We start from the raw sequence: 144,179 nt of genomic DNA on the forward strand, positions 1-144,179 counted from the left end.
AAGATGATGGACGGAATGTTGCACATTGGCAAAACATTCACCCCCAGTCACAGATCTGGGTTTAATCCATTGTTATTTTGCTCACCACGACACCCCAGTTCAGACATGGCCATATGCAAATCAGTCAATAGTTCTTTTTGCATTTGTCACCCCGAGTGGGACGGGTATGCTCAGATGTGAGTCCCGTGCTCTCCATGCCACTGGAATCAAGGTATCCTGGCTGAAGAGGGGTGAAACCCCGAAACTGGTCCTAGGATGCTTGTTTCCTGTCCAGGGAGGACCTGGATTGGCAGTTCGGGCTGGACTGTTCCCATGAGGCACAGGGTCAAGACTGATTTGCATATGGCCAGGTCTAAACTGGGGTGGCATAGTGAGCAAAAGAATGATGGATTTAACCCAGATCTCTTGACTGGGGGTGAATGTTTTGATTTGTTCTGCATTCCGTCCATCAATAGTTCTTTTTGCATTTGTCACCACGAGTGGGACGGGTATGCTCAGACGTGAGTCCCGTGCTCTCCATGCCACTGGAATCAAGCTATCCTGACTGAAGAGGGGTGAAACTCCGAAACCGGTCCTAGGATGCTTGTTTCCCGTCCAGGGAGGACCTTGCTTGGAAGTTCGGGCTGGACTCTTCCCATGAGGCACAGGGTCAAGACTGATTTGTATATGGCCAGGTCTAAACTGGGGTGGCATGGTGAGCAAAAGAATGATGGATTTAACCCAGATCTCTTGACTGGGGGTGAATGTTTTGATTTGTGCTGCATTCCGTCCATCAATAGTTCTTTTTGCATTTGTCACCCCGAGTAGGACGGGTATGCTCAGACATGAGTCCCGTGCTCTCCATGCCACTGGAATCAAGCTATCCTGGCTGAAGAGGGGTGAAACCCCGAAACCGGTCCTAGGATGCTTGTTTCTGGTCCAGGGAGGACCTGGCTTGGCAGTTCGGGCTGGACTGTTCCCATGAGGCACAGGGTCAAGACTGATTTGCATATGGCCAGGTCTAAACTGGGGTGGCATGGTGAGCAAAATAATGATGGATTTAACCCAGATCTCTTGACTGGGGGGAATGTTTTGATTTGTTCTACATTCCGTCCATCAATAGTTCTTTTTCCACTTTCAATTCAGGCATACTTCCTCCATCAACGCTTAGGGTTTGTTTCCCGGTTTTGGCCAGCACTTATCTCATGCTTCACATGTTGCACTAGATGGATGCCTTTTAGTTTTGTGGATGTACACAGGATAAAAGCCAGAAAAGGCCTTCAAACGAAGAACTCTATTAATATTAGTCTACACATGTTCTAAGATGGCTGCCTGTGTTTATACTTAAACTGACATGTGTTTGGCACTTAAAAACTATGTACTTCCCTTTCCTGTGACTTTTTTGTGCTTGCTCAGAGAGTGGGAACTCTGTTTGCTATTTTTTCTGGAGGAATTTGCGCAAGGACAAACTATTTGCGCATGTAAACTCCAGATGCGATTTTTCTGCACCCAGTATTACTATTGGCTTTCTAGGTGGTAAAACGTGAAATTCCGTGCAAAATACATGTAATTACTAACTTGTATCGGTTGAACAGAGCCTGGATTTACCACTCACATTTACACCCTTACTCAAAATAATGGCTATGTAGCAAACATACATGTGTAGCGATCTCCCAAAGAAAAGATATAATTATAGCAACTTTTTAAAATTAAGCAATACGATGGGGGGGTCCATTATTTTACTAACATTAGGGCCCATGGCATTCTTGCAATGCCACTGTGCAGGCAGCCACATGTTCAGGCTTCTGGTAGCCGTGCACAGACACATTGGTGATGCGACTGTTCATAATGCTCACTAATCCAAAAGATATTGGGTCTCATTTATGAGAAGTGGTGCATCGCTGCGTGAAAGCAGCAATGCAACACTTCTCTGTGCGCTCTCCTTGCGACACCTAGGATGCGTCATATTTACTGTATGGCGCATCATGTCGCAAGGAGTTACAGACACGTCAGTATTACTGACGTATCTGTTGGCGCAAAAGTGGTGCATTGCTGGAGTTGTGTCGGAAGCGTGACGCAACTCCGGGAATGTTCCTTTCACATGGGGAAGCCCCATGTGAAAGGGCCTGCATCACCCTTATGCCTGCCTCATGGCAGACGTAAGGTTTTGACGCATTGGCGTCCTAGATGTGGTACAGTGGAGTCTTATAGATTTCATGGCGCCACTCCTACGACACTTTCTTGCGGGGGAACGTCCACCCTGCAATCATTATACCTGACGTAGGTATAATGTAGCGCAGGGGTTCACAAAGTGACGCATCTGCCTAGATGTGCCACTTCATAAATATGGCGCAACATGGCACATTCTTTATGCCGCCGCTGCGTCACTAAAAGTGATGCAAAAGTGGTGCAAAAGTGACGCAGGGGCTCATAAATAAGTCCCATTAGACTTTAAAAACAAAAACAGCAAACATGGTTGACAACGAGACAGCACAATGGGCCTATGCAAACATGGTTGAGAAGGAGACAGCACAATGGGCCTTTTGAGTCACATCCCTATTTTAATAAAAAAAAACTCAAAACTGTTGTTACTGGTCACCCCTCCCACATGGCACATTTTGTCATTATACTGTGGCAGTTAGTGATAAGCAGTGAAGAGAGTGAAGGATGAACCTAATCCTTTTCTTTTTTCCAATGATTTTATGTTTTGTTGCCATCATGTGTCTAACACATTTCCAATAAGTTTGGCCCCAGTGCCACTGCACCTGATGAACTAATGATGCCTGAAGTAGCAACTTAAAGCTGAGGCAAATCTAATACATAAACATTGCAAGCCATACCTATTGGCTTTGACAAAGCTTGTTTAAATCTTGGCCAGAGTAGCATTTTAAAATGATGAAAAAACATCCACTTGGATGAGGGAGAGTTGGTGAAGTGCACTGGAACACTGCTGAAAAAACCTTCTCTGGTGAAGGTTCCAGACCAGCAAGTCTAAGGAGGCTGGTATGGGCTGCTCATATCCGTTATTAGTGAGTTTCAAAGGAACGTCATTCAACTTCTATGGATAAAATGAACCTACCTGCTGTTTAAAGCTGCTGTTCCCCAAGGAGGACCCCAGAGGAAAGGTCCTCTCTCCAGGAGGATGATGATGGAAGTAATGTTGCCCATTCAAGGTCATTTGACTTGGATTATAAACCCACTGCTTTTGCAGGGGCGTAGCTTAGTCACTGAAATTTGGGGGGTGGGTGGTTGAGGGAGGTGAATCTCAAATTTCCCAACTAAAAAAGCAGTGGGCTGCAGGGTGGAGAGGAGAAGTGACCAAGGTTTGGAATGAACTGTTTCCATGAGGAACAAGGTCAGTTTCATTTGCTTTTGGTGGGCTCTCTGTCTAGAGTGGCACAGTGGGCAAAAAATAATGGGATGGATTGACACCCTGAGAGACTGCCACTGGTTAGACTATTTGGAATCTTTCACCCCATTACCTTTTGATTTTTTGATTGCCAGTATATGCCTGGAAACCTGAGACTGGCACAGCTTTCCATGCAGACTGCTGCCAATGTTTGTGAATTCTAAAAAGCAGTAAATTGGCACCCATTCAAGAGTACTTCTATGGATGCAGATCTACAATTTCTTTTCGTAAACCCCTCGCTTAAAAATGTTACATTTCTACTCCAAAACATGAACAAGGTAAAAGCTCTTTGTGAAATGAGAATGAAAAGAAAAAATGGCAAAGACAGAGCAAGCCAAACTAAGGACCGCCCAGATCCAACTACCAAGCAAAGAATGCATTTGGGGGATACCATACACCAACACTTCTCTACAGCTATGCCCCTGAACTAGGTAGTTTTCCCTGGGAACTAAGGACTACATTCATGTATATCCGAATGGCCTGGAGTCCCTGCCCAGGGCTCACTTATTTTAGATGTATCTTCACTCTATACACTCTTCGTGGTCTCTGCTATGAAGAATTCTTGATGGTAGGCATGTCAAATTGGTGCAAACAGGGCTTCAGGTTTCCAAACCTCACCTTTTACAAGTCATTTTCTCAAGTGATTGACAGCCCTAGGTACCAAATCCAAGTTGCAAATAGAGGTTGGCACACAGGCAAATTACTAATAGGGTGAGCCCAACTAGAAGTGAGCAAGGGTCTGGCTTGGCTCTAATAGTCCATGCACGAGCCAAGCCATGAAAAGATTTGCCATGTATATTGTGCAACAAACAAAATGTAAAAATAGGATACAGTCTCTTCAAAATTCAAAAAAGGTGTATTTTTTTAACATGTTGAAACATTTCACCTTAGTACATCAAATTATATCACTGCATAGACAGACATTTATTAAAAGTGATTGTTGTTCCACATGAACTTCGTGACTTTATTTTGCTTGCCCCCCACAATGACAATGCCATTAGTGAGCTAAGATGAAAGTCAGTAGTCATGTATACCCTAAACGGGTCCTAGAATCCTATGATGGATGGAGCAACATCACAGTCTATTAAAAAACATAAGAGGTGTACAGTGCACATCCTGAACTCGGGTACTTGAAAGTGCTCTCATATGTGATAACAGAAAAAGGATGCTCTGTGAACTATCTGGACAAGCAGAGAAGTTATCTGGTATCTACTGTTTTACTTCAAAGGTCTCTCTTGTGTCTATTATTCTTGGTGCATGACAACGGTACCTGGCACAGGCAAAGCAGACCCAACTCAGGGCCCCCTGACCCAACTCCCAGGCCAAGAATACATTTATTTTGGGGGTGTCACACCCTAAACACCCATTTGAAGCTACGTCCCTGTGCTTTCGTTCAAAATTCTAAGCTTTGTATAGGCCGATAACTAGTGCTTCGCACAATTCTGATCCTTGCGCACACCCTCACCTACGAAGGGATCAGAATTCCAAATTATGTGGAGCTTACTTTACCAGGTAATTACAGAGTGCGAGAAACCACGGACCCGCACAATCTGTCTGGGTGTAAATTTCGGCAGCTCAAACCTGCTGAACTATACCAAAGAAAAATGCACTGATGAAGATACCGGGATATGCAGAGCACCGAAATTGGCATTCTAGGTCACAATTCCAGAGCAAAATTCTAAATAGATGATAATTGCGTCCAATAAATTCAAAATCCCGGAGTATCAGATTTCACCAGGTGAAAGAAATTACGCAAATCAGCTCGTTTGTCTTTTTTACCACTCTTTATTTTTTAAAGTTGCTTTTGTACTTTAATTATTTCGTCTGCCTTCCCACTGCTATCCGTCCCTGGTGTGACGCCTTACAAAATACAGGAAAAATAAATAGCTGCGTACAAAAATAAAAGAAAGTTCTTTTGGCCGGTTTTATCAGTCAGATCTCTGAGGAACAGAGACAAAGTTGAAATGAAATATCTCCGAAGCAGCAATTATCAGATAAGCGCTGAACACCTCGGAGTCTATTTGCAAAGGTAAATTCGGTCATAAATGTATGTTTACAACCAAATATAACTTACACCTGCCAGGAATTTGCAAAAACAATTCTGAAGGACGTAAGTACAGTTACATGTGGAGTGTGCAGAGTTCTCTGTAGCCATAAATCCCGCTCAAGGAGTGGGAAGTGTGTGTTCGAATGTATGTTTGCTTGGGAGTTTGTGAATGCCACGAACATGGTTTGTTTGTCAGAAGTCACAAATTCCTCCCTTCCGCCCTCCACCCTGAAACTGATCAGATATACTGCAGCCAAGGGCTCGCATAACTTGTCTTCTATGGTAGGAAGAAGAACGGAAACAACCCAGATTTGCTAGGAGTGCAGGGGAAGGGGTTCCTATGCCTATACCTGGGAATGTCTGGGAATTCCAGAAAATCATAAATCTACACTTGCACATAGGTGTAAATCACAAAGTCCAGATGTACTTCTTTCTTTGTGAATTCTACTCCATGTTCCCTGTCCTGAGGTTTCCTTTAACAAATAAACGCATTCTGGGAGATGAAGTCTTTGTTTGCTTCTAGGATTTGAACTGGTACACTGGCTACAATGACTTGCAAAAGGAATGTGCAGCACTATATTGAGTCATCCTAAGACCAAATGTAAACCTAGCCCAGTCATCTTAAGACCAAATGTAAACCTACCCCAAGCGTCTCACCAGCCCTTCTGTTGAGTCATTCACTTTGAGATCCATGCATACATTCCCTTGAGCAACTTCCCAAGAGATATGTGCCTTAGAGAGACAATGAAGTCTTTCATCACTATATTCAAAGGGCAATTATGCATGGATCAACATTGATTTTGCACACATCGAGGCAGGCTACTGATTGATCATTTTAAATTTCTGGAAATAATTGTACAGTTTATTTAGCAGAAATTCTGTAATGTTTAGGATATGCACCATAAAAAGGATTTGTTTTTTATAGCGACTTAGGGGGTCATTTAGGCCCTTGGCGGCTGTACTCAGTTCGTCCAGGGCAGGGGACAGATGCACCCCACACCCGTGGTAGATCACAGTCTGCCATCTTTGAAGACTGCACCCGCCTGGCGGAGCTCTCTATGCCTTCAGGAGCTGCCCCTACAGCGGTTTCTCTGAAAACATTGAAACTTTACACATCAGCTGCCATGTTTCATGTGGCCGCTCAGCACACATTTTTTTTTACAGAAACAAAAGACTTGTGACCATGACACCATGTGAGAATTCTCTCAGAGTATAGAATCATCTTTTATTTTTTTTATTAGCAAGACCGCCAGACGTCTCCTGTGGGTGTAAGTGGATGGACCATCAGTTTGGCATACAGGGTACTCCGCCAGTTACTTTGCTATGTCATGCCAGTCCACCAGGGCCTATGGAGCTTACGTGCAACTAGATAGTCCTTGTAACAAGTACTGCTATTTCTTCATGCAACCCTAGGAACCACTCACTATTGAGAGCTCAGTAACTTCCAAGGTTCTCCATTTTAGCCTTTAACTCTCCTGCAGAGAGTTAAGATGTGTGGCCATGGCGAACTAGTGAAGGGTTGAGGGGGTTGAATTCCCAGGTACAGTTATTAGAATGGTGTCCAATAATTATGATGTCCTAGCAGTGTTATAGCTTTTTGGAAAGCTATATGACTTTATTCACAGTTAAATGTCCGCGAGCATAGAGGCAATATTTGACTTAGCCCCACAGTAAATCTGTTCAACACACTTAGATGTGAGGTGCAGGGGGGACTCTATGTGTAGTACAATGATCTGTGACAGTCGGTCATCCCATGATGCAACTACACAGGTGAAGAGGTACAATTCAGAAAATTCTGTGCAGACTTTAAAAGATTTAATATAAGTGTCTGCAAAATAAGCATAATTTCCGTTAGTGAAGAGATGCAAAAGTTTGTAAAAATTACCTGAAATGTAAACCTAGCATTTAGCACTATATTTTAGTGTGAAATGTATACTCAAGTCCACAGCGAAAACACATAATTCCTGCTAACAACAGCCGCTCTCGTTCTGTTCATTTGCATTGCTCATGTACTCCGGTAATATAATTTTGCCTAAACAGACTTGAAATTACAAATCATGGTATAATGGCATCATTTTGGGAATTTCACGTAATAAGCATAATGCAAAAGGCCAGAAATGACCCCAGATTACGCCACCATGTCAAAAGTTTCACCCAGAAATGCAAACTCACTATTTATTGCTATATTTTAGTTTGAAATACATCCTCAAGTCCATAGCAAAAACAAAACAATTGCTGCGAACAGCCTCTCGCGTTCTGTTCATTTGCATAGTTCAGATGCTCCAGTGATATGATTTCTACTAGAACAAATTGGAAATTACACAACATGGTATAATTTGGGGAATTTTGTGTAATGAGCATACTGCAAAATGTCAGAAATTACGCCAGTGTGTCGAAAAAATTAGCCTGGGTTCAAGTAAATCTGCAATGAATGGGAGGGCCATGCAGCAAGGTGATGGTCAGAAAAAAAGGGCTCCCATAAGCATGGTACTCTACACCTGAGTCTTCGGATTTTTGAGCACACCATATTGCTTGCCGTCGAATTGGGGTGGGACCTCATTAGGATGGAGAGATGTTTATGGTTGGATGGGTCAGGTTTTGCAGAAACATGGACAAGGCATGGCTAGGACATCAAAATTACATTTGGAAAAAGGAAGAGGACTTTGGGAACGGCACATGTTACTGTGGCGAACCCTGGAGCTGTAACAGCTTTTCCCCTTCACAATTGCTGGAAGACACAAAGATTCTCCACTTCATTTTCCCTTGGTGCATGTTGAAAAAGAGCTCCACTCTCAACAAGTCACACTTGGAGTTAGGCTGGGCAGCCTGGGCAGTCGTATTGGCAAAACTCTATGCTTAGAATAAGGATCCTCCAGGCAACACACAGAAAACATTTTCCTCAGTCAATTGCATCTGGTTTTGACTCATGGGAGGTCAGCCAATCTTCATGTCCCTCTTGCAGTTCTACCTGTTCTGTATACAGATGCTCTCAAAGTTCAGTTCAGGATTTTGGTAATAAACACCCAATAAGGCTTTTATTGTCTCTGGTTTCAAGATGAATGCCAGCATACTATTACTCTATAAAGAATTGTGAATTCTACTGGAAAGTCCTTCAGCCAGTTAGTTAGGTATTTGTTGCTGGGTTTCAGACCTCTTTTGCTGTTATATGGATCCTACAAATCTAACATGATTGTGCATTAGACCAACCCAAACTTCACAATATACAGACTTAGTCTCCACATGCCATAAAGTAAGTGTTGCTGTGTTATGGCTAGCTCACAGAGCCACATCCAGCCCCTCAACTGATCGGGGTATCAGATGTTCTTGGCAACTTCAAACATGTCACTCTGATTCCCAAGGAATCCATGGGAACAGATCTAACCCTTTCATCCGTCACTCTTGCATGCCCAAGCTAAACACAAGAAAGACACAACAATGCATTTTCAAACATTTATTGAATTGATTGTATTCTTGCAAAGAAAGCATGAGCTGCAATTATTAAAAAGATGTGACGTTACTGTAATCAGCATTATTAGAATGGTAAACAATATGAACAATTCAATCATTATAATTGTTACTAATGTTACCTCACCTATCTGTATCTACTACTATACAAAAGAGAGCATAGCGGGAGTACCCTTCTGCCAGATCAATTTGGATAGTCTAGCCTCCATACCTTGGTTTCAGAGGTCAGGAAGCCGGTCTAAGGGTACAGGCTATCTTCCTTCGCAGGATGAAGGTCAGAGTTAGCTGGGTGGCTTCTCAATCACAGTTCACAGAGGTTCCATGATAATCCCATCATGAAAGTGCTGTTCTCCCCGAGCCTGTGTATAGGATAAAGTACTGTTATTTTTCAGTGAGATTAATGTACTGTTGCTAATTGTCAAATTGTGCAATAGATATAATATTGTTAACATTGGTAACATTAGGTAATCCAAGGGACGTAGTCTGTTGTACAGTTTTTAAAAATATAATTTGTCCAGTGTTGGAACTGGCACTTTCTGAATTGCTGAGGCAATAGCTCAGCCAGACAGAACCTACCACTCCCGTCAGGGTCGATTGAGTACACAGCCTGTATAACCTGCCTCATCCTTGGGTAGCTTGGCACTGAGCAGTCAGGCTTACCACAGACGCAATGTGAAAAGCATTGGCACAGCACTCACTCACAAAAGAGACTTCACATGTGATGTATTTAAAAATTAAAAATTGTATTCAACTCACAAAAACATTATCACAACATGAAGATTATGAATTTCTGGGGGGCATGGCCAAGCCAGCGACTAAAATGGCCACTCGGCTCTGAAGCTCCGTCCGGCCCTCCAGCAGAATGTCGTGTTCCTGTGGCCAGCGCTGACATCGCGGGGCGAGCGCGATGTAACTGACGTCGGAAGCTGCGCGGAACCCTCCGGTGAAAGAACGGAGCCACTGGGTGTCCAGGGGCGGCCGTTTTAGCCCTGCGACATGGCTTCCCTGCCGCAAGATCATCTCCCGGCCCATGTCCCAATGAGCGAGGCCTGTTCTGCCCGGAGCGGCTGCGCCCCCCCGTAGCAAGGAACGCCCGTGGTCCCTCTACATAGTCGCCGCAAGCCGGGATATTCATCGGCACAGGCGAAGCGGCAAACTCCAATTTCCAGCACGGGGCCTGCGGGGGGGAGGGGCGCGCATCATAACATTACGCGCCTCACCACCTCCAGCTCGAGAAGTTTTCCTGCCCTTGCCTGCAGACCCGTGGTGAAATGAGATGGCCAATATGGGGGTTAAGGGGTGAAACACCCTCCGGGACATTGCTGAGAGCGGTGCTGATAGAGGACTCCTGTCTTTTTGCCCTGGTTTGCTTCTTACCGGCCTCCCAGTGACCACACCCTATAACCCTGCTGCGCGGTCCACGTGCGGTGGTGCTTGGGCCCCAGCTGCTAATCGGTACCTACTTTCCACCAGCGGCCACAGTAACTGAGACTCGAGTGGCATGGCTGCAGTGAGTTTGTCTTTATTCTATATGAAGGCACTCGAAGTGGTGTTATTCATCCCACTCTCCTGCCCAGCGCCCCCACGGGCCGACCAATTGCCCGCTTGATCCACCACTGAGGGGCCTTAGGTTACTACCTGACCTACCAAACGCCGAGGAGGGAGGGACGGTCTACCCCAGACACACTCGCTGAGGCCTAGCAGGACGCGGCGGTCACACTTTGCGCGGCATGGGCCGCAAGGACCATAAACAGAGAACGCTTCCTTTTGAAAAGGTTACAAACACCGCCCCCGCGCAAACAGTCACCATGGTGGAGTCTGTGCAAGGCCCAGTCTTGGGAGACGGATCCACGGACATGGCGCACTCACTACTCCGGGAGATGACAGCAGGCTTTAAGACACTAGACAGTCGCTTTGATTCCCTCGACAACACCATAGGCGGCCTTGGTGCCAAAGTTCAAGCACACGACAAAAGACTGGATGTGGCAGGGGCCCGCATCTCTGATTTTGAGGATGGGACGGCTCAACTAGCTAAACGTCTAGAACGAGTGGAACGCATTTTAAAAGAGGAGGCCATTAAAAATGAGGACTTGGAAGTGCCGAAATAACGTACGCATTCTTGGCATTCCCGAGACAACTCCCACCGGCCGCATGGATATGTTCATTGAAACTATGCTGTTGAGTTTGTTTGGAAAGGAGGCTTTCACCCCTGGCTTTGTCATAGAGAGGGCGCATAGGTCACTGGGCCCTCGCCCCAACCCCGGTCTTCCTCCTAGGCCCATCGTAGCAAGTGTCATGAACTTCCGGGACCGAGACACGATTCTCCGCCTAGCGAGAGAAAAGGGAGATGTGGACTGGCAAGGCGCCAAACTGTCCTTTTATCCGGACTTTAGCGCTATGGTACAGGACGCCAGACGGAAATTCAATGGCGTCAAGGCCACCCTGAGAAATCTGGGACTGCGTTATGGTATGCTCTATCTGGCTAGGCTAAAGGTTGATGTAGATGGCATATTCAATAACCCGTCAGAGGCGCAGGAGTTCTGTTGTGCATACAAACAGAAGAACATTACCACAAGCGGGCCGGATCAAGGTCTTCTCCCACGCACAGAGGCTCAGATGCAAGCGCGGAACTGTTTTCACTTACAAGTGAGTTTCTTTTCATATGGTCATTATTAGACATACTTGATGCTCGCTGCAGTTTTGACAGGATAGATTACACACTGTGCCCAGATGACACGACTAGGTAATATTGAAGGCCCCTCCACACTAACCCTGATGTCATAGAACATCAGAGGTCTCAATGATAACCGCAAACGGCGACAGGTGCTTCATTACCTACTCTGGCACAAGATCGACATAGCATACCTACATGAGACATATCTCCCCCCCATGGACGCGGCGCGCTTTGGTGCCAGTTGGGGCAAGCATAGGTTTTTTGCAAAGAGGCAGCGTCATACTGATACAAAAAAAGAGTCCCTTTTAGTCTTGGTAACCTTGTCCGTGACCCAGAGGGTAGATATCTCATTGTTACTGGTTCCCTCTGAGGACACATGATTTCGCTGATAAACGTTTATGACCCGAATGTAGACACCCCCTAGTTTTTCCACACACTGAGCGCCCAGCTTGCAAAACACGCGCCACAAAAGTTATTATTGGGTTGGGACCTCAACATATTAATGGACCCTAGAGTGGACAGCACTTCCAGAGCCCCTGACACTAAACCACGGGCACAGCGAGCCCTGCGGCACGTCTGTGACCAATACACACTTGTTGACATCTGGAGGAGCCACAATCCTACTCTAACCGAGTACACTCACTACTCAGGTCAACATAATATCTGGACCAGGATAGACTATTGGCTGCTTTCCTTCGAATTTACAGACTGGTTTGACTCCAACGTGATGCTCCCTCGGACCTACTCAGATCACTCCCCGATAGTGTTACATTTGAAACTCCCACGACCTGAGGGGTACGAACGACAATGGCGCTTCCCGGGTAGAGCCCTACAGGACGAACTGTTCAAGGCAGAAGTGCGAGAAGCTACAGACGACTACTTTGAGATTAATACCGGCTCGGTGAACTCCTGGGCGGTACTGTGGGAGGGTTTCAAGGCCGTTATTAGAGGGGTTTGTATCTTTAAACATGCTGGAGTGCTCAGAGATCTTCGCAACACGATGACCCGCATTGAACGAGACATCGCTGCATTAGACTCCAAATCCTTGGTGACCCCGAGCCCGACCCCGAGCCCGGACAACCAGGCAATAAGGCTCTCTCTTTTATCCGAGTATAGGGACACTGCAGACCGGAGATATTACATCTTGGGAAATATCACACCGCCCGCGATATGGGGCAGGGAAGAGGCCGGGGAGAGTGTTAGCACAAATGCTAAGGTCGCCGTACAGTAAATCATACATTACTGAACTACACTCTGCCAATGGTGACACACTCACCACCACATCCACAATCCGAGATGCGTTCCTAGAATATTACACCACACTTTACACGTCCAGGGCTGGACCTGACAGTGGAGACCAGACAGATTATCTAGCAAAAATCGCACTGGTATATCTGGAGAAGCACATGCAAGACTTCATGGCGGAACCAATATCAGTGGCAGACGTCACGCTAGCCATCGACACCCTCTGGGGCTCCACGGCCCCTGGACTGAACGGCTTTACAGGGGAATGTTATAAGGAGTTCAAAGATCTTTTGGCACCGCAGCTAATTGAGGTATATGGGGAAGCATTAGAAAAGCAGATACTCCCCCCCCACGCTCCGAGAGGCCGTCATAATTCTCCTCCCAAAGCCTGGCAAAGACCCTAGACAATGCGGCTCCTACCATCCTCTATCCTTACTCAATCTAAATTACAACATTTTGGCCAAGGTACTTGCAAATAGACTGTCTCAACTAATGGAGTATATTATTTCCCCGGTTCAATCAGGCTTTGTTCCGCACCAGTCTACCTCCTTAAACTTACGCACACTGCTCGCGGTACTACACAGAATACGACCTGACACCCCTGCGGCCTCTAAATTGCAGGACGCAGAGAAAGCATTAGACTCCTTGGAGTGGCCATTCCTCCTCGAAGTGATGCGATGAATGGGCCTGCCATTTGGCTTCATTGCCACGGTGGCCCTACTCTACAGCAGTCCCACGGCTAGACTCCGCTTGAATGGCACCCTTTCCAGACCCTTACGGCTTTTTTGTGGGATGAGACAGGGCTGCCTATTATCCCCACTCTTGATTATTTTAGCTATGGACCCACTGATTAGGCATTTTCAAAAACGCCACTTGCACCGAGGACTACAGTTTCACACTGGTCCTCTCCTGGTTTCACTCTATGCAGATGACACCATCCTATATGTCCGGGAGCCACATGTTAATTTAACACCCCTCATAAGGGAAATAGTTCGCTTTGGCAGATTCTCAGGGCTGAGCATAAACTGGCAGAAGTCCATCATTTTTCCACTAACTACGAGCACGGAGCAGTGGGAATGTGAATTCCCCCTTGAATGGTGCCATGATTCGGTAAAATATCTTGGGATACACATTCATCTAGAGACCACTCACATTATCAGCTTAAATTATGGGCAGGCTGTTCACACCCTGGAGGAGCAGGTTGACAAATGGCTGAGGTTACCATTATCACTAGCGGGACGGGTGGCAATTCTGAAGATGGTGGTCCTTCCCAAATTCTTGTATTTATTCAACAACATCCCAATACCCCTCACTGATGGATTCTTTCGCACACTACGATCGCATATCATTCGTTTAGTCTGGGCGGGGAAACAGCCACACGTTCGCTGATCCATCCTTACACTGCCGTACGAGAGAGGAGGGTATAATGTCCCGGATTTCCAATCATATTATTTAGTAGCACAATACCGCTATGCCCACACCTGGTTCCACCCGGATGCACGAATTCCGTTTCTACGACCGGAGGCGGACCTTGTCCTCCCTGACAAACTATCGGCGGTGCTTACTGGGGGCTTCCCTCGAGATCCACGGGATATTCAGACGGTGTCTACCACCTCCTGGGAGTGGGAGAAATTGAGAAGGCTTACCTGCGCGGAGACCCTATACTCTTCCTCCCTTCCCTTACCAAATGCCAGATGGTTCCCAATCACTGGGGAGGGCTTGGTACAGCGCACATTGACTACATTGAAAATCGACAAAGTAGGAGATCTCTTCCCAGGGTGACATGTCTTTACACTTGACGAAGATGCAAGGTATGCTAACTGTAATTTTATGACCCGCTTTATTATGACCCGTGTAAGATCGGCTCAACGAGCTGTGCTCCCTACCTTTCCCATTGAACCGGACTCATTTCCCCCACTCACATTAGTGATAGAGAATCAGGGTGGTGCTCGCCTCATTTCCAAAATGTACAAAACTAGCACTAATATAAAACCAGTCTGTGACACTAAACTTCGACAAGCCTGGGAGGCAGACATTGGCTGGCAAATCACAGACAAACTATGGGCAAAATGCTGCAAGGCCACTAACGAAATTTCCCTCAACAGTAGACACAAGCTGCTTCATTTAAAATTCCTTTGTTGCGCCTATTTCACACCTGCCGCGGCGCACAGGAGAGATGCCGCTAGGCCCCACATATGTTTAAAATGCACTGCACCTCACGCCGATTTCATGCTCTTGGCTTGGTCTTGCCCCCGATTACAGTCTTACTGGACGGATGTACACACGATTCTGGAGAAAATGGTCGGCCTCCCTCTCACTCCTATCCCGGAAATTGCGCTGTTAGGATACACAGTGCAGTTCCCAAAAACAGTCAGGAGATTTTCCTCACTGGGACTACTTTTGGCCAAAAGAGAAATTGCCATTCACTGGGGTAGGAAAACTGCTCCCAATCTACAGGACAGGTTGAAAAGTTTAGCGTAATGCTACATCAATGCTGAGGCTTACGCCAGCCTTATGCCATTAACATCCCGCCCCAGGGATATATGGGGACCTTTTAGGAACTATGTAGCAGCTGCTAAACAGGCTTCCAGCTCACAGGCTTCCAGCTCACAGATAACGGTATTGTGCCGGAGGAAGTGGGATGATTGGTCTGAAATTATGCTACGAGACCTGACAGTACTAATATTTGGCAGATTGGGCAACTGCAAGGTTCTTTTGTTTAATATCATCGTGTATGTAATGTTGATGCACATAAAGTAGGGGTTGTGAGGGTGGGCAGAGGGCCAGTTCTAATGTTTTGGATAAGTGGTACCATGAGTCTGCATCATAACTACTGTCATAACTGCTATTATTCTTGACCTTTCAGGCGCGATGGATACTGTTTACAAGACAATTGTATGCGATATTGTGCATAAGATATTTGTTATTTGGAAAATAAAGTGTTTAAAAAATTTCTGGGTATTAATCACACTGGGAATTATTACTAGCAGTACTAGGCCCAACCGTGTTCGAATGACATCAGCAATATGCACTCTTGGGAGAGACCCTATTCTATACCCCCCAGCATGCTTATGCGGTGCAACACATTGTCCACCCCATGCCCACCCTTGCAATTCTTATAGTTCAATACCACACAGTTAGAGGGTACAACAATATCATAGATATGTACATACACAGAAATATATCACTTTTTAGCTGCACTGATGGCAGGGGCCACGCGGGTAAAATCAATGTCAAATGTAATGCTCTTCTGGCCCGAAATCAACGTATAAGACAAACCACCGGCCAGTGTGGTGAATCACAGGCAGTTCACTGACTGTCACACACTTGCTCTGCAACGATATGTGGTGCAACAGATATCAGGCAAGTGTGTACGAAACGTGCTTGCACGCATATGCACTCAGCATCATAATGCGGTACAACTGATACCCAGCAGGTCAACTGATCACACTGCAGACTCCGTGGCTCCAAGCTTCCCTCCTCCCTCCTGCCTCTAGCTCACCCATACTATCCTACACCCATTAATTGGAGACACCCCGTCCTGCCCCCGGCACAAGGCTGCACTTGGCCACACTAAGCCGAAGTAACTCTTAGTCAGGGTCCTATGGAAAGAGGTGGGGGTAGGTAGTCGGATTAATTAGGAGGCAGTCATCAAAGGGGGTTTGGCTGCCACTTGAAAAGTTCACCCACAGGATGCGGAGCAGAAAAGAGCTGAGTGCAATAGTCGATCACACCAAAGGTTTCCACAGGGGCCTTCCAGCACCAGCCCAGTTCTATTGTCTAATTCCCCGCCCCTTAATTTTAATACCCACAAGCTTTATTCCCACAACCATTTCATATGTGGATCGATAAATATGTAATACAATGTTTTGGCTTCTTCCTCTCGTAGGTTCAAAAGTTGATCTTTTCATGTTCTTGCTAGTCACATGGGTTGGCAGCCATTCAATGACTTAATTGGTCTCAGGACAAAGATGTAGGACGCGTGCGTAGTTGCCGCAAAGGAACAAGGATGTTGTTCACCCTCCAAGGCCCAAAAACGAGCTATTAATAAAGTCAGAGAAAAAACATGTTAGAATGCAAAATGAAATGAATTCACTGTATACCACTTACCACTACTCTAACCCCATTTACTTAATATATCTTTAGCATTAATGGCTTAGTAAAACTTGCATACATTAGTTTCAGCACAGCATGTGCGTTAATGCGAGGTTTTTGAGCAGCCATGTTAAAAGCTATTGTGCAGCTGCAAATATTTCCCACCAAGCGACAGGAGATGTCATACTACGTAGATGCAGAAGACGCATGCGCAGAAGAATTCCCGTGTTTTGGGCGGCCATTTTAAGGACACTCTGGTTACTGATTTGTAAAATTCATAGAAAAGCTTACCCTAGATACAATATGTAAAATGTGATGCAAAGTTAGTACTCACAAACATGTTGGTTATAAGGTTACAGGTTATTCGAGAGGATTGCATACAAGCAAGTTTCTTTTTATATGAAACCTTGCTCCATCAATCCCCTCTTTGATGGCATTTTATGCCATTACTACATTCTATTAAATCAGATGCCAACTTTGAGCATTCTACCATTTCGATTTCTTCAAATCTTTTATTTCTTTCTTTATCCTTTTTAAATTGTGATCCCTTCATTCTTTTGTAGATGTTTCCTTTCAACTCTTCAAATCGTATTTCGTCCAATTTTCTTTTCCTACATTTCTCATTTACTTCGTAACTTTTTTTTTCCACTGCATTTGTTGCAACACATTATCATCAGAACTAACAAAGGTATGCCCATAATCGGCAATAATATTTGACCTAAGATACCTTTACCTATGTTAGAAAACCAGCCACTGATAGAAGAAAAACCATTGGTTATTTTCTTCCATACACTGTCAACCTCCAGTGGTTTCAGTTCTTCCAAATGTGTAATAATTTTAATATACCTACCAATCTCTACACTTTTGTCAGGAATATATGTGCAACAATGTTACGCTTTCAACATTTTACAGACTCTACCCTCTTTTGCTAATAAGATATCAAGGCCAAGGTGATTTTGCAAAACCATAGATCTAACAGCAACTAATTCTGCATTGATCAGTAAAAATCCTCCAGCAGTGTCAGTAGATAACCAATCAACTACTGTTGACAATTGACAGATTTTTCGAGAATTCAGCAGAACGCCCACTGAAGGTATCAATGCACCAATTATATCACCTACTATTTCCGAAAAACTAGCTGTTTTATATCGGGTTAGTCCATTACTGTCATTATTGCTTCCAGTGATTCTTTTAACATCATAAACTTTAGGGAATACTATTCCAAAATAGCAACTCCCGTACCAATGAACAGGCAACCTAAAATAGGCTTTATTTCCACAAATATAATAAATTCCAGGGAATACTGCATCAGTTCCTTCTTTTAGTCCCCAACCCCCAATTACTAAGAAGTTATGTTCACATTCACTGGAGCCAATAAATGCCTTGTTATATTCTGTTTTTAGTCTATGGAGACAGATTTTCCCTTTCTTTTAAAAATCCAGAGACATAGCAGCATGAGTCTTGCCAGTAACCAAAAGGTCATCCTTCTCAGCCCATTTAGGTATCTGAGGTTTCGGTCCTTCTTTGGAAATCCTGCCTCCTTTGTTCTACTAAATTCAAACAAATCTTTTCTTCTTCTTGTAATTTACATGTTAGGTTGCGTTTGTGTGCATCATCTATAGCTATTTCCTTCATTGTTAGGAAATATTCACCCATGAATTATGAGTCTCTAGTACTAAGGACGGGGTTTATGCTCGTTCGCATAGGGACTTCTGAAAATATTACATCTACATTTGAATAATAATATTGCAGTTTTCCAGTTCTATAAAATAAACTAGCCAATACACTACATGAAATACCATATGTCAAAGGTAAGTGATGATAAGTTACCCCTTCAGCCACTGAGGTTGGTAATTTCATACAAACGTAAAAATGACTAACTTCCATTGTTTCTACATAATGTACTAATAGGTTTGATTCTTACACATTAGAAGTCAAGAACTCTAAAGATTATCACTTTTTAACTAAATCGATACAAAGAATCCAATGGTGGCTTTACTGAATATACGTATTGATGCTTACTCTCTATTACACGAGTTTAAATAAATACAGAACATCCGAATGAGAAGTTCCTTCCTTCGGTTCCTTCATCAGCATCGACGCCTCTCTATTAAAAAGTGAGATTGTTCCTCCATATCCTGGGGTCTTCTACATTTTACTAGACTAAAGCTCCATATATATTTTTAAGACAAGTTTATTGGTGGCAACTCCTGACGAAGGCACTCACGGTGCCGAAACGCGCATCGAAGAATTTATCTCTGCCACTAATTGTTTTTAAATAACTACATATATTCTCTGTAATATGAATTTAATAATGTTAGCAATTTGTTGTATTTTTTAATGAAAAGTTAATGTATTTGCTGTTTGATTAAACATTATTGCTTTTATAATTCATTTTTTGAACTCATTTCTTGCATCATATTTGTACTTGCATGATTATATGTTTCCTGGGAACTATACCTTCCATTGTGTTTTTGCCCTGTCCCAGGAACACAATTGTTCTACAGGGGGTCCTTGATATTCTTATGTGACTAATAGGTTTGCAAATACATTTAAATCAGTTTCGTTTTTATCTACAGTATGGTGTAAATCTAACTCATCTGGTGTTTCTAAATCTACTCTATCTCCTTTAATGTTTGCTACCTTTGTATGTGCATTAGTACTATTCTGCTTGTTAGTAACCATCAAATAAGGAATAGCTATTGCTAATATTAACCATATTATGAAGACTAATAATAAGCTACATATACAGATCCTACAACACTTCTTTATACAGCTTTGTTTTGGGTTTCCAGTAACTTTAGCATCAGACATTTTGTACAAGAAGATTTGTCTCTTCTTTAATTCAGAAACTTGGTGTGGGATAACACCTTGAGCATCTTCTCTCTTTCAAGTCAGTCTCACTTATTCATCAATTCATTCAACATTCAGTTCTTCGTCAGTTTCTTCATTTAGGTCGAGATTTTCAAAATCTTCAAGGATGACATATGTTCACTCAGGACCCTTGAACTTGTTATTCAATGTCTTCAATCTTTGGCTCCTTCGTTTTGGAGTTGCAGTAGAAGTTCCAGATTGGCTGGATGCTTCGTTTTTATTGGTCAGGTTCTTCACTGATTGTCTTAAGGCGGTATCTTAGTCTCTTAATTATTCTTGGCCAATTATCTCCTTTTCGACTTTTCTTAAATTTCACTGCACTGTAAGTTTCTTCAAGGCTTCTTTTATTTTCGGCACAATTTGATCATCTTAATCTTCAGTTTTCCTCTCTATCTGACCTTGTGCAGGGCTTATTATTCTGGCCTGTTCTGCCTGGATATGTTCATGTACCTCAATCTGACCCTGTTCAGGATTGGCGATATCTGTTTTTTCTTCTGTATCCTGAACTTGTGTTTCTATGCCTGTCTGGTCCTGTTCAGGTCTTCTTACCCCTTGACCTTCTTCTGCCTGAACGTTTTCTCTAAACCATATCCGTCCCTCCTCAGACTAAGAAATGGGGCTTTTGCTTTCTTCTGTCTGAGTATATTGTTCTCTCCTTAACTGTTCCTGCTCAGGTTCCCTAATAGTCGTTTCCCTACTCTCCTGAGCGAGTTTTTCTACACCTGACTGGTTCTCACTCTTTTCCTGTCTGTCTAACTGTGTTTGGCTTCTAGTTCTTATAAATACTTCAGGTATGTCCACCACTAGGATCCAGTCGTCCTGATAAGTGCTTGGTTGTTTTTGAGCAGCTACCTCAGGATCCTCTATAGGAAGTTCTTCAGCTACACAACCTTCCGCAATTTCAATTTCTCGTCTCAATTGAAACTCCTCTTCTTCAGGAGCTGGTACCCTGTTGGTATGACTTGCATGAATCCAATTAGGCAATCCTGCACACTATACAGCTGTTGAAGTAGTCAGCATAACCTGATGCGGTTAGTGCCACCTTGGGGCTAGGCACGATTCTCAAGTGTGATTCTTCACAACTACCCAGTCACCTGGAATCAGATCATGCGCTTGGCTCAGCTGTCTGTTGACTGCGTCTTCCCCAACCTGATGAGAGATAGAACGCACTCTGTCAGCCAACTCTTTGCAATACTCCAAAACCAAGTCATCAGTTATATTCAACAGCTTGTGTCCTGGTACACATGCTTGTCTCATTGCTCTTCCCATGAGTATTTCATGGGACCTCAATCCAGTATTTTTGTCTGGAATACTTCTGAGTCCCATCAGAACAAGAGGTAAAGCATCAGGCCATTCCAGTGGGGTGAATGCATACACCTTTCCGAGTCTTGACTTGATTGTGCGATTCAATTGTTCTACCACCCCTGAAGCCTCTGAGCGGTAAACGCAGTGCAGTTTTTGTTCGACTTTGAATGCTGCACAAATTAGTCTAATTATTTAATTATTAAAATGAGACCCTCTATCTGATTCAAACATTACTGGAAAACCAAATCTAGGGATAAGATTTTTAAATAAAAGTTTGGCCACTGTCAAGCTGTCATTTCTTCAGGTCGGGTATGCTTCCACCCTCTTTGAAAATAAACAAACTATCATAAGTACATATTTCAACCCTCAACAAGCAGGCAGTTGAATAAAGTCTAGTTGAAGTCTTACAAAGGGACCTTCTGCCTTTCCAATCTTTCCGATACGAACCATGGTTTTCCTGCCAGGACTCATTTGTTGGCATGTTAAACATCTTTGGCAAAGACTCTCTGCTACATTCCTGAATTTTGCGTTAAACCAATCTTGTCTGAAAAGTCGAATCAAAGCATCTCTGCCCACATGCGTGTCTCCATGATACGTTCTAGCCACAGGTGCAAGCATACTGTCTGGCATTACTGGTCTGCCATCATAACAATCCCACACATAATCTTCTGCCCTTCTTTGACATCCTATTTTCACCCACTCTTCCTTTTCTCTACTTTCTACTGCATCCTGCAGATCTTTCACCTCCTCCCAGGTTCCCACTCCCGCAAGTAGCATAAGTTGGCAGCTGATTCCACAAGTTTCGATTTTCTTATTTAGTGCAATTTTATGTCTTGCACAGTGCTGGGCAACCTGGTCAGCATATCGGTTACCGGCTGTCACATAGTCATCTCCTGATTGGTGAGCAGCACACTTAACCACGGCCACGTCTTTTGGTAACTGAATTGCCTCAATTAATTCTTTCACAAAATTTCCATTTTTAATGGGAGTTCCTGAGGAAGTCAGGAAATCCCTCAGCATCCATAGCTGGCCAAAGGCTTGCACAACCCCATAACCATATTGGCGGTCAGTAAATATGGTTATTCTCCAATTTTTCCCAATTTTGCAAGCTTTAATTAAAGCAATTAATTCGGCTACTTGTGCAGATCTGACTTCTGGTAAATAGGATGCTTCGACTATTCCAGTTAATGTACACACAGCGTAAGCAGCACTCAATCCTCCCTCCTCGTGTCACATGCATGAGCCATCTACAAATAGATCATGATCTGCATTTTTCAGGGGTTCCTCTTGTATGTCAGGACGTGGTTTGGTACTAAGTTCAGTCACGTCAAGACATTCATGTTCGGCCTCATCTTTTACCTCTTCTTGGTATGGATCAGGTAGTAAGGTGGCTGGGTTAAGAACAGTACACCTCACTATAGTCACGTTTTAAGCCCCCAGTATTATTCTCTCATATTTTGTTAGCCTACTGGGAGTAAGGTACTGCGTTCGGGTTTTGGTCAGCAATATCACAACTGAATGGGGAACATACACCTTGACAGGGTGTCCCATCACAATTGACTCACTTTGTTCTATGGTCACACAGGTTGCAGCTACAGCTTTCAGGCAACTTGGTAATGCATATGCCACAGGATCTAGGGTAGCAGAAAAATATGCCACTGGTCTTCGCATTAATCCATGTCTCTGTGTCAAAACTGAGAGTGCACAATTACCTCTCTCATAGCAGAACAATGCAAATTCTTTTGAATAGTCTGGTATTCCCAAAGCAGGTGCTTCACACAAACAATTTCGCAACTTTATAAATGATTCCATGCTTTCATCATCCCGTTCTATGGGGTCCTTTGCTCTCTTTCTGGTCATCTGTATCAGGGGTTTAGCTAGTAAAGCAAATCCTACAATCCACTGCCTACACTATCCTACAACCACAAGAAACATTCTTATTTCTTTTTGAGTTTGTGGCAACAGCATTTGTCTTGTTCTGATTCTTTCTGAGGTCACTTTTCTAATTCCTCTTTCTATTTGACGTCCCAGGTATCTGACTGAGTTTTTACAAAACTGAAGTTTCTCAGGGGACACTTTATGTCCACCCTTTGCCAAATGATTTAGCAATTCAATTGAATCAGTGACACAGTCATCTCGAATGTTTGACGCCACCAATCAGTCGTCAATATACTGCACCAGGACTGACTCCCTGGGCAACACAAGAGATTCAAGGCTGCTTTTGAGAATTTGATTAAAGATCGAAGGACTTTCAAGGTACCCTTGAGGCACACGATTCCACATGTAAACATGATCTTCAAATTTAAATTAAAATAAAAACTGGCTTTGAAGCCATCTACTGTTGTGAACATGTGAAATTCCTGGCCCCAATCTAGCCATCCCACCCCTAGCCCTCTGTTGTCACACTAGCTCTGTGTGGATCCTGGCTTGGAGAAAGAAACACAGTTATACAGTTGCATTATGAACAAAACACAAACAATTGTCTTGTGGGAAAACTGTTGCAAGTTTTATTTGCATTTTTGTTATGGATGTGTATACAAACACAGGTAGGGTTATCTTACGGGTGATCATAGAGTGCAGCGCTGTTGAGGACTAACCGCTGGCACCCGTCCTGAAACGATCTACAGCCACTGGGCATTGCGTTGCCATCTTATTCTTTAACCAGTGCTGTAGCTTGGTATTGGGGCTGCGGCCCAATACTTTCCAAACGTTTGCTGCACCCATGCCACCACGGAGCGACGTGAGGCCAACCCCCAGCTGTCAGGATACCAACTGTCGCTTACGGGATGAAGGGGTCGCCGTCGCGTACTTCTCATGGCCCCCTATGGCCTGAGGATCTTATTTTCTCTTAGCGGCCCCCATCGCCCCTCTGATGGGGGGGTATAGCTCGCCTTTTTTGCATAAAGAACACCCGTAGTACCCTCCAAGGTTCCGGGTGGCTTACCGCGACCCTGAGTCCCCCCAACTGTGTAGCCCTAGGGTTCAGTCCCCGCATCCTACCGTTCTCAGGGCCCACCAAATGTTCCTGACAAACACCTCGTTGCCCTGGTCTGATAGGTGAACACCGTCTGGCGCGATGTAGCCTGGTGCCCTTGGGCATAGCAGGCAATGCCTTACGAAGCCAAAGCCTGAGTTTTTGAGGAATTTCTGCATAGCCACATTCAGCCTTCTCCTTGATGCCTCTACTCCTGAATGTGAGTGAGCCCCCCGCCATTTGCTTCTTGGTATTATCTCTGACCATATTATTTCGCAAGGGGCTAATTCCGCTGCCAATCTGGTCAATGTGGTTCTCATGTCATGCAGTAGCTGCCCCCTCCCCAATGTGGTGAGGTCATTGCCCCCCAGGTGTACAACTAGAATATCTGGCCCCTCTTCGCCTGTCGCCCTGGCGTGCCTAATTAGGGGTTCCAGCATAGCCCACTTCATGCCTGGGGTGCCAATCCAGCTTACTCGTGCACTGTTGGGTCCGCTCTACCCCATCGCACTTGCCCTTCTCGCTGCCCTGACTGAGAAGGAGTGGCCGACCACCCAGACTCTTGTGCCTGTAAGTAACACAAAAGCGGGGGGGGGAGGTGGTGAGTGCTTACCGCGCCACGCTCCTGTACCTGTTTCCCTCTTCCAGGCCCCCCCTCCATTTGTGCGCGCCCCCCGCGGCACTTCTGTACAAAGCCTACAAAATTTCAGTTGAAACTTTTTTTTTTTAACACTGCACTTCAAAGCTCATCTATATATTGCACACATGTAGATTCTACTTTAATACATTGTACCATTTATAACGCTTTACATATATATTTCCTTATTCACTGTTACATTCACCATTGCCGTTTTAGAATTTCTTATAATCACACAGTGCTACTCGCCACCTCCATAATTATTCATGTTTGCCAAGTGTGTGTGTGGTGGCACCTGGACGTATGTAGACCTTGTACTTGTCACATGTCCACCGCCCAATGCGCATTATTCTGTCGCATGGTAGGCCTTCCCGAAACGCCATAGTGGCTGCCCCTATCCTGAATGAATGCGTGGAGTAAGCTCCCTTATCGTAACCCGCTTCCTTTAGGGCTTGATCTAGGATTCTGCTGAATTGGAATTTTGTCAGTGGTGAGCTGTCAGCATGTATTAAGAAGTAGCCTGTCGTGTCTGGGCGCGTTTGCACGTAAGCCCTTACCATTGCAACTGGGCAGTACTTGCCCCCTTCTAGGCCCTGCAGTGTGATGGTAGCGCCTTTGCCTGCCTGATCTGCCTCGGAGCTCCTCACCGTGACTAACAACTGGGTTCCCTTTACCTCCACGTCCTGTGCCACCAGTGCTTTGTATGATTTGTCGGTTTTGTAATGCGCCACCAGCTCGCTGCATCTTAAAGCGCCAAAAAAGCCAGCGCAAATGCCGCCCCCGAACAGGGTCTCCTCGTACTTGTTGGTGCATGTGTTCCCTAGTACGTCTGGCATCTTTACTAACATTCCGAACTCTATTGGCCTCCTGCTGTCCGCCACCCTTGGCTCCCCCATGCCCAACCCTTTAATGCTGCCCAGAGTGGGAAGTTGTTGGTAGGGTCCGCCTGGCCCACCAGTTTGGTGAGATACGCAAATGCTGCCAAGTGCCTAGCTATGCACGCGTGAGATTTGTTGTTGTCTTTGGCCCACAGTATGAATTGCTGCACCCTAGCTTCCATCCCTGCTGTGTCTTCACTATTTTATCCATGCGTTGCCGACATGAAGGTTGCATAAGATCTCTTGTACTTTTCCCTTGTGCTGTGGGCAAGTGCTTGCTCATCTAGGGCCATCAGTCTGGGGTCCACTTCAACATTCTCCACCAGTCCTCGTTGAAGTGTGTCATCTCTTGCTCTGCCTCTGGGCATGCTTGTCTGAACCTCTCCCACTGGAAACGAGAAAGCGCATCAGCTGCATTGTTCTTGATGCCTTGTAAATGGCGCGCGTGGAAGTCAACATTGCCGTGAAGGCAAGCCTTGACGAGTTCTCTTATCAAGGCTAGCATAAGGGGGCATTTTGCTGTCTGAGCGTTGATTGCGTGCACTACCGCCATGTTGTCTGACCAGAAAACTATTTCCCTATCTTGTAGCTTCTTGGGCCATAGCATTAGTGCCACTGCAATGGGGAAGAGCTCTAGGCATGCCACGTTCTGTGTGATACCCTTCCTGTGCCATGCGTTGGGCCACTTGGCTGCACACCAGGGGGACCCCAGTATTGCTCCGAAACCCTCGTGGCCTGATGCGTCAGTGAAGAGCCTGAGTTGCTGGTTTGGATGTTCCCTAACGTCACTTTCGTCCTGAACAGCGTGACTTTGATCTCCTCGCACAAGGTCTCCACCTTGTCCCGTGGCAATCTACAGATGCCGTTTCTTGTGTCGAGTTCTATGCCCAGGAATATGAGTGTTTCTGTATGTTCCTTGGTCTTTTCGGGTGCCAGTGGCACCCCCAACTCGCCACAGAGTTTTTCAAAAGCCGCCAGTGTCGCCTGGCACTCGTGGGTGCCTGTTTTTCCAACCAGTAAGAAGTCGTCCAGGTAGTGCATAGCGCTCCCTGGGTGGCCCTTGGTTTTCAATGCCCATTCCAGGAATGAGCTAAAAGATTCAAAATACTAACATGACACTGAGCAGCCCATGGGCATGCATTTGTCGAAGTAGAAATGTTCTTGCCACACCATTCCTAGTAGGTGGAAACTGTCAGGGTGGACTGGCAGTTGCCTGAAAGCGGATTCAATGTCCGCCTTAGACAGCAGAGCATTAGGTCCTGCCTGGCGCACAAGTGCAACCGATCATCGAATGAGGCGCAAGACACTGAACATGTACCTTCCTCCATGCAGTCATTCACGGATGAGCCCTTAGGGTAGGAGAGATGGTGGATCAATCTGAATTTTCCATGTTCCTTCTTGGGGACAATACATAATGGTGAGACAATCAGGTTAGCTAGCGGGGGGTCTCGAAAAGGCCCGCTTTTCTCCCTATATGGCATTCCTTCAGCAATTTTTCATCCACCACTTGCGGGGGTTCCCTTGTTGATTTTAGATTCTTTGCCATCCGCCCTTCTATTGGGCCTGTTTATGATATCATGAAGCTATTTGTGAAACCACTCCATAGTAGTTCACGTGTGTCATGCCAGGGGTATTAAGCCAGTCGTTCCGTTAACATGTCTAACTTGATTGAAGAGGGGGCTAGAGTGTGACTGGTTTTACTTCTGTTTGGCGGTGGTCCCTGTGCCCCTAGATTTGTCTTGCCATGAGCCTCGTCTACCACAGGCTGAAATGGGGTGAGTGCCTGTACACCATGAACATGTGTGGCTGAACTTGCAAGCGGCTCCCCATGTGCATGCCCCGTTGTTGTAGAGTCTTCATACTGAGTCGCCCTGTCTTCATGTGTACTGGCCCCTGTAACCAAATCCCCCCCTGCTCCCTCGAAAGGGCTGTCTCCATGTTGTGAACTCCTTCCTATGGTATGTGTTGCCCCGGTTATAATTGTGTCTGGGGGTGTAGGCTTTATGTACCCAGTCCCTGTTGGTTTGACCGCTGGTGTTTGCATTCTTGGCTCCCATATGTTGCATCCATAACTCAACGTCTTTGCTGTCCCATGTTATGGTGTGTGCTTGCTCCATCTTCTGCCTGAAATCCCTGCCGTATGTCAGCCACCCTGTCCCACCATTCAGTTTTGCCTCATCTTGTATGATCATGTTGAAGCTGCACTGTTCAGGAAACTTCTCCATTATTATTGTGGACAGGATAGAAAAGGCTTGGATCCAGTTATCTAGTGTCTGCTCGGGCCTTCGCATGCGCCTACTCTTTCTGTCCTCATCTTTGCCTGTCAGCATAGTGGTATCCGTGCCGTCCTTGGTGTGCATCAGCAAGGAGATGATATCTATAAATTTGCGCTTCCAAATCCTTTCTTTGGCCGCTAGTGGTATTCTCCATGCCAGTGATGTCCTGGAAGAGAGTATCGGTGCTGTTGGCATGTACGCTACCTGCGCTGACTCTGTGCTTGCGCTTGTGCTGCTGCCCTGGCCTGTCGCAGTGTCTCCTGTGCTACTGGCCTCTGTGTTGCTTGCGCTAACGCTTGTTGGGGTGACCTCATCCCCTGTGTTGGTTTGCAGGGCCCTTTCCCCCTGTCCCCAAACCTGGCAGGGGACTTCGACCCCGTTGTCCTTCTTATGTCCTGCTAGCGCGCTGGACTCAGTTAGTGTTTTTACCGTGGCGATCAGCCCTTGCACTGCGTCCACCATCTTACCCAGCTGCCCTTTTATTGTCGGCTTATTCTGGCTGCTGGGCTGGTCTCCTTTGTCACTGGCATTGGCTGACTGCTGGAGCTGTGCCGGCACCTGATGGCTTGCCAAGATGGGTTCGGGTGAAGCTGCCACTTCTGGGGTTGGGACTGGTGCTTCATTCCTTGCTTTCCTCTGTTGTGGCGTACCGCTGAGTCTCGCTGCCCGTCCCCTCTCCTGGGTGGTGGGAGGTTCTGTGCTCCCGGATGCCACTCCTGAGTCTGATTCTCGCAGTTGCCCTAGGCTGCCCTGTGCAGAGGGGGTTGCACCTTCTCGCTCTGCCAGAGCCCGTATGGCCCAGTTGGGTCCACGAGCCTGCGCCAATGCTGTAAACTCCGCCCAGAACGCTGCTGTTGCTGCCCCGCTCGTCTCTGTTCCTGTTTCGAGGGTCTCCTCCATGGTGAATAGGGCTGGCGAGCACTGTTCCTCCATCCTGTTCCCGCTCTGCATGGCGCTGTGGATGCCGATATCAGTGCGGTTTGCCTCGCTCGTCTGCCGACCCTTGAGATGATCTACCCCACGGTACCTTGAGGTGGCTACCGTCTGCTGGTGTTCTGGAAAGAGAAATTCATTTAGTAGGTTATCTAGTATGCGCAATAGCCAGTTTTTCGTGTCCCCTGGGTTTGCCTCCAGCTGCCCCTTCGCGCCATTTTGTTCCGTTTTTTCCGGGATGCCTTTGCCCCCAGCTCTCCGCTTTGCTCTTACCTCCAGGTTGTTATTGCTTACGTCCTCCACCGTTCATATGCTCTCCATTTTGCCTTGTGCGGTATATCTTAAAGTAATTGAAAGGAGACGTTGTTACATTGACTTCAATGACCCCACGATCGAGCCACTTACTGGCTTGCGCAGCATCCCTGGGAATTGACTAGGACAAACTCCTTACCCGCGCCACCTTATTTGTGTTCACGCGTGACTAAATGCCCCTGCAAAACAATTCACCCAGTGTACTGCAACATATCCTAGCATTGTTTTGATCCTGTCAATACCTCTCTCGCCTAGCGCAGAGATCGAACTCGTGACCTTGGAATCCTCCTTACGCCAATGTATTCGCTTGCGCTAAATCCTGCTGCAGAAATCAGAAATTTCAGGTCCCAATCATCATTCGCTTAATGCTGGTCCAATGCGGAACCAAGGCTCCCAAATCATTGCCAGCAAACTGTAGCCATATAGTAGACAACAAGTCCCCCATCGTCAAATGAAATACGCGCTCACAATATCGCTTTGCCTGCAATTGCCTATACGATACCATCTGCATCTGCGTGGTATAAAGAGGTTATCTCTGCATCTGCAAGCGAAACGGTTGAAAATGTTCACTGTAAGTCATCGTTTCTTGCTAGGAACATTGTAGCAGTGCCACCTGAAAAGAAGTTATCTCTGTGTTGGCAAGCACACAGATGAAATGGTTGACAAATGATCGGTGAGTGATAAACATAGAGTGCCACAATGTAACCGCTTGCTCTCTCTCCCACGTACTTGGGATAAAACCAATACTTCGTCAGCTAGACGGCAGGATTTGAGCTCGAGTATCATGCGCCGTACAAAAACCACCCATTTCAAAGCTGTTCGACGCATATCCCTTATGCGCGGCGGCCGCCATCACTGCAGAACTTTAACGTGGCTACACCTTTCGCGACCCCAACCTGCTCTCTGAGTTGGCAGGCTACGCAATACCCGAACTAAGACATTGCCGCTCCAATCTATGGCCCCCGCTGCGCCGATGAAGGCCTTTTTCTGCCACCCGGTGCACCGCGGCCGGCCATGCGGGCCACAACTTTGCCTTGCCTTACACGGGTCCTCATCTTCGCGGTCCAGCAATGTGGTCCTGTAGCGGGAGAACAAGCAACATGGTCCCGACACACGACACCCATTTCCCCTAGACATTGCTGGACCGTTTCCCAAACCTTCAGCATATCTAACACCCGATGCGGGCGGGCTGCGCTTCTACAATTACACCGGTGCGACATTATGGGGGGTGGGGGTATTGACTCGCTGCGGCTCACCTGAGCGACTTTGGCACAATTCCGCCTGAAGAAACCAAAAAACTTCTTAGACCGAAACCCGATTGTGCCGAGAGCCGCAAATCCGCAAATCCGTCTCCCGCGCGCTGGAAGGGAAAGAGGGGTTGCCCAGGTGAGTGTCCCTCCTACATACCCCCCGCTGCCCAGGAGGGGAGGTGGTGTCCGCCGGAGATTGCCCCTCTTCTGGCCAGTAGGCATGGAAGAAATACTAACACCCCCCCTTTCGGGGGCAGGGGGGGAATGCTAAGGGGGCTGTCCCCTGTATTGTCCCCCTGCAGGGAACGTGGCCATCCAACTTCCTCTCCTGCCCATATTTACTGGAGCAAACACCAGCACATAGCAGTCTGGGGCTGGCCTTCTCACAGTTCAACTCAACTCTCATGCCGAAGTCAATCCTGACAGCCAGGCCTCCCACCTGCAGGGAGCTAATTCCTTGGACGTCTCCAGGACTAGGTACATGTGTTCCATTCTTACAGGCAGTAAGGATACAGGAATGGAGTTCACAAAAATAAATATCTTGAGGCCCAGGAGTCTGCACCCATGTAAAGCGGTACGCGCAGTGGGACAGTAGTCCCGCCATAACGCACACAGAGCTGTGTGGAAAGGTAAACAGGTAAATATATACAGAGTTTTCTGGCTGAGTGAGCACGCGCTGAGATGAGATGCTCAGCTGACTTTCATGATAAGCAGAGCCCCTGCGGGAATGCATATGTTTATTAGAAGTGTGTTAGTTTAACCCCAGATACTTTATACTTGGCAGGGCTGCTCTATCCTGATAGTGTTGGGAGGCATCTGCGTTCACCAGGAGTTAAGCAGCACAAGTGTGGCGGTGGCAGCATAGTGTGTAGTGATCAGTACGAGTGAACAGAGCAGCGGATATAGCCTTACCACTAGAGCGGTCGACCTCGAAGCTGGGGAACCGGGTTTGAGTCTCGGCAGCGGTGCTCAACATCCTGTGATTCTGGGCAAATCACTTAATCTCCCTGTGCCCCATAAAAATAAAAATAATGAATGTGTCCATTTGTAACGAAACTGGTGCTCATGTAAAGCGCTCTGATACCCGATTCTCGGGTCTAGTTTGCGCTATATATAAAAATAAAAACAGGTCCTTTTTAGGTAGAGCCTGGGCAGTGCATACGCTGCTCTGAGAGCCATGCTGTATTGCAGTATGTACTTGAAGCCCCGCCCACATTTGCCATCGGCTTGTGTCATTGTAAATGCTGGCTTCTGATTAATTATTAGGCTTGTTAGTAAAAGGCCTCAGGCTCCACAATGAGGCCCATTATCCCCTGTGTGGCTCATGGCCCTCTGAAAGGGATTCTGACAGTGTCTCACGTAGTATGTATAATATACAAAAACATTTAGTATTTTATTCTTTGGATTTTTTAGCCTGTGGTTCAGTGAGAGTGGTAAGGTGAGCACTACCTGCTGGCTTGTGCCTGGACCTGGTTGGAGAAACTGGATGCCAATGCTGAGAAATAGAGGAAGCAGACTTTGGTGGGGAATGCGTAATGGTATGGGCACGCTGATTCTGGGCTCACGGGATTACTATGTCCTTAAATGCAACTTACCCCTTACTAATTTGCTCAGTATATTCTCTTAACAGCACCAGCCATGCATTTCAGAGCACACCTCTTTGCCCTGTCAGTCTACATTTGTATGCGGCGTTGGTTTTGTTTTGCCGCATTTGAATCTCAGTGACGCTTTGCTGATCTGGCCTCTTGACATTGTATTGTCATAGTTGTTGCAAAGAGTCCCTCATACTTGGCAACACACTCAATGTAGTAGCAGAGGCATTAGATTTTGAACTATGGATTTCCTAATCACTTTGCACAGACTCCAACCTTACATCTATGCCCTGCAACTCCCTTGCCAATGAGAATTGGTCGATCCTCATAAGAAGTGTCATTATCAGCCCCTCCTCTGTGTCCTATGGCTCATGTTCTGGGTAATCATGCTCACACACTTTGCTTCCTTCCAGAGTCCCTGATATTGCTGCAGTTGATGTTGCAGATGGTGCTGGTACAGTGTCTGTAGAGGTGGTGACAGTTACGATTGTGGTATTAGGTACACGGAACCCCTCACCTGTTGTGGCTACATCAGTTTATGTTGTGGTTGGGGTAGTACCTGCTCTCACTGAAGTTTCCCCTCTTTTTCTAGTTCGCCTCTTTACTGGGTGGACATGAATGGATAAAATCTGATCTTCATCTAGCTCTTCTGCAATTTCACCTGCAAAGTAAGTAAATGTTTTAGAAATAAATACTTCTAATGTAGTATGTCATACAGATTTGACACATTATATGGCAAACCCCTCCACTCCACCTCTTCTTCCTTGTCCTATGTCTGTAATCTTGGGTTCCACATTGATGATGATTTATGTATAACTTTCAAGACAGGTAGGTAGTTTGTCATCTACATGCTTTGCCTTAATGAGGGTAATTTGTAAAATTCTGCCCCTTCTTCCCTGCCATACCTGTCCTCTTGTACAGCAGTTTTCCATCTTGAGCAGGCTGGATTACTGCAACTCTATATTCTTTGGCACCCCAGAAAACCTTCTCCAGCGTCTCTACCAAATCCAAGCAGCAGCTTCTCCACTAGCACTGTCTTGCCCTCACCACTCATCTTCATCAGATGTTTTGAACTTGTTACACTGGCTACCAGCTCTCAGGAGGCTGATGTTTAATCCCTTTGTATTGCACATACAGTGATTCCTCAGGTTGGGCTCTGCTTTCTTCAACAGAAATTTGAGCAAAACTCTCCTAAGTAGGCATTGAGCCAACCATGTTATTAGTACCACTTGACGGAATGGGTTCTAATATGATTTATTGGCAAGGTATGGATACCTAGAGATGGAAAATGTGTGATAACAGGTCATAACTCTTTGCCTTTTGTGTGTTACCATTCCACTCCCAAGATACCTTGATGTAAATAGAAATGTTTTCGTCATTTTTATTATTGTGAATTTTAAAATTAAAAATTACAATTACAGTAAATGTGATTATTCAAATTGATAATAATAATACTAGTAATTATGACTATATTGAGAACACCAAGTAAAAATGTATAAATGTTTTAATTAATTTCTTTTTTCAGAGCTGGTGGTGAATGACTGCACAGCATCAGGAAGATGACTGAAACAAGCACATCATGTCCCTCTGATCCCCAGTGTATAATTTATTTATGGCCAAATGTCCAACATTGAGTTATGCTAAAAAGCCCACAGGACTACTCATCATGGAAAACTTTGTTAAAGGCAGCTCCAGTAAGGAATCACATTCCACTATTAGCAATGGCAGGACAATCATCATGAAAGCAGACAAAGCACTATTTGGTCAAATCATTGTGACAGCACACAATCTGAACCTTCAAATGGTGGCGGTACTCTCTCATCCCTTAGGACCTTTACCATGGGCTTTAGAAACTCCAGAAGGAATATTGTGAAAGTGAAACAAAGTTGTTTTAGCAACATACTTTAGTGAGGTGGTTATGTCTGTCTTGTTGTCCATGGCTTTGCGGGAACGAAATAAGTGTCCAAGAATCGATGTTGTGTTTGATACATACCATGAGATGTCTACTAAGAACAGCAAAAGAACAATCAGAGGGGAAGGATTCAGGCACCAGTTACCGGGCATCTCACGTTCCCAAATTGTCAGACAGTGGAGGAAATTCCTAAGCCACGTAAGGAATAAAACAACTCTCATCGCATTTCTTGTTAACAAATGGAGGACACCAGAGTATTGTGTAAAACTTGAGAATAAAACACTGTTCGCAAACTGTGAAGATAATCACACCTGAGGAGAGCCATGAAGTGCCTGATCTCAACAGTACACATGAAGAAGAAGATGGTTGTTTGTTGCTGCATGCTGCTAATGAGAATTATGAGGCAGTAATGATAAACTCAGATTATACCAATGTGTTTATTATGTGTTTGGGATTCCATGACAGAATCATGGCAATATTGTGGTACTAAAACACTCATGCTAGTCCATGACATTGGGAAAATAGCTCCAATTCTTGGTGAAAATGTTTGTCGAGCTATGATGGATCTCCATAAGTTTATCGGATGTGACGCAGTAAGCACATTTGCAGGAAAAGGATAAATAAGCCCATTCAAAATCTTGTCTGCCAACAGACATACACAGGAAAAAATGTCACAGCTCAGAGACCAATGGGATCTCTCTGAAGAACTAATGGACAAATTGGAACAATTTTTGTGCTTGCAGTATGCACCAAAATCTTCGGTTCATCACCTGAATGACTTGCGATATCACCTATTCTGCGAACTTTCACCTTGCAGTGTCTATCTGAAGAAACATGCCAAACATGCAAATTATCAAGCCACTATAAGCAAGAGATACCTTCTGAATGAATCACAGACACCTAGTCCAATCTCAGGCTGTGTTAGATCTACTAGCTTGCAACTGTATAAGGAACTGTAAACTGCCAACCTGTGTCTGCTGTCTAAATGACTTCAAGTGCACTGACATGTGCACTCTTCCCACCTGTGAAAATCAAACAGACGCAGAGAATGATGACACCCATTCAGAAGAAGAAGATGATGATGATGACGAATGTGAATGATCAAATTGTGTTAATGTTCACTCATGACATAGATTGCCTATGTAAGATATAACAACAATTATTATTTTAAATTTGTCAGTGAAAATTTAAGCATATTATCTATATCAATATATGAGGAAAACAATGAAGCGTTATTGTTATTATTTTAAGGACGATATTGTTATTATTAATAATCATGATTATTTTTAAACATTATTGAATTTAACCAATTTGGTGGAATTAGATGTATTTTTCTACATATTATGATTAATTTTTATGCTATTTATCAAAAACATAAAAACCATTATTTATTTTTGGCTATGGTTGCTAATCAAATTACATCTGTGAAAGGCAAACAGTGATGACTTGCTATCATATATTTTCCATCTCTAGGCATCCATACCTTGCAAAAGAATCATGATAGAACCCATCCCCCCGAGTGGTACCATTGGCCTAAATTTGGAGTCCTGCTCATGGCCCAAATTGTCAGTTGTGCTCAGCTAATGCCACCCTGCTCATTGTCCCCAAGATTAAAAAGGTACAAGCAGGCAGCCGAGCCCTCTCTGTGCAGTGGCACAGTTTAGGAATAAGGGTGGGCGGTAAACTCCGCTCTGCCAGCGGAGTTCACATAGTTTTATATCACTCCGCACTCCGCTTGGAGGGCAGAGTTTGGCAAAAACTCCAGCTATGCCACGTTGCGGAGTTTGCCGGCACCCACCACTAGTTATCTTGCAGACCTAGAACATGCCATGATGTTATTGCCATGTAATGTGTGTTGAGTTTCGACTCTTTTCGAGCAGGGATCAGCATAAATTAAAAGCTATTCTTTGCAGTAGAGAGCTCAGATTCCACGCCTTGACAATCACATCACCCTCACAATTGGGCAAATACGTTTATTTAACTGCCAGCAAAGTGAATAGTTTAGCGAACTTGCCGAAAACTGAAGAAGAAGTGGCTCCGCGAACGAACACCGGACAGCTTCGCAGCCCACAAGGACGCCACACGCAGACACCACCACCTCATCAGATCCGCCAAAATGGCCTCATTCAAAGACCGCCTAGATAACAACAGACACAACAGCAAAGAGCTCTTCAACATTGTGAAGGAACTCTTCAACCCCAGCTCCAACACCAACGACATCCCACCCTCGCAAGACCTGTGCGACTCGCTGGCCACCTTCTTCCACCGCAAGATCGGCGACATCCACGGCAACTTCGATGCCGCAACCGCCCTGACAACGACGAGACCTCCGCCCCCATGACCACCATCCGCACCAACCGCCTGCTTGCCTGGACCAACATTATCGGCGAGGACACCAGCAAAACCATGAACACCATCCACTCCGGATCACCGCTAGGCCCTTGCCCAAACCACATCTTCAAGAAAGCCAGCACAGCCATCGCACCCCATCTCCGGAAAGTAATCAACATCTCCTTTGAAACAGCAACCTTCCCGGGAAGCTGGAGGCACGCCGAGATCAAAGCCTTACTCAGGAAACCCAAGGCGGACCCCAAGGACCTCAAGAACTTCCAGCCCATCTCCCTGCTCCCATTCCCGGTGAAGGTCATCGAAAAACCGTCAACAAACAACTCGAGGAGAACAGCATCCTGGACACGTCCCAGTCCGGATTCCGCAGCAACCACAGCACTGAAACCGCCCTCATCACCGCCACCGATGACATCAGAACCCTGCTAGACAACGGAGAAACAGCGGCCCTCATCCTCCTGGACCTGTCAGCCGCCTTCGACACAGTCTGCCACCGCACACTACGAACACGCCTACACGACACCGGGATCCAAGAGAAGGCCCTGGACTGGACCACATCCTTCCTCTCCGGCAGAACACAGAGAGTCCGCCTGCCCCTCTTCCGCTCCAATGCTACCGAGATCATCTGCGGCGTATCCCAGGGCTCATCCCTCAGCCCACCGCTGTTCAACATCTACATGGTACCTTTCGCCCATGTCGCCCGACAGCACGACCTCAACATCATCTCCTACGCCGATGACACCCAGCTGATCCTTTCCCTTACCAAAGACCCTCTCACCGCCAAAACCAATCTCCACGAAGGAATGAAGGCCGTCGCCGAATGGATGAGGAACAGCCGACTGAAGCTGAACTCGGACAAGACTGAGGTCTTCATCCTCGGATCCACACCTTCGGCCTGGGACGACTCCTGGTTGCGGACCACACTGGGAACAGCTCCAACACGCACCGACCACTCACGCAACCTAGAGGTCATCCTCGACTCCACGCTCTCCATGACTAAACAGGTCAACATTGTCTCCGCCGTCTGCTTCAACACCCTCCGCATGCTCCGCAGGATCTACAAATGGATCCCCACCGCAACGAGAACAACAGTCACCCAGGCCCTCGTCAGCAGCAGGTTGGACTACGGAAACGTCCTTGACGCAGGAACCACGGCCAAACTCCTAAGATGGCTGCAATGCATCCAGAACGCCTCTGCACGCCTGATCCTCGACATCCCTCAACGCAGCCACATCACACCCCACCTGAGAGACCTGCACTGGCTCCCCGTCAATAAGAGGATAACCTTCAAGCTCCTCACCCACGCACACAAGGCACTCCACAACACCAGACCAGAATACCTCAACAGGCGACTCAGCTTCTACACCCCCACCCGCAAGCTCCGCTCCACCGGCCGCGCCATCGCCGCTGTCCCCCGCATCCAAAGAATGACGGCCGGCGGCAGATCTTTCTCCCACCTCGCCGCCAAGACCTGAAACACCCTCCCCACCCACCTACAGCAGACCCAAGACCTTATGACCTTCAGAAGACTCCTCAAGACCTGGCTCTTCGCACAGTAGCAGCACCCCCCTACCCCCAGCGCCTTGAGACCCTAACGGGTAAGTAGTGCGCTTTACAAGTGATATGACTGATTGATTGAATAGTTTCAGTTTCTTAAATATTTTCCCTTGTAAAGATTTGTTCAGCTTGCCTAAAATGTTGAAGCATCCTATTTATTGTCATCAATGGTTAATAAATAAATGCTATATTAAACAGTGCCCGAACATAGCTATCCCTTCCTTAGTCTAATAATACCTAACTGCTAAATATATTCAATCCATTAAGAAGTAAAGACAAAGTTCAAACATCTGCTATGGTATTTTAATATGAATTTATAATACTGTTTGCATTTAAAATATAGCAATTCCAATAGAATTAAAAAACTTACCATGTATTACACTTTGCTGACATTCTCAATTACTGATAATGTGTAACCACACTGTAATGAAACCTATGGGTGTTTAGTTTCCTTACCACTAGCAGCATGCTACAAGTATCCGTCACAATAATGAAACATTTAGCAGGTTCTATGTTGCCCCCAACTTCAACACCAGCAGTATTCCTTCCAGGCTTGCAGGATTGATGATGGTGTTCACAGTTCTATCCTGGTGCTCCACTTTCAATCCAGGCATACTTCCTCCATCAATGCCTAGCGTTTGTTTCCGGGGTTTGGCCAGCACTTATCTCATGCTTCACTAGATGGATGCCTATTAGTTTTGGTGGATGTACACAGGATAGAAGCCAGAAAAGGCCTTCCAATGAAGAACTCTATTAATATTAGTCTACACATGTGCTAAGATGGCTGCCTGTGTTTATACTTAAACTGACATATGTGTTTGGCACTCAAAATCTATGTATTTCCCTTTCCTGTGACTTTTTTTGTGCTTGCTCAGAGAGTGTGCTCGTTTTTTCTGGAGGAATTTGTGCAAGGACAAACTATTTGCACATGTAAACTCCAGATGCGATTTTTCTTCACCCAGTATTACTATTGGCTTTCTAGGTGGTAAAACTTAAATTCCGTGCAAAATACATGTAATTACTACCTTGTATCGGTTGTACAGAGCCTGGATTTACCACCCACATTTACCGCCTAACTCAAAATAATGGCTATGTAGCAAACATACATGTGTGGAGATCGCCCAAAAAAAATATATAATTATAGCAACTTTTTACAATTAAGCAATATGATGGGGGTCCATTTTCCTTACTAACATTAGGGCCCATGGCATCCTTGCTATGCCACTGTAAACGCAGCCACGTGTTCAGGCTTCTGGTAGCCATGCACAGGCACATTGGTGATGCGACTGTTCATAATGCTCACTAACGCGAAAGATATTGGGCCTCATTTATGAGAAGTGGTGCATCGTTGCATGAAAGCAGCGATGCAACACCTCTCAGTGCACTCTCCTTGCGACACCTAGGATGCGTCATATATACTGTATGGCGCATTATGTCGCAAGTAGTTGCAGACACGTCAGACAGGCGTATCTGTTGGCCAAAAGTTGTGCATTGCTGGAGTTGTGTGGGAAGTGTGACGCAACTCCAGGAATGTTCCTTTCACATGGGGAAGCCCCATGTGAAAGGGCCTGCATCACCCTTATGCCTGCCTCATGGCAGACGTAAGGTTTTGACGCATTGGCGTCCTAGAAGTGGTACAGTGGAGTCTTATAGATTTCACTGCGCCACTCCTACGACGCTTTCTTGCGGGGAAACGTCCACCCTGCAATCATTATACCTGACGTAGGTATAATGTAGTGCAGGGGTTCACAAAGTGACGCATCTGCCTACATGTGTCACTCCATAAATATGGCTCAACATGGCACATTCTTTACGTCGCCGCTGCGTCACTAAAAGTGATGCAAAAGCGGTGCAAAAGTGACGCAGGGACTCATAAATAAGCCCCATTAGACTTTAATAACAGAAACAGCAAACATGGTTGACAAGGAGATAGCACAATGGGCCTTTTGTGTCACATCCCTATTTCAATAGAGACCCCTCAAAATGTTGTTACTAGTCACCCCTCCCACATGGCACATTTTCTCATTATACTGTGGAAGCGACTCATAAGCCCTGAAGAGAGTGAATAATGAACCTCATCCTTATCTTTTTTCCTAAGATTTTATGTTTTGTTGCCATCATTTGTATAACACATTTCCAATAAGTTTGGCCCCAGTGCCACTGCACCTGATAAACTAATGATGCTTGAAGTAGCAACTTAAAGCTGAGGCAAAGCTTATACACTAACATTGCAAGCCAGATCTATTGGCTTTGACATCGCTTGTTTGAAACTTGGCCAGAGTAGCATTTTAAAAGGATTAAAAAACATCTGCGTAGTCTTGAGAATCCTACTCAGTTTAGGAAAAACTCAAAACTTTCCTGTTTAACTAGTTTGTCCTGGATTTTCTTCTGCAATCAAATCGAATCATTTTCTCAAGTGATTGACAGCCCTAGGTACCAAATCCAAGTTGCAAATAGAGGTTGGCACACAGGCAAATTACTAATAGGGTGATCCCAACTAGAAGTGAGCAAGGGTCTGGCTTGGCTCTAATAGTCCATGCACGAGCCAAGCCATGAAAAGATTTGCCATGTATATCGAGCAACAAACAAAATGTAAAAATAGGACACAGTCTCTTCAAATTTCAAAAAAGGTGTATTTCTTTAACATGTTGAAACATTTCACCTTAGTACATCAAATTATATCACTGCATAGACAGACATTTATTAAAAGTGATAGTTATTCAACATGAACTTTGTGATATTATTTTGCTTGCCCCCCACAATGACAATGCCATTAGTGAGTTAATATGAAAGTCAGTAGTCATGTATACCCTAAACGGGTCGTAGAATCCTATGATGGATGGAGCAACATCATAGTCTATTAAAAAACATAAGAGGTGTTTGTACAGTGCACATCCTGAACTCAGGTACTTGAAAGTGCTCTCATATGTGATAACAGAAAAAGGATGCTCTGTGAACTATCTGGACAAGCAGAGAAGTGGTATTCATTCCAAGTTATCTGGTATCTACTGTTTTACTTCAAAGGTCTCTCTTGTGTCTATTATTCTTGGCGTATGACAACGGTACCTGGCACAGGCAAAGCAGACCCAACTCAGGGCCCCCTGACCCAACTCCCAGGCCAAGAATACATTTATTTGGGGGTGTCACACCCTAAACACCCATCTGAAGCTACGTCCCTATGCTTTCGTTCAAAATTCTAAGCTTTTTATAGGCCGATAACTAGTGCTTCGCACAATTCTGATCCTTGCGGAGACCCTCACCTACGAAGGGATCAGAATTCCAAATTATGTGGAGCTTACTTTACCAGGTAATTACAGAGTGCGAGAAACCACGGACCCGCACAATTTTTCTGGGTGTTCATTTCGGCAGGTCAAATCTGCTGAACTATACCAAAGAAAAATGCACTGATGAAGATACCGGGATATGCAGAGCACCGAAATTGGCATTGTATACCACAATTCTAGTGCAAAATTCAAAATAGATGATAATTGCATCCAATGGATTATTAATCCCGTGGTATCCGATTTCACCAGGTGAAATAAATTACGCAAATCAACTCCTTTGCCTGTTTTTACCACTCTTTGGGGCAGCTTTACAAGCTTCTTGCGCCGCCGTTGCGTCACTTTTGTGACGCAGCGGCGGCGCAAAGCCAGCGCCATGGTGCGGGGTTCTTACAACGCGACGCATCTGGGAGATGCGTCACGTTGTAAATCCCTATGCCACATGTAGGCGTTCTGGCGCAGGGGGGGCGTTCCGGCGCAGGAACGCCTCCAAAAAGTGGCTGAGTGAAATCTACAAGATTTCACTCAGCCACTTTTTAGGCCATGCTGCGTCAAAACCCTGCGCCTGCTTGAAGCAGGCGTAAGGATTGACGCAGCATTTTAAACATAGGGCACCCCCGAGCCTTGCTGGAGCTGCGTCGCGCTTGCGACACAACTCCAGCAATGCGCCGCCTTTACGGCAGCAGATGCGTCACGCACCTGTCCATTTTTGACCCATGGTGCAACGTATTTACAATGTGGCGCATCCATGGTGGCGGAGCCGTGACGCACAATAACTGGCGCATCCCTGCTGATATGCAGGGATGCGGCAGTTATTGTAAATCTGCCTCTTAATTTTTTAAAGTTCATTTTGTATTTGCATTATTTCGTCTGGCTCCCCACTGCTATCCGTCCCTGGTGTGACGCCTTACAAAATACAGAAAATAGAAATGGCTGCGTACCAAAATAAAAGCAAGTTCTTTTGGCCGGTTTTGACAGTCGGATCTCTGAGTAACAGAGAATGAATGAATGAATGAATGAATGAATGAATGAAATGACATTTATATAGCGCATAGCTACCCTGAGGCCTCCTAGCGCTTTGCGGAGCAGCGAGAGAAGATGAGAGAGAGGCTCACGTTAGAATGCTGAGAGAAAAAGGTGTGTTTTGAGCAGTTTCCGGAATGCCGAGAGGTCAGATTCTCCCTGAAAAGTGGGGGGGAGGGTGTTCCAAAGGTTAGAGGCATTCAGAGAGAACGAGCGTCCACGCCATCTGGATCTTCAGACTTTTAAGGGAGTGGCAAGAAGAGCAGAACTGGAACGAAGAGTCCTGGAGGGTTGATAGGGGGTGACCAAGGACTGAAGAATGGGAGAGCCAGTATTCCAGATAGCTTTGTGGGCCAAGCACATAGCTTTGAAATGAATCCTGGCTCGAATGGGCAGCCAATGGAGGTGCCTCAAAGCCGGTTTTGCTGTTTGTCTGCGGGGAATTTGAAGCAGTTGGCGCGCCGCACAGTTTTGGATAACTTGAAGTCTGTGGAGAGTGGACTGAGGGGCACCTAGATATAGTGCATTCCCATAGTCCAGGCGGGATAGAATTAGGGCCTGGACCATAATCCTCCTAGCTTGGAAAGGGAGTAGCGGGAGAATTTTCCTAAGCATTCGCATCAGGCCGAAGCAGGTAGCAGAAAGCTTCGTGGCCTGATGGTTGAAGCATAGGGAGCTGTCAAGCCATGTGCCAAGGCTTTTAATCTGTTGCTTGGGGATGGGCATGGGGCCAAGACAGGTTGGCCAAGTGAGTGACGAGGTTGGTGAAGAACTTTTACCCAAGAACATAAGTTCGGTCTTGTCCCCATTTAGCTTGAGATGGGAATGGTCCATCCAATGAGCTACCGCCTCTAGGCACAAACCTAGAACGCTGGAGGAGCCCTCAGGGTGGTTCAGCGCCACCACCAATTGGGTGGGTGAGACAAAGTTGAAATTAAATATCTCCCAAGCAGCAATTATCAAATAAGCGCTGAACAACTCGGAGTCTATTTGCAAAGGTAAATTCGATCATAAATGTATGTTTACAACCAAATATAACTTACACCTGCCAGGAATTTGCAAAAACAATTCTGAAGGACGTAAGTACAGTTACATGTGGAGAGTGCAGAGTTCTCTGTAGCCATAAATCCCGCTCAAGGAGTGGGAAGTGTGTGTTCAAATGTATGTTTGCTTGGGAGTTTGTGAATGCCACGAACATGGTTTGTTTGTCAGAAGTCACAAATTCCTCTCTTCTGCCCTCCACCCTGAAACTGATCAGATATACTGCAGCCAAGGTCTCGAATAACTTGTCTTCTATGGTAGGAAGAAGAACGGATCAACCCAGATTTGCTAGGAGTTCAGGGGAAGGGGTATCTGGCCCGGGTTCCTATGCCTATATCTGGGAATGTCTGGGAATTCCAGAAAATCATAAATCTACACTTGCACATAGGTGTAAATCAGAAAGTCCAGATTTACTTCTTTCTTTGTGAATTCTACTCCATGTTTCCTGTCCTGAGGTTTCCTTTAACAAATAAACGCATTCTGGGAGAGGAAGTCTTTGTTTGCTTCTAGGATTTGAACAGGTACACTGGCTACGATGACTTGCGAAAGGAATGCGCAACACTATATTGAGTCATCTTAAGTCCAAATGTAAACCTAGCCCAGTCATCTTAAGACCAAATGTAAACCTACCCCAAGCGTCTCACCAACCCTTCTGTTGAGTCATTAACTTTGAGATCCATGCATACATTCCCTTGAGCAACTTCCCAGGAGATATGTGCCTTAGAGAGACAATGAAGTCTTTCATCACTATATTCAAAGGGCAATTATGCATGGATCAACATTGATTTTGCACACATCGAGGCAGGCTACTGATGGATCATTTTAAATTTCTGGATATAATTGTACAGTTTATTTAGCAGAAATTCTGTAATGTTTAGGATATGCACCATAAAAAGGATTTGTTTTTTATAGCGACTTAGGGGGTCATTTAGACCCTTCGCGGCTGTACTCAGTTCGTCCAGGCTAGGGGACGGATGCACCCCACACCTGTGGTAGATCACAGTCTGCCATATTTGAAGACTGCACCCGCCTGGTGGAGCTCTCTATGCCTTCAGGAGCTGCCCCCACGGCGGTTTCTCTGAAAACATTGGAACTTTACACATCAGCTGCCATGTTTCATGTGGCCGCTCCGCACACATTTTTTTTTACAGAAACAAAAGACTTGTGACCATGACACCATGGTAGAATTCTCTCAGAGTATAGAATCATCTTTTATATTTTTTATTAGCAAGACCGCAGACGTCTCCTGTGGGTCTAAGTGGATGGACCATCAGTTTGGCATACAGGGTACTCCGCCAGTTACTTTGCTATGTCATGCCAGTCCACCAGGGTCTATGGAGCTTACGAGCAACTAGATAGTCCTTGTAACAAGTATTGCTAGTTCTTCATGCAACCGTAGGAACCATTTTCTATTGAGAGCTCAGATTTCTCCATTTTAGCCTTTAACTCTCCTGCAGAGAGTTAAGATGAGTGGCCATGGCTAACTAGTGAAGGGTTGAGTGGGTTGAATTCCCAGGTACAGTTAATATTAGAATGGTGTACAATATTTATTATGTCCTAGCAGTGTTATAGCTTTTTGGAAAGCTATATGACTTTATTCACAGTTAAATGTCTGAGAGCATAGAGGCAATATTTGACTTAGCCCCACAGTAAATCTGTTCAACACACTTAGATGTGAGGTGCAGGGGGACTCTATGTGTATTACAATGATCTGTGACAGTCGGTCATCCCATGATGCAACTGCACCGGTGAAGAGGTACAATTCAGAAAATTCTGTGCAGACATTAAAAGATTAAATATAAGTGTCTGCAAAATAAGCATAATTTCCGTTAGTGAAGTGATGCAAAAGTTTGTAAAAATTACCTGAAATGTAAACCTAGCATTTAGCACTAAATTTTAGTGTGAAATGTATACTCAGGTCCACAGCGAAAACACATAATTCCTGCGAACAACAGCCGCTCTCGTTCTGTTCATTTGTATTGCTCATGTGCTCCGGTAATATAATTTTACCTAAACAGACTTGGAATTACAAACCGTGGTATAATGGCATAATTTTGTGAATTTCACGTAATAAACATAATGCAAAAGGCCATAAATGACCCCAGATTACGCCACCATGTTAAAAGTTTCACCCAGAAATGCAAGCTCACTATTTATTGCTATATTTTAGTTTGAAATACATCCTCAAGTCCATAGCAAAAACAAAACAATTGCTGCGAACAGCCACTCGCGTTCTGTTCGTTTGCATTGTTCAGATGCTCCAGTGATAGGATTTCTACTGGAACAAATTGGAAATTACACAACATGGCATCATTTGGGGAATTTTGTGTAATAAGCATACGGCAAAATGTCAGAAATTACGCCAGTGTGTCAAAAAAAGTTGCCTGGGTTCAAGTAAATGTGCAATGAATGGGAGGGCCATGCAGCAAGGTGATGGTCAGAAAAAAAGGGCTCCCATAAGCATGGTACTCTACACATGAGTCTTTGGATTTTTGGGAACACCATAGTGCTTGCCGTCAAATTGGGGTGGGACCTCATTAGGATGGAGAGATGTTTATGGTTGGATGGGTCAGGTTTTGCACAAACATGGGCAAGGCATGGCTAGGTCATCAAAATTACATTTAGAGAAAGGAAGAGGACTTTGGGAAAGGCACATGTCACTGTGGCGAACCCTGGAGCTGTAACAGCTTTTCCCCTTCTCACTTGCTGGAAGACACAAAGATTCTCCACTTCATTCTGCCTTGGTGCATGTTGAAAAAGAGCTCCACTCTCAACAAGTCACACTTGGAGTTAGGCTGGGCAGCCTGGGTAGTCGGATTGGAAAAACTCTATGCTTAGGAGAAGAATCCTCCAGGCTACACACAGAAAACATTTTTCCTCAGTCAATTGCATCTGGTTTTGACTCATGGGAGATCAGCCAATCTTCATGTACCTCCTGCAGTTCTACCTGTTCTGTATACAGATGTCCTCAAAGTTCAGTTCAGGATTTTGGTAATAAACACCCAATAAGGCTTTTATTGTCTCTGTTTTCAAGATGAATGGCAGCATCCTATTACTCTATAAAGAATTATGAATTCTACTGGAAAGTCCTTCAGCCAGTTAGTTAGGTACTTGTTGCTGGGCTTCAGTCCTCTTTTGCTGTTATATGGATCCTACAAATCTAGCATGATTGTGCATTAGACCAACACAAACTTCACAATATACATACTTAGTCTCCACATACCATAAGTAAGTGTTGGTGTGTTATGGCTAGCTCACAGAGCCACATCCAACCCCTCAACTGATTGGGGTATCAGATGTTCTTGGCAACCTCGAACATGTCACTTTGATTCCCAAGGAATCCATGGGAACAGATCTAACCCTTTCATTCGTCCCTCTTGCAAGCCCAAGCTAAACACAAGAAAGACACAAAAATGCATTTTCAAACATTTATTGAATTGATTGTATTCTTGCAAAGAAAGCATGAGCTGCAATTATTAAAAAGATGAGATGTTACTGTAATCAGCATTATTAGAATGGTAAACAATATGAACAATTCAATCATTATAATTGTTACTAATATTACCTCACCTATCTGTATCTACTACTATACAAAAGAGAGCATAGCGGGAGTACCCTTCTGCCAGATCAATTTGGATAGTCTAGCCTCCAAACCTTGGTTTCAGAGGTCAGGAAGCCGGTCTAAGGGTACAGGCTATCTTCCTTCGCAGGATGAAGGTCAGAGTTAGCTGGGTGGCTTCTCAATCACAGTTCACAGAGGTTCCATGATAATCCCATCATGAAAGTGCTCCTCTCCCCGAGCCTGTGTATAGGATAAAGTACTGTTATTTTTCAGTGAGATTAATGTACTGTTGCTAAATGTCAAATTGTGAAATAGATGTAATATTGTTAACATTGTTAACATTAGCTAATCCAAAAGACGTAGTCTGTTGTATAGTTTTTAAAAATATAATTTGTCCAGTGTTGGAACTGACACTTTCTGATTTGCTGATGCAATACCTCAGCCAGACAGAACCTACCACTCCCGTCAGGGTCGATTGAGTACACAGCCTGTATAACCTGCCTCATCCTTGGGTAGCTTGGCACTGAGCAGTCAGGCTTACCACAGAGGCACTGTGAAAAGCATTGGCACAGCACTCACTCACAAAAGAGTGTTCACATGTGATGTATTTAAATAACTGTTGTATTCAACTCACAAAAACATTATCACAACATGAAGATTATGAATTTATGGGGGGCATGGCCAAGCCGGCGACTAAAATGGCCACTCGGCTCTGAAGCTCCGTCCGGCCCTCCAGCAGAATGGCGTGTTCCTGTGGCCAGCGCTGACATCACGGGGCGAGCACAATGTAACTGACGTCCGAAGCTGCGCGGAACCCTCCAGTGAAAGAACGGAGCCACTGGGTGTCCGGGGGCGGCCATTTTAGCCCTGCGACGTGGCTTCCCTGCCGCAAGATCATCTCCCGGCCCATGTCCCAATGAGCGAGGCCTGTTCTGCCCGGAGTGGCCCCTGCCGCAAAGGACATTGGTGAGTGCCGCTGCGCCCCCCCGTAGCAAGGAACGCCCGCAGCCCCTCTACATTGTCGCCGCAAGCCGGGATATTCATCGGCACAGGCGAAGCAGCAAACTCCAGTTTCCAGCACGGGGCCTGAGGGGGGGAGGGGCGCGCATCGTAACATTACGCGCCTCACCACCTCCAGCTCTGGAAGTTTTCCTGCCCTTGCCTGCAGACCCGTGGTGAAACGAGATGGCCAATCTGGGGGTTAAGAGGTGAATCACCCTCCGGGACATTGCTGGGAGCGGCGCTGATAGAGGACTCCTGTCTTTTTGCCCTGGTTTGCTTCTTACCGGCCTTCCAGTGACCACACCCTATAACCCTGCTGCATGGACCAATATTTTTGCTCTATATACACACCCAGGTTCTGAGGGTCACTGGGTTACCCCATTACTCTTAATGGCATGGTCCGTGTGCAGCGGTGCTTGGGCCCCAGCTGCTAATCGGTACCTACCTTCCAACAGCGGCCACAGTAACTGAGACTCGAGTGGCGTGGCTGCAGTGAGTTCTTCTTTATTCTATATGGAGGCACTCGAAGTGGTGTAATTCCTCCCACTCTCCTGCCCAGCGCCCCCACGGGCTGACCAATTGCCCACTTGATCCACCACTGAGGGGCCTTAGGTTACTACCTGACCTACCAAACGCCGAGGAGGGAGGGACGGTCCACCCCGGACACACTCGCTGAGGCCTAGCGGGACGCGGCGGTCGCACTTTACGCGGCATGGGCCGCAAGGACCATAAACAGAGATCGCTTCCTTTTGAAAAGGTTACAGACACCGCCCCCGCGCAAACAGTCACCATGGTGGAGTCTGTGCAAGGCCCAGTCGTGGGAGACGGATCCACGGACATGGCGCACTCACTACTCCAGGAGATGACAGCAGGCTTTAAGGCACTAGACAGTCGCTTTGATTCCCTCGACAACACCATAGCCGGCCTTGGCGCCAAAGTTCACGCACACGACAGAAGACTGGATGTGGCAGAGGCCCGCATCTCTGATATGAGGATGGGACGGCTCAATCAGCTAAACATCTAGAGCGCGTGGAACGCATTTAAAAAGAGGTGGCCTGTCGGAAGTGAGACATTTAGGGCACTTATCAATCCAGAATCTCACCTGGACATCTATTCCTGGCCACCAATAGTACTGTTTGATTTTCATGATGGTTTTGGTACAGCCTAAATGCCCTTGATGTGCATGTTTAATGATAGAATCCTTTACTTTTGTCGGAGATACTTACAAAACCCCTCATAAGCAAACCATTGGGTAAGAACAGCTCATTTGCTACTTGTGCAAATGACTTCAATAATGCACTTAGTGTTCTTTTTTCCGGCCAACCTTGAACCACATACTTACAGACTTTGCCCCAGGTCTCATCCTCCTGACAAGCAGTCAGCCAGTACAGTTCACTCAAACCTGCACAAAATTCGAGGTTAATGGCATCTAAGACGCTACACTGACCACATCATCAACAAAGTCATTCTCTTCTGCGGCTTCTACAGGCATACGTTATTCCCACCTGTAACATGCCTGATTTCAAACACAAATTCTTGTCATTTGGACACCGATCTTGTTAATTTTGCTGATAAATTGCTATTAGCACTATTGGAAAAAATGTGCACCAGGGGTTTGTGATCTGTTTGAAGAATAAACCTACAACCTCAAACGTACATTTTAAATTTGTGAACGGCCCAGACACAAGCCAACGCCTCCCGTTCGATTGTGCTATATTGTTTCTCGTACTGTTTGAGGGCTCATGAGGCGAATGCAACTGTGTTTTCTCTACTTGTTTGCTTTTGTCTTAATATAGCCACAAGACCCATTTGACTTGCATCGACAGTAATGACAGAAGTGAGACTTTCTTGAAAAAGCTTAAAGCAGGAGCTTTCTCAATGAGTGAATGAACACAGTTTCCTTGTATTGTGACCATGTGTACTTAGTTCCTTTCTTTAACAAGGACCAGAGGGGTTCTACAGCTTGCGCATACTCGAGAACAAACCTGACTAGGCCAAGAAAGGAGCGTAAAGAATCCCTGTCAATGGGAGCCCTAGACTCCTTAATGGACTACGTAAGTGACGATTTGCGTTTTATGCCTAAACTGGAAATGGTATGACCTAGGTAATCTAATTAGTTTTTGGCAAACTTGCATTTATCTTTCCTGATTGTCATGTTTTTTTGAGAGAAAGTGTCCAAAATCTGACTTAACAAACGATTATGCTCTTCAGTAAAGGTAGCACTACCACAGTAGTTTCCAAGCAAATGCACTACACCTATTGGCCAGGTATTCTCGCGCCACCTTTGGCGCGCAACCGTGCCCAGGGGAGGGAGCGGGGACACCTCACCTTGCTGTTGGACGTGCTGTGGCAGCCCAAACTGGATTTTTCAGGTCCCCAGCAGTCGTTATGGCGTCGGCCCGTGAGGCCCCCTCCGGGGGCGGCCTCTTCTAGAAAGGTGCATTTTTTGTGGTAGATATTGGTGCCAAACAAATCCCTGTAATAGGTGATTCAGGATCTCTAATTACTATTCTGGATCAAGCTACTTTCGAAAAGAACTGGAAAGATATGAACTACTTGAGTGTGATATTTTGCCTAAGGCCTTTGGGGGTTTAGAAATAAAAAAGTCGGGATGGTTTGAGGATACATTCTGCTTTAAGGGGAGAAAGATTCTCACTTAAATGAATGTGGCTGTAGAAGGTAAGGATGTGTTTGGTTGGATGGAGGAGACTAGACTGGGGGGCATTTTGACGCCTGGATCTTGTGTATCTGCTCAATTGGATCCCGATTGGATGGAGGAAGATTTAAAAGAAATGGGACCTTTCAACGGCAAGCCATTACCAAAGAAATGTAAAGATCTTGTAATGTAAGATCAATGCATTTTTCTTTTTTTTTTAGTTGTGAAAGGAAATGTAGGCTAAAGTACTCATGGTATAATGTTTGGATTCATATGTGTTTGGCCCTTGTCCCTCTGAATTACTTCTTCAGTCTGCCTTTACCTGTCATTCATTGGTGTGTCATAGCGTTGGAATAAAGACTGAGGGGCATGCAGGATTTGAGGGACAACAGTTGTTAGATGGAGACTGAGAGGAGGATGCAGTGGGGTGCGGGGCTTCCTGATACGAAATAAAATAAACTTTGGAAGCAAAAAAAAAAAAAAAAGAGGTGGCCATTACAAATGAGGACTTGGAAGCGCGCAGTCGCCGAAATAACGTACGCATTCTTGGCGTTCCCGAGACAACTCCCACCGGCCGCATGGAAATTTCATTGAAACTATGCTGTTGAGTTTGTTTGGAAAGGAGGCTTTCACTCCTGGCTTTGTCATAGAGAGGGCGCATGGGTCACTGTGCCCTCGCCCCTACCCTGGTCTTCCTCCTAGGCCCATCGTAGCACGTGTCATGAACTTCCGGGACCGAGACACGATTCTCCGCCTGGCGAGAGAAAAGGGAGATGTGGAGTGGCAAGGCGCCAAACTGTCCTTTTATCCGGACTTTACCGCTATGGTACAGGAGGCCAGGCGGAAATTCAATGGCGTCAAGGCCACCTTGAGAAATCTGGGACTGCGTTATGGTATGCTTTATCTGGCTAGGGTAAAGGTTGATGTAGATGGCAGGGCCCGCATATTCGATAACCCGTCGGAGGCGCAGGAGTTCTGTCGTGCATACAAACAGAAGAACATTCCCACAAGCGGGACCGGATCAAGGTCTTCTCCCACGCACAGCGACTCAGATGCAAGCACGGAACTGTTTTGAAGTGCTGGCATGGGATGGTCGGACTACTTTATATTACATGTTCTTATGCTTCACCTTGCAGGAACACGTTGCATAATTTGGTATTTATATTGCAGTTTGCTGGAGGCTAGCCGGGGAGTTACTGCCCCCCATGGTGTATCCTTTGTGTATGGTTTGGTTCACTTTGGGGTACTGTTCTTTGGGAATGTCAATTTAGTGCAAAGAAATCTGGTACTTCACGTTTATTTTCATTTGGGGAAAGGCCCTTCCGCGGTTGGGGTCTGGCTGTGTGGGGGGGCGGGGGGGGGGGGGGGGAGGGTAATTTCACTTACAAGTGAGTTTCTTTTCATATGGTCATTAATAGACATGCTTGATGCTCGCTGCAGTTTTGACAGGATAGATTACACACTGTGCCCAGATGACACAACTAGGTAATATTGAAGGTCTCTCCACACTAACCCTGATGTCATGGAACGTCAGAGGTCTCAACGATAACCGCAAACGGCGACAGGTGCTTCATTACCTACTCCGGCACAAGAGCGACATAGTGTACCTACAGGAGACACATCTCCCCCCCATGGACGCGGCACGCTTTGGTGCCAGTTGGGGTGCGCATAGGTTTTTTGCAAAGAGGCACCATCATACTGATACAAAAAAGAGTCCCTTTAATCTTGGTAACCTTGTCCTTGACCCAGAGGGTAGATATCTCATTGTTACTGGTTCCCTCTGAGGCCACATGGTTTCGTTGATAAACGTTTATGCCCGAATGTAGACACCCCCTAGTTTTTCCACACACTGAGCACCCAGCTTGCAAAACACGCGCTTCAAAAGTTATTATTGGGTGGGGACCTCAACTTATTAATGGACCCTAGGGTGGACAGCACTTCCCGAACCCCTGACACTAAACCACGGGCAACGTGAGCCCTATGGAACCTCTGTGACCAATACACACTTGTTGACATCTGGAGGAGCCACAATCCTACTCTAACCGAGTACACTCACTACTCAACGTCAACATAATACCTGGACCAGGATAGACTATTGGCTGCTTTCCCCTGAATTTACAGACTGGTTCAACTCCCACGTGACGCTCCCTCGGACCTACTTAGATCACTCCCCGATAGTGTTACATTTGGAACTCCCACGACCTGAGGGGTACGAACGACAATGGCGCTTTCCGGGTAGAGCCCTACAGGATGAACTGTTCAAGGCAGAAGTGCGAGAAGCTATAGACGACTACTTTGAGATTAATACCGGCTCGGTGGACTACTGGGCGGTACTGTGGGAGGGTTTCAAGGCCGTTATTAGAGGGGTTTGTATCTTTAAACATGCCGGAGTGCTCAGAGATCTTCGCAACACGATGACCCGCATTTAACGAGACATCGCTGCATTAGACTCCAAATCCTTGGTGACCCCGAGCCCGGACAACCAGGTAATAAAGCTCTCTCTTTTATCTGAGTATAGGGACACTGCAGACCGAGAGATATTATATCTTGGGATATGTCACACCGCCCGGCAATATGGGGAAAGGGAGAGGCCGGGGAGAGTGTTAGCACAAATGCTAAGGCCGCCGTACAGTAAATCATACATTACTGAACTACACTCCGCCAATGGTGACACACTCACCATCACATCCACAATCCGAGATGAGTTCTTAGAATATTGTACCACACTTTACACGTCCAGGGCTGGACCTGACAGCGCAGACCAGACAGATTATCTCGCAGAAAATCGCACTAGTATATCTGGAGAAGCACATGCAAGACTTCATGGCGGAACCAATATCAGTGGCAGACGTCAAGCTAGCCATCGACACCCTCCGGGGCTCCACGGCCCCTGGACTGGACGGCTTTACAGGGGAATTTTATAAGGAGTTCAAATATCTTTTGGCACCGCAGCTAATTCAAGTATATGCAGAAGCATTAGAAAAGCAGATACTCCCCCCCCCCAAGGCTCCGAGAGGCCATCATAATTCTCCTCCCAAAGCCTGGCAAAGACCCTAGACAATGCGGTTCCTACCGTCCTCTATCCTTACTCAATCTAGATTACAAAATTTTGGCCAAGGTACTTGCAAATAGACTGTCTCAACTAATAAAGTATATTATTTCCTCGGTTCAATCAGGCTTTGTTCCGTACCAGTCTACCTCCCTGAACTTACGCACACTGCTCGCAGTACTACACAGAATACGACCTGACACCCCTGCGGCCTCTAAATTGCAGGACGCAGAGAAAGCATTCGACTCCTTGGAGTGGCCATTCCTCCTCGAAGTGTTGCGACGAATGGGCCTGCCATTTGTCTTCATTGCCACGGTGGCCCTACTCTACAACAGTCCTACGGCTAGACTCCGCTTGAATGGCACCCTTTCCAGACCCTTATGGCTTTTTTGTGGGACGAGGCAGGGCTGCCCATTATCCCCACTCTTGTTTATTTTAGCAATGGAGCCACTGATTAGGCATTTTCAAAAACGCCACTTGCACCGAGGACTACAGTTTCACACTGGTCCTCTCCTGGTTTCACTCTATGCAGATGACACCATCCTGTACGTCCGGGAGCCACATGTTAATTTAACATTCCTCATAAGGGAAATTGTTCGCTTTGGTAGATTCTCAGGGCTGGGCATAAACTGGCAGAAGTCCATCATTTTTCTACTAACCACAAGCACGGAGCAGTGGGAATGTGAATTCCCCCTTGAATGATGCCATGATTCCGTAAAATATCTTGGGATATACATTCATCTAGAGACCACTCACATTATCAGCTTAAATTATGGGCAGGCTGTTCACACCCTGGAGAAGCAGGTTGACAAATGGCTGAGGTTACCATTATCACTAGCGGGACGGGTGGCAATTCTGAAGATGGTGGTCCTTCCCAAATTCTTGTATTTATTCAACAACATCCAAATACCCCTCACTGATGGATTCTTTCGCACACTACGATCGCATATAATTCATTTAGTCTGGGGAGGGAAACAGCAACACATTCGCTGGTCCAGCCTTACACTGCCGTACGAGAGAAGAGGGTATAATGTCTCGGATTTCCAATCATATTATTTAGTAGCACAATGCCGCTATGCCCACGCCTGGTTCCACCCGCATGCACAAATTCAGTTTCTGCGACCGGAGGCGGACCTTGTCCTCCCTGACAAACTATCGGCGGTGCTTTCTTGGGGCTTCCCTCGAGATCCACGGGACATTCAGACAGTGTCTACCACCTGCTGGGAGTGGGAGAAATTCAGAAGGCTTACCGACGCGGAGACCCTATACTCTTCCTCCTTTCCCCTACCAAATGCCAGATGGTTCCCAATCACTGGGGAGGGCTTGGTACAGCGCACATTGACTACATTGAAAATCGACAAAGTAGGAGATCTCTTCCCAGGGGGACAGGTCTTTACACTTGACGAAGATGCAAGGTATGCTAACTGTAATCTTATGACCCGCTTTATTATGACCCGTGTAAGATCGGCTCTACGAGTTGTGCTCCCTACATTTCCCATTGAACCGGACTCATATCCCCCACTCACATTAGTGATAGAGAATCAGGGCGGTGCTCGCCTCATTTCCAAAATGTACAAAACTAGCGCTAATATGAAACCAGTATGTGACACTAAACTTCGACAAGCCTAGGAGGCAGACATTGGCGGGCAAATCACAGACTAACTATGGGCAAAATGCTGCAAGGCCACTAGCAAAATTTCCCTCAACAGTAGACACAAGCTGCTTCATTTTAAATTCCTTCGTTGCGCCTATTTCACACCTGCAGCGGCGCACAGGATAGATGCTGCTAGGCCCCACATATGTTTAAAATGCACCGCACCTCATCCCAATTTCATGCACTTGGCTTGGTCTTGCCCCCGATTACAGTCTTACTGGACGGATGTACACACGATTCTGGAGAAAATGGTCGGCCTCCCTCTCACTCCTATCCCTGAAATTGCGCTGTTAGGATACACAGTGCAGCTCCCAAAAAACAGTCAGGAGATTTGCCTCACTGGGACAACTTTTGGCCAAAAAAGAAATTGCCATACACTGGGGTAGGAAAACTGCTCCCAAACTACAGGACTGGTTGAAAAGTTTAGCGTATTGCTACGTCAATGCTGAGGCTTACGCCAGCCTTATGCCATTAACATCCCGCCCCAGGGATATATGGGGACCTTTTAGGAACTATGTAGCACCTGCTAAACAGGCTTCCATCTCACAGGCAGATAACGGTATTGTGCCGGAAGAAGTGGGATGATTGGTCTGAAATTATGCTACGAGACCTGACAGTACTAATATTCGGCAGGTTGGGCACCTGCTTGGTTCTTTTGTTTAATATCATCCTGGATGAAATGTTGATGCACATAAAGTAGGGGTTGTGAGGGTGGGCAGAGGGCCAGCTCTAATGTTTTGGATAAGTGGTACCATGAGTCTGCATCAGAACTACTGTCATAACTGCTAATATTCTTGACCTGTCAGGAGCGACATATACCGTTTGCAAGACAATTGTATGCGATAGTGTGCATAAGATAATTGTTATTTGGAAAATAAAGTGTTAAAAAAATGTATGGGTATAATTCACACTGGGAATTATTACTAGCAGTACTAGGCCCAACTGTGTTCGAATGACAACAGCAAGATGCACTCTTGGGAGAGACCCTATCCTATACCCCCCAGCATGCTTATGCGATGCAACACATTGTCCACCCCATGCCCACCCTTGCAATTTTTATAGTTCAATACCACACAGTTAGAGGGTACAACAATATCATAAATATGTACATACACAGAAATATATTACTTTTTAGCTGCACTGATGGTTGGGGCAACAGATATCAGGCAAGTGTGTACGGAACGTGCTTGCACGCATATGCACTCAGCATCATAATGCGGTACAACTGATACCCAGCAGGTCAATTGATCACACTGCAGACTCTGTGGCCCCAAGCTTCCCTCCTCCCTCCTGCCTCTAGCTCACCCATACTATCCTACACCCATTAATTGGAGACACCCCGTCCTATCCCCGGCACAAGGCCGCACTCGGCCACACTAGGTCGAAGAAACTCTTAGTCAGGTTCCTATGGAAACAGGTGGGGGTAGGTAGTCGGATTAATTAGGAGGCAGTCATCAAAGGGGGTTTGGCTGCCACTTGAAAAGTTCACCCACAGGATGCGGAGCAGAAACGGGCTGAGGGCAATAGTCGATCACACCAAAGGTTTCCACAGGGGCCTTCCAGCATCAGCCCAGTTCTGCGATGCACACATGGATCACACAGTCTCTTGCCCAGTCAATTACTCTCACTACCCAGGCCTGAGCCAGGCAATACTACCTGGGAACACAATACCATCAGGGAAGGCCCGGTGAGGAAAGGGCAGTTGGTTCACCATGCTAAGGGCCAAAGAGGGAGCAATCGTCAAATGAGAAATGATGCGGGGGCCTCTCAGAGGGAGGAGGCACCCCGTCAGGTACATATCGATCAGAGGCGCACCCAAGCAATCCAGGCACAACATCAGGTGGGCGATGATACGGTTCGCACCAGACCATTCCGGTCACACACAATAAAGAGTTGCAAATTGCTCACCTGCCTGGAAATGAGTCACAACGTCCAGTGCACGTTGATCTTGGCCACACCAGACAGTTACAGTCACACACACAGGCGCAAGTTCAGCAATGCCTCACGAGGTACAATGAGGCACTTCTACAGTTACACCCCCACATCCAAGGGTCGCAACCTATGAATTGGACTCCGCTTGCAATAAGCATGCAGATGGCGTGTCGCACGAGAGAAATGTAGTACTATCAACAAATCGGGCCACACTGGATCCCGCAACCAGTGAATCTGCTCACGACTAATAAGACGCTTATGCATGCCAAGGTTCCCACGATGCGGAGACCACACACCTTAGATGCTGGCAAGACTTTGGGGCTCCGCACAAAGCAATCCAGTCTCCAGGCACAATTGTTAGTTACACACTCATGCCGTGCTACCAGTCGGGATTCAGCAGATGATGTGGCCTCTCGAGAGGGCACGACTCTCCAGGTATCACAGGTAGATGGCGTGGGTCCCTCATAGGAGATCATTGATGTCCCTGAGACCTCCAAAAGAACAGGAAGCAAGCTCAAAAAGCCCTTGGACAGCACACTTCAGGGAGCCGCACAGCAGCAGGTAGTTGGCCCAGGCCAGCCACTACACAGGAAGGGCAAGTGGTCCCTTTCAATTACAGTCATGCTCCTTGTGCACAACAGATTGCTCTGGCAATGTGCACCATGTAGTTCCAGATTCTTCAGTCCCATGTCCTCACAAGCATATCTCACCCCTGCAGAAGTATTGTATTGTATTGTATTGTATAAAGTTCTTCTATAGCGCTTTCTGTCACCCTACGGGCATCCTGGCGCTAAGAGACTGTAGAAGAAAACCTGAGACAGTAGGAACGTTTGCCGATGTGCCAAGAATGTTACACTCTAATCTCTGCCAAAGAGCCATGTTTTAAGATTCTTCCTAAAGTTCAGCAATGAAGTAGCTTGGCGTAGATCTTGGGGAATTTGATTCCAGAGGCGGGCTGCCGCCGTACTGAAGGCCCTGCCTCCCGTTTTAGTGCGTTTAACTCTGGTAACCACTGCCAGACTTTGGCTGGTGGACCGAAGAAGTCTCTTTGGTTCGTACCATGAGAATCTATCGCACAGAGGAGGAGGACCAATTTTATGGAGGGCTCTACACACCATGACCAATGATTTAAACTCGATCCTTTTATTGATCGGGAGCCAGTGAAGCTCTCTCAATGCCAGTGTTGTTGAGGAGTCACGTTGTCTTCCCAAGGCCAGTTTGGCTGCGGCGGACTGTATTCTTTGCAGTCCCTGTACAGTGTACCGAGGGGCACCCAGGAACAGTGAATTACAGTAATCGAGCCTACTTAGGATCACGCTCTGAACCACCAGAGATCTGGTCTCGATAGGGAGGAGCGGAAGGATTTGGCGCAAAGCTCTTAGTAGGGCAATACAGGTGCCTATGGTCTTGTTCGCCTGGGATTGCAGCTGGAGATCTTCATCCATCATAACCCCCAGGTTACGGACTGTTTTTACTGGCAGTATCGGGGCGTCTTCCGGCAAGAGTCGGAACTCACCTGAGAGATGTTTAGGCAGTCTCGCTGCGCAGCAGTGTAGTAACTCCGTTTTCCCGGCATTCAGCTGCAATGAATTGGCTCTCAGCCATTCTGAGACTTTTTGCATGCAGGCCTGGAAAGAATTCATGGGCACTGCATGTTCTCCGTCCAGGGAGAACATTAGCTGGATGTCGTCAGCATAGTTAACCACCTCGATCCCGTAAGATTTTATTAGAGGGATCAGGGGTCTCAGATAGGCATTAAAGAGTATAGGGCTGATAGCTGAGCCCTGGGGTACTCCATGGCGAACCGGGGTCCAGGAGGAAACAAAAGGCGTTAATGTCACTGCCTGTTGACGATCCGTCAAATAAGACCGTAGCCATTCCAAGGCGCGACCTGTCACCCCCATATCTTCTAACCTTGCCAGCAACACTGAGTGATTAACCGTGTCGAATGCTGCCGACATGTCCAGCAATACCAACACAGAGGAACATCCACTGTCGGCACGCATTCGAAGTTTGTCCAGAACGGTAATCAATGCAGTTTCCGTCCCATGCCCAGGCCGGAAGCCAAACTGGTCCCTGTCCAAGATCAGATGTTCTTCAAAAAAATTGGACAGGGATTTGCTGACTAATTTTTCCAAGATTTTAATTGGAAATGGCAACAGGGAAATTGGGCGGAAATTAGCCGGCAAAGAGGGATCAAGAGAAGGTTTTTTCAGTAATGGGGTGACCATTGCCTGTTTCCACCTGCTTGGCACAGTGCCTTCACTCAAAGATTGGCAGCAAATTTGCCACAGATCTGAAAATAGGGCGGGTCCGAGCTCCTTCCAGATCTTGTGAGGAAGGGGGTCCAAGGGTGATCCTGATGAAATCTCCCGCGCTATCTCATGAAAAGAATCCTCCGTAGGGGGGATAAAATGGCTCAGAGTAGTTTCTCTTCCGATGTCTACGCTAATCGTGGCGGGCTCTATAGCATTCTGATCGAACCCACCCACGATATTATTGACCTTCTCAACAAAAAAAGTAGCAATTTCGTTGCACAAGTTTTGTGATGGCTGGATAGTACTGGCCATACAGCCCGGGTTACTAAGGTCTCTAACGATGTTGAAGAGTGCCCTAGTTCCATTGGGTGCCTGCAGAATGGAGTTGGCATAGAATTTTGCCTTAGCTTCCCTAATGGCTGCCTTGTATTGGAGTTGTATGATTTTTAAGGCTGTTCTGTCTGCTTCCCGGTACTGTCTGCGCCAGCTTCTTTCCGTCTGTCTGCGTACAAGACGTAACGCTTTTAGCTCCTCACTGAACCAGGGGGCCGAAGGAGTGCGACGCATTCTCAGGTTTTTTTTAGGTATATGGCCTTCTAATACTGAGTTGATGGAAGTACTGTAACTAGTATAGTTTTCTTCCGGTGTAGCCTTTGGGTCAAACAAGTTGGAATGTGGGAATAAGGAGGATGCTCCTCTCCTGAAGAGTTTAGCCCAGTCCCTTCCCCACCTAAAACGTGCTTGTTTGTCCACAACCCGTTTATCCTCTTGTATGCTAATCCTGAACTGTATTAAATAGTGGTCAGTCCAGTTTAGTGGAGTAATACTAATTACTTCGGTTTCAGAGGGTTTGGCGAAGACTAGATCGAGTATGTGGCCTCCCACATGTGTAGGTTGTTGGACCAGCTGATGGAGGCCACAATTCTCAGCGGTGTAAATCAGGGCTTGTAGATGATTTCCAGAGCTTCCTGTTTCCCAGAGATTGAAGTCTCCCAAGAGCAGCATTCTGGAATGTGTGGAAGCCAAGGCGACAATAGTGTCCAATAGTGCCTGATGATTAGCGTCCACACCCGGAGGTCTGTAGCAAACCATACCCGATAGCACTCTCCCCTTAGCCCCCTGTATAGAGAAGCCCATGATTTCATAGCCTGCTATGGCTTCAATCGGTAGCATAGCACAGTCCCACTGTTCCTTAAAGATTAGTCCTACCCCTCCTCCTCTCCCTGATATACGAGGTATTTGGATGATCTTATATCCAGTGGGGCAAGCTAGCCCGAGTTCTACTGAGGAGTCAACATGAATCCAAGTCTCAGTAACGAACAGCAAGTCAAGGTCTAAATCTTCCAGCAGGTTATAGATGTCTTGATGGTGTTTAATAAGTGACCTGCTGTTGATTAAGCCACAAGATAATGCCTGTCGCTGTCCCTCCCGTGACCTGTTCCCTAGTTTAAGAAGGGTATCTTTGGAGTAGCGTAGTCTGTCTGTGCAATTTTGAGCAGCGTTTCTGGTGCAAGACGCGACCGAGGCGCGGACGGGCGCAGACGGGCTTGCCTCTGGCGCGCGCGCGCTGCGCGCTTGCGTGTCCTGCATTTATATAGTGCAGGCTACTATAAAGCTAACAGCAATGGCGTCCAACGGTGTCTCTAAAGGTGAGTGAATCTCGCAAATGGCGAGTGCTTGAGCGTTATGTTTTATAGTGCGGGTGAGTGGGCTTTGCGGAAACACAGGAAAATCACAATTTCAAATTCACAGTTGTACCAGTAGTTATACTGCAGTGTGCCTTTGAAGTTGGGGGTGGTTCAAAGGGTCTCCCTTTGGACCACAGATGTTTCCCCTAAATTTCAGTCCTGTCTGCCATGAGGCCATTGAATGCAGATCTTAATCTTTAGTGGGGCCATGATCTGGCTCCAGAGGCCAAGTGTCAAACACTCTTTCTCCAGTCTATCCAGTCAGGCCCACAAATGGCAGAGGTCTGTTGTTCCAGTTGCATGCCTTGTGTTTTATAGCTGCCGCTGAGGAATGCCCAGATGTGCTCCCCAACCTCCAAGCACCAAGGCACGCAAAGAGTTTTATAGCATAGAAATGCCCATTTTCTAGTAGTAGCATTTCTAAGTGAATCATGACAAAGCCACCTTTACCACTGGAAAGGGGTGGTCATTGCAATTCCAATGATAGGAAAGATCATGGGGCTGCTCCACTGCAATCCATTATTGCATCCTGAAGTAATTTCAATCATTTCTCCATGTTAGCCGACCATAGGTGCACGTGAACCCACACACAAACCTGTAATGGCAAACCTGACCTATGTTTAGAAACCTCGGTAAGCACCACTTCCTTACATGTCTAGGACGGGCAAGCGCACTTTCACACTGCATTTTTAGAAGGAAAGTGCCCCAGGCCCTAATGCCACAACAAGAGAATCAGCCACCCCGGTGGGTCTCACGAGGAGAGCCGACCCCTGAGGTACATAAAACCCACATGGGGGTTCATCCCTACCTGGGCAGCGCACACGCAGATGTACCTACCCGGCCACTCACCTACCCTGATTTGGTGGTAGTGAAAGGCCCCCTCAGGATTGGCTACATAGTGAGACAGGCCAACCTGAGACATAGTGAGACATTTTTGACTGGCATTTCCCATGGATTACAATCAGTGCAGTGTCCCCCTTTTAGCCACTGTAGCACCCGCCCTGGGTATGTGGTGTACCTTTTTAGAGGGCAGTCACAGATACTACACCTAAACCAATCAAGTAAGCACCATATCCTGACATGTGTAGGAAGGCAATGTTCTCTTTCCTGCTGCAGTACAGTGGAAAAGTGGCCAGAGTTCTAAGATCAGGAAAAGAGAGTTGACAAAAAAGCAAAAGGTTTTAGTGACATCCCCCTCAGAGGGGCCATTTCCAACATCAAGGGATCAAACAAGCCCGTAACGAATATCAATGCCTTGGATCGGCCAGTGTCATGTACCCCAAATTGATTTTAGATCAATATTGTTTTTCCAGTATTCATAACCAAGTATGGTCAACTGGGAAATGAATGTAGCAGAATTAATTAATTGTGTTTGTGTCGGCATGTTCTTCTTTTCTTGGGAAGGCGTAAGCCTATAATAAAAGGAAACCAGGTCTGTGGGGACATGACCAGAAAAGTAAGGGAACGTTCTCAAATATTGTTGGGAAATCCCTATAGGTGGTGTTAGACAGTGTTCCAACTGTGTATAGTTAAAAACAGCATGTGGTGGACTTGCTCTGTGTAGATAGTGATAAGCATAAGGATGGTAGTAAAACATTCCATCATAGTTTGCAGAATTCAAATACAAATCCTCATTTTTGAATACTAAATGGGATTCTAATTCAAATAACATGTTTGTCGCAACATACCATTCATCTGAACCTGGAGTCATTATATTATCCAGTTAAATTTTAAAAATATATAACATTTGTACATTTCTGTATGAGCAAAAAAATGGGGACCTTATCTCAAACAATACCACAATGGACAGGATATGTAGTGATGTTCACAAGGGACAAGTCTCTTTGGACCTTATGTGAAGAAGAATGGGGGGTAAGTACTTTAGCTACCAGTTCTGGAGAAGAACGTTCTAGGAGATAATGTCCCTTTAACAGCAGGAAAAACACTGAAACAAATTCAATCCTAATGAAAAGGAAAAACAATAAAAGACACATCCATAGGTGGGAACAAAGAGTAATCGGCTAGGTCTGTTTTAACTTAAAGAACAGTGCATGAATACCATGCAAGGAGGTATGTGAGGAATCAAAAGAAAAATCATCAGTGTCAGCAAAGTAACCAGAGGCACTCTGTGCAAAAGCAGGGAGCTTATAAGGGCAAAGAAGAGCAGGTTGGTACCTCCAAAGGGAAAAACTGTAAACCCAAATCAGAGATGTATCCAGTGTTGGCACTAGTAACAGGCACGAGTGCAAGTTCAACATCAGAAGACACCAGCCTAGGAGTAGTTCGGTTAGAACTACTTAATGCTTATGAGGCATCTCTTGCAGGGTAGAGGGAGGAGATAGGGAACTATCCAGATACTTCGTGGCCTACTGTGGAGAATTGGCCACATGGCGTAGTTTGATCAAATCAATAGAAACTTGTAGTTTCTGTTTGCAACCAGCAAGTGGTGGGAAAATCATAGTTCGAGTTCCTTGAACAGCAGGGACAAGCACCGGGGTACGATAGGACAGGCCAACTTCTCTCTTATCTGTAATCTTCTCCTAGACTAGATCCCCAACTTTAAGAATCCAGCCAGAAGTCGCTGGTTGCGCCTTTACTTAATCAGTGGCAGAACATTCAGAATTCACATTCGAGCACTCATCTTGGAAATCTTGTAATTCCTGTAAGACAGCGAAATGTTTATTGATGTCAAAGTGCGCATCAACTGCCACTGTGCCAAGGTTATCAAGAACTGGAACATACATCTGATGCAGCGGAGTTTACCAGCTCGTACATACACACACACACACACTCAATTGGGCTCATATACATTCATACATTCAATGAGCTAGCAAATATCCGCTGGTCATCAATTTTGTTTACTTTAGAGAACCTTTACACCAGTATTCTTACCATCCCTGTCTCCTAAGTAAATGTACTTTGTCAATAGATCTAGTTACAGATTAGAATAGGGAGGAAACAATAACACATTTAACTTTTATTTAAGAACCACAGACTCAGTAGGAGTTTTAAAGTTTTATCTGAATTAATAGATTTGTGAGTCAAATCAGAATACACGTAGATACACCAAAATTCTCCATCAGGAAAAATAGTACAGTTAGCTTATAATTCACATTAATTAATTTCTTGTGATGACAGTACCTGAGGAGAGAAAGAACAGAGAGCAAATACGAAGCATAACCCACAGAACTATATTTACCTAGAACGGTGTGAGGACCTAGACAGATTATCAAAGATTCAGGACAGGTTCTGGACCGGGAAGGAGATCTCTTCTAGTTGCAACGCCAGCGTTGCACCGCTCTCTGGTACTACTCTCTCCGGCTCGGGCTTGTCCGGACCCCTTTCTAAATGTGCCTCCTCGGTTGTTCCACGATTCTTCCCTAGTGTTGGATTCTTCAGTCAGATTGCTGCCAAACGGGCAGCATTTCAGCATAGCATCGTCATCAATTCGGTCAAGTGTGTCTAACTAACTAGAACTTACCTCAAATGTATGATCCACCCCCAAATGTTTCAATTCTATGTACACCCCTCAATTTGATTGGGCCAGGCAGTGGGGTGAGGACATCACACCATACTAAGTGCAATAACTTTCTTTACGAACTTGAACTGTTTCTTGAACTGTTTCTAAGTACTTATAGCCCTGATATGGTCTTTCTCACCGAGACCTGGACGGGCGCAGCGTCCAGTCCTGATTGGAATATAGCCTTGCCATCAGGATATGCGCTACTCTGCCAAGATAGAACAGACAGCAGAGGTGGTGGTATAGCCATTATTTATAGGGAAGCATTGAAGGTTCAGGTTAGGGCAGTAGCGGACCTACATGCTGAAGCAATGCAATTCTGTATTAGGTCAAAAGATGTGATTGTCTTTCAAGGTCTGCTGGTCTATCGGCCGCCGGGCCCCAGAGCCGCCTTTCCATCGGCTCTCCTGTCCCATTTGGAATCTTGTACCGACTCTGAATTTTATTCTATTCTGGGCGATTTCAATTACCATCTGGAGCTCGACACCAATGCTGACACCACCAGACTCCTAGATTGTATGGCAGCCTTTGGCCTGCATCAAGTAGTTTCTGACCCCACACACGCAGGAGGCCATACCCTAGATGTACTGTTTACCAGCCATCCTGACATCTCATTTTGCAGGGCAGAACTTCTCCCCTGGACTGATCATAGAGCAGTATTTTTTGAGGTTAGGGTCAAACTGATGCCAGGGGGTGTTCCCCACAAACCTATTAAGGTCTCGTTTAGGCGATGGAATAAGATAACATGTACTGACCTAACGGCCACCCTCGATTATCCCCCTCCAATTTTAGATAGCAACAATGAGGTGGCAGCAACTCAGTTTAATGACTGGATCCTGGGAGCGATCAATCGTTTCGCTCCCGTACAGGCTGCTACACTTAACAGACGCCCGTCGGGTGCACCTTGGTATGGTCCGGAGCTCAAACGGCTAAAAGTTGAATGCAGAAGGTACGAGCGTCAATGGAGAGTGGACTATAGTAGGGTCAGCAAGGCAGCCTACAACTGTGCCTTGAATAATTATAAACAGGCCATTCTGACTACTAAAAAAGCCTATTTCACCCGGAAAATACAGGACGTAGGCAATTCTGCGAAATAACTTTTTAAATCCGTGTCTTTTTTGGCCAAACCCCAGCAGGCTAATCAGTTTAGTCCCGACCAGGCCTTCTGTGATCAGTTAGCAGTCTTTTTTCACAACAAGGTGCAGACAATATACGATGACCTGGCCATCTCATCAAACCTAAAATCCGCATCAGGTAAGCAGCAGATACCGTGTAAGGAGGAGAATCTGCTGTGCAGCCTTACTACCTTTGGTCCCCTGTCAGAAGAGGTGGTAATAGACATCTTAAGATCTATTAAATCAGGATCAGTTACCGATCCCTGTCCCCCGCCAATTTTGCATTTGGCGGCGGAAAGGATCAGCTACACCCTCACGTCTTTGATCAATTAAGTCCTGGCTGCCGAGACCTACCCCGCTGCTTGGAAGATGGCCAGCGTCAGGCCTATCCTTAAGAAGGCCTCATTTGAGCCGGCAGAATTTAAAAACTATCGACCAATCTCCGGCCTACCATTGGTAGCCAAAGTAACTGAAAGAGCTATAAACACAATCCTAACTGACTACCTAGATACACACTGCCTGCTTGACCGGTCCCAGCATGGCTTTCGCCCAAAACATTCCACTGAGTCGGCCCTTATTTCGGCAGCAGAGGGAATTCGGGCAGAGGTTGATGGGGGAGGGAGGGCAATTCTTGTCCTCCTTGATCTGTCTGCCGCCTTTGATACCGTTAACCATACGGTATTGGTGCAGCGACTAAAGGAGGTAGGGATCACTGAGCGGGCTTTGGCCCTCCTTTCCTCGTTCCTGGATGACAGAAAGCAGAGCCTGAACTGGGCGGGTTTACAATCGGGTAACTTTGTCCTGCCTTGCGGTGTCCCACAAGGCTCTGCTCTGTCCCCTACCTTGTTTAATGTCTATGTCAGGCCACTGGCCAGAGTAGTCAGGAAACATGGCTTTACCCTCGTGTCCTATGCTGACGATTCACAATTGGTGATATCAGTATCCGACAGACCAGAGCTAGCAGCGGTAAGATTTCATGCCTGTCTGAAGGACGTTATGGAGTGGATGAGCCTGAGCTTCTTAAAGATAAACACTGAGAAGACAGAAGTCATGGAATTTGGCAAGGGTTCCCCATTATGGAGTACTCTGTGGTGGCCACCAGAGGCTGGGGAGTGTCCTTTACCGGTTACAAAGGTGAGGAATTTGGGGGTGATTTTTGACGATAAGCTGAATATGTCAGCCCAGGTCAATAGTTTAACCTCATCTTGTTTTCTTTTGCTTAAAACTTTGCGAAAAATCTTCCCCTTCATCCCCCAGGCGCTGCAGAAGACGGTAATGGCTGCTCTCTTTATGTCCAGACTGGACTATTGTAATGCTATGTTCCTGGGCATTGATAAGCACCAGGTCAGCAAGATCCAGTCACTGCAAAATGCTGCTGTCCGTGTTATTCTAAATTCACCCAGGGGTCACCCTACCTCCAATGGAAGAAGGTCATTACACTGGCTTCCGGTTCAGCAGAGAATCGAGTTCAAGGCGCTCTGTTTGGTGCATAAGGCACGGTTTGGAGGGGGTTCGGTGGACTGTCAGGATAGGTTCAGGCCTTACACCCCCTCCCGGGATCTACGTTCGGCCAACCTTGGCCTTATATGCACCTCCAGATACAGACGGGCAAGATGGGGCGGCCGCTCATTTGCCAGCTGTGCAATTCAATTATGGAACAAGCTACCAGTGGCCATGCAACTTCAACAGAATCTTCCCTCTTTCAGGAAGGCCCTGAAGTTCTGGTTGTTCAACATCCACTAGCTACTGGCTCTCCCCTCTGCCCACGTTCACACACCCTAGCGCCAAGACGCCTTATGGCATTGGAGCGCTTAATAAGCTTCTTTGTACTTATACTTATACTTTAGTTCTATTGTCTAATTCCCCGCCCCTTAATTTTAATACCCACAAGCTTTATTCCCACAACCATTTCATATGTGGATCGATAAATATGTAATACAATGTTTCGGCTTCTTCCTCTCGTAGGTTCAAAAGTTGATCTTTCCATGTTCTTGCCAAGCACATGGGTTGGCAGCCATTCAATGACTTTATTGGTCTCAGGACAAAGATGTAGGATGCATGCGTAGTTGCCGCAAAGGAACAAGGACGTTGGTCACCCTCCAAGGACCAAATACGAGCTATTAATAAAGTCAGAGAAGAAACATGTTAGAATGCGAAATTAAATGAATTCACTGTATACCACTTACTTCTACTCTAACCCCATTTACTTAATATATCTTTTGAATTAATGGCTTAGTAAAACTTGCATAGGTTAGTTTCAGCACAGCATGTGCGTTAATGCAAGGTTTTTGAGCAGCCATGTTAAAAGCTATTGCGCACCTGCAAATATTTCCCACCAAGCGACAGGAGATGTCATACCATGTAGATGCAGTAGACGCATGCGCAGAAGAATTCCTGTGTTTTGGGCGGCCATTTTAAGGACACTCTGGTTACTGATTAGTAAAATACATAGAAAAGCTTACCCTAGATACAATATGTAAAATGTGATGCAAAGTTAGTACTCACAAACATGTTGGTTATAAGGCTACAGGTTATTCGAAAGGATTGCATACAAGCAAGTTTCTTTTTATATGAAACCTTGCTCCATCAATCCCCTCTCTGACGGCATTTTATGCCATTACTAGCTTCTATTAAATCAGATGCCAACTTTTAGCATTCTACCATTTCGATTTCTTCAAATCTTTTATTTCTTTCTTTCTCCTTTTTAAATTGTGATCCCTTCATTCTTTTGTAGATATTTCCTTTCAACTCTTCAAGTCGTATTTCGTCCAATTTTCTTTTCCTACACTTCTCATTTACTTCGTACCTTTTTCTTTTTCCACTGCATTTGTTGCAACACATTATCATCAGAACTAACAAAGTTATGCCAATAATCGGCAGAAATATTTGACCTAAGATACCTTTACCTATGTTAGAAAACCAGCCACTGATAGTAGAAAAACTATTGGTTATTTTCTTCCATACACTGTCAACCTCCAGTGGTTTCAGTTCTTCTTCCAAATGTGTAATATTTTTAATATACCTTCCAATCTCTACACTTTTGTCAGGAATATATGTGGAACAATGTTACGCTTTAAACATTTTACAGACTCTACCCTCTTTTGCTAATAAGATATCAAGGGCAAGGCGATTTTGCAAAACCATAGATCTAACAGCAACTAATTCTGTATTGATCAGTAAAAATCCTCCAGCAGTGCCAGTAGATAACAGATCAACTACTGCTGACAATTGACAGATTTTTCGAGAATTCAGCAGAACCCCCACTGAAGGTATCAATGCACCAAATATATCACCTACTATTTCCGAAAAACTAGCTCTTTTATATCGGGTTAGTCCATTACTGTCATTATTGCTTCCAGTGATTCTTTTAACATCATAAACTTTAGGGAATACTATTCCAAAATCGCACCTCCATTACCAATGATCAGGCAACCGAAAATAGGCTTTGTTTCCACAAATATAATAAATTCCAGGAAATACTGGATCAGTTCCTTCTTTTAGTCCCCAACCCCCAATTACTAAGAAGTTATGTTCACATTCACTGGAACAATAAATGCCTTGTTATATTCTGTTTTTAGTCTATGGAGACAGATTTTCCCTTTCTTTTCAAAATCCAGAGACATAGCAGCATGAGTCTTGCCAGTTACCAAAAGGTTTTCCTTCTCAGCCCATTTAGGTATCTGAGGTTTCGGTTCTGAGGCCCTTCTTTGGAAATCCTGCCTCCTTTGTTCTACTAAATACAAAAAAATCTTTTCTTCTTCATGTAATTTACATGTTAGGTTGCGTTTGTGTGCATCATCGATATCTATTGCCTTCATTATTAGGAAATATTCACCCATGAATTGTGAGTCTCTAGTTCTAAGGACGGGGTTCATGCTCGTTCGCATAGGAACTTCTGAAAATATTACATCTACATTTGAATAAAAATATTGCAGTTTTCCAGTTCTTTAAAATAAACTAGCCAATACACGACATGAAATACTATATGTCAAAGGTAAGTGTTGATAAGTTACCACTTCAGCCACTGAGGTTGGTAATTTTATACAAACATAACAATTACTAACTTTCATTGTTTCTACATAATGTACTGATAGGTTTGCAAATACATTTAAATCAGTTTCGTTTTTATCTACAGTATGGTGTAAATCTAACTCATCTGGGGGCATATCAACAACAAGCGGCGATAATTATCGCTAAGCGCACTTAGCGCTAGGATAATTATCGCCAGCTAGCGTGGATTTTTATCGCTGAGATAGCGTGCTATTAGCAACGCTTATCTCAATAGCGATAAAAATCCTCACGCTAAGTGGCTAACGTGAGATTATCACTGGAAACCCAGCGATAATCTCACGTTAGCTTGTTGATAGGGACAGACAAACTTAGCCATGATATCCTCCTTCCATAGGATATCATGGCTAAGTTAGAAAAATACCAGACGTAAAAAAGCAGCGTTAACCGCGGTTAGCGCTGCTTTTTTTGTCTCTAACAAGGTTAGCGATATTCTTGATAATAGGAGAAATGTCGCTTAGCGACATTTCTCCTATTATTTTACTCTGGAACGCCCCCTTTGCATCTCATTAGAGATGCAAGGGGAAGCGTAGAGTAAAAGGTTGCTAACATGTGAATTTGCATGTTAGCACCCTGTTGTTGATAGGGTGCTAGTTTTATCTCTGCTTTTTTGGCTCTTAAAGCCAAAAAAGCAGAGATAAAGCCCTTGTTGATATGCCCCCTGGTGTTTCTAAATCTACTCTATCTCCTTTAATGTTTGCTAACATTGTATGTGCATTAGTACTATTCTGCTTGTTAGTAACCATCAAATAAGGAATAGCTATTGCTAATATTACCCATATTATGAGGACTAATAATAAGCTACATATACAGATCCTACAACACTTCTTTATACAGCTTTGTTTTGGGTTTCCAGTAACTTTAGCATCAGACATTTTGTACAAGAAGATTTGTCTCTTCTTTAATTCAGAAACTTGGTATGGGATAACACCTTGAGCATCTTCTCTCTTTCAAGTCGGTCTCACTTCTTCATCAATTCATTCAACATTCAATACTTCATCACTTTCTTCATTTAAGTCGACATTTTCAAAATCTTCAAGGATGACATATGTTCACTCAGGACCCTTGAACTTATTATTCAATGTCTTCAATCTTTGGCTCCTTTGTTTTGGAGTTGCAGTAGAAGGTCCAGATTGCCTGGATACTTCGTTTAATTTGTCAGGTTCTTCACTGATTGTCTTAATGCGGTATCTTAGTCTCTCAATAATTCTGGGCCAATTATCTCCTTTTCCATTTTTTTCTTAAATTTCACTGCACTGTAAGCTTCTTCAAGGCTTCTATTATTTTCGGCACAATTTCATCATTTAATCTTCAGTTTTCCTCTCTATCTGACCTTGTCCAGGGCTTATTGTTCTGTCCCTGTTCACGATTGGCGATATCTGGTTTTTCTTCTGTATCCTGAACTTGTGTTTCTATGCCTGTCTGGTCCTGTTCAGGTCTTCTTACCCCTTGACCTTCTTCTGCCTGAACGTTTTCTCTAAAACCTATCTTTCCCTCCTCAGACTAAGCAATAGGGCTTTTGTTTTCTTCTGTCTGAGTATATTGTTCTCTCCTTAACTGTTCCTGCTCAGGTTCCCTAATAGTCGTTTCCCTACTCTCCTGAGCGAGTTCTTCTACACCTGACTGGTTCTCACTCTTTTCCTGTCTGTCTAACTGTTTGGCTTCTAGTTCTTATAAATATTTCAGGTATGTCCACCACTAGGATCCAGTCGTCCTGATAAGTGCTTGGTTGTTCTTGGCCAGCTACCTCAGGATCCTCTATAGGAAGTTCTTCAGCTGCACAACCTTCAGCAATTTCAATTTCTCGTCTCAATTAAAACTCTTCTTCTTCAGGAGCTGGTACTCTTTTGGTATGACTTGCATGAATCCAATTAGGCAATCCTGCACACTATACAGCTGTTGAAGTAGTCAGTATAACCTGATGCGGTTAGTCCCACCTTGGTGCTAGGCACTATTCTCGAGTGTGATTCTTCACAACTACCCAGTCACCTGGATTCAGATCATGCGCTTGGCTCAGCTGTCTGTTGACTGCGTCTTCCCCAACCTGATGAGAGATAGAACGCACTCTGTCAGCCAACTCTTTGCAATACTCCAAAACCAAGTCATCAGTTATATTCAACAGCTTGTGTCCTGGTACACATGCTTGTCTCATTGCTCTTCCCATGAGTATTTCATGGGGCCTCAATCCAGCATTTTTGTCTGGAGTCCCATCAGAACAAGAGGTAAAACATCAGGCCATTCCAGTGGGGTGGATGCACACACCTTTCCGAGTCTTGACTTGATTGTGCCATTCAATTGTTCTACCACCCCTGAAGCCTCTGGGCGGTAAGCGCAGTGCAGTTTTTGTTCGACTTTGAATGCTTCACAAAATAGTCAAATTATTTAATTATTAAAATGAGACCCTCTATCTGATTCAAACTTTACTGGAAAACCAAATCTAGGGATAAGTTCTCTTAATAAGAGTTTGGCCACTGTCAAGCTGCCATTTCTTCTGGTCGGGTATGCTTCCACCCACTTTGAAAATAAACAAACTATCATAAGTACATATTTCAACCCTCGACAAGCAGGCAGTTGAATAAAGTCTAGTTGAAGTCTTACAAAGGGACCTTCTGCCTTTCCAATCTTTCCGATACTAACCATGGTTTTCCTGCCAGGATTCATTTGTTGGTATATTAAACATCTTTGGCAAAGACTCTCTGCTACATTCCTGAATTTTGCGTTAAACCAATCTTGCCTGAAAAGTCGAATCATAGCACCCCTGCCCACATGCGTGTCTCCATGATACATTCTAGCCACAGGTGCAAGCATACTGTCTGGCATTACTGGTCTGCCATCATAACAATCCCACACACCATCTTCTGCCCTTCTTTGACATCCTATTTTCACCCACTCTTTTCTCTAATTTCTACTGCATCCTGCAGATCTTTCACCTCCTCCCAGGTTACCACTCCTGCAAGTAGCATTAGTTGGCAGCTGATTACACAAGTTTCAATTTTCTTATTTAGTGCAATTTTATGTCTTGCACAGTGCTGGGCAACCTGGTCAGCATATCGGTTACCGGCTGTCATCTCCTGATTGGTGAGCAGCACACTTAACCACGGCCACCTCTTTTGGTAACTGAATTGCCTCAATTAATTCTTTCACAAAATTTCCATTTTTAATGGGAGTTCCTGAGGAAGTCAGGAAATCCCTCTGCATCCATAGCTGGCCAAAAGCATGCACAACCCCATAACCATATTGGCTGTCAGTAAAAATTGTTATTTTCCAATTTTTCCCAATTTTGCACGCTTTAATAAAAGCAATTAATTTGGCTGCTTGTGCAGATCTGACTTCTGGTAAATAGGATGCTTCGACTTCCAGTTAACGTACACACAGCGTAAGCAGCACTCAATCCTCCCTCCTCGTGTCGCTTGCATGAGCCATCTACAAATAGATCATGATCTGCATTTTTCAGGGGTTCCTCTTGTATGTCAGGACGCGGTTTGGTACTAAGTTCAGTCACGTCACGACATTCATGTTCGGCCTCATCTTTTACCTCTTCTTGGTATGGATCAGGTAGTAAGGTGGCTGGGTTAAGAACAGAACACCTCACTATAGTCACGTTTTCAGCCCCCAGTATTATTCTCTCATATTTTGTTAACCTACTGCGAGTAAGGTACTGCGTTCGGGTTTTGGTCAGCAATATCACAACTGAATGGGGAGCATACACCTTGACAGGGTGTCCCATTACAATTGACTCACTTTGTTCTATGGTCACACAGGTTGCAGCTACAGCTTTCTGCCAACTTGGTAATGCACATGCCACAGGATCTAGGGTAGCAGAAAAATATGCCACTGGTCTTCGCATGTCTCTGAGTCAAAACTGAGAGTGCACAATTACCTCTCTCATAGCAGAACAATGCACATTATTTTGAATAGTCTGGTATTCCCAAAGCAGGTGCTTCACGCAAACAATTTCGCACCTTTATAAATGATTCCATGCTTTCATCATCCCAATCTATGGGGTCCTTTGCTCTCTTTCTGGTCATCTGTATCAGGGGTTTAGCTAGTAAAGCAAATCCTACAATCCACTGCCTACACTATCCTACAACCCCAAGAAACATTCTTATTTCTTTTTAAGTTTGTGGCAACTGCATTTGTCTTATTCTGATTCTTTCTGAAGGTCACTTTTCTAATTCCTCTTTCTATTTGATGTCCCAGGTATTTGACTGAGTTTTTACAAAACTGAAGTTTCTCAGGGGACACTTTATGTCCACCCTTTGCCAAATGATTTAGCAATGCAATTGAATCAGTGACACAGTCATCTCGAATGTTTGACGCCACCAATCAGTCGTCAATATACTGCACCAGGACTGACTCCCTGGGCAACACAGAGATTCAAGGCTTCTTTTGAGAATTTGATTAAAGATCAAAGGACTTTCAGGGTACCCTTGAGGCACACGATTCCACATGTAAACATGATCTTCAAATTTAAATTAAAATAAAAACTGGCTTTGAAGCCATCTACTGTTGTGAACATTTGAAAATACTGGCCCCAACCTAGCCATCCCACCCCTAGCCCCCTTTTGTCACACTAGCTCTGTGTGGATCCTGGCTTGGAGAAAGAAACATAGTTATACAGTTGCATTATGAACAAAACACAAACAATTGTCTTGTGGGAAAACTGTTGCATTTTATTTGCATTTTTGTTATGCATGTGTAAACAAACACAGGTAGGGTTATCTTACGGGTGATCATAGAGTGCAGCGCTGTTGAGGACTAACCGCTGGCACCCGTCCTGAAACAATCTACAGCCACAGGGCATTGGGTTTTCATCTTATCCTTTAACCGGTGCTGTATCTTAGGTATTGGGGCTGCGGCCCAATACTTTCCAAACGTTTGCTGCACCCATGCCACCACGGAACGAGGTGAGACCAACCCCCCCAGCTGTCAGGATACCAACTGTCCCTTACGGGATGAAGGGGTTGTCGTTGCATACTTCTCATGGCCCCCTATGGCTTGAGGATCTCGTTTTCTCTTGGCAGCCCCAATCGCCCCTCTGATGGGGGAGTATAGCTCGCCTTTTTTGCATAATGGTCACCCGTAGTACCCTCCAAGGCTCCGGGTGGCTTACCGCGACCCTGAGTCCCCCCACCTGTGTAGCCCTAGGGTTCAGTCACCTCATCCTACTGTTCTCAGGGCCCACCCAATGTTCCTGACAAACACCTTGTTGCCCTGGTCTGATAGGTGAACACCGTCTGGCGCGATGTAGCCTGGTGCCCTGGCGCATAGCACTCCATGCCTTACGAAGCCAAAGCCTGAGTTTTGGGTGAATTTCTGCATAGCAGCATTCAGCCTTCTCCTTGATGCCTCTACTCCTGAATGTGAGTGAGCCACCCGCCATTCGCTTCTTGGTATTATCTCTGACCATATTATTTCGCAAGGGGCTAATTCTGCTGCCAATCTGGTCAAAGTGGTTCTCATGTCATGCAGTAGCTGCCCCCTCCCCAATGTGGTGAGGTCATTGCCCCCCAGGTGTATGACTAGAATATCTTGCCCTTCTTCGCCTGTCGCCCTGACGTGCCTAATTAGGGGTTTCAGCATAGCCCACTTCATGCCCGGGGTGCCAATCCAGCTTACTCGTGCACTGTTGGGTCCGCTCCACCCCATCGCGCTTGTCCTTCTCGCTGTCCTGACCGTGAAGGAGTGGCCGACCATCCAGACTCTTGTGCCTGTAAGTGATACAAAAGGGTGGTGAGTGCTTACCGCGCTGCGCTCCTTTACTTGTTTCCCACTTCCAGGCTCCCCCTCCATTTGTGCGCGCCCCGCGGCGCTTCTGTACAAAGCCTGCACAATTTCTGTTGAAACTTTTTTTTTTTAACACTGCACCTCAAACCTCATCTATATATTGCACACATGTAGATTCTACTTTAATAACATTGTACCATTTATAACGCTTTACATATATATTTCCTTATTCACTGTTACATTCGCCATTGCCGTTTTATAGTTTCTTATAATCACACAGTGCTACTCGCCACCTCCATAATTATTCATGTTTGCCAAGTGTGTGTGTGGTGGCACCTGGACGTATGTAGACCTTGTACTTGTCAGATGTCCACCGCCCAATGCGCATTATGCTGTCGCATGGTAGGCCTTCCCGAAACGCCGTAGTGGCTGCCCCTATCCTGAATGAATGCGTGGAGTAAGCTCCCTTATCGTAACCTGCTTCCTTTAGGGCTTGATCTAGGATTCTGCTGAATTGGAATTTTGTCAGTGGTGAGCTGTCAGCATGTATTAAGAAGTAGCCTGACGTGTCTGGGCGCGTTTGCACGTAAGCCCTTAAAATTGCAACTGGGCAGTACTTGCCCCCTTCTAGGCCCTGCAGTGTGATGGTAGCGCCTTTTCCTGCCTGATCTGTCTTGGAGCTCCTCACCGTGACTAACAACTGGGTTCCCTTTACCTCCACGTCCTGTGGCGCCAGTGCTTTGTATGATTTGTCGGTTTTGTAATGCGCCACCAGCTCACTGCATCTTAAAGCGCAAAAAAACACCAGCGCAAGCGCTGACCCCGAAAAGGGTCTCCTCGTACTTGTTGGTGCATGTGTCCCCTAGTACGTCTGGCATCTTTACTAACATTCCGAACTCTATTGGCCTCCTGCTGTCCTCATCCCTTGGCTCCCCTCATGCCCAACCCTTTAATGCTGCCCAGAGTGGGAAGTTGTTGGTGGAGGCCGCCTGGCCCACCAGTTTGGTGAGATACGCAATTGCTGGCAAGTGCCTAGCTACCCATGCGTGAGATTTGTTGTTGTCTTTGGCCCACAGTACGAATTGCTGCACCCTAGCTTCCATCCCTGCTGTGTCTTTGCTATTTTATCTATGCGTTGCCGACACGAAGGTTGCATAACATCTCATGTACTTTTCCCTTGTGCTGTGGGCAAGTGCTTGCTCATCTAGGGCCATCAGTCTGGTGTCCACTTCAACATTCTCCACCAGTCCTCATTGAAGTGTGTCATCTCTTGCTCTGCCTCTGGGCATGCTCGTCTGAACGTCTCCCACTGGAAACGAGAAAGCGCACCAGCTGCATTGTTCTTGATGCCTTGTACATGGCGCGCGTGGAAGTCGACGTTGCCATGAAGGCAAGCCTTGACGAGTTCTCTTATCAAGCCTAGCATAATGGGGCGTTTTGCTGTCTGAGCATTGATTGCGTGCACTACCGCCATGTTGTCTGACCAGAAGACTATTTCCCTATCTGCAGCTTCTTGGGCCATAGCTTTAGTGCCACTGCAATGGGAAAGAGCTCTAGGCATGCCATGTTCTGCCCTTCCTGTGCCATGCGTTGGGCCACTTGGCTGCACACCAGTGGGGGCCCCAGTATTGCTCCGAAACCCTCTTGACCTGATGCGTCAGTGAAGAGCCTGAGTTGCTGGTTTGTAGCCCGCGGGGCTCGCCATTTTACAGCCCCATTGAGGTTAGTGAGGAATGTGGCCCACATGTTCAGGTCCTTCTTGATTCCCTGGTTCAGCCGATGTTTTTGGAATGCCTTCGCAGATGCCCTGGCTAATCGACGGGCAAATGGTCTACCTGCTGGGATGACTCTAGCAGCAAAGTTGAGCCTGCCTAGCAGGCTCTGGATGTTCCCTAACGTCACTTTCGTCCTGGACAGTGTGACTTTGATCTCCTCGCACAAGGCCGCCATCTTGTCCCGTGGCAACCTATAGATGCCCTTTCTTGTGTCGAGTTCTATGCCCAGGAATGTGAGTGTTTCTGTAGGGCCTTGGGTCTTTTCGGGTGCCAGTGGCACCCCCAACTCGCCGCAGAGTTTTTCAAAAGCCACTAGTGTCTCCTGGCACTCGTTGGTGCCTGCTTTTCCGACCAGTACGAAGTCGTCCAAGTAGTGCATAGTGCTCTCCAGGAGGCCCTTGGTTTTCAATGCCCATTCCAGAAATGAGCTAAAAGCTTCAAAATACGAACATGACACCGAGCAGCCCATGGGCATGCATTTGTCGAAGTAGAATTTTTCTTGCCACACCATTCCTAGTAGGTGGAAACTGTCAGGGTGGACTGGCAGTAGCCTGAAAGCAGATTCAATGTCCGCCTTAGCCAGCAGAGCATTAGGTCCTGCCTGGCGCACAAGTGCCACCGCATCATCGAATGAGGCGTAAGACACTGAACATGTACCTTCTTCCATGCAGTCATTCACGGATGAGCCCTTAGGGTAGGAGAGATGGTGGATCAATCTGAATTTTCCATATTCCTTCTTGGGGACAATGCCTAATGGTGAGACAATCAGGTTAGCTAGCGAGGGGGTCTCGAAAATGCCCGCTATTCTCCCTAGATGGCATTCCTTCAGCAATTTTTCATCCACCACTTGCGGGGGTTCCCTTGCTGATTTTAGATTCGTTGCCATCTGCCCTTCTATTGGGCCTGCTTATGGTATTATGAAGCCATTTGTGAAACCACTCCATGGTAGTTCACGTGCGCGTGCCAGGGGTGTTCAGTCAGTCGTTCCGTTAACATGTCTAACTTGATTGGAGAGGGGGCTAGAGTGTGACTGGTTTTACTTCTGTTGGGCGGCGGTCCCTGCGCCCCTAGATTTGTCTTGCCCTGAGCTTCGTCTACCACAGGCTGAAACGGGATGAGTGCCTGTACACCTTGAACATGTGTGGCTGAACTTGCAAGCGGCTCCCCATGTGCATGCCCCATTGTTGTAGAGTCTTCATACAGAGTCGCCCTGTCTTCATGTGTACAGGCCCCTGTAACCAAATCCCCTCCTGCTCCCTCGAAAGGGCTGTCTCCATGTTGTGAACTCCTTCCTATTGTATGTGTTGTCCGGTTATTATTGTGTCTGGGGGTGTAGGCTTTATGTACCCAGTCCCTGTTGGTTTGACCGCTGGTGTTTGCATTTTTGGCTCCCATATGTTGCATCCATAACTCAACGTCTTTGATGTCCCATGTCATGGTGTGTGCATGCTCCATCTTCTGCCTGAAATCCCTGTCGTATGTCAGCCACCCTGTCCCACCATTCAGTTTTGCCTCATCTTGTATGATCATGTTGTAGCTGCACAGTGCTGGGCCCTGTTCAGGAAACTTCTCCATTATTATTGTGGACAGGATAAAAAAGGCTTGGATCCAGTTACCTAGTGTCTGCTCGGGCCTTCGCATGCGCCTACTCTTTCTGTCCTCATCTTTTCCTGTCAGCATAGTGGTATCTGTGGCGTCCTTGGTGTGCATCAGCAAGGAGAAGATATCTATAAATTTGCGCTTCCAAATCCTTTCTTTGGCCGCTAGTGGTATTCTCCATGCCAGTGATGTCCTGGAAGAAAATATCGGTGCTGTTGGCATGTACGCTACCTGCGCTGACTCTGTGCTTGCGCTGCTTCCCTGGACTGTCGCTGTTGGCGTGTGGGCTACCTGCCCTGTCACTGTGCTTGTGCTTGTGCTGCTGCCCTGGCTGTCGCAGTGTCTCCTGTGCTACTGGCCACTGTGTTGCTTGCGCTAACGCTTGTTGGGGTGACCCCATCCCCTGTGTTGGTTTGCAGTGCCTTTTCCCCCTGTCCCCAAACCTGGCAGGGGCCTTTTCCCCCTGTCCCCAAACCTGGCAGGGGCCTTGGACTCTGTTGTGCTTCTTAGGTCCTGCTAGCGCGCTGGACTCAGTTAGTGTTTTTACCGTGGCGATCAGCCCTTGCACTGCGTCCACCATCTTACCCAGCTGCCCTTTTATCGTCGGCTTCTTCTGGCTGCTGGGCTGGTCACCTTTATCACTGGCACTGGCTGACTACTGGAGCTGTGCCGGCACCTGATGGCTTTCCAAGCTGGGTTCGGGTGAAGCTGCCACTTCTGGGGTTGGGACCGGTGCTTCATTCCTGTTTCTCCTCTGTTGTGGCGTACCGCTGAGTCTCGCCGCCCATCCCCTCTTCCGGGTGGTAGGAGGTTCTGTGCTTCCGGACGCCACTCCTGAGTCTGATTCTCGTAGTTGCCCTAGGCTGCCCTGTGCAGAGGGGTTTGCGCCTTCTCGCTCTGCCAGAGCCCTATGGCCCAGTTGGGTCCAGGAGCCTGCGCCAATGCTGTAAACTGCACCCAGAATGCTGCTATTGACGCCCGCTCATCTCTGGTCCTGCTTCGAGGGTCTCCTCCATGGTGAATAGGGCTGGCGAGCACTGTTCCTCCATCCCGTTCTGGCTCTGCATGGCGCTGTGGATGCTGATTTCAGTGCGGTTTGCCTCGCTCCTCTGCCGTCCCTTGCGATGATCTACCCCGCGGTACGTTGAGGTGGCTACCGTCTGCCAGTGTTCTGGAAAGAGAAATTCATTTAGTAGGCTGTCTAGTATGCGTAATAACCAGTTTTTCGTGTCCCCTGGGTTTGCCTCCAGCTGCCCCTTCGTGCCATTTTGTTCTGTTTATTCTGGGACGCCTCTGCCCCATGCTCTCTGCTTTGCTCTTACCTCCAGGTCGTTATTGCTTACGTCCTCCACCGCGCATATGCTCTCCGTTTTGCCTTGTGCGGTATATCTTAAAGTAATTGAAAGGAGACATTGTTACGTTGACTTCAATGACCCCACGATCGAGCCACTTAGTGGCTTGCGCAGCAATGCTGGGAATTGACTAGGACAAACTCCTTAACCGCGCCACCTTATTTGTGTTCGCGCGTGACTAAATGCCCCTGCAAAACAATTCACCCAGTGTACTGCAACATATCCTAGCATTGTTTTGATCCTGTCAATACATCTCACGCCTAGCGCGGGAATCGAACTTGTGACCTTGGAATCCTCCTTACGCCAATGTCGCCGCTTGTGCTAAATCCTTCTGCAGAAAACAGAAATTTCAGGTCCCAATCATCATTCGCTTAACGCTGGTCCCATGCGGAACCAAGGCTCCCAACTCTGTGCAAAATCATTGCGAGCTAACGGTAGCCATATAGTAGACAACAAGCCCCCCCTTCGTCAAATGAAATACGCGCTCACAATATCGCTTTGCCTGCAATTGCCTATACGATACCATCTGCATGGTAGAAAGAGGTTATCTCTGCATCTGCAAGCGAAACGGTTGACAATGTTCATTGTAAGTCATCGTTCCTTGCTAGGAACATTGTAGCAGTGCCACCTGGTGGCCAACTTAACTCCCACATGAATGCCCGTTAGAACGAAGTACAAACTTTTGTGAAAGGTGCTCCCCCCGCGCCGGAACCTTCGCTGTTGTCCGCACATGCCTTACCATGCCAGGCGCCCGTAACTGTCCTCGTTTGCGGCTCACACCTATACGCTCGTGTCCCTCGCGCCAGCTGTAACAGCGTACGCTACCAACACAAGCGGAACCAATACTACCAACTCCATGCAAAATCATTGTTAGCAAACGATAGACATACAGTAGATATCAAACCCCCCCTTCGTCAAACGAAATACGTGCTCACAACATTAATTTGCCTGCAATTGCTTATCTGATACCGTCTGCGTGGTAGAAAAGAAGTTATCTCTGTGTATGCAAGCATACAGATGAAATGTTTGACAAATGATCGGCGAGTGATAAACATAGAGCGCCACAATGTAACCGCTTGCTCTCTCTCCCATGTACTTGGGATAAAACCAATACTTCGTCAGCTAGAAAGCAGGATTTGAGCGCGAGTATCATGCGCCGTACAAAAACCTCCCATTTCAAAGCTGTTCGACGCATATCCCTTATGCGCGGCAGCTGCCATCACTGCAGAACTTTAACGTGGCTATACCTCGCGACCCCAACCTGCTCTCTGAGTTGGCAGGCTACGCAATACCTGAACCAAGACATTGCCGCTCCAATCTATGGCCCCCGCTGCGCTGCCGAAGGCCTTTTTCCGCCACCCAGTGCACCGCGGCCGGCCATGCGTGCCACAACATTACCTTGCCTTACACGGGTCCTCGTCTTCGCGGTCCAGCAATGTAGTCCTGTAGCGGGAGCACAAGCAACATGGTCCCAACACATGACCCCCATTTCCCCTAGACATTGCTGGACCGTTTCCCAAGCCTTCAGTATATCTATCACCCAACGCGGGCGGGCAGCGCTTCTACAATTACACCGGCGCAACATTATGGGCGGTGGGGGTATTGACTCGCTGCGGCTCACCTGAGCGACTTTGGCACAATTCCGCACATAGAAACTGAAAAACTTCTTAGACTGAAACCCGATCGTGCCGAGAACCGCAAATCCGCAAATCCGTCTGCCGCCCGCGCGCTGGAAGGGAAAGAGGGGTTGCCCAGGGGAGTGTCTCTCCTATTTACCCCCCGCTGCCCAGGAAGTGTGTTGTCCCTGGGGGGAGGTGGTGTCCACCGGACATTGCCCCTCTTACAGCCAGTAGGCATGGAAGAAATACTAACACCCCCCTTTCGGGGACAGGGGGGAATGCTAAGGGGGCTGTCCCCTCTATTGTCCCCCTGCGGGGAACGTGGCCATTCACCTTCCTCTCCTGCCCATATTTACTGGAGCAAACACCAGCACATAGCAGTCTGGGGCTGGCAATACGGACTGTTTCAGATGCTGGCCTTCTCACAGTTCAGCTCAACTCTCATGCCGAAGTCAATCCTGACAGCCAGGCCTCCCACCTGCAGGGAGCTAATTCCTTGGACGTCTCCTGGACTAGGTATATGTGTTCCATTCTTACAGGCAGAAAGGATACAGGAATGGAGTTCACAAAAATTGTCTTAGAATATCTTGAGGCCCAGGAGTCTGCGCCCATGTAAAGCGGCACGCGCAGTGGGACAGTAGTCCCGCCATAACGCACACAGAGCTGTGTGGAAAGGTAAACAGGTAAATATATACAGAGTTTTCTGGCTGAGTGAGCACGCGCTGAGATGAGATGCTCAGCTGACTTTCATGATAAGCAGAGCCCCTGCGGGAATGCATATGTTTATTAGAAGTGCGTTAGTTTAACCTCTGATACTTTATACTTGGCAGGGCTGCTCTATCCTGATAGTGTTGGGAGGCATCTGCGTTCACCAGGAGTTAAGCAGCACAAGTGCGGCGGTGGCAGCTTAGTGTGTAGTGATCAGTAGGAGTGAACAGGGGAGAGGATATAGCCTTACCACTAGAGCGGTCGACCTCGAAGCTGGGGAACCGGGTTTGAGTCTTGGCAGCAATGCTCAACATCCTGTGATTCTGGGCAAATCACTTAACCTCCCTGTGCCCCCAAAAAAATAAAATGATGAATGTGTCCATTTGTAACGAAACTGGTGCTCATGTAAAGCGCTCTGATACCCGATTTCTCGGGTCTAGTTCGCGCTATAAAAAATAAATTAAAAAAAAGGTCCTTTTTAGGTAGAGCCTGGGCAGTGCATACGCTGCTCTGCGAGCCATGATGTATTGGAGTATGTACTTGAAGCCCCGCCCACATTTGCCATTGGCTTGTGTCATTGTAAATGCTGGCTTCTGATTTGTTATTAGGTTTGTTAGTAAAAGGCCTCAGGCTCCACAGTGAGGCCCATTATCCCCTGTGTGGCTCATGGCCCTCTGAAAGGGATTCTGACAGTGTCTCACGTAGTACGTATAATATACAAAAATATTTTGTAATTTATTCTTTGGATTTTTTGGCCTGTGGTTTAGTGAGAGTGGTAAGGTGAGCACTACCTGCTGGCTTGTGCCTGGACCTGTTTGGAGAAACTGGCTGCCAATGCTGAGAAATAGAGGAAGCAGACTTTGGTGGGGAATGCGTAGTGGTGCTTTGTTCAGTGTCCCTAGTTGGGTAAGGAGTGTCAGGCGTCAAATTTGATTCGATTTGTCCAACCCCGCAACTGTGCGACTGGATGTCAGTGGTATGGGCACGCTGATTCTGGGCTCACGGGATTACTATGTCCTTAAATGCAACTTGCCCCTTACTAATTTGCTCAGTATATTCTCTTAACAGCCCAAGCCACGCATTTCAGAGCACACCTCTTTGCCCTGTCAGTCTACATTTGTATGCGGCATTGGTGTTGTTTTGCCGCATTTGAATCTCAGTGACACTTTGCTGATCTGGCCTCTTGACATTATATTGTCAAAGTTCTTGCAAAGAGTCCCTCATACTTGGCAACACACTCAATGTAGTAGCAGAGGCTTTAGATTTTGAAATATGGATTTCCTAATCACTTTGCACAGACTCCAACCTTACATCTATGCCCTGCAACTCCCTTGCCAATGAGTATTGGTCGATCCTCATAACAAGTGTCATTATCAGCCCCTCCTCCGTGTCCTATGGCTCATGTTCTGGGTAATCATGCTCACACACTTGGCTTACTTCCAGAGTCCCTGATATTGCTGCAGTTGATGTTGCAGATGGTGCTGGTATAGTGTCTGTAGAGGTGGTGACAGTTACGATTGTGGTATTAGGTACACGGAACCCCTCACCTGATGTGGCTACATCAGTTTATGTTGTGGTTGGGGTAGTACCTGCTCTCACTGACGTTTCCCCTCTTTTCTAGTTAGCCTCTTTACTGGGTGGACATGAATGGATAAAATCTGATCTTCATCTAGTTCTTGTGCAATTTCCCCTGCAAAGTAAGTAAATGTTTTAGAAATAAATACTTCTAAAGTAGTATGTCATACAGATTTGACACATTATATGGCAAACCCCTCAACGCCACCTCCTCTGCCTCGTCCTATGTCTGTAATCTTGGGTTCCACATTGATGATGATTTATTTATAACTTTCAAGACAGGTAGGTAGTTTGTCATCTACATGCTTTGCCTTAATGAGGGTAATTTGTCAAATTCTGCCCCTTCTTCCCTGCCATACCTGTCCTCTTGTAGAGCAGTATTCCATCTTGAGCAGGCTGATTACTGCAACTCTCTATTCTTTGGCACCCCAGAAAACCTTTTCCAGCATCTCTACCGAATCCAAGCAGCAGCTTTTCCACCTGCACTGTCTTGCCCTCACCACTCATCTTCATCAGGTGCTTTGAACTTGTTACACTGGCTACCTGCTCTCAGGAGGGTGATGTTTAATCCCTTTGTATTGCACATACAGTGATTCCTCAGGTTGGGCTCTGCTTTCTTCAACAGAAATTTGAGCAAAACTCTCAAAAGTAAGCATTGAGCCAACCATGTTATTAGTACCACTTGAGGTTAATGGGTTCTAATATGATTTATTGGCAAGGTATCTATACCTAGAGATTGAAAATGTGTGATAGCAAGTCATAACTCTTTGCCTTTTGTGTGTTACCACTCCACTCCCAAGATACCTTGATGTAAATAGAAATGTTTTCATCATTTTTATTATTGTGAATTTTAAAATTAAAAATTACAATTACATTAAATGTGATTATTCAAATTGATAATAATTTTAATAGTAATTATGATTATATTGAGAACACCAAGTAAAAATGTATAAATGTTTTAATTAATTTCTTTTTTCAGAGCTGGTGGTGAATGACTGCACAGCATCAGGAAGATGACTGAAACAAGCACATCATGTCCCTCTGATCCCCAGTGTCTAATTTATTTATGGTCAAATGTCCAACATTGAGTTATGCTGAAAAGCCCGCAGGACTACTCATCATGGAAAACTTTGTTAAAGGCAGCTCAAGTAAGGAATCACATTCCACTGTTAACAATGGCAGGACAATCATCATGAAAGCAGACAAAGCACTATTTGGTCAAATCATTGTGACAGCACAGAATCTGAACCTTCAAATGGTGGCGGTACTCTCTCATCCCTAAGGAACTTTACCATGGGCTTTAGCAACTCCAGAAGGAATATTTTGAAAGTGAAACAAAGCTGTTTTAGCAACATACTTTAGTGAGGTGGTTATATCTGTCTTGTTGTCCATAGCTTTGCGGGAAGGAAATAAGTGTCCAAGAATCGATGTTGTGTTTGATACGTACAATGAGACGTCTACTAAGAACAGCAAAAGAACAATCCGAGGGGAAGGAATCAGGCACCAGGTACCGAGCATCTCACGCTTCCAAATTGTCAGACAGTGGAGGAAATTCCTAAGCCACGTAAGGAATAAAACAACTCTCATCCCATTTCTTGTTAACAAATGGAGGACACCAGAGTATTGTGTAAAACTTGAGAATAAAACACTGTTCGCAAACTGTGAAGATAATCACACCTGAGGAGAGCCATGAAGTGCCTGATCTCAACAGTACACATGAAGAAGAAGATGGTTGTTTGTTGCTGCATGCTGCACATTCTTATAATGAGGATTATGAGGCAGTAATGATAAACTCAGATTATACCAATGTGTTTATTATGTGTTTGGGATTCCATGACAGAATCATGGCAATATTGTGGTACTAAAACACTCATGCTAGTCCATGACATTGGGAAAATAGCTCCAATTCTTGGTGAAAATGTTTGTCGAGCTATGATGGATCTCCATAAGTTTATCGGATGTGACGCAGTAAGCACATTTGCAGGAAAAGGATAAATAAGCCCATTCAAAATCCTGTCTGCCAACAGACATACACAGGAAAAAATGTCACAGCTCAGAGACCAATGGGATCTCTCTGAAGAACTAATGGACAAATTGGAACAATTTTTGTGCTTGCAGTATGCACCAAAATCTTCGGTTCATCACCTGAATGACTTGCGATATCACCTATTCTGCGAACTTTCACCTTGCAGTGTCTATCTGAAGAAACATGCCAAACATGCAAATTATCAAGCCACTATAAGCAAGAGATACCTTCTGAATGAATCACAGACACCTAGTCCAATCTCAGGCTGTGTTAGATCTACTAGCTTGCAACTGTATAAGGAACTGTAAACTGCCAACCTGTGTCTGCTGTCTAAATGACTTCAAGTGCACTGACATGTGCACTCTTCCCACCTGTGAAAATCAAACAGACGCAGAGAATGATGACACCCATTCAGAAGAAGAAGATGATGATGATGACGAATGTGAATGATCAAATTGTGTTAATGTTCACTCATGACATAGATTGCCTATGTAAGATATAACAACAATTATTATTTTAAATTTGTCAGTGAAAATTTAAGCATATTATCTATATCAATATATGAGGAAAACAATGAAGCGTTATTGTTATTATTTTAAGGACGATATTGTTATTATTAATAATCATGATTATTTTTAAACATTATTGAATTTAACCAATTTGGTGGAATTAGATGTATTTTTCTACATATTATGATTAATTTTTATGCTATTTATCAAAAACATAAAAACCATTATTTATTTTTGGCTATGGTTGCTAATCAAATTACATCTGTGAAAGGCAAACAGTGATGACTTGCTATCATATATTTTCCATCTCTAGGCATCCATACCTTGCAAAAGAATCATGATAGAACCCATCCCCCCGAGTGGTACCATTGGCCTAAATTTGGAGTCCTGCTCATGGCCCAAATTGTCAGTTGTGCTCAGCTAATGCCACCCTGCTCATTGTCCCCAAGATTAAAAAGGTACAAGCAGGCAGCCGAGCCCTCTCTGTGCAGTGGCACAGTTTAGGAATAAGGGTGGGCGGTAAACTCCGCTCTGCCAGCGGAGTTCACATAGTTTTATATCACTCCGCACTCCGCTTGGAGGGCAGAGTTTGGCAAAAACTCCAGCTATGCCACGTTGCGGAGTTTGCCGGCACCCACCACTAGTTATCTTGCAGACCTAGAACATGCCATGATGTTATTGCCATGTAATGTGTGTTGAGTTTCGACTCTTTTCGAGCAGGGATCAGCATAAATTAAAAGCTATTCTTTGCAGTAGAGAGCTCAGATTCCACGCCTTGACAATCACATCACCCTCACAATTGGGCAAATACGTTTATTTAACTGCCAGCAAAGTGAATATTTTAGCGAACTTGCCGAAAACTGAAGAAGAAGTGGCTCCGCGAACGAACACCGGACAGCTTCGCAGCCCACAAGGACGCCACACGCAGACACCACCACCTCATCAGATCCGCCAAAATGGCCTCATTCAAAGACCGCCTAGATAACAACAGACACAACAGCAAAGAGCTCTTCAACATTGTGAAGGAACTCTTCAACCCCAGCTCCAACACCAACGACATCCCACCCTCGCAAGACCTGTGCGACTCGCTGGCCACCTTCTTCCACCGCAAGATCGGCGACATCCACGGCAACTTCGATGCCGCAACCGCCCTGACAACGACGAGACCTCCGCCCCCATGACCACCATCCGCACCAACCGCCTGCTTGCCTGGACCAACATTATCGGCGAGGACACCAGCAAAACCATGAACACCATCCACTCCGGATCACCGCTAGGCCCTTGCCCAAACCACATCTTCAAGAAAGCCAGCACAGCCATCGCACCCCATCTCCGGAAAGTAATCAACATCTCCTTTGAAACAGCAACCTTCCCGGGAAGCTGGAGGCACGCCGAGATCAAAGCCTTACTCAGGAAACCCAAGGCGGACCCCAAGGACCTCAAGAACTTCCAGCCCATCTCCCTGCTCCCATTCCCGGTGAAGGTCATCGAAAAACCGTCAACAAACAACTCGAGGAGAACAGCATCCTGGACACGTCCCAGTCCGGATTCCGCAGCAACCACAGCACTGAAACCGCCCTCATCACCGCCACCGATGACATCAGAACCCTGCTAGACAACGGAGAAACAGCGGCCCTCATCCTCCTGGACCTGTCAGCCGCCTTCGACACAGTCTGCCACCGCACACTACGAACACGCCTACACGACACCGGGATCCAAGAGAAGGCCCTGGACTGGACCACATCCTTCCTCTCCGGCAGAACACAGAGAGTCCGCCTGCCCCTCTTCCGCTCCAATGCTACCGAGATCATCTGCGGCGTATCCCAGGGCTCATCCCTCAGCCCACCGCTGTTCAACATCTACATGGTACCTTTCGCCCATGTCGCCCGACAGCACGACCTCAACATCATCTCCTACGCCGATGACACCCAGCTGATCCTTTCCCTTACCAAAGACCCTCTCACCGCCAAAACCAATCTCCACGAAGGAATGAAGGCCGTCGCCGAATGGATGAGGAACAGCCGACTGAAGCTGAACTCGGACAAGACTGAGGTCTTCATCCTCGGATCCACACCTTCGGCCTGGGACGACTCCTGGTTGCGGACCACACTGGGAACAGCTCCAACACGCACCGACCACGCACGCAACCTAGGGGTCATCCTCGACTCCACGCTCTCCATGACTAAACAGGTCAACATTGTCTCCGCCGTCTGCTTCAACACCCTCCGCATGCTCCGCAGGATCTACAAATGGATCCCCACCGCAACGAGAACAACAGTCACCCAGGCCCTCGTCAGCAGCAGGTTGGACTACGGAAACGTCCTTGACGCAGGAACCACGGCCAAACTCCTAAGATGGCTGCAATGCATCCAGAACGCCTCTGCACGCCTGATCCTCGACATCCCTCAACGCAGCCACATCACACCCCACCTGAGAGACCTGCACTGGCTCCCCGTCAATAAGAGGATAACCTTCAAGCTCCTCACCCACGCACACAAGGCACTCCACAACACCAGACCAGAATACCTCAACAGGCGACTCAGCTTCTACACCCCCACCCGCAAGCTCCGCTCCACCGGCCGCGCCATCGCCGCTGTCCCCCGCATCCAAAGAATGACGGCCGGCGGCAGATCTTTCTCCCACCTCGCCGCCAAGACCTGAAACACCCTCCCCACCCACCTACAGCAGACCCAAGACCTTATGACCTTCAGAAGACTCCTCAAGACCTGGCTCTTCGCACAGTAGCAGCACCCCCCTACCCCCAGCGCCTTGAGACCCTAACGGGTAAGTAGTGCGCTTTACAAGTGATATGACTGATTGATTGAATAGTTTCAGTTTCTTAAATATTTTCCCTTGTAAAGATTTGTTCAGCTTGCCTAAAATGTTGAAGCATCCTATTTATTGTCATCAATGGTTAATAAATAAATGCTATATTAAACAGTGCCCGAACATAGCTATCCCTTCCTTAGTCTAATAATAACTAACTGCTAAATATATTCAATCCATTAAGAAGTAAAGACAAAGTTCAAACATCTGCTATGGTATTTTAATATGAATTTATAATACTGTTTGCATTTAAAATATAGCAATTCCAATAGAATTAAAAAACTTACCATGTATTACACTTTGCTGACATTCTCAATTACTGATAATGTGTTACCACACTGTAATGAAACCTATGGGTGTTTAGTTTCCTTACCACTAGCAGCATGCTACAAGTATCCGTCACAATAATGAAACATTTAGCAGGTTCTATGTTGCCCCCAACTTCAACACCACCAGTATTCCTTCCAGGCTTGCAGGATTGATGATGGTGTTCACAGTTCTATCCTGGTGCTCCACTTTCAATCCAGGCATACTTCCTCCATCAATGCCTAGCGTTTGTTTCCGGGGTTTGGCCAGCACTTATCTCATGCTTCACTAGATGGATGCCTATTAGTTTTGGTGGATGTACACAGGATAGAAGCCAGAAAAGGCCTTCCAACGAAGAACTCTATTAATATTAGTCTACCGTGTGCTAAGATGGCTGCCTGTGTTTATACTTAAACTGACACATGTGTTTGGCACTTAAAATCTATGTATTTCTCTTTCCTGTGACTTTTTTGTGCTTGCTCAGAGAGTGGTAACTCTGTGTGCTAGTTTTTTCTGGAGGAATTTGTGCAAGGGCAAACTATTTGCACATGTAAACTCCAGATGCGATTTTTCTTCACCCAGTATTACTATTGGCTTTCTAGGTGGTAAAACAATTCAGTGCAAAATACTTGTAATTACTACCATGTATCGGTTGTACAGAGCCTGGATTTACCACCCACATTTACCGCCTAACTCAAAATAATGGCTATGTAGCAAACATACATGTGTGGAGATCGCCCAAACAAAATATATAATTATAGCAACTTTTTACAATTAAGCAATACGATGGGGGTCCATTTTCCGTACTAACATTAGGGCCCATGTTATCCTTGCTATGCCACTGTAAACGCAGCCACGTGTTCAGGCTTCTGGTAGCCGTGCACAGGCACATTGGTGATGAAACTGTTCATAATGCTCACTAATCCAAAAGATATTGGGCCTCATTTATGAGAAGTGGTGCATCGTTGCATGAAAGCAGCGATGCAACACTTCTCTGTGCGCTCTCCTTGCGACACCTAGGATGCGTCATATATACTGTATGGCGCATTATTTCGCAAGGAGTTACAGATACGTCAGTATTACTGATGTATCTGTTGGCCAAAAGTGGTGCATTGCTGGAGTTGTGTCGGAAGCGTGACGCAATTCCGGGAATGTTCCTTTCACATGGGGAAGCCCCATGTGAAAGGGCCTGCATCACCCTTATGCCTGCCTCATGGCAGATGTAAGGTTTTGACGCATTTGCATCCTAGAAGTGGTACAGTGGAGTCTTATAGATTTCACTGCACCACTCCTACGACACTTTCTTGCGGTGGAACGTCCACCCTGCAATCATTATACCTGACGTAGGTATAATGTAGTGCAGGGGTTCACAAAGTGACGCATCTGCCTACATGTGTCACTTCATAAATTTGGCTCAACATGGCACATTCTTTACGTCGCCGCTGCGTCACTAAAAGTGATGCAAAAGCGGTGCGAAAGTGATGCAGGGACTCATAAATAAAAACCATTAGACTTTAAAAACAGAAACAGCAAACATGGTTGACAAGGAGACAGCACAATGGGCGTTTTGTGTCACATCCCTATTTTAATAGAGACCCCTCAAAACTATTGTTACTAGTCACCCCTCCCACATGGCACATTTTCTCATTATACTGTGGCAGCGACTCATAAGCCCTGAAGAGAGTGAATAATCAACCTCATCCTTATCTTTTTTCCTAAGATTTTATGTTTTGTTGCCATCATTTGTATAACACATTTCCAATAAGTTTGGCCCCAGTGCCACTGCACCTGATAAACTAATGATGCCTGAAGTAGCAAATTAAAGCTGAGGCAAAGCTTATACACTAACATTGCAAGCCAGATCTATTGGCTTTGACACTGCTTGTTTGAATCTTGGCCAGTGTAGCATTTTAAAAGAATTAAAAAACATCTGCGTAGTCTTGAGAATCCTACTCAGTTTAGGAAACAACTCAAAACTTTCCTGTTTAACTAATTTGTCCTGGCTTTTCTTCTGCAATCTGTTTCTTTACTCTTGGGCTTGCGCCGGGACACTCTTTTGAGTAGCTGTGCGCGCTACAAATTATGATAACATAACATAGCACAATATCCACTTGGATGAGGGAGAGTTGGTGAAGTGCACTTGAACGCTGCTGAAAAAACCTTCTCTGGAGAAGGTTCCAGACCAGCAAGTCTAAGGAGGCTGGTATGGGCTGCTCATATCCGTTTTTAGTGAGATTCAAAGGAACGTCATGGTCTGCATTCGAATTCTATTGATAAAATGAACCTACCTGCTGTTTAAAGCTGCAGTTCTCCAAGGAGGACTCCAGAGGAAATGTCCTCTCTCCAGGAGGATGATGATGGAAGTAATGTTGCTCATTCAAGGTCATTTGACTTGGATTATAAACCCACTGCTTTTGCAGGGGCGTAGCTTAGTCACTGAAATTCGGGGGGTGGGTAGTTGAGGGAGGTGAATCTCAAATTTACCAACTGAAAAAGCAGTGGGCTGCAGGGTGGAGATGTGAAATGACCAAGGTTCGGAATGAACTGTTATCATGAGGAACAAGGTCAGTTTCATTTGCTTTAGGTGGGCCTCTGTCTAGAGTGGCACAGTGGGCAAAAAATAATGGGATGGATTGACACCCTGAGAGACTGCCACTAGTTAGACTATTTGGAAGCTTTCACCCCATTACCTTTTGATTGTTTGATTGCCAGTATTTGCCTGGAAACCTGAGACTGGCACAGCTATCCATGCAGACTGCTGCCAATGTTTGTGAATTCTAAAATGCAGTAAATTGGCACCTATTCAAGGAGTACTTCTATGGATGCAGACCTACAATTGGTTTTGTAAACCCCTCGCTTAAACACGTTGCGTATCTACTCCAAAAAATGAACAAGGTAAAAGCTAGTTGCGAAATGAGAATGACAAGAAAAATTGGCAAAGACACAGCAAACCAAACTAAGGACCTCCCAGATCTAACTACCAAGCAAAGAATGCATTTGGGGGATACCATACACCAACACTTCTCTACAGCTATGCCCCTGAACTAGGTAGTTTTCCCTGGGAACTAAGGACTACATTCATGTATATCCGAATGGCCTGGATTCCCTGACCAGGGCTGACTTATTTTAAATGTATCTTTACTGCACACACTCTTCTTGATCTCTGCTACGAAGAATTCTTGATGGTAGTCAAATTAGTGCAAATAGGGCTTCAGGTTTCCAAACCTCACCTTTTACAAATCATTTTCTCAAGTGATTGACAGCCCTAGTGTCAAGAACCAGCTGGCGAGCGCTGGCAGAGAAATGAAGTCGTTCGCTCGCCGCGCCACCAGAACTACACCTCCCATGATGCCTAGCGCGTCTCGCGAGACTACGCGACCAAGACGCATAAAGCAGGAAGTCCGCAGCGTCCCGATGTCGGAAATTCGTTCGTGGAGTCTTCAGCGACCGATCCTTGTCCCAGGTCCGGTACCGAGGGTACGGTAAGGGTGCTTGCACCAACAGACTTTTGGATTTACCGTGTGGGAGCTGACGCTCACACGGGGGCTGGCTGAAGAACCTTCAGGGTTCTAAAGGGCGAAGGAAACTTTGTGGATTTAATCGGCCTGCAATTGTCGGCAGGCGGAGAGAGTGAGGCTCTCACTTTGGATGTGTTCGGCCTCCTTTGTCGGCCGGCGGGGTGGGGGCGTATTGCCTGAAACTGACCATAGCCCTATTTAAACGGTCAAGTGCGACCGGAGATCGCAGACCAAAGAAACTTGTAGAGCAGTGCCATACACTGCCTGCGTTGCATGAAATACACTGAATTGAGCTACCAGTGACTGTAGCACACAACTGGAAGAGTGTGGTGAATGATTGATGTGGGCCTGCAGTAGTTTTGATGCAACACCTTGTCATGTTGTCTAAAGGGTGTCTTCTCTGACTCTATCTTAACAGGGGGTTTTCCGAGTGGTAGAGGGCTACGCTCTACCCCTGTGATGCACGGTGGAGTCAAGTGGAGGGTAGGTGCTGGTTCGTGCTGTAGGGCCTAATTACCCAGAGTAGGATCATGTTGTGGGGTTGATCATTGTTTGTTTCTCGTTGCTACAGAAAAACCCCCACCGCAAGCAAGGTTCGCCCACCTCTCAACCAACCCTCAACTTTACTTTACTGTCTCCATCTTAGAATGGATGTTTATTTTCCTTTACAGGTATAGGGGCTGGGGATCTAGCAGGTTCAGAAAACAAGTGTTGATTCTTACATGTTTGAGGTGTTCCTTAATGGTGTGTGTTCTGTTCTTTCTCCTTACAGATCTCCCTCCCTGGCGTTCCCTTCCTTTCCTTCCCTCATTTGATCCTTCCGCTGACCTGTGCCGTTACGGCAATCAGGCTCGGTTAGATCAAGAGGTGGACCCCTCAATCATCAACCCGCTCCTGAGGACCAGTCGGCATAACAGAATTTCCGACCCACGAATCTTGGTCCTCCCGGTCGGGTTGTTTTTTAGTATGGCCACTCTTGAAGAAGTGTTAGCCGTCCTGGCTACCATTCAGGGAGAATTAGCTGCCTCACGGCAAGAGACCGCTGACTTAAGAGCAAGGATGGATAGTATTCAGAGAAACCAGTTTACCATAGGCTCGGTGGCAGGGCCGGCCGCATCAGTAGTGGTGGAAATGCCTGTCTCCATCCCTCTAGCCTCCCCTGAACGGTACCATGGAGGTTCGGACACCGTACAGGTGTTCCTTACGCAAGTGATGCTTCACTTTGCGTGCAAGCCTAAGTCCTTCCCCACGAATCAGGCCAAGGTGGCGTTTCTGATCTCCTACTTATTGGGGGACGCGGCTCAATGGGCAGTGCCGCTAGTGAGTCGCGACGATCCGCTGTTGCACGATTGGGAAGCCTTCATGGCAGAGTTCCTGAGAGTGTTTGACAGAAGAGCGGACTCCTATACTGCGGACAGAGAGTTGCTTGAGCTCAGACAGGGAGATAAGGAACTGGTCGTCTATCTGAATTCCTTTCGACGGCTGGTGGCCGAGACCAAGTGGCCAGAAAGCAAACAGGCTGCCCTGTTTCATCAGGGGTTGCGGGAAGACCTTAAAGACGTCATAGCCCAGATAGACCCACAGCCTTCCTCTTGCGAGGACTTGATCAATTTGGTGCTCAGGTTAGACCATCGGCTGAGCGAAAGGAAGGGAGGACGGAAGGAGAGATACCCGCACCCGCAGGAAAGACAGAAGGCCACACATATAAGTCCTTCATCTTCTAGTGAGCCTATGGACATTGGGGCGGTAAGAACGGCGTTGACCTTTACCGAAAAGGAGACCCGCCGCAAGCAGGGTCTTTGTCTCTATTGCGGCAAAAGATGGCACTTTGTGAGAGAGTGTCCTGTGAAGCCAAAACCTAGCCGTTTTCGCATCCCACGCTTAGCCACCGCGAGCGCTGAAGCGATGTCGGAAAACTAGTGGGCTCAAAGAAAGACGAAGGGGTTTCTTGGAGTCCAGCGTTTATCCCTTCTGTGGCCAAAGGTGAGACGGCAGCTAGGGGACATTTGTGGATTCAGGTGGAGTTGAGCGTAGCTTTGGAGAGAATCCGACTGTCAGCCATGGTGGACTCTGGGGCGACGGGCATGTTCATGGACGTAGGGGTGGCACAAAGGACAGGTATTCGTTTAGTGCCTAAAGACAAGCCTGAGGTGGTATACGCAATGGACGGCAGACAATTGAGTACAGGTCCGGTGGGATATGACACGAAAAGCCTAGAGGTCTTCTACGGGGACTCCCATAAAGAACAGGTGGTCTTTAGTGTCATACAAGCCTCACAATATGGGATTATATTTGGGTTGCCCTGGTTGCAGAGACACAATCCGGTGATAGACTGGGCGGAAAAAACGGTACACATGTCTTCCTTGTATTGTTTGAAGCATTGTCTTGACAAGTCGGTGGAACCGGCCCTGGCATTAGCCCAGGGTTCCGTAATCGCCACCGCCGCCGAAAAGGATGTCCAGTTACCCGAGGATTATCAGCAGTACCAAGGCGTGTTTAGCAAAACCCAGGCCGAAGAGTTACCGCCACACAGACAATACGATTGTCAGATAGACCTGGTTCCTAGGGCTGTGGTTCCTACCGGTCGTGTTTACGCCCTGACGGAACCCGAAACGCAGCATCTACGCGACTATCTGGACAAACTCTTGGAGTTGGGCTTTATTCGCCCGTCCAAATCCCCTGCAGCTTCCCCACTCTTCTTCATCCCTAAGGCCAACAGCGAGTTGAGGGCCTGTGTGGACTACAGGGCGTTGAATGCTATTACCGTAAAAAATCGGTACCCGCTGCCTCTAATAAACGTATTGTTGGAACAGGTCAAAAAGGCGACTATATTCACCAAGCTGGACCTGAAGGGGGCTTATCACTTGGTCCGCATGAGACACGGAGACGAGTAGAAGACCGCCTTTAAGACTAACCCCGGGCGTAGCACTACGCTTCGCCCACGTAGTGTACGTAGCGCTGCCTGCTTCGCACTTTCCGAAGTAGGCGAAGCAGGGCAGCGCTACGCACACGCCGAGGGCGAAGCGTAGCTGCTTGCCACCCGCCACCCACCTCCCGCCCGCCCTTCTTTTAAATAATATAAGCATTGAAAAATAAATTAAAATAAGTCGACTTACCCGTAAGCGCGGCGTCTCCGGGGCTCCTTCTTTCTGTTTCTAATTTCTTCTGGCAAATGCGCATGCGCGGACACCCGCGCATGCGCATTTCTCGCGAGAAATGCGCATGCGCGGGCGTCCGCGCATGCGCATTTGCCAGAAGAAATTAGAAACAGAAAGAGGGAGCCCCGGAGACGCCGCGCTTACGGGTAAGTCGACTTATTTTAATTTATTTTTCAATGCTTATATTATTTAAAAGAAGGGCGGGCGGGAGGTGGGTGGCACGTAGTGGGGCTACGCGAAGCGCGTAGTGTGCGTAGATTTGGGCACACTACGTGCTGCTTCACGTAGCCCCACTACGCCCACTACGCCCACCCTTATTTAAGACCCGCTACGGGCTATTCGAATATTTGGTGATGCCGTTCGGGCTGTGTAACGCCCTGGCGGCATTCCAATACTTTCTCAATGACATTCTGCGGCACATTCTGGACCACTATCTTGTGGTGTATATCGATGACATTCTGGTGTATTCAACCGAGGAAGTCTCCCACAGACAACACGTGAAGACAGTGCTCGGAATCTTACAGGAGCACAACCTCTTCTGTAAGCTAAGCAAGTGCGATTTCCACGTCCGGACAGTGGAGTTCCTGGGGGTTATACTGAGTCCCGCCGGCCAGGAGATGGCAGAACGAAAAGTCTCAGTGGTGAAGGAGTGGCCGCCTCCTCGGAATGTACGTGACGTGCAATGTTTCATTGGCTTTGCCAACTTTTATCGGAGATTTATCCATCAATTCTCCAAGCTGGTGGCCCCTCTTACTGAGTTGTTGAGGAAATCTCAACGGTTTGTTTGGGACGTGGCGGCTCACAAGGCATTTGAGGCGTTAAAGACGGCCTTCGTTTCGGCTCCCATCCTCTCGCACCCAGACCCTGACAAACCATACGTGGTGGAGGCGGACGCCTCTGACGATGCGGTGGGCGCTGTCTTGTCACAGAGACATGCCACCACGGGGCAACTTCACCCGGTGGCGTACATGTCGAAGAAGCTGAACGCCGCGGAGAAGAATTATCCGATAGCCGAGAAGGAGCTTCTGGCCATTAAAGTGGCTTTCGGGGAGTGGAGACATTTCCTTATGGGAGCCAGACACGTGGTGACGGTCTATACAGACCACCGGAACTTACAGTTCATGGCCGCCGCTAGACATCTGACTCCCCGACAGCTACGTTGGATGCTGTTTTTTGCCGGCTTCAATTTCATTATCACCTACCGTCCTGGAGCCGAGAACCGGAAGGCGGATGCCCTCACCCGGCAAACGTCCATCGTGAGACCGGAGGAGGCTCCTATGGATAACATCATTGCCAAGGGACAGGTGATAGGAGCCATACAACCTGACACTTTCCTTCTCGGGGTCCAAAGAGGGGTGGCTACGGCCAAATGGAAGACCTGGCTTCGCTACCATCCAGAATGGCCTCTCCATGGGGGGTTTCCCATACGAAATAACCGTCTGTTGATCCCTTCGGTACGGTTGAGGAAACAAGTCTTCCTGTGGTGTCACGCGTCCCCCAGTGCTGGGCACCTTTGGGTGGACAAGACCAGAGACCACATTTTGCGACCACATCCACTCGATAAGAGTGGATGTGCAGACTTGGGTGTCCTCCTGTGCTACATGTGCCGCCATGAAAATAGACCGTAGATGCCCGCAGGGGTTGCTACAGCCGCTGCCCATGCCTGCGAAGCCATGGGACCGCATTTCAGTGGATTTCGTAGTAGGGTTACCCGTGGATCAGGGGTGCACGGTCATAATGGTGGTTATCGACTTTTTAACAAAGATGGGGCACTTCATAGCCTGTAAACAGGTGCCCACGGCAGGCCAGTTGGCGGGATTGCTGTTGGAAAACGTGGTACGGTTGCACGGACTGCCTAGTGTGATTGTATCAGACAGGGGGTCGCAATTCACGGCGCAGTTTTGGAAGAAATGGTGCACCGCCCTGCACATCAACACAGCCTTGTCCACCAGCTTCCACCCCCAAACTGACGGTCAGACGGAGCGTCTGAATCAGTCTCTGAAGCAATATCTCCGCTGTTATGTGGACGTCAGTGCGAACAACTGGGTGGAGCAGCTATGGTTGGCGGAGATAGCCTATAACAATGCCAAGCACAGTTCGACCGGTACTTCCCCCTTCTATTGCAACTATGGCCACCATCCGCGGTTTCTCCCTTTCGTCACTCCAGTGATGGCGCACGCCCTGCCAGAGGTATCCGCAAGGGTGGCACATATACGGGAGACTTTGACTCGAGCACGGGAACATCTCCAAAGGGTGAAGAAGCGCTACAAGGCGGCGGCTGACAAACACCGTCGGCAGGGGCCCTTGTATTGTGCCGGTGATAACGTATGGTTGTCCACAAGGAACATCCGCTTTCGAACCCGTAGTGTGTTTCACCCCCGTTACATTGGGCCGTACCGGATCGTGAAACGTATCAGCCCGGTGGCGGTGAAACTAAGACTGCCGGCGCATATGCGCATCCATCCGGTATTCCACGTTTCCTTATTGAAGCCATCTACCGCTGTGCTCCGGAGGCCGCCTCCGCCTGTTCTGGTGGAAAGCGAACTGGAATACGAAGTCTTGCGGGTGTTGGATTCGAAGGTACGCCGCGGGAAGCTATGGTATCTGGTGGCATGGAAGGGGTACGGTCCTGAGGAAAATTCATGGGAACCGGCGTTGGGCGTTCATGCTCCGCGGTTGGTGGCGGCCTTTCATCGCGCACATCCTTCGAAACCGGGCCCTTAGGTGCGCTCTCGGTGCGGGAGGGATGTACTGTCAAGAACCAGCTGGCGAGCGCTGGCAGAGAAACGAAGTCGTTCGCTCGCCGCGCCGCCAGAACTACACCTCCCATGATGCCTAGCGCGTCTCGCGAGACTACGCGACCAAGACGCATAAAGCAAGAAGTCCGCAGCGTCCCGATGTCGGAAATTCGTTCGTGGAGTCTTCAGCGACCGATCCTTGTCCCAGGTCCGGTACCGAGGGTACGGTAAGGGTGCTTGCACCAACAGACTTTTGGATTTACCGTGTGGGAGCTGACGCTCACACGGGGGCTGGCTGAAGAACCTTCAGGGTTCTAAAGGGCGAAGGAAACTTTGTGGATTTAATCGGCCTGCAATTGTCGGCAGGCGGAGAGAGCGAGGCTCTCACTTTGGATGTGTTCGGCCTGCTTTGTCGGCCGGCGGGGTGGGGGCGTATTGCCTGAAACTGACCATAGCCCTATTTAAACGGTCAAGTGCGACCGGAGATCGCAGACCAAAAAAACTTGTAGAGTAGTGCCATACACTGCCTGCGTTGCATGAAATACACTGAATTGAGCTACCAGTGACTGTAGCACACAACTGGAAGAGTGTGGTGAATGATTGATGTGGGCCTGCAGTAGTTTAGATGCAACACCTTGTCATGTTGTCTAAAGGGTGTCTTCTCTGACTCTATCTTAACAGGGGTTTTTCCGAGTGGTAGAGGGCTACGCTCTACCCCTGTGATGCACGGTGGAGTCAAGTGGAGGGTAGGTGCTGGTTCGTGCTGTAGGGCCTAATTACCCAGAGTAGGATCATGTTGTGGGGTTGATCATTGTTTGTTTCTCGTTGCTACAGAAAAACCCCCACCGCAAGCAAGGTTCGCCCACCTCTCAACCAACCCTCAACTTTACTTTACTGTCTCCATCTTAGAATGGATGTTTATTTTCCTTTACAGGTATAGGGACTGGGGATCTAGCAGGTTCAGAAAACAAGTGTTGATTCTTACATGTTTGAGGTGTTCCTTACTGGTGTGTGTTCTGTTCTCTCTCCTTACAGATCTCCCTCCCTGGCGTTCCCTTCCTTTCCTTCCCTCACTTGATCCTTCCGCTGACCTGTGCCGTTACGGCAATCAGGCTCGGTTAGATCAAGAGGTGGACCCCTCAATCATCAACCCGCTCCTGAGGACCAGTCGGCATAACACCTAGGTACCAAATCCAAGTTGCAAATAGAGGTTGGCACACGGGCAAATTACTAATAGGGTGAGCCCAACTAGAAGTGAGCAAGGGTCTGGCTTGGCTCTAATAGATACAATGATTCAATCACCTAATGATTGACGCTGCGCACTGTGCTAATTGTGAACTACGTCACTAACAATTAATCTCAATTCACAAAGGTTTACAGAAAATTATCAGTCAAAAAACATCCAACACGATTACTTCGTTTAAACATATATTTTTGACATATATGCAAACAACAGCTTCAAAAAAAAAAAAAAAAAAAAAAAAATGATAACATTGGTCATGTCTCAACATTTTTACAGAGAATGGTAGACAACTGCCATAAACAATATAATATTTGAACATGCCACATAATATTTCATGAGATCACATCGAAATGCTTGTGATGAGCCCAATGCATTTCGGGACTTGGTTGTCCCTTCGTCAGGGGCGTTCTGTGAAAGAAATATATAATATTATACATACAGCACATTATTACCCTGTTTTCATAAGAAAGATACATAGTGGCAGATTACTTGATTCACATGGTCCTAATAATACAACTGTGAAACATTATAATGATAAATCAACATTTCTTTTAAAAGATAACCACGAGTCTAACCAGAGGGAATACCATCACCCAACAGTGCAAATGAAAAAAATTTAGAATGACCGCGGCTCCCAAATAAGTCATTTAATAAGATGAAAATAAATAAAACAAAAGTAAAGAATCAAGAGAAATGCTCAGAAGAAACTACGTATATGCGACAAGTCTACTGAATGAATAATACTGCTAGCTCACCTCAGATATTATGTAGGTGTGGCTTTAATGAAAATAGAACGATGTAAGCAGGTTAACTGATGCTGAAAACCAAAAGAGATGACTCCATGAACACAAGTGCTTGAATCAACTCTCACGCTCGTAAACATTGTAAAACAACATGACTTACCCCCCGAAAACAGGCGGTAATGTAAATGCTAGAACAGGTAATGTGGCGTCTGAATATCTCTAACGGCGTCTAAACCAGACGTAAATATTTCGTCTTCATTGAGACATTCTGCAAGCGAAATAATAAAAAAGAGAGAAATGACTATTAGCTTCCGCTTCTTTAGCTAAAATGTGAAGACCTGTAGCATGAATCAAAGCAATGAATTCTACTTACTACGAGAGCGCGACGGAGTGCAACCAGCTATGAACAAGTGATGTCCTCTCTTCAACACGAAAGGTTTTCAACTAACGAAAACCGCGCCAAATTTAAACCCATTACAATGGCTGAGCCAATGTAGGACTCGTAATCATAGACAGAGGACTGACAAGTAGCGCCATAATGTCTTGCGCTAAAAAGGTATTGTTGGCTCGCCAACAGCGCGATGTGATAAAATACTCTAAGTCTCCTGATGAGGACTTTCATTTAAATGAAGTATATGTGAACTAAAAAGTGAATGACACATAATATGTTCACGCGTCGGAATAATACAAAGTATCGACAACAATAATGTATACCAAGCGAGCATCATAATAAACAGAAGCTTCTCGCGTAGCCGAGTAAAAAATGAAGGTTGTGATATATATTAAATTGAGCGGAAAAAATGAAATGAAAAAATGATGATTCGAGTGAGAGCGTTCATTTCAACCGAACGTGCATGGGGTAATGCAAAATGGACTGGATTTAATAGAAGAGGATCAGAAGGCAATGACGCATAACGAGCAGATGTTCAGTTTCAGTAAATCCTCCGCACCGTAGGCAATTGTGGCCACTACAAGTTAGTCAATAAAGTTCTAAAGCATTGATGCAAAGTATGGACAACATAATGAAGAGAAACAAGTGAAAAAGAACAGTTTGAAAAAAAGAGAGAGGAGAGCCAGAACAAACGTGTAAATAGTGAAAAAAAATGCTAGTGATTGTGAATTAAGAAAATGTTAGTGAAAAGATAAAGAATATAAAGACACTCAATGTAGTCAGTGAGAAAAACAAACAAGCACTGGTTAAAACAATCCTCGGGTTTCAGAAATAATGTAAAATGACGAACATGCGAATTGCAAAAACAAAATAACAGAGACAAATCATGATAATGCTAAAATTCCTACGCTTGACTATGAAGGTTACAGAAATCTATGAAAGATGTGATTATAAGAAGCATGAAAGATCTAAACGATCATTAAGACCACTGGGGGCCAATGTCTGAAGTCTCTGAATCCAAAAGAGCTCTCTGCGTAGAAGAACATTTGTGATGTCCACACCGGGTTTCACATCCATGGATTCTATGATTTGGAAACGTAGTTGGGAAATCAGGTGTTTGGCTTCTAGCCAATGCATGGCTAGACTGGAGGTGCTGTGCTTATTCCTGATTCTGGATTTATGCTCAGTAATCCGTGTTTTTATTTTCCTTTCAGTCTTACCTACATAGGCTTTGCCACAAGGGCATTTTATGCAGTAAATGACATGAGTTGTGTTGCAGTCGCTGTTGTGATGCAAAGGAATGTTTAAGCCAGACATAGGATGAGTTAAAGTGTTCCCAGTAATGACATTATTGCAATGAATGCATGCATGACATTTACGGGTACCATAATAGATAGTAGATTTATCCGTGGTTTTAGAGAATTTCAATAGATTCCGCAGATTTTTGCCTCTTTTGTATGCAAATATCGGTTTTTCAAGATACAGATGTTGGAAATCCTGTTCTTGTTGTAATAATTCCCACCGTGTTAGGATGATATGCTTGATTTTGGATGAGGATGTTGAAAAATTGCTGACAAATACCAATCTAGTTGGAGAAATCTTAAGCTTCTGTTTGAGTAAGTCAGTCCTCGGGATAGATGTGGCTCGTGTAAGACAAGTTTGTAGAACCTCTTCGGGGTACCCTCTTGCAGAAAATTTCTCAACAGTTGTTTGGAGTTGGAGAGTACTGTTGTCAGGGTCAGAACAAATTCGGCGTATTCTTGTAAATTGTGACATTGGCAAATTGTTGATTAAATGACGTGGATGAAAGCTTGTGAAGGATAGTAGGCTATTGCGATCAGTAGGTTTGTGGAAAACAGTTGTGTGAAATTGGTTCATTGATGATTTGGTAACTTGTACGTCCAGATAATGAATAGAATCCTGATGAATATTATAAGTCAACTGAATATGGGTATGTTGGCTATTAAGTGTCTCTATCATAGAGATAAAAGACTGTTTTGAGTCGCCCCAAATTAGAAAGATGTCATCTATGAAGCGACAGTAGAGGCGTATTTTTGACCACCAATCCGGGTTAGAAATGATGTGTTCCAGTTCATATTGAGCCATATAGATGTTTGCATAGGCTGGTGCTCCTGAAAAGCCCATTGAAGTGCCATTCAGTTGGGCATAAAATTTGTCTTGATATTGAAAGTAGCTGTTATGTAAACAGAACTTCAAAAGTTGCAGAATCAGGACCTTCTCAATGTTCACGTCTTCCATTTGAAATAATGCCCATTCTACCGCTTCAAGACCAGCCGCATGAGGAATGGAGGTGTAGAGCGCTGTAACATCAATGGTGCATAAATATACAGAATCCAAAGATCCAATTGTGGTTTGTTGGAGTAGTTGTAAAAAATGAGTAGTATCCTTGATGTAGGTTTGCCAAGCTTGTACAAACTTTTGAAGAAAATAATCCAAAAATTTGCCAATAGGGTCAAAAATAGATTTGCATCCAGAGACTATTGGGCGGAACGGAGGGTCTTGAGGATCCTTATGTATTTTAGGGATCATGTACAGATTGGGCCGTTGTGGGTTAGTGGACAATAGAAAGAGACGTGTATTGTTGTCAATCCATGTTTGTTCAAGAGCATCATTGAGAATGGACTTGAGTAGCTCCAAAAGCTGTGATGTGGGATCACTTGCCAATTGTAAATAAGTGTTGGTATCAGAAATATGTGTCAAGACTTTGGAGTTGTAATATTCTGTATCCATCAACACTATCGCCCCACCTTTATCCGCCGGCTGAATTATGATCGACGGATTCTGTGATAGTTTGGACAAAATTAGACGTTCATGTTTAGACAAATTGTTATGATGTTTTGGTTTATAGTTGAGTTTTTCCAAATCTTTATTAACCAATGTCTCAAAACTATCCAAAGTTTTGTGCGTTGTTGGTGGCATAAAGGTGCTCTTAGGTTTGAAAGGATGATGCGTGGAAATCTCATCTGGTGTAGTGTCAATTTCAACTTCATTGAAAAAATGTTTCAATCGTATAATTCGCATGAATCTATAGAATTCACCTTGTGTTTGCAAATGGTTAGTATGTGTCGTTGGAACAAACGAAAGACCACATCCCAAAAGAGATTTTTCTTGGTGGGAAAGATTGTATGATGATATATTGATGACTAAGTCACCGTTTCCACTTGAATACAGGCTTTATGGAGAAGTGGTACTCAATCCTTAATAAGTGCTCACTGGATCTTATTCTCCTTATAATTGAAGAATTGTCTAAAACGATTAAAGACTTAGAGGATGAAATCACCTCCTTGAAAACAGAATTAGAGTTTCGTATGGAAGCGGACTCTTGGAGATTACATCTGGAGATTCTTAACCAGAAATTAGATGGATATGAGAGGGAACTCCAAGAAGGCAAACTACGCAAGTATAGACGCGATACTATTGACTATAAACTTAATGAGGTTTATACGTGGGCAGAGATATACACTCGTAAGAGATTCGACACCAAGAAGACTCCCACAACTTCAGATGAAAGTTTAGCGTCAGAGAAAGAGACCACTACTAGCCGCACACCGGCATCTACATTACATTCAGCTCGCCCGTCAGGTTCCACCACATCGGGGGATCAACCATCAACTAGTACAACACCCACGGCTTCTACATCGTCTACATCTACTTTTTTGTCACAGGCAGCGGACCAGGGACGTCCACCTTCCACAAAAGAGATATCCAAATCTATTCCGCAAGAAAAACAAGGAGAGGGAAAGGAAAGCAGCGGCAAAGCTCTGCGAAGCGGCAAAACGGTGACTTAGTCATCAATATATCATCATACAATCTTTCCCACCAAGAAAAATCTCTTTTGGGACGTGGTCTTTCGTTTGTTCCAACGACACATACTAACCATTTGCAAACACAAGGTGAATTCTATAGATTCATGCGAATTATACGATTGAAACATTTTTTCAATGAAGTTGAAATTGACACTACACCAGATGAGATTTCCACGCATCATCCTTTCAAACCTAAGAGCACCTTTATGCCACCAACAACGCACAAAACTTTGGATAGTTTTGAGACATTGGTTAATAAAGATTTGGAAAAACTCAACTATAAACCAAAACATCATAACAATTTGTCTAAACATGAACGTCTAATTTTGTCCAAACTATCACAGAATCCGTCGATCATAATTCAGCCGGCGGATAAAGGTGGGGCGATAGTGTTGATGGATACAGAATATTACAACTCCAAAGTCTTGACACATATTTCTGATACCAACACTTATTTACAATTGGCAAGTGATCCCACATCACAGCTTTTGGAGCTACTCAAGTCCATTCTCAATGATGCTCTTGAACAAACATGGATTGACAACAATACACGTCTCTTTCTATTGTCCACTAACCCACAACGGCCCAATCTGTACATGATCCCTAAAATACATAAGGATCCTCAAGACCCTCCGTTCCGCCCAATAGTCTCTGGATGCAAATCTATTTTTGACCCTATTGGCAAATTTTTGGATTATTTTCTTCAAAAGTTTGTACAAGCTTGGCAAACCTACATCAAGGATACTACTCATTTTTTACAACTACTCCAACAAACCACAATTGGATCTTTGGATTCTGTATATTTATGCACCATTGATGTTACAGCGCTCTACACCTCCATTCCTCATGCGGCTGGTCTTGAAGCGGTAGAATGGGCATTATTTCAAATGGAAGACGTGAACATTGAGAAGGTCCTGATTCTGCAACTTTTGAAGTTCTGTTTACATAACAGCTACTTTCAATATCAAGACAAATTTTATGCCCAACTGAATGGCACTTCAATGGGCTTTTCAGGAGCACCAGCCTATGCAAACATCTATATGGCTCAATATGAACTGGAACACATCATTTCTAACCCGGATTGGTGGTCAAAAATACGCCTCTACTGTCGCTTCATAGATGACATCTTTCTAATTTGGGGCGACTCAAAACAGTCTTTTATCTCTATGATAGAGACACTTAATAGCAACATACCCATATTCAGTTGACTTATAATATTCATCAGGATTCTATTCATTATCTGGACGTACAAGTTACCAAATCATCAATGAACCAATTTCACACAACTGTTTTCCACAAACCTACTGATCGCAATAGCCTACTATCCTTCACAAGCTTTCATCCACGTCATTTAATCAACAATTTGCCAATGTCACAATTTACAAGAATACGCCGAATTTGTTCTGACCCTGACAACAGTACTCTCCAACTCCAAACAACTGTTGAGAAATTTTCTGCAAGAGGGTACCCCGAAGAGGTTCTACAAACTTGTCTTACACGAGCCACATCTATCCCGAGGACTGACTTACTCAAACAGAAGCTTAAGATTTCTCCAACTAGATTGGTATTTGTCAGCAATTTTTCAACATCCTCATCCAAAATCAAGCATATCATCCTAACACGGTGGGAATTATTACAACAAGAACAGGATTTCCAACATCTGTATCTTGAAAAACCGATATTTGCATACAAAAGAGGCAAAAATCTGCGGAATCTATTGAAATTCTCTAAAACCACGGATAAATCTACTATCTATTATGGTACCCGTAAATGTCATGCATGCATTCATTGCAATAATGTCATTACTGGGAACACTTTAACTCATCCTATGTCTGGCTTAAACATTCCTTTGCATCACAACAGCGACTGCAACACAACTCATGTCATTTACTGCATAAAATGCCCTTGTGGCAAAGCCTATGTAGGTAAGACTGAAAGGAAAATAAAAACACGGATTACTGAGCATAAATCCAGAATCAGGAATAAGCACAGCACCTCCAGTCTAGCCATGCATTGGCTAGAAGCCAAACACCTGATTTCCCAACTACGTTTCCAAATCATAGAATCCATGGATGTGAAACCCGGTGTGGACATCACAAATGTTCTTCTACGCAGAGAGCTCTTTTGGATTCAGAGACTTCAGACATTGGCCCCCAGTGGTCTTAATGATCGTTTAGATCTTTCATGCTTCTTATAATCACATCTTTCATAGATTTCTGTAACCTTCATAGTCAAGCGTAGGAATTTTAGCATTATCATGATTTGTCTCTGTTATTTTGTTTTTGCAATTCGCATGTTCGTCATTTTACATTATTTCTGAAACCCGAGGATTGTTTTAACCAGTGCTTGTTTGTTTTTCTCACTGACTACATTGAGTGTCTTTATATTCTTTATCTTTTCACTAACATTTTCTTAATTCACAATCACTAGCATTTTTTTTCACTATTTACACGTTTGTTCTGGCTCTCCTCTCTCTTTTTTTCAAACTGTTCTTTTTCACTTGTTTCTCTTCATTATGTTGTCCATACTTTGCATCAATGCTTTAGAACTTTATTGACTAACTTGTAGTGGCCACAATTGCCTACGGTGCGGAGGATTTACTGAAACTGAACATCTGCTCGTTATGCGTCATTGCCTTCTGATCCTCTTCTATTAAATCCAGTCCATTTTGCATTACCCCATGCACGTTCGGTTGAAATGAACGCTCTCACTCGAATCATCATTTTTTCATTTCATTTTTTCCGCTCAATTTAATATATATCACAACCTTCATTTTTTACTCGGCTACGCGAGAAGCTTCTGTTTATTATGATGCTCGCTTGGTATACATTATTGTTGTCGATACTTTGTATTATTCCGACGCGTGAACATATTATGTGTCATTCACTTTTTAGTTCACATATACTTCATTTAAATGAAAGTCCTCATCAGGAGACTTAGAGTATTTTATCACATCGCGCTGTTGGCAAGCCAACAATACCTTTTTAGCGCAAGACATTATGGCGCTATTTGTCAGTCCTCTGTCTATGATTACGAGTCCTACATTGGCTCAGCCATTGTAATGGGTTTAAATTTGGCGCGGTTTTCGTTAGTTGAAAACCTTTCGTGTCGAAGAGAGGACATCACTTGTTCATAGCTGGTTGCACTCCGTCGCGCTCTCGTAGTAAGTAGAATTCATTGCTTTGATTCATGCTACAGGTCTTCACATTTTAGCTAAAGAAGCGGAAGCTAATAGTCATTTCTCTCTTTTTTATTATTTCGCTTGCAGAATGTCTCAATGAAGACGAAATATTTACGTCTGGTTTAGACGCCGTTAGAGATATTCAGACGCCACATTACCTGTTCTAGCATTTACATTACCGCCTGTTTTCGGGGGGTAAGTCATGTTGTTTTACAATGTTTACGAGCGTGAGAGTTGATTCAAGCACTTGTGTTCATGGAGTCATCTCTTTTGGTTTTCAGCATCAGTTAACCTGCTTACATCGTTCTATTTTCATTAAAGCCACACCTACATAATATCTGAGGTGAGCTAGCAGTATTATTCATTCAGTAGACTTGTCGCATATACGTAGTTTCTTCTGAGCATTTCTCTTGATTCTTTACTTTTGTTTTATTTATTTTCATCTTATTAAATGACTTATTTGGGAGCCGCGGTCATTCTAAATTTTTTTCATTTGCACTGTTGGGTGATGGTATTCCCTCTGGTTAGACTCGTGGTTATCTTTTAAAAGAAATGTTGATTTATCATTATAATGTTTCACGGTTGTATTATTAGGACCATGTGAATCAAGTAATCTGCCACTATGTATCTTTCTTATGAAAACAGGGTAATAATGTGCTGTATGTATAATATTATATATTTCTTTCACAGAACGCCCCTGACGAAGGGACAACCAAGTCCCGAAATGCATTGGGCTCATCACAAGCATTTCGATGTGATCTCATGAAATATTATGTGGCATGTTCAAATATTATATTGTTTATGGCAGTTGTCTACCATTCTCTGTAAAAATGTTGAGACATGACCAATGTTATCATTGTTTTTTTTTTTTTTTTGTTTTTCTTTTTTTTTGAAGCTGTTGTTTGCATATATGTCAAAAATATATGTTTAAACGAAGTAATCGTGTTGGATGTTTTTTGACTGATAATTTTCTTTAAACCTGTGTGAATTGAGATTAATTGTTAGTGACGTAGTTCACAATTAGCACAGTGCGCAGCGTCAATCATTAGGTGATTGAATCATTGTATCTAGTTTTTCCATGCCTGATAGACAGCGGGCATTACGCTGCAGCACCTATATCATTTAGATTAAACCTAAGGGTTTATCAGCAAACTAGGAGTGCTCTGCTCACACTGCTTTGCATCATTGGCTCTAATAGTCCATGTATGAGCCAAGCCATGAAAAGAGTTCCCATGTATATCGTGCAACAAACAAAATGTAAAAATAGGACACAGTCTCTTCAAAATTCAAAAAAGGTGCATTTCTTTAACATGATGAAACATTTCACCTTAGTACATCAGATTATATCACTGCATAGACAGACATTTATTAAAAGTGATAGTTGTTCAACATGAACTTCGTGACTTCATTTTGCTTGCCCCCCACAATGACAATGCCATTAGGGACCTAAGATGAAAGTCAGTAAACCCTAAACGGGTCCTAGAATCCTATGATGGATGGAGCAACATCACAGTCTATTAAAAAACATAAGAGGTGTTTGTACAGTGCAGATCCTGAACTCAGGTACTTGAAGGTGCTCTCATATGTGATAAGAAAGAAAAGGGATGCTCTGTGAACTATCTGGACAAGCAGAGAAGTTATCTGGTATCTACTGTTTTACTTCAAAGGTCTCTCTTGTGTCTATTATTCTTGGTGCATGACAACGGTACCTGGCACAGGCAAGGCAGACCCAACTCAGGGCCCTCTGACCCAACTCCCAGGCCAAGAATACATTTATTTTGGGGGTGTCACACCCTAAACACCCATCTGAAGCTACGTCCCTATGCTTCCGTTCAAAATTCTAAGCTTTTTATAGGCCGATAACTAGTGCTTCGCACAATTCTGATCCTTGCGCACACCCTCACCTACGAAGGGATCAGAATTACAAATTATGTGGAGCTTACTTTACCAGGTAATTACAGAGTGCGAGAAACCACGGACCCGCACAATCTTTCTGGGTGTACATTTCGCCAGGTCAAACCTGCTGAACTATACCAAAGAAAAATGCACTGAAGATACCGGGATATGCAGAGCACCGAAATTGGCATTGTAGACCACAATTCTAGTGCAAAATTCAAAATAGATGATAATTGCATCCAATAAATTCTAAATCCCGGAGAATCAGATTTCACCAGGTGAAATAAATTACTCAAATCAGCTCCTTTGTCTGTTTTTACCACTCTTTATTTTTTAAAGTTCATTTTGTATTTGTATTATTTCGTCTGGCTCCCCACTGCTATCCGTGTGACGCCTTACAAAATACAGAAAAAAGAAATGGCTGCGTACAAAAATAAAAGCAAGTTCTTTTGGCCGGTTTTATCAGTCAGATCTCTGAGGAACAGAGACAAAGTTGAAATGTAATATCTCCGAAGCAGCAATTATCAGATAAGCGCTTAACACCTCGGAGTCTATTTGCAAAGGTAAATTCGGTCATAAATGTATGTTTACAACCAAATATAACTTACACCTACCAGGAATTTCAAAAACATTTCTGAAGGACGTAAGTACAGTTACATGTGGAGAGTGCAGAGTTCTCTGTAGCCATAAATCCCGCTCAAGGAGTGGGAAGTGTGTGTTCGAATGTATGTTTGCTTGGGAGTTTGTGAACGCCACGAACATGGTTTGTTTGTCAGAAGTCACAAATTCCTCCCTTCCGCCCTCCACCGTGAAACTGATCAGATATACTGCAGCCAAGGGCTCGCATAACTTGTCTTCTATGGTAGGAAGAAGAACGGAAACAACCCAGATTTGCTAGGAGTGCAGGGGAAGGGGTTCCTATGCCTATACCTGGGAATGTCTGGGAATTCCAGAAAATCATAAATCTACACTTGCACATAGGTGTAAATCAGAAAGTCCAGATTTACTTATTTCTTTGTGAATTCTACTCCATGTTTCCTGTCCTGAGGTTTCCTTTAACAAATAAACACATTCTGGGAGATGAAGTCTTTGTTTACTTCTAGGATTTGAACTGGTACACTGGCTACAATGACTTGCAAAAGGAATGTGCAGCACTATATTGAGTCATCCTAAGACCAAATGTAAACCTAGCCCAGTCATCTTAAGACCAAATGCAAACCTACCTCAAGCGTCTCACCAGCCCTTCTGTTGAGTCATTCACTTTGAGATCCATGCATACATTCCCTTGAGCAATTTCCCAGGAGATATGTGCCTTAGAGAGACAATGAAGTCTTTCATCACTATATTCAAAGGGAAATTATGCATGGATCAACATTGATTTTGCACACATCGAGGCAGGCTACTGATGGATCATTTTAAATTTCTGGATATAATTGTACAGTTTATTTAGCAGAAATTCTGTAATGTTTAGGATATGCCCCATAAAAAGGATTTGTTTTTTATAGCAACTTAGGGGGTCATTTAGACCCTTGGCGGCTGTACTCAGTTTGTCCAGGGCAGGGGACGGATGCACCCCACAGCCGTGGTAGATCACAGCCTGCCATATATGAAGACTGCACCCGCCTGGTGGAGCTCTCTATGCCTTCAGGAACTGCCCCTACAGCGGTTTCTCTGAAAACATTGAAACTTTACACATCAGCTGCCATGTTTCATGTGGCCGCTCAGCACACATTTTTGTTTTACAGGAACCAAAAACTTGTGACCCTGACACCATGTGAGAATTGTTTCAAAAAGTATTTTTTTATTTTTTATTAGCAAGACCCCCAGACTTCTTCTAGGGGTCTAAGTGGATGGACCATCAGTTTGGCATTCAGGGTATCCTGCCAGTTAGTTTGCTATGTCATTCCAGTCCACAAGGGCCTATGGAGCTTAAGAGCAACTAGATAGTCCTTGTAACAAGTATTGCTAGTTCTTCATGCAACCCTAGGAACCACTCACTATTGAGAGCTCAGTAACTTTCTAAGTTCTCCATTTTAGCCTTTAACTCTCATGCAGGTAGTTAAGATGAGTGGCCATGGCTAACTAGCAAAGGGTTGAGTGGGTTGAATTCCCAGGTACAGTTAATATTTGAATGGTGTACAATAATTATATCCAGGCGGTGTTATTGCTTCTTGCAAAGTTATATGACTTTATTCACAGTTAAAGAGGCAATATTTTACTTAGCCCCACAGAATATATATAACGCACTTAGATGTGAGGTGCAGGGGGACTCTATGTGTATTACAATGATCTGTGACAGTCGGTCATCCCATGATGCAACTGCACCGGTGAAGAGGTACAATTCAGAAAATTCTGGGCAGACATTAAAAGATTAAATATAAGTATCTGCAAAATAAGCATAATTTCCTTTAGTGAAGTTATGCAAAAGTTTGTAAAAAATTACCTGAAATGTAAACCTAGCATTTAGCACTATATTTTAGTTCCACAGCGAAAACACATAGGGGCAGATTTACAAGACCCTTGCGCCACTTTTGCGTCACTTTTAACATGGGAAAAGTGACGCAAAAGTGGCGCAAGGGGCTTGTAAATCTGCCCCATAATTCCTGTGAACAACAGCCGCTCTCGTTCTGTTCATTTGTATTGCTCATGTGCTCCGGTAATTTAATTTTGCCTAAACAGACTTGAAATTAAAAATTGTGGTAAAATGGCATAATTTTGGGAGTTTCATGTAATAAGCATAATGCGAAAGGCCAGAAATTACCCCAGATTACTCCAGCATGTCAAAAGTTTCACCCAGAAATGCAAACTTACTATTGCTATAGTTCAGTTTGAAATGCATCCTCAAGTCCATAGCAAAAACAAAACAATTACTGCGAACAGCCACTCGCGTTCAGTTCATTTGAATTTTCAGATGCTCCAGTGATAGGATTTCTATTTGAACAAACTGGAAATGACACAATATGGCATAATTTGGGGAATTTGATGTAATAAGCATACTGCAAAATGTCAGAAAGTACGCCAGTGTGTCTAAAAAATGTGCTTGGGTGCAAGTAAATCTGCAATGAATGGGAGGGCCATGCAGCAAGGTGATGGTCAGAAAAAAGGGCTCCCATAAGCATGGTACTCTACACCTGAGTCTTCGGATTTTTGAGCACACCATAGTGCTTGCAGTGGAATCGGGGTGGGACCTCATTAGGATGGAGAGATGTTTATGGTTAGATGGGTCAAGTTTTGCACAAACATGGGCAAGGCATGGCTAGGTCATCAAGATTACATTTAGAGAAAGAAAGAGGACTTTGGGAAAGGCACATGTCACTGTGGCGAACCCTGGAGCTGTAACAGCTTTTCCCCTTCACACTTGCTGGAAGACACAAAGATTCTCCACTTCATTCTGCCTTGGTGCATGTTGAAAAACAGCTCCACTCTCAACAAGTCACACTTGGAGTTAGGCTGGGCAGCCTGGGCAGTCGTATTGGCAAAACTCTAAGCTTAGGACAAGGATCCTCCAGGCAACACACAGAAAACATTTTCTTCAGTCAATTGCATCTGGTTTTGACTCATGGGAGGTCAGCCAATCTTCATGTCCCTCTTGCAGATCTACCTGTTCTGTATAAAGATGCCCTCAAAGTTCAGTTCAGGATTTTGGTAATAAACACCCAATAAGGCTTTTATTGTCTCTGGTTTCAAGATGAATGCTAGCATGCTATTACTCTATAAAGAATTGTGAATTCTACTGGAAAGTCCTTCAGCCAACCACTTGTTGCTGGGCTTCAGACCTCTTTTACTGTTATACATTTCCTACAAACCTAGCAGGACTTTGTATTAGACCAACACAAACTTCATAATATAGATACTTTGTCCACATATACCATTAGTAAGTGTGGGTGTGTTTCGGCTAGCTCACAGTACCACATCCAACCCCTAAACTGATCTAGATAACAGATGTTATTGGCAACCTCAACCATGCCACTCTGATTCCCAGGGAATCCGTGGAAACAGATCAATCCCTTTCGTTTGGTCAATCTTGCATGCCAAAGGTATACACAAGAAAAATACAACAAAGCATTTTCAAATATATATTGAAATTATCATATTCTTGCAAAGAAAGCATGAGCTGTCATTATTAAAAAGATGAGACGTTACAGTAATCAGCATTATTAGAATGATAAACAATATTAACGATTCAATCATTTTAATTGTTACTAATGTTACCATACTCCTATCTGTATCTAATGCTATGTTAAAGAGAGCATAGCAGGAGTCCCTTCTGTCAGATCAATTTGGATAGTCTAACCCCCATATATTGGTCTTAGAGGTCAGGAAACCTGTCTAAGTGTACAGGCTATCTTTCTTCACAGGATGAAGGCCGGGGTCAGCTCGGCTGCATCTCAGTCGCAGTTCACAATGGTTCCATGATAACCCCAGCATGAAAGTGCTCCTCTCCCTAAGCCTGAGCACAGAAGCTGTTTATATAATAAGGTACTGTCTTATCGCACTGTGGCAGAGGCGCAGAGCAGCTCCTTTAGTTTTGTCTTGCTAAAACGATTGTCTTCTAATGAGCACGGAAAGAAAGGAAAACAATGGCATTTCATTCTAACTGTACGACCCTGGATCCAACTGTACTGACTACAGGGCGTCAATGCCTATCAGAAATGCACATACAGCACATTCATACAGTAGCAGGAAAGTGTGTAAAAGGTCACCATGAGAAAGAGATGTCAACCTAAAAAGGGGAATCTAAAATGGATACTAAACGCGGGCTATACAACACTGCCAGAGCTAGTCACAGGGAATTGACACTCAGTATACGTTTTGTGCTCTGGTGTTAGTAGTGGCATTCTAATGGTAACATTCATTGTAAATGTGATATTTCCTTGCAGGCCACAGGCTGCCCTGCCCAGCCTTGTAAGATCAAGTCAGGTGAGCACAAATGATACTTCTCTGTTCAATTGACAGTAAATGGATCTACACCAGACACACATCAATGCGATTACAATGGACAGTGTAGAGAAGTGGTCAGTGCAAGGAGATCCAAGAGACAGAGGAGACAGCCATCAAAGTCTTTCCGTCTCACAGATCATCCTACTTTCTTGTGTATAGATATGCACAGGTGAACCCAAGTCAGTGCACCCCAGCCCTTTGTGTACACACAATCATGGTCTAAACCCAGGCTTCCCCAACGAGTAGCTCGTGAGCTACTGGTAGCTCTCCAGGTACCTGTAAGTAGCTCCCCTGTGTGCATCCCAGACTACTAAATTAGAAGCTTTTACGTGGTTGAATTATTTTATGTATACCAACATTTAGAGTGCATAGTTGAGATGAAAATGTGTTTATTTTGAGATTACACAAGCTGATATTTGGAAAAAAATGGCTGAGTTTCCAAATTAGATTTGAGGCTGATATTTGAGTAATAAATCATGTGGCATTGGGAAAGTGTTTAACCAATGTTACCACCTTGGTGCCAGAGTCATTGCAACTATTGCTATTCTGTTTACCCATGTAGAGGCACATCCATATTGACAAAGCTTTTTATACGTTAATGCTTGCAACCATGCCTGAAGGACTGAGGTGATTGCTGGTAGTAATCTTGCATACGGTGGCTACTAATGTAATCTTGTCTCATGTGGTCACTATTACAACACTAATAATATTAGTAGCTCTTAATTAGTTTCATTGAACATAAGCAGCTCTTTTTACAGTAAAGGTTGGAGACCCCTGGTCTAAACAGCAAATAAAAAGGCCTGTCTCATGTGAAAGTCCATCAGCTGCCACCTACCATTAGTTGTGTCTTCGCCTGGGCATGGAGACGGTAAAATGAGTTTTATATCCAATAAAAAGCCGATTCAAATGTTCTGCTGGTGAGCAACTCACATACAGTAACTCCAGTGGCAGCTCCTCTGCACGTCTCCACACTACATTTTGAGCAGTGGATAATGAAAAAATAAAATTATAAAAACCTGTGTTATTATCATTTTGTTTTTCCGGGGGGCGAAGCAGGGCGGGACGGGGTTTGGCTGTGTTATAGCCAGGATGGGGAGGAGTTGTGGTCACTAAAGTGTGCATGACTGTTTGGCCAGTCGTCTTGGGCCGGTCAAACAGTCATGCGCACATGCACAGGCTCCCACTGCCTGTCTGAGTACCGAATCACAGCCCTCAGACTAATTACAACACTGCATTGAAGCATTGGGATTGGCTAGGGATGCCTGTTTGTGCTTCCTGCTTCAAGCCGGAAAAGAAGAGGACTGCACAAGGTGAGGCAGCGGTCCGGCAGCAAGGTAAGTACATTATTATTCTTTCTTTTTTTAAATTCTATCTGCCCCGCCCCACCTGTAATGCAGAACACTTGCCATGTGACTTAGAATGTGAAGCGTCATGAAAAAGATTTGCAGAGTTGTGTGTGGTAGCTTGAGTCTGAAACTGTGTCTAGAGGTATGCTTGTACCATTGCTTAGTTTATTCTCACATAGACAAGTATTTAGGTTAACATAAACCTATAAGCACTCCCTACGTCATACTCTCCAGCACATAAAGACACACAGACATAAACAAAGCTCCACAACATGGAAGAAATGACACATGTTCCCCCTTACTAGCTTCCATGCAAGAATTATGCAACTGCAACAAAGGCATAGAACCGAACTGGTTCCTTACACATACATGAATGACTTGTAACCAAAATGGCATCAAAGATGAATGTTGACACTAGTGAAGTAAACTCGTGCCCCATGCCACAATGCTTTGTAAGTGTGCATGAGGAGCTTACATTGAGTGTGATTGCTCTAAATCTCTTTGTTAGGTCAGTTAGAGATTTCAGTGAACCCATTGTCTCATGAACAGTCTATGCATGTATGGGCTGTGAGGGTTCTTTAGAGTGAAATACTGGGTCAGATCATGATCAAAGATAGATATACTATGACTCCTGGCAAGGATATTATGGAGTCAGCCCATGGCAGATGACATTTTTACTAAACTTGAATTGAAAGATGCATATAATCTGCTGAGAACAAAGGAAGAGGGTGTGTGGAAAACTGTATGTCAAACACCATTTGGGCACTCTTCATTTAGCTGATCAGCAGACATTTACAAAAACAAGCTCTCAAAGTGGGAATTTGTTTTCTTAAAATGTGAAAAATAATAACCCTTGTAGTTTGCTCCTAGGGTATGGGGTCACTGTGTCATTGGTCTGTGGTGGATCCTCAGGCTCTAGTACCATCAGTCTGGCAGACAGAGTGCTCTGCCATGGTTATGATGGAGTACTCAGTCTACCCAACTCTAAAGAATGGCTAAAGTTCCTCATATCAGATATTTCCAATAATTAGGAGATGAAATAGGTGACCCAATAGAGCTTCAGCATTGTACAGTGGCTTACACGATGAGGTAAAATACACTTTGGCTCAAGTAGCAAATCGACCTAAAGAATGTGTCTTTAACTGATTTAACTCTATAGATAGAAGCATAACATCATATATGAAGAACCAAGGAAAACATGATACAGTGAAGTCAGTTCTTTCCATTTCATTTAAATAAAATCTGATTCAGAGAATACCAGTGAGAAACAAATGCTCATTGAGGTCAGCACACAGGACTATGTCAGTGACCGAAAGAGACTGGAGGAGGAAAAGAGGCGAGAGAAACAGTTTATACTGCGGTCAAGGTGGCCATTTCATATTGAATTACCCTTCACTGTAGGCAAAACTAGCAGGCTTGTCACTTAAAAAGCAAACCCAGGACAAAGCTTTTTCATCAAAAGGGTTTGCTATTAAAATATGTCATTTTAATATCCAGCTTAGTGCCACCATCAGCCACCAAGATACCATGAAAACTGTGGGATTGATATACTGTTGAGCATCAGGCCGCTTTGTTGCCAAATAGTTTTGTGAAAAACATAAAATTCCACTTATTTAAAAGACTCTAGCAGAAGTGGTACATGGAGCTGACTGAACACTTTGTTCTCTGGGCGATATACAGTGAAAATTCAACCCTTACTGACTACCATGGAGAATGGGCAGATAGAATCCCTAACTTTGGATGTAATTCTTCTCTCATGCTCGTGATTCTATTAAGAACTGCGTGATTAAGATTGCACAATCCAGAGATTAACTGGCAAATAAAATATATCATCATGGGTTTGGAATACTGCAAGCAAAGATGCTGGCTAGGGCCTACCACGCATTTCAAGCAGATGTCGATGTGCTGCACTTTGCAGGAACCATAGAAGACATACTTATACCTCCTGTGTATCAAAACTTTACAGATGTGTTCAGCAAGAAGAGACCAGATACCTTACACCCTCATCGTATGTATGGCCGTGCTATCGATTTCCAATGTGGGGCCCATCTTTCGCATGGGAGTAATTATCCATTGAGACCCATGAAGATTTGATACTGAAGGAATGTTTATAACAGAATTTACCCAAACGTTTTATTGTAAATCTCTGTTTCTTTTACAAGGGCTCCTTTATTTGACATACCCAAGCCGAATGGTGAATACAGGCCTTGTACAGTCTACTTAAAGTTGAATGTAAAGTCATATGATGATGATGATGAATGTGATTACCACCCGTAAGAGACATCTTTCCCTCTCATCTCTGTATTTTTGGATCAAGTGAAAACAGCCAAGGTCTCATCTAATTTACATGTCATGAGAGCCTACCATTAGGCTTGCATTCAAGAGGGAGATGAGTGAAAGACAGCATTTAAAAATTAGCTAATTAATTAATTAATAAAAAACAGATATTTGGTGATGCCGTCTAGCCTTTGCAACACTCGTGCTAGCTTCCAACATTTTTGGAATAATGTCTGGGCATCTTTGATACTCTAATGGTACATAATTTATGGGTTGCTTTACGTTTTGTTCGTTGTGATAGGACACGCCCATTTGTACTACGGATGTCCTGGCATATTGAGTCTATGTGTACCCTGAAGAATACATTGCAGCACGAAAAGCCTATGGTAAACTGTCATATCTATTGCATGATATCATCAATGATGTCATCAGTGATGTCATCAATGGTGTCATTTGAGATGTCATCAGTGATGTCATTTAGTATGCCATGAGCGATGTAATATGAGAAGTCATTAGCAGGACCTGGTGGGGAACAAGTTATAGGTAGGTTAGTGAAGTATAACTTGTGAATTTCAGTCTGTTTTTGTTTTTAAATTCTAGTTTGTATAGTATTACAAGATCTCACTATAGCATCACTGTAACTTCACTTTAAGCTTTGTTCTTTCAGTGAATTTCTTAGTTTTTTTTAAATCAAAGTCACGCAGCTCCTTTACTGAGCATAGCTTTAGGCCATTCATGGCGTGGAGCTGGCCACAACCTGTGGGTATGCGGTGGGGCAGGTGCAAGACCTGGCCTATGGCCAGGCCCCGTGTCCAATCCCCTACGGGAGACCAACCACCTAAGGACCCACAACCCACATTTTTGTCTTTCTTATATTTCCAGTGCAACAGTTGCTTGTGTGGTCTCGCTGTGCAACGGCTCTTGTGGGAGTCCCACTGTACCAATATTCAATTATCAAATTTACCATGGCCACAGTTCTATGCTGCACTTTAAAATACAAAAGTCAAAGCTATATAGGTTTCTTCACAATTAGGAATCATTACAAAGGCAAAAAGTAGCTAGTTGGTAATATTCAAAACAATCAATCAATCAATCAGGGGTTTATAAAGCACGCTACTCACCCGAGAGGGTCTCAAGGTGCTGGGGGGAGGGGTATGCAGCTCCGGATCAGTCGAAAAGCCAGGTCTTGAGGGTCTTCCTGAAGACGTGCAGAGAGGGGGAGCGTCTGATGTTGTCTGGGAGCTCGTTCCAGGTCTTTGCTGCGATGTAGGAGAAGGCTCTTCTGCCTGCTCTGGTTCTGTAGATGAGTGGGGTCTCTGCCAGGGTGAGGTCGGCAGAGCGGTGGTTCCTTTTGGGTACGTGGAAGGAGACTCTTTGATTGAGGTATTTGGGTCCGATGTTGTGGAGGGATTTGTAGATTTGGGTGAGTAGCTTGAAGGTTACTCTCTTCTCGATGGTGAGCCAGTAGAGGTCTCATAGGTGCGGGATCATGTGCTTGTGTCGTGGGGTTCCGAGGACGAGTCTGGCTGCAGTGTTCTGGATGGTTTGGAGCTTGTGTAGCAGGGTTTTGTTGATTACGGCATAGAGGGAGTTATCGTAATCCAGTCTGCTAGTTTCGAGTGCGTGGGTGACGGTCTTTCTGCATTCGTGGAGGATCCACTTGAAGGTTTGTGGAGATGCGGAGGGAGTTGAAGCAGGTAGAGGCGATGGCATTGATCTGGTGGGTCATGGTGAGGGAGGAGTCTAGAATGATGCCAAGGTTCCGGGCATGGTCCGTCGGGGAGGGTGGGTTTCTGAAGGCAGGGGGCCACCAGGAGCTGTCCCACACCATGGGGGAGGGACCAAGGACGAGTACCTTGGTCTTCTCCGAGTTCAGTTTTAGGCAGCTGTCATTCATCCAGGCTGTGACGTCTCTCATTCCTTCTTGAAAGCTGAGTCTGGTGTCTTTGGGGTTCTTCTTGAGAGAGAGGATGAGCTAGGTGTTGTTGGCGTAAGATACTATGCTGAGCCCATGCTGTCTGACGATGGCTGTGAGTGGGGCCATGTAGATGTTGAAAAGCATGGGGCTAGGCGAGCATCCTTGGGGTACTCCACAGTTGCTCTCTGTAGGTTTAGAGAGGAAGGGAGGGAGTCTGGTCCTTTGGGTTCTGCTGGCTGCCAGAGTGCGGTTTGAGACGGTGTCAATGGCAGCGGAGGGGTCTAGTTGGATGAGGGCCACAGAGAGGTCTAGTAGGATGAGGGCGGCAGTGTGGCCCTGGTCGAGCACCAAAAATGCATACAAATATGCATATAAATAAAGCTAATTATGAGAGAATTAGCAAGTCTTTAGAAAGTTTTACGAAACACTGGTCAAAGTACATTACAAAACGTATGAGGACTGTGATTCTGCGTGCAATGGGGGCAGGGTGGGTGAGTGTGGGGGTGGGGCTGTGGTCAAAGGCGTGGGCTAAAAAATGAAATATTCTGTAACTTTAGGCATCTTTCACCTTCAGGTAACTACATGTAATGCACAGTTTAAATAAAAATTACATGCAACTTATGGTAATCAGTGGGTAATACACTATTGCACATTATGAAACCTCTATTATTAAATGCGCTGCACCAGAGAGCCACAGAATTCATGTGCATATTTATTAAGAAATCACACAGTGCAGCAAATGACCTTGCTGTACAGTATGATGAGGAAAGGGCAAAAAAGCGCTGTACTTAACATTATACGGCGCATTCCTGTCATCTCCCGGAGCGGGTGCACAATGTGCTACCTAGAGCCAATGCAGGCACCCTTGCACCGTGGTGGAAAGGTGCCTGTGTTGTAAGCTGGATTGTTTTTGTGCAGGAATTGACAACTTTCTGTACAAAAACACTTCCCAGAGGCATAACCAGATTGGTCGCACACTGCTACACCTACCAGTCGTGTTCCCCCAATGAAAATGGTCCCTGAAGGTCAGCGTCGGCGGATACACCTATGCTCGAGTGTGAATGCAAGTATGCGTGGCGTGTGCCATCCCTGGACACGTGTTTCGAGGTAGTTGCCTCTCGTCAGCAGGGAGTAGGAAAATGTGTGGGGTTGCTGTGTAAGCTGCTAAAATCGTTATCAGGTCTAGTACCTCTCGTAGCGCGCAGGTGCGTAACCATGAGTCCGTCGACTCCACCGGCTCAAGGGAGCCTGAATATAAAGTTAAACCAGATTGGTCGCACACTGCTACACCTACCAGTCGTGTTCCCCCAATGAAAATGGTCCCTGAAGGTCAGCGTCGGCGGATACACCTATGCTCGAGTGTGAATGCAAGTATGCGTGGCGTGTGCCATCCCTGGACACGTGTTTCGAGGTAGTTGCCTCTCGTCAGCAGGGAGTAGGAAAATGTGTGGGGTTGCTGTGTAAGCTGCTAAAATCGTTATCAGGTCTAGTACCTCTCGTAGCGCGCAGGTGCGTAACCATGAGTCCGTCGACTCCACCGGCTCAAGGGAGCCTGAATATAAAGTTAAACCAGATTGGTCGCACACTGCTACACCTACCAGTCGTGTTCCCCCAATGAAAATGGTCCCTGAAGGTCAGCGTCGGCGGATACACCTATGCTCGAGTGTGAATGCAAGTATGCGTGGCGTGTGCCATCCCTGGACACGTGTTTCGAGGTAGTTGCCTCTCGTCAGCAGGGAGTAGGAAAATGTGTGGGGTTGCTGTGTAAGCTGCTAAAATCGTTATCAGGTCTAGTACCTCTCGTAGCGCGCAGGTGCGTAACCATGAGTCCGTCGACTCCACCGGCTCAAGGGAGCCTGAATATAAAGTTAAACCAGATTGGTCGCACACTGCTACACCTACCAGTCGTGTTCCCCCAATGAAAATGGTCCCTGAAGGTCAGCGTCGGCGGATACACCTATGCTCGAGTGTGAATGCAAGTATGCGTGGCGTGTGCCATCCCTGGACACGTGTTTCGAGGTAGTTGCCTCTCGTCAGCAGGGAGTAGGAAAATGTGTGGGGTTGCTGTGTAAGCTGCTAAAATCGTTATCAGGTCTAGTACCTCTCGTAGCGCGCAGGTGCGTAACCATGAGTCCGTCGACTCCACCGGCTCAAGGGAGCCTGAATATAAAGTTAAACCAGATTGGTCGCACACTGCTACACCTACCAGTCGTGTTCCCCCAATGAAAATGGTCCCTGAAGGTCAGCGTCGGCGGATACACCTATGCTCGAGTGTGAATGCAAGTAGGTGTAGCAGTGTGCGACCAATCAGCTTTTACTTTATATTCAGGCTCCCTTGAGCCGGTGGGGCCGACGGGCTCATGGTGTACGCCCTGCGCGCTACGAGAGGTATTTACCTGTTATTGATTTTAGCAGCTTACACAGCAACCCCATACACTTTTCCTACTCCCTGCTGACGAGAGGCAACAACCTCGAAACACGTGTCCAGGGATGGCACACGCCACGCATACTCGCACTCATGACTCGGGCATAGGCGTACTCGCCGACGCTGACCTCAGGGACCACTTTTCATTGGGGGAACACGCTTGGTAGGTGTAGCAGTGTGCGACCAATCAGCTTTTACTTTATATTCAGGCTCCCTTGAGCCGGTGGGGCCGACGGGCTCATGGTGTACGCCCTGCGCGCTACGAGAGGTATTTACCTGTTATTGATTTTAGCAGCTTACACAGCAACCCCATACACTTTTCCTACTCCCTGCTGACGAGAGGCAACAACCTCGAAACACGTGTCCAGGGATGGCACACGCCACGCATACTCGCACTCATGACTCGGGCATAGGCGTACTCGCCGACGCTGACCTCAGGGACCACTTTTCATTGGGGGAACACGCTTGGTAGGTGTAGCAGTGTGCGACCAATCAGCTTTTACTTTATATTCAGGCTCCCTTGAGCCGGTGGGGCCGACGGGCTCATGGTGTACGCCCTGCGCGCTACGAGAGGTATTTACCTGTTATTGATTTTAGCAGCTTACACAGCAACCCCATACACTTTTCCTACTCCCTGCTGACGAGAGGCAACAACCTCGAAACACGTGTCCAGGGATGGCACACGCCACGCATACTCGCACTCATGACTCGGGCATAGGCGTACTCGCCGACGCTGACCTCAGGGACCACTTTTCATTGGGGGAACACGCTTGGTAGGTGTAGCAGTGTGCGACCAATCAGCTTTTACTTTATATTCAGGCTCCCTTGAGCCGGTGGGGCCGACGGGCTCATGGTGTACGCCCTGCGCGCTACGAGAGGTATTTACCTGTTATTGATTTTAGCAGCTTACACAGCAACCCCATACACTTTTCCTACTCCCTGCTGACGAGAGGCAACAACCTCGAAACACGTGTCCAGGGATGGCACACGCCACGCATACTCGCACTCATGACTCGGGCATAGGCGTACTCGCCGACGCTGACCTCAGGGACCACTTTTCATTGGGGGAACACGCTTGGTAGGTGTAGCAGTGTGCGACCAATCAGCTTTTACTTTATATTCAGGCTCCCTTGAGCCGGTGGGGCCGACGGGCTCATGGTGTACGCCCTGCGCGCTACGAGAGGTATTTACCTGTTATTGATTTTAGCAGCTTACACAGCAACCCCATACACTTTTCCTACTCCCTGCTGACGAGAGGCAACAACCTCGAAACACGTGTCCAGGGATGGCACACGCCACGCATACTCGCACTCATGACTCGGGCATAGGCGTACTCGCCGACGCTGACCTCAGGGACCACTTTTCATTGGGGGAACACGCTTGGTAGGTGTAGCAGTGTGCGACCAATCAGCTTTTACTTTATATTCAGGCTCCCTTGAGCCGGTGGGGCCGACGGGCTCATGGTGTACGCCCTGCGCGCTACGAGAGGTATTTACCTGTTATTGATTTTAGCAGCTTACACAGCAACCCCATACACTTTTCCTACTCCCTGCTGACGAGAGGCAACAACCTCGAAACACGTGTCCAGGGATGGCACACGCCACGCATACTCGCACTCATGACTCGGGCATAGGCGTACTCGCCGACGCTGACCTCAGGGACCACTTTTCATTGGGGGAACACGCTTGGTAGGTGTAGCAGTGTGCGACCAATCAGCTTTTACTTCCCAGAGGCATGTTCCTCTTTCCATGTGTGCTGTAGGATATAGCACACATTGAAAGAGGAAAAAACAAGGAGAAATAAATATATTTCTCCTCTTTACGCCTCACCTGGGGAGGCATAGCATTTTGTACGTATATTCCCAGGTTTACCACTGATGATAAATCTGTAAATGTACCAAAATCCATGGGTGTTGCGTGGGAACACCCACTCTCCACCCATAAAACGCCTCCCTGGGGCAATGCAGCTATTTGCGCTGCATTGTGTTACTCTGGATTTATGGATTTATCAAGCCATGCAAGGCCATGCAAGGTGGCCTTACGTGGCTTGATGAATCAAGTTTTAGAGTTCTGTCGCTCTTGCACCCCATTGCCTGGCACAAGGGCGACTCAACTCTTTCATAAATGTTCCCCTCAATCCTGATTGGTGTGGTGAAGAATGTTAATTTGTGTATGTAAGGTCCCAGTCTGTGACAGAGAGCACTGTGAACCGGTAAGCCATTATTTTAAACTTGCATTACACCCAGTATAAGATAGGCTGCGACAATATGCTCAAAAAGGTAAAGATGAAAAAGTGATTCCAAAATATAGATGTTAGTAATACCCAGACTGTACATAGTGCAACTTTTTCATAACTGTCTTTCAAAATCATACACTTCACAGCTTACCTGGTAGCTCCCTTACAATACCTCTCAAAAAGAATAAGAGGATGTTATCTGAAACATTTTTTTTAAATATAACTGTTTTTCAAAAGCACACACTTCACAGCGTAGCTGTTAGCTCCCTTACAATACTTGTCAAAAAGAATAAGTGTGTGTCATCAGGAAGCTTCAAGTGATTCCATTAATTTAAGCCAATACCAGCTTTCAGGCACCCTTTACATTTTTAGATTGGCCAGTTACGCACATTTACATTTCTTTCAAAGAAGCAGGCATCCTGGCAACAATGCTTGCTTAGTTGTCTGCCCCTTCTTTGGTTTCACAGCACAGACGACTCCCTGAATGACACTTCAGCTGAAATGTTCAAACTATCCGACTGACCATCCCAGGACGGTTGTCTTTTCACAAAAATTAGCAAAAAGTAACATAAAGTCAGATAAGAGTCTGACATGGGGACTGCTTGTTATGAAAGCAAGAAAAAGTGAAATTGTTCCCTGTGGTGCTCTCTGGAGAACTCTAGAACAAAGGCAGGAAGACTCACAGTGCAAAGCCAATCCCTAATGGCACCCTTGCCACTTCTGTGTTTCCCCATCTTTGATGGATCAAGAGCATCCTTTTTAATGCACACCAACACAGTATTGTCCACCACTTTCTGAAGTGCATCAAGATCCACGTAACAATTCTGGTCACATTCAGCAATGTCACTACTGAAATATCACCTGTCTGTGCTGAAGATGGTATCTGCATTGCCTATCTGCTGTTAATGTACATCACCCTCCATCTGGTGCAAACGAAGACCAAACAGGTCAGCCACTAGTAAGTAAATGATCACATCATGCTCTCCAGCCATGGAGGAGAGGGGGAAGATAACAACAACATCAGATTTCTTCTGCATTGCCAAACTCTATTAGCTTGTGCCCCATTACAGTTCAACAAAGCTGTTCATGGCAAGCATTGCAGTGTGTGTGATCCACACAGAACTCAGCTAGAAAAAAAAACATTTGCGAGTAGATCTGCTCTCTATGTGAAACAAGAGAACTATCCAGGGTTCTCTGCTTCCTGCTTCCTTTTTTGCATAATGTACATAATGTATGCTGCACTCTCGGCCAGAAAGGGTGTGTGTGTATATATATATATATCTATATCTATATATATATATATATATATGCCGATGAGTGGTAGTCCTACTTGAGCAGCACTCGAGGAGACGGTGGAGGTTACCAGCCTCAGTCACGGGTATGGACAGTTTTGCAGTAGCAGGTTGGTTGAAGCAGCCTTTCAAAATGCCTGACGCGTTTCGCTGTGTAGCTTCTTCGGAGGCTTTTTCCAAAAGGAAGTGCAGTGGTGTGCCTGCTCCCCCATTCATTGGCCCACAATGACACGCCCCTAGATGGAGCTGCCCAATCAGTTGCTGCTATAGGCATTGTGGGGGATGTAGTGCAATTTATTTCACCTTTTAAAAATTATCATGTGCACAATTGCTGCTAAAAAATGAAGTCCTTAGTGAACCCCCGCCACAGTAAACCGTCCTTAATCCCGCGCCGCTCCTCCACATCAAGGCCGGTGTATCCGACCTCACGGCCCCCTTCATCATGGGGTGGTGCTTTCTCGACGGCCGGACCGCCGTCTTTAGATGCCGATGAGTGGTAGTCCTACTTGAGCAGCACTCGAGGAGACGACGGAGGTTACCAGCCTCAGTCACGGGTATGGACAGTTTTGCAGTAGCAGGTTGGTTGAAGCAGTCTTTGTGGGCCAATGAATGGGGGAGCAGGCACACCACTGCACTTCCTTTTGGAAAAAGCCTCCGAAGAAGCTACACAGCGAAACGAGTCAGGCATTTTGAAAGGCTGCTTCAACCAACCTGCTACTGCAAAACTGTAATGCAATGCACTGCTGATGACCTAACATATTACATCACTCATGACATGGTCAGGGACATCACTGATGACATCACTGATGACATCTCAAATGACATCACTGATGACATCATCCAGTGAATGTGTGTTTCTTTAAAGTTTAAATATGTTTTATATATATATATATACCAAGGTGTATTGAAGAATGAGTGGATGTATAAGTATCTAAATGGATGATTTAGTAGGTGCGTGATTGATTGTATACGTGACTGACTAAGCATATCTTACTGAACGCATCGGTTAGTGAGTAAACTGTGTAAATGTCTGTATCAGTCTGTCAGTTGGTGTATAAGCAGCTGCATTGGTTGGTGAGTAGCTACATGACTGTCTATATGTGTTATTAATTGGTTGTCTGAGTATCTGTGTGGGTACCTGAGTGTCTGTGTGAGTGGGTGGGGGCGTGGGTGACTCTGTGCAAAGATGTGTGAGTGGGTGATTCACTGGGTGTATGGGTTCAAGAGTGCATCTGTGAAGGGCTTTATGAGTGGGTGAGTGTGTGTATGGGTGTGTTGGTGAGTAAATGGATGTCTCAGTGGTATATGTGTGAGTACAGAAAGTTAGTATCCAACGTGCACTCGTAGCTTATCAAATTTATACCTTTGTTTTAATGTTCAGGTCGGTGCTCAACCACCAAACACCTAGGTCCAGGGTGCAAATATAACTGTGTAAGAGTGCAATCTGAAACTCAGATTGCAGGTGGGGGCTCCTGTTCTCATAACACTGAATTTGAACACGGACGACCGCGAAGGCACTCACCACACAGAGACCAGTTTTCCATGACCCCTGACGAAGGGTCTGATGAAAAGACCCGAAATGCATTGGGTAGAATACATGGATGTATAATACTGGATACTGTTATTTTGGAAATGTTTCGGAATTTTTGAAATTCATGGAGAATAAACAAAAAAGATCCTTCTAAAAGTCAACATGATGTTTGCATTTCTTCAACTACAACTTGGAAAAATTTACGTTTAAGCCCATGATACACTCTCCAGTAGTGTTATGAGAACAGGAGCCCCCACCTGCAATCTGAGTTTCAGATTGCACTCTTACACAAGTATATGTGTGAGTAACTACATATGTGAAAGGCAGTATATGTGAGTGTTGGAGTATATAAATGACTATACGTGAGAGTGAGTAATTGTTAGAGTGGCTGTATGGATGAGTGTGTGCTTATATCAGTGATTGTATAAGAGAGTAAGTATGTGTTAGTATTTGTATAAATAAGTGAGGTGATCTGTGTATAACTGTATAGGTGAGTAAATGGGTGTGATTGACTCTTTGCATGAGTGAGTAGGTGTGTGAGTAAGTCTATGGATGAGTGGCAGTGTGTGAGTGTATGTATAGGTGTATGAGTGCATATGATAGTGCTGCATTGATGAGTGACTGCATGTATGAGTTACTGTATGGGTGAATGAGTAGATGTGTTTGTGTAGACCTAGGAATCACTGAGCTGGTATGTACTAACTGCTATTGGTCTGTCTATGGTTTCGACAGTGGTAGTCTGTATTTTAGAGTGGGTGTATAAAAGGTTTTATTAGGGTGTGAGAAGGTGCATCAGATTATCACATGGATGATGTCATCAGTGATGTCATCAGTGATGTCATGTGTGATGTAATATGTGATGTCATCAGCAGTGCATTGCGGGGGCGTGAGTTATAGTTAGCTCTACTAACTAACTATAATGGCCAAATTTCTCTGGTTTTGTACGAGTGAAATGTCTAACTAACTATAACGTCCCTGAAAACCTGTGGTTTTTTCAGTAAATTTCTAGTGTTTTGTAAATGCTAATTTCTTACTATAAAGTCCCTGAAACCTGTGGTTTTATTAGTGAATTCTAAGGTTTTTAAATGCTAACTTCTAACTATAACATCCCTATTAAGTCCCTTGAATCCTGAGGGTCCTTTGGGGCCAATTAGCCCCCAGGTACCTCCAGTAAGCACCACAGAGCTGCGTTGAAGAGAGGTGTTCCAAGGCCATGCCCCTTTTTACACCAAACGCGCTTCTGGCGCACTCTTGCTCGGGGGATGAAGTCCACTTGTGCCCTGGGGTCCTCAGGACACAAGAGGAGCTTATCGCCCCAGCAGCAGTGCACCAGAAGCCGCGCTTGTGTGTGTATATATATATATATATATATATATATATATATATATATATATATATATATATATATATATATATATATATATATATATTTATATTTATTTATATATTCATATATATAATCACCAAAATGCCCTAAAGCTTTAGGATGGAACACACAGCTCACCGTCCCTCCAGACTTCTGTTATGCACTTGCCACCAGTTTCCCGGCTTTCATTTCATTTTGCCAACGCATTTCAAGTCACACAGACTCTTCTTCATGGGCTGTTTTTAAATTAAGTACTAACTCGTTTTCCTGTTTGTTTGCCTCTTTTATTCAATATATAGCCCCCTAGTGGGCCTGGCTCACATTGTTTTGGCCGATTTGCATATTGGGAAACGTAGTCCTGGAAACGAGTTTCAATTATCCCTAAGTGGGTGTACTCTTCATTTGACCATTAAAACAATGTATTCTTCCTTATTGTAAGGTCCAGTCACTTAGTGCAAGTGCGTGATTATCATTGGCTTGCTGTACTGTAAATAACCGGGAGGCAGTTCCCGATCACAGCCTCCCCTGGGATGGTTCTCTTCCCCACGGCTCAGGCGGCCGTGCAGTCATGTAATCACCAAAATGCCCGAAAGCTTTAGGAAGGAATACACAGCTCACCGTCCCTCCAGACTTCTATTATGCACTTGCCACCAGTTTCCCGTTTTTCATTTCATTTTGCCAACGCGTTTCAAGTCACACAGACTCTTCTTCATGGGCTATCTATATATATATATATCTATATATATTACCTACTGGCGGTCGAAAGTAGGTAGTTAGGGTTAGGACCTCGTTTCTATTCAAAAAGCGTTTATTGTTTTGCCAATATCTTTGGCGCCGGTTGACGAAACTTTGCGAAATTTTCAAAACTAATGGGGAGCTCCGGTCAGCTCCTGTCTTGAAAGTTTTGGGGTGATTCATCAAGCGGGGACCGAGAAAAAAGGGATGTACTAAAACACGTTTCCCCCATGTTAATTTTCATAGGAACTTTAGACACTACTACAGCCCAAACTGCTGAACGGAATTACACCAAATTTGGCAAAAAGGTAGGTCTTGGTCCAAAAAGCTGCCTTTTTTTAAAGGGGTTAAATCCGTTCAGTAGTTCCTGAGAAATTCAACAACAAAAAAATATCGATATCTGAGCACCGAGGAGGAGTCGCAACTCCTTCCGGGCAAGGGTTTCACTCTGATTGACTGTCAACACTCCAAACCAGGAAGTGTTGGCAGCCATCTTGTGACTCGGTAGCCGAGTCACAAGAAAAGAGTAAAGAAAAAGGTGAAAAACAAGAAAAGGGGGCAGGGTACAAACACCCAGAACCCCTACACCTGCTCAGGGGGTACCACAAGGAGCCCCAGAGCCAAAAAAAGCATGCGTTTTTTAATGCCACAAGGTGGGCCAGGTTCTGGGGGCACTCACCAATTTATTTGTGGGGGCCCGTGGGGGCCCCCTCAGCCCCGGGGACCACCACCTCCCCAGGGCCTATTTAATTGTATGCGGGGGCACTGTGGCCCCCCGCAGCCCCAGGGACCGCCACCTCCTGGGGCTTTAAAAATAAATGTGTTGGGTCCCAATCCCCCCCATGCTGCCCCAGGGACCGCCACCTCCCGGTGCTTTGATAATGAAATGTGGGGGGCACGCGGCCTCACCCCAGCCCCGAGGAGCACCACCTCCCCGGGGCACATACTCATTAAAAATGCAGGGGTCCATAGCGGACCCCTGGGGACCACCACCTCCCTGGGGCTTTGAAAATGCTGGGAGGGGAGCCGCACGGCCCCCCTCCTGGAGCCCTTGATGGCCCTGGGGACCACCACCCCCCACAGCCAGCTCCTGCAATGTCCCGGGGTGCCCACCCCGGGACATTGCTGTTTGCTATGGCAAGGCAGGAGCAAGGCTCCTGCCCTGCCATAGCAAACTCTGCTTTGCTTCAATGAATCGAGAGCAGGAAATCCTGCTCTCACTTCAGTGAAGCAAAGCAGGATTGCTTTTGCACAAGGGGAGCTGCATGTCAGCAGCTTCCCTTGTGCAAAAGCAATGCCAGGTCCTGCAGGAGGTGGGAGCAGGTGGGACCGTGGGGGCATTAGGGCCTGGGAGAGGGGCCACGCAGCCCCCCTCCCCAATAATTAAAAAATAAATGTAAAAAAAAAAGGAAAGGCCAGCCCTGTGGGATGGGGTCCCCAGGGCCATAATTGGCCTTAGGAGTGGGGCCACGCAGCCCTCCTCCAAATATAACTTTGAAAAAAACTATTCTGGCCATGCCCTGGGGAATGGGATTGGGCCGGCATCTCCCCGGAGGCCCCACCCCCTCCCTGCAGCACTCTGCCAATGTACCACCGGGCATGTTGTAAATTGGGAAATTAATTCCCCTTGAATACTGAGGGTCCCTGGGGGCCAACTAGCCCACCAGGTACCTCCAGTATGTGCCACAGTGCTGCGCTGCAGAGAGGTGGTCCGAGGCCTTGCCCCTTTTTACACCACTCTGCAAACGTGCCTCTTGGTGCACCGGTGGTGGGGCGATGAGGTCCTCGTGTGTCCTGAGGACCTCAGGACACAAGTGGACTTCATCCCCCGAGCAGCAGTGCGCCAGGAGCTGCCTTTGCAGAGTGGTGTAAAAAGGAGGCGTGGCCTCCGGCCACTCTCAGCAATCCAGGTGTATGGCACTTACTAGAGGTATCTGGTGGGCTAGTTGACCCCCAGGGGTCCTCGGGAATAAAGGGGACTTAATACCCCAATGTAGAACGTGCCAGGAGGTGCGTTTGCAGAGTGGTGGGAAAGGGGGCGTGGCCTTTGTCCACCTCTCAGCAATCTCATTGTGTGGGGCTTACTGGAGGAAAGAGGTAGGCTAGTTGGCCCCTTAAGGACCCCCAGCAGCGAAGGGGACTTCAATCCCCATCCAAGTGCGCACCAGGAAGTGCGTTTGTAGAGTGGTGGGAAAGGGGTGTGGCCTGCTATGACAACTTAGCAATCCTGCTGTGTGGGACGTACTGGAGGTAATATGAGGAGTAGTTGGCCCCCAAGGATAACCTTGGGGGCCAACTACCCCTCTTGTTACCTCCAGTAAGTCTCACACAGTGGGATTGCTACGACTTCTTCAGAGGCCATGCCCCCCTTTCTCCACCACTCTGCAAACGCACCTCCTGGCAGACTACGGGATGGGGGAAGAAGTCCAATTTACTTCTGAAGGACTTTGGGGTCCAAGAAGCCCTCTTGGTACCTCCTGTAAGTCCTACGCAGCAGAATTCCTGAGCGCTGGTCGGAGGCCCAGCACCCTTTCTCCACCATCTGCAAACGCGACTACTAGTTAAAGAAGTGTTTGCAATGTTATAGGTTTCGCATTTGCGGGAGTTAGAGCTATTGGATATGTAAATGTAAAAGTTTTTAAATGTTTTTCGGTTTGGAGTGGATGTACGTTGTGTGTAGTGGAATTATGTGGTAAGTTGTGCAGTGAAATTATGTGAATAGAAAGTATGTGGTATTTATTTTATAGGAATTATGTAGCATGGGATTATGTGTTATGGAGAGTAATTATATGGTATGGTAGTCTGTGTTGTGGAGTGGTAATGTCAGGTTTAATCTTCCTCATTTCCAAAGAAGCTCAACTATGAACTCAATGAGACAAAAAAAAGAAGGCATCACTGAGGAGCACTTCTGGACCTAGTCAGAGGTATGAGCAGGGCCACTATAATTATGCGACTGTTTGGCTGCACCGACTTTCACACAAATATACATTGTCTACATTAGCCACATAATTCATCATCTGCTCCCTAATCTGTAGACATTACCAAAAATGCAGCGACAAGTGTTACAGCATGTTGGAAGGCCCTTTGCACACCTAGAATGGTCACCTGTTACTTTTTGCTAAAGGTGGGTGTTAAATTGGTACTAATGTTGTGCAAGCCCCTCCTTCTGCGACTCTCTCTGCATCTCTCTTGCCTCTTTCTGCATTTCGGTTGCTACTTTCTGCACATTTCTTTCTTTTTCTGCACTTATCTTGCCTCTTTCTGCAAATTTCTTCTATGTTCTGCATCTCTCTTGTCTGTTGCCTCTTTCTGCATCTCATTTGCTTCTTTCTGTACCTTCTTGCCTCTTTCTGCACCCTTCTTCCCTGTTTCAGCACCTCTCTTTCCTTTTTCTGTACCCCTCTTATGTCTTTCTGTAAATTTTTTTGCCTATTTCTGCACCTCTGTTCCTTCTTTCTTCTCTTCTTTTGTTTCTTTCTGCACCTAACTTGCTTCTTTCTGTACCCCTCTTGCCTCTCTCTCCACTCTGCTTCCCTCTTTCTGCACTTCTGTTGCTTCTTTGTACACTTATCTTGCTTCTTTCTGCACCTCACTTGCCTCAGTCTGCCCACTTGTTTCCTCTTTCTGCACCCCTTTTGCCTGTTTCTGCAACTCTCTTGCATCTTTCTGCAGTTTTCTTGCCTCCTTCTGCACCTCACGTGCCTTTTTTGCACCTCTGTTGGTTCTTTTGCACTGTTTTTGCTTCTTTCTGCACCTCTTTTGCAAATTTATGCACCCCTCTTGCCTCTTTCTGTACCCCTTTTACCTGTTTTGCACCTCTCTTGCCTCTGTCTGCACCTCTGTTACCTCTTTCTGTCCCTCTTTTGCCTGTTTCTGCAACTCTCTTGCCTCTTTCTGCAGTTCTCTTGCCCCTTCTGCACCTCTGTTGCTTCTTTCTGCACTTCTCGTGCGTCTTTCTGCACACCTGTTGCTTTATTCTTAACTTCCCAAGCTTCTTTCTACACCTGTCTAGCTTTTTTCTGCATCCCCTGTTGCCTCTTTCTGCATTCGTCTTGCCTCTTTCTGTACCTTTCTTGCCTGTTTCTGCATCTCACTATCCTCTTTCTGCACTTCTCCTGCTTCTTTCTATACCTCTGTTGTTTCTTTCTGTACCTCTCTCGCCTCTTTCTGCACCTCTTGTCTCTTTCTGCACCCCTCTTCCCTCTTTGTGCAACTCTCTTGCTTCTTTCTGCACCTCTCTTGCCTCTTTCAGCACCTCTGTTGCTTTTTTCTTTAGATCTCTTGCCTCTTTCTGCACCTCACTTGCCTTTTTCAGCACCTCTGTTGCTTTTTCTGCAGATCTCTTTTGTCTTTCTGCACCTCTCTGGCCTCTTTCTGCACCTCTGCTCCCTGTTTCTGCACCTTTCATGCTTGTTTCAGCACCTCTCTTGCATCTTTCCGCACCTCTGTTGCTTCTTTGTGCACATCTCTTGCTTCTTTCTGCACCTTTCTTCGTCTTTCAGGACTTCGGTTGCCCCTTTCTGCATTTCTCTTGCTTCTTTCTGTGCCCTTCTTCCTGTTTCTGCACATGTCCTTCCTCTGTAGCCATAGTTAGAAATTTTCATTTAAAAAAGCTTTGAAATTCACTGTAAAAAACCATAGGTTTCAGGGACGTTATAGTTAGAAATTTGCATTTAAAAAACCTTTGAAATTTACTGAAAAAACCACAGGTTTCAGGGACGTTACAGTTAGTTGGACATTTCACTCGTACAAAACCAGAGAAATTCAGCTGTTATAGTTAGTTGAGCTAACTATAACTCGCACCCCCGCAATGCACTGCTGATAACGTCACATACTCCATCATTCATGACATGGTCAGTGACATCACTGATGACATCACTGATGACATCTCAAATGACATCACTGATGACATCATCCATGTGATAATCTAATGCACTGCCTCACACCCTAATATATCCTTCGATAACCCACTCTAAAATACAGACTACCATTGTCGAAACCATAGGCACATCAATACCACTTAATACATACCCACTCACTGATTCATAGGTCTGCACACACGTCCACTCATTCACCAATGCAGTCACTCATACATGCAGTCACTTATCAATACAGCACTGTCATTTGCACTCATACACCTATACAGACACTCACACCCCCTCACTCATCCATAGAGTTCCTCAAACACCTAGTCAGTCATGCAAAGAATCAATCACACTCCTATTTACTCACCTATACAGTTATACACACACCACCTCACATATTCATACAGATACTAACACATACTTACTCTCTTTTATAATCACTGATACAAGCACACACTCATCCATACAGCCACTCTCACAATTACTCACTCTCACATTTAGTCATTTATATACTCCAACACTCACATATACTGCCTTTCACATATGTAGTTATTCACACATGTACCACTGAGACATCCATTCACTCACCAACACACCCATACACACACTCACCCACCCATACAGCCCCTCACAGATGCACTCTTGAACCCTTATACCCAGTGAATCACCCACTCACACATCCATGCAGTGAGTCACACACACCCCACCCACACAGACACTCAGGCATCCATACAGATACTCAGACAAGCAATCAATAACCCATATAGACACTCATGTAGCTACTCACCAACCCATGCAACCACTTACACACCAACAGACAGACTGATACAGACATTCACACAGTTTAGTCACTAACCCATGCATTCAGTAAGACACGATTAATCACTCACTTATAGAGTCAGTTACGCACCTACCAAATCATCCATTCAGACATTTTTACACCCATTATACACATTATATATATATATATATATATATATATATATATATATATATATATATATATATATATATATATATTCACTGAAAAACCCATATATACATGTGTGTATATATATATATATTCTAAATGTCACTCACAACTGCCGAACTCTGGCCAGGTGTTCTTCTCTGCTAACGTGAGTGTGATATCACATAAAAATAATCCAAGCTACACTTAATTTATTGTGAGCAAGTGCATTTCAGCGCACTCCCTTCTTCAGTACTCATGAACAAACATAACACACGTTTAAATTCCATCTGAGGTAATTTAATTGGATGAACACAGAAACACAGCCAACAACAATGGACTGACAAAGTTCTCGGTCCAAATACCAGAATCACTGGCTGCCATATCAGCATGTTTTTACTGCTTCAAACCATACGGTAAACATTTCGTTTTTCATTTGTTTCATTGTTATTAAAGTCTCTCATAGCCAATTCAGCATTCCATCTTGCATATATATATATATATATATATATATTCCTCCAGGTGCCCCAGAACATGAAGACGCCACTCCACGGAGGATGATTTACAAAACCTTTTATTGCAAACCACGGAAAGCAGCCCAGTCCTTGCTGTCCCTTACGCGTTTCAGTGTAACAAACACCTTAATCATAGGGGGAGGGGGAACTTGGCAAGATCCGGTGAGTACTTCACATCTTTTTATCCCATAGCGCAGTCACTTTCCAGTAAGTTGCATGCTGGGTAATGAAGTCAAAATTAAACCTTCCAGTAGGGTCCGTTTTCTTGCCAAAATGTTTTTAACCCCAAATTCTTTATCGTTTTGCACAGCCCTCCGGTGGGCTGCTGGGTTGCTTTCCTGATTCTATTTACGCATCCCTCGTGCTGGCAGGCAATGAAGATTCACGGCCTCGTAGTCCTGTCATTTTCAGGTGGTGCATCTTCCGCGGCTTGGAGCCTGCCGCGTACAACATTCCTCCAGGTGCCCCAGAACATGAAGACGCCACTCCACGGAGGATGATTTACAAAACCTTTTATTGCAAACCACGGAAAGCAGCCCAGTCCTTGCTGTCCCTTACGCGTTTCAGTGTAACAAACACCTTAATCATAGGGGGAGGGGGAACTTGGCAAGATCCGGTGAGTACTTCACATCTTTTTATCCCATAGCGCAGTCACTTTCCAGTAAGTTGCATGCTGGGTAATGAAGTCAAAATTAAACCTTCCAGTAGGGTCCGTTTTCTTGCCAAAATGTTTTTAACCCCAAATTCTTTATCGTTTTGCACAGCCCTCCGGTGGGCTGCTGGGTTGCTTTCCTGATTCAATTTACGCATCCCTCGTGCTGGCAGGCAATGAAGATTCACGGCCTCGCAGTCCTGTCATTTTCAGGTGGTGCATCTTCCGCGGCTTGGAGCCTGCCGCGTACAACATTCCTCCAGGTGCCCCAGAACATGAAGACGCCACTCCACGGAGGATGATTTACAAAACCTTTTATTGCAAACCACGGAAAGCAGCCCAGTCCTTGCTGTCCCTTACGCGTTTCAGTGTAACAAACACCTTAATCATAGGGGGAGGGGGAACTTGGCAAGATCCGGTGAGTACTTCACATCTTTTTATCCCATAGCGCAGTCACTTTCCAGTAAGTTGCATGCTGGGTAATGAAGTCAAAATTAAACCTTCCAGTAGGGTCCGTTTTCTTGCCAAAATGTTTTTAACCCCAAATTCTTTATCGTTTTGCACAGCCCTCCGGTGGGCTGCTGGGTTGCTTTCCTGATTCAATTTACGCATCCCTCGTGCTGGCAGGCAATGAAGATTCACGGCCTCGCAGTCCTGTCATTTTCAGGTGGTGCATCTTCCGCGGCTTGGAGCCTGCCGCGTACAACATTCCTCCAGGTGCCCCAGAACATGAAGACGCCACTCCACGGAGGATGATTTACAAAACCTTTTATTGCAAACCACGGAAAGCAGCCCAGTCCTTGCTGTCCCTTACGCGTTTCAGTGTAACAAACACCTTAATCATAGGGGGAGGGGGAACTTGGCAAGATCCGGTGAGTACTTCACATCTTTTTATCCCATAGCGCAGTCACTTTCCAGTAAGTTGCATGCTGGGTAATGAAGTCAAAATTAAACCTTCCAGTAGGGTCCGTTTTCTTGCCAAAATGTTTTTAACCCCAAATTCTTTATCGTTTTGCACAGCCCTCCGGTGGGCTGCTGGGTTGCTTTCCTGATTCAATTTACGCATCCCTCGTGCTGGCAGGCAATGAAGATTCACGGCCTCGCAGTCCTGTCATTTTCAGGTGGTGCATCTTCCGCGGCTTGGAGCCTGCCGCGTACAACATTCCTCCAGGTGCCCCAGAACATGAAGACGCCACTCCACGGAGGATGATTTATATATATATATTCACTGAAAAAACCATAGGTTTCATGCCTGATATAGTTAGGAATTAGCATTTAAAAAACCTTAGAAATTCACCGAAAAAACAATAGGTTTTAGGGGTGTTATAGTTAGCTGGACATTTCACTCGAACAAAACCATTGAAATTCCTCCGATATAGTTAGTTGTACTAACTACATCTCGCGCGCCAGCAATCCACTGCTGATGATGTCAAATATTACATCATTCATGACATGGTCCGTGACATCACTGATGACATCTCAAATGATATCACTGATGACATCACTGATGACATCATCCAGAGAATGTGGTTTGGTTCGTTATTTAAATATGGATTATATTTATAGCAATTTACATTGAAGAATGAGTGGATATATAAATATCTGGATGGAGGATTTAGTAGCAGTGTGATTGACAGTTTACTTGACTAATTTATAGTGTCTCACTAAATATATTGGATAGTGACTAAACTGTGTGAATATCTGTATCACTTTGTCAGTTGTTGTGTAAACTGCTGCACTAGTTGGTTACTAGCTACGTGAAAGTCTATATTATTTATTGATTAGTTAACTGAGTATTTGTATGGGAGAGTGAATGTGTGTGGGGTTCGGTGGGGGTGTGTGACTGCCCAAAGATGTGTGAATAGTTAAATCAGTAGGTATATGAAGTTAAAACTACATGTTATAACAGTTGTTTGGGTGAGTGAATATCTATATGGGTGTGGCGATGAGCAAATATATGTCTCATTGGTACATGTCCAACAGACTAGAAAAATAAAAGCCAGTGTATGTGTCAGTTGATACATAACACTCAGTGATTGTATGAGTGACTGTATGGATAACTGTATAGTTGTAATAGTGATTTTAAAGCACACTTAGTATGAGCTATTATCTATATGAATAGATGAAGTGGTGTTTTTATAAGTGTATTGCTAAGTAAAACTAAGTATGATCCATTGTTTGCATAAGTGAGTAGGATGACTTCATAAGTGATTAGGATGTGTGCTGGTGTGTAATGTCGATATAGGTGTATAAGTATATTTGATAGTGTTCTATTGATCATTGACAGCTTGTATGAGTGAATCTATAGGTAAGTGATTAGATGTGTGTATAGATCTAGGAATCACTGAGTGGGTGTTTAGAAACCTGTATTGGTGTGTCAATGGTTTTAAATCTGGCACTCTCTATTTTACAGTGAGTGATAAAAGGTTATACTAGTGTATGATGAGGTGTATCTGATTGTCACGTGGATGATGTCATCAGTGATGTCATTTGAGATGTCATCAGTGATGTCACTGACCATGTCATGAATGATGTAATATGTGACATCATCAGCAGTGGATTGCGGGCGCGTGAGATGTAGTTAGTACAACTAACTATATTGGCGGAATTTCAATGGTTTTGTTCGAGTGAAATGTCCAGCTAACTATAACACCCCTAAAACCTATTGTTTTTTCGGTGAATTTCTAAGGTTTTTTAAATGCTAATTCCTAACTATATCAGGCCTGAAACCTATGGTTTTTTCAGTGAATTTCAAAGGTTTTGTAAATGACAATTTTTAATGTATTAATTGTTATACTGATTTTTTTTATACTGATTTACTACATTGTTTAAACTGTTTATTTTTAGATATTTTATTTTTCTAATTACATTATACATTACAATACAAAATATACTTTCTCAGAATGAATTACTTTAGTTTAAATACTTTGCAAATAGGCAATAGACTTTTAAGTTCAGTAGTTACAGTTGTTGCAATGGGCAACACAATTTCAAACACAAAGCAACATTGAGCTAAATGTGAATTTCTAGTCAAATGCAATTAGCTACTTTATGGATTACTTTTCTAACCACAGGACTGGATGCTAAATTCAGTCCTTGGACATCTCCTGTAAACAGTTGAGTAAAAGCGTTTTGGTTACAGTACTGATTTTTAAGGATTATTATTGTATTTTAAAAGTTGACACTTAGAAACTTTTTCCCATAGAATCACCAATGTTATCCTATGGCAGAAAATTCACTCAGCAGGTAAGTCGTGTTATCGTTACTTTTTCTTACTTAGTGGTGGATCCTGGATCCAGCACAGGTGAATTTCCTGTAAACAGTTGAAAGAATGTGTTTAAGTCATACAGACGATTCTTTAGGAATATTTTTAGTTTGTGAAAATAGACACTTAGAAACTTTTCTACTTAAAAGCAGACAATGGATTCCTATGGAAGGAAATACAAGTTACTGTTCAGTATGCTTACAATTACTTTTCAGGGTCAGTGCTGGGCTAAAAGATGCAGCCCTGGGTTCTCTCCTGATAACAGGTGAGTAAATCGTAATTCGTAGTTCGGCTGATTTTAGAGGAATATTTGTACGTTTCAAAAATGGACACTTAGAAACTTTTCTGCTGAAAACCACACAATGGATTCCTATGGAAAGAAATACAAGTTACTGGTAAGTACGCTTAGAATTGCTTTTCAGGGTCAGTGCTGGTCTAAAAGATGCAGCCCTGGGTTTTCTCCTGATAACAGGTGAGTAAATCGGAATTCGTAGTTCGGCTGATTTTAGAGGAATATTTGTACAATGGTAAAGGAAGGGGGTGGGGCCTGAGGTGACGTGTGCAAACACGCCCTGTGGCGCGTTTTAAGTTGGGGAATTAATTCCTCTTCAATCCTGAGGTCCCCTGGGGGCCAACTAGCCCACCAGGTACCTCCAGTATGCGCCAGGGAGCTGCATTGCAGAGAGGTGTTCAGAGGCCACGCCCCTTTTTACAACACTCAGCAACACAGCTCCGTGGCGCTTAGTGGAGGTACCTGGTGGGCTAGTTGGCCCCTAGGGGACCTCTGGATTAAAGAGGAATGAATTCCCCAACTTTAAACGCGCCACAGGGCGTGTTTGCACAGTATCACCTCAGGCCCCGCCCCCTACCTTCACCACTGTGCAAACGTGCCCTGAAAAGGCTAGGGGAGGGGGCCGCGTGTCCACTCCCAATAACAATACAAGTGGTCCCGGCCGCCTTTTTTTGAAAGATCCAGCAAGAGTCATGTGGGATTGTGGTAATTAATGCTGATTTTGTTTTTGGCCCCAGGGGAAACCCTCTGGATCCCCTGCATGAAGCCTAGGGGGTGTGTGTATACCTACCATGCCACTTGGATGTTTGTTTTTACCTGTTCAGGACAGGGGACCAACAGGTTGCTGGTTGCCAGTCAGAGCACTTTCTCCCATGGGAACAAATTGGCCCAAGAGAAAAAAGCTCCCTGGGCCAATTAGAACACGCTATTTCGAGAGTCCCTCGAACTCAACCGTCCAGATATCTCTATCTTTATGAACCTTAATATTTCAACTGAAATGATTTACATCAAATCATAAAAAACAAGATCCAGCTTTCTGACACATTTGTTTTTTGCTGTAACCCTTCTTAAAGAAGTTTTTTTGGAACATATTTTTATTAGCAATTAATCATAAGGACAGTTACGCAAGTACATTTACAGCATTTGCCCTGGGCACTTTCCCACGTAAACATACTAAAATTGTAATAGATGTTATCACAATCTGGGCAAATACATATGTATTGCAGTTACGACGTGCCAGGCTAGTATAGCAAGTACAATACACAATACAAATTACATAGTGTCATATTCAGCCCCACCCATAAATAACCGAGGGCTAAGCCCTTGGTCGCAATCATAGTAAACATTTCTTCACATCAAAAGTACTGTGCTATCTCATGGCTCAAACAATTGTCAAAAAGGAGAGAAACATAAAACAGAACAGAGGAAAAAACTCAGGCAGCAATTGGCGGTGGTGGTACAATACAACACCTCTTCAGGCATTTAGACATATGGTAGAATGAGTCTTCCCTACCTCCCTAGATGGAGTTGCGACTTCACAAATTCCTGAGTGGTGGGCGGTGATATAGGGGCTTTCAGTGAACAGCAATTGCTGGGATACATAGATCTGACATGTCACAGATAGCTAGACGTTGCATCAGAGAATACACCAACTTCTTCTCCCAGAGAACCCACAGGGTGGAAGTAGTCTCAGCATGTGGCTCTACGCCGGGGGTTACCGTCCCTTGCACTGACATTCAAACCACTCATCCACTGTCGGTGGCCATCATCAAACAGTGGAGCAGTCTCCAGCATCTGTACCCACAAGGGGGGTCCCTCACTGGGTCAGGTCCACCGTGTCTCCACCAGGCTGGTCATCTGCCTGTAGCCTCTCTAGCATGTTACCCCACATCTCCAAGTCACGATCATCTATGTGAGTGGAATGCTACCAGTGCTCCTCCCCTACCCCCATTCACACATGTACGCTTTCCATTCAGCCAAATGAGGGGCCATAGAATGTGTCCAGTGTATAGCAATATGTTGTTTCGCCAACACTAGCCCCTGTAGCACAAATTTATACTGCATACAGGTCCTCGGTTTGGGGGACGTTAAAACACTTAAAAGACAGTGTTTTATCGATGCCTCAACTGGGATTCTCATCACGTCTCGCAATAATTCCAGGATCTCTGCCCAGTAACTCTGAAGGTAAGGACAAGCCCAGGTTATGTGTGTAAAGTGTGCCAGCCCAGCTCCTCATCGGGGGCATGCCCATGCAAGAGCTGGATCAAAGCGTGACATATGTATATATATTACCTACTGGCGGTTGCCAGTAGGTAGTTATAGTTAGGACCTATTTTCCTTAGGAAATCCGCAACATTCTATTCCCAATAAGTCTGGCGCCGGTTGACGAATCTTTGTGAAATTTTCAAAACTTTTGGCCAGCTCCGGTTCGCTCCTATCCTGAAAGTTTCGTGGTGATTCGTTAAGCGAGGGCTGAGAAAAAAGGGGGGTCCCAAAACGCGTTTTACCCATGCATTTTACCATAGGGCCTGTTGACGCAGCTGCAGCCCGAACTGCTGAACGGAATTACACCAAATTTGGCAAAGAGGTAGTCCTCAGTTCAGACTCCTGCCTTTTGCCTAAATGGTGTAAATCTGTTCAGTAGTTCCTGAGAAAATTAGACTAAAAAGATAGATATATCTATAGCCTCGGAGGATCCGCGCACCCTAAGCGCACCCTGAGCGCACCCTCCCCGAACCGAGCGCGCACCCTCCCGATCACGCGCTGAATGCTAATTGGCTGTGAAGTGTCGGTCTACATTCGAAACCAGGAACTGTTGGCAGCCATTTTGTGCCTCGGTAGTAGCGAGGCTGAAGAAGTAAGGGGAATAAGTGTTTAAAACATATAAAGGGGGCAGGGTAGAAATACTCTGACCCTCTAGTGTTGCTTAGTGGGTCCCAGAAGGACCCCCTGGGGCCCCCTTTTTGTTTTTGTTTTTTAAACAGCAAAATGCGCGCAGGGTGCACGGTTCCTAACACGTTGGGTGCGCGGATCCCCAAAAAATGGGGGAAAAAAAAAGTTTTGAAAATATAGTTTACAAAATATTTTTAAAAATATAAAAATATTTCTTAAAACTTTAACAACTTTTTTTAAAAAAAAAACAATAAACACAATAAATATTTTTTTATTTTTAAAAGAATTAATTGAAAAAATAAGTTAAAAAAAGGTGATAAAAAAGTATTTAAAAAAAACATAATTAAAGGAATTGAC

The 144,179-nt window shown here is 45.3% G+C and overlaps 1 pseudogene; it reads right to left on the reverse strand.

Moving 5' to 3' along the window:
- Positions 1-75,637: 75,637 nt before the first annotated feature.
- On the reverse strand, positions 75,638-76,439 carry LOC146811395 (uncharacterized; annotated as a pseudogene).
- Positions 76,440-144,179: the final 67,740 nt, after the last annotated feature.

The sequence above is a fragment of the Triturus cristatus genome, chromosome 7 (genome assembly GCF_964204655.1).
Source record: "Triturus cristatus chromosome 7, aTriCri1.1, whole genome shotgun sequence".
NCBI classification, from domain to species: Eukaryota; Metazoa; Chordata; class Amphibia; order Caudata; family Salamandridae; genus Triturus; species Triturus cristatus.